General features: G+C 39.7%; 1 protein-coding gene and 1 long non-coding RNA gene across 8 annotated transcripts; both read right to left on the reverse strand.

Moving 5' to 3' along the window:
* Nucleotides 1–7336: 7336 nt before the first annotated feature.
* Nucleotides 7337–66407, reverse strand: LOC143885477 (type IV inositol polyphosphate 5-phosphatase 3-like). Of its 7 annotated transcripts, none has more exons than XM_077389687.1 (15): nucleotides 66325–66407; nucleotides 66181–66243; nucleotides 63501–63567; nucleotides 53800–53882; nucleotides 53478–53583; nucleotides 53137–53208; nucleotides 52253–52340; nucleotides 51646–51750; nucleotides 43269–44097; nucleotides 36188–36351; nucleotides 28956–29064; nucleotides 28485–28627; nucleotides 8797–9031; nucleotides 8276–8336; nucleotides 7337–7775 (listed from the first exon to the last, which is right to left on the reverse strand). In XM_077389687.1, exons 4-14 carry the CDS (start codon nucleotides 53827–53829, stop codon nucleotides 8313–8315), a joined length of 1905 nt encoding a protein of 634 aa, XP_077245802.1. In that variant the 5' UTR covers nucleotides 53830–53882; nucleotides 63501–63567; nucleotides 66181–66243; nucleotides 66325–66407; the 3' UTR covers nucleotides 7337–7775; nucleotides 8276–8312. The 7 variants fall into 7 exon arrangements, with proteins under 7 accessions (XP_077245802.1, XP_077245801.1, XP_077245800.1 ...); XM_077389686.1 differs by having other exon boundaries at nucleotides 52253–52328; nucleotides 53478–53631; XM_077389685.1 differs by having other exon boundaries at nucleotides 7337–7597; nucleotides 53478–53631.
* A 38877-nt stretch (nucleotides 66408–105284) lies between these two features.
* Nucleotides 105285–114788, reverse strand: LOC143883736 (uncharacterized). Its single transcript, XR_013252497.1, has 2 exons — nucleotides 113516–114788; nucleotides 105285–105493 (listed from the first exon to the last, which is right to left on the reverse strand). It is a non-coding gene; the product is annotated as an uncharacterized LOC143883736 (long non-coding RNA).
* Between the last annotated feature and the right edge of the window lie 29391 nt (nucleotides 114789–144179).

The following is a 144179-nucleotide window of genomic DNA, read 5'->3' on the forward strand; positions in this document are numbered from 1 at the left end:
CAGAACAAACTTAAAGAGTTAATCTTTAAATGGGTCAATGGAATGTCCAGGATCAGATCTCTTATCCACTCTGCTTCATCTCCTGTAGAAGTTAAAGCATAAAGTTCTGATTCCATAGATGACAGAGCAATACAAGTCTGTCTCTTTGACTTCCATGCAACAACGGCTCCACCCAGTGTAAAAACATAACCACTGGTAGATTTACTGTCTCCTAATTCTGAGCCCCATGATGGATCAGAATACCCTTCCAGGATAGGAGGATGACCATTATAACATAGAGCATATCCTTGAGTACCCTTAAGGTATCTCATCAGCCTCATAAGGGCATCCCAGTACTCACGGCCAAGATTACTAGTGAAATGACTCAGCATGCCAACTGTAAAGGCTATGTCTGGCCTAGTGCAACTCATAGCATACATGAGACTACCAATCAGTTTAGAATAATCTAACTGATTCACACTGTCTCCTTCATTAGAGATCAGCTTCTTGGTATAATCAAATGGTGTCTCAATCGGTTTACACTCACTGTATCCCCATGTAGAAAGTAGTTTTTCAATATAATGGGCTTGGCTAAGAGTAATCCCTTGCCTTTCAAAACTTACTTTCATACCAAGAATGGTGTCAACCACACCAAGATCTTTCATGTCGAATTCTTGAGCCAAAGTGGTTTTCACGTCACTCACTACAGAGAGATCGGAACCAAGAATCAACATATCGTCTACATACAAGCAAATAATCGCAACCTTATTCGACACAGAACGAAAGTAAAGGCATTTATCTGAGTAACTGGTCTGAAAACCAAAGCTCTTTACTACCTTGTCAAATTTTTGATGCCACAATTTAGGTGCTTGTTTAAGACCATACAAAGATTTGTGTACTTACAAACTTTGTTCTCGAAACCCTCCATGACAAACCCTTCAGGTTGGTTCATGTAGATTTCCTCTGTGAGATCTCCATTAAGGAAAGCCGTTTTTACATCCATTTGATGCACAACATACTTCTCAATAGAAGCCAAAGCAAGAAAAATTCTTATCGTTGCCAAATGACAGACCGGTGAGTAAACATCAAAGTAGTCTATCCCACTGACTTGAGTATAACCCTTAGCTACTAAACGTGCTTTATACCGAGCTATGGACCCTGTCAATGTGTATCTTCAGATTGGTGGTTAGATACATGAGCCACTTACAGTGGCTAGTGGAGCAGAGGGAGAGATTACTCACACTGGTACTGCGAACTTGGTCCTTTCTTCAGGACAAATACTAACTTTAAAAATTGTTAAAGTAGTTCTTGCTCTTCAAAAGAATTTAATTTTTATTAGTATTTTAGACTATGCTGGCATATGTACTTCATTTATGTGTGGTAGAGTAACTTTGATTGTTAACTCATACTATTTTGATTGTGCATATTTAATAGATGGTATGTTTGATTTGGGTTTAGATAATGAGACTGTTAGTTAGGATAGTTCACCGCTAATTGCTCCTAAGTTGTTACACAACCGATTGGGACATGTGCACTATCAGAAAATGGTCTAACTTACTAATACTCATAAGATACCATTATATATGTCAATTACATTTGACAAGTGTGAGAGTTAGGGGTGATAGAGAAGGAGAAGATACACATTGACAGGGTTCACGGAATTCTGTGCCTCTTAGGGCGTAATCCTTGAAACTACTGCTCCTCTCTCGCCTCAATCAATTGGCATAGCTGAGTGTAAGAACAGGAAGTTAACTTCAGTGTTAAACTCCATGTTAATGTCAGCTAGCATGCCTAGTTGCATTTGGGGAGAGGCAGTTTTGACTGCAAATCACATCCTAAATTTCTATATGCTCCTCCATGTAATAGAGTACCAAAGAATTTGGTGAGGACTTTGTGACCTACCAATTAGAGAATGATCCATCATCCTATCAGGACGTGATGAGATCTAGGGACTCTATATTGTGGGCAGAAGCCATTCATGATGAAATGAGCTCTCTGTTAGAAAATCTAACTTGGCAGCTAGTTGATTTGCCAAAAGGGGCTAAGACCACGGGCTGCAAGTAGATATTTGTATGTGATTATACAAAGTTTGTTATGGTATTAATGAAGCACCTAAATTGTGACATCAGAAATTTGGCAAAGTAGTAAAGAGCTTTAGGTTTCTGACATATAACTCAGATAAATGCCTTTACTATCGTTTTGTATCGAATAAGGTCATGATTATTTGTTTGTATGTAGATGTTGATTCTTCTTTTTAATCTCTTTTTGTGATGAGAAATGTGAAACTACCCTTGGGTAAAGATTTTGACATGAAAAGACCTGGGTGTTGTTAACATCATTCTTGGTATGAAAGTAAGTTTTTTGAAAGGCAGGGAATCACCCTTGGCCTAGCCCATTATATGAAAAACTACTTTCCTTTTTGAAGATGCAGTGAGTGCAAACCGATTGAGACACAATTTTGATTATACCAAGAAGCTGATCTCTAAGGAAGAGACAGTGTAAGCCAATTAGATTATTCTAAACTGATTGGTCGTCTCATGTTTGTGTTGCACTAGGCCAGACATAGCCTTTATAGTTGGCATGCTGAGTCATTTTACTAGCAATCCTGGCCATGAGCATAGAGATGCCCTTATGAGGCTGATGAGATACCTTTCATGTACTCCAGAGTATGCTCAAAACTATGGTGGTCATCCACTTATCGTGGAAGAATATTCTGATGAATCATGGGGATCAGAATCAGGGAACAGCAAATCTACTGCTGTTGTGTGGAAGTCGAATTGGAACTTTATGCTCTAGCTTCAGTTGCAAATGAAAGCAGAGGAGCTAAAGATTTTGATTATGGTTATGGACATTCCACTGACCCAGTTAAGGATTAGTTCCTTAAGTGTGTTCTGTGATAATCAAGCTACAATTACGATTGTGAAGAACTCACTCTTTAATGGTAGGAGGAGACATCTTATGCTGAAAATACCATGCTGAATTATCTCAAGAACACGAGATTATCACATTGATACGAAATCGAAGGATAATATGGCCGATGCTCTCATATAGGGGCTGACCAAAGATCGAATATTCAAAACTGTGGGGGAGATGTGGTTAAAGTCTATATAGACAGGACTTAACCTACATCCATATTATTTTGAATCTTCGAATCTCCCTTTTGGCCAAGATAAGCACTTGATATGTTTCGACGATGTTTACAGTTGTTGTGTGTCATTCCACATTTGATGACATGTCCTTTTTGGAAAAGGTTGTACATTCCAAACTTGATGATACAGCTTAACTCAAATATGGATAAGATGACTGTAACATTCCAAAAAGAAACATGAAATGGTTCTTTGCAAAGGAAACTATTTGGTCTTGTTCTTTAATGAAACTTGACAATTAGGAATGGTTATTTACAAAAGAAGTTGTTTAGGTCTTGTTCTTTATTGAAACTTGACAATGATGCTTATGGTGAGAGTGATACTGATACTTTTTCAGCCATTTTGAATTGTACTAAGTTCTTCTTCAGGTAGAACTAGATACTTTCGTGAATTATGGAATTGTACTAAGTTCTTCTTCAGGTAGAACTAGATACTTTAGTGTTTTACACAAATGATTGGATTCATTTTCATGAAATCCATATTTGATAATTCACAGGGATTGGTGAAAAGGAGGAGCTTGTCTTGATTTGGACTTTGATGAAGATGACTTATTTGATGAGTAAATCTTCTAAAGTCATAAAGACTATGCTTATATTTCAGTATGCATAGAGTTCACTTTTTTGTGGAACTTTATTTTGGTCGATGATAATCATACCTCATGAATGAATTCATCTAAGATCAGTGGGGTTCACTTATATGTGAAACTACCTTTTGGTTGAGTTTAGCTTGTTGTATATCCAAAACTCTTGGTTTGTCATAAAAGAATTCATGTTTTCATTTGGATTACAGATCTTTTATGATATAGACCATATGGTGATGTGGATGATTCAATATTTTGTTTTGAACATTACACTATCTATCTATTGAATTGTGCTATATGTAGAACATAGGAGGAGATTGTTGGGTATATACTATAACCCAAGGATGTTCTAATATAAGCCCAATAAGATAATGGACCGGTGTAGTGGGCCTATTTGGGCTAGAGCCCACTAACCTATTAAAACCCTAGTGTATCTAATATATATATAGGGGCTGGAGGCAACAAACTTGGTATTCCAAATTAGATACCTTGGGTGTAATGCTTCAAGATTGTTAGCGTAATTAGGTCAAGCAAGAGTTTGTTGAAGCATTACACCCAAGGTATCTAATTTGGAATACCAAGTTTGTTGCCTCTAGCCCCTATATATAGAGATACTATAGGGTTATAAGAGGTTAATGGGCTCCAGCCCAAATGGGCCCACTACACCTAATCCATTACCTATTGGGCTTATATTAGAACATACATGGGTTATATTATATACCCAACAGACTTTCCCCTATTTTCTCATTATTTTTTAGTACGGGTATAAACATCAGAGAATGTAATTCATTACGACCTGTTCATTCCTCCCTAGAATTGGGTACCAACCAGTGGAAGTTTGCGACCACAGTATCTTGTGAGTTAACCCACTAAAGATTGCAGCTACATTTTCTGCAATGGTGTCGCAAGAATTGCAAATTAGTGAGACTTGTGACCACTATTTGATCTGTTTTCCTATAGCGTGCCCTGGGCTGTTAAGAGGGCTCTCAATTCCAAAGAGATAATGGAGGTGAAAAAGAGACGGGGTTTTGAGAAGGGGTGAAAATGGAGGTTATAAGAGGGTAAAAATGGAGTTAAATAAAGCCCTAATATCCGTTAACCTTGACTTACCAAAGAGATAAAAAAAATCTGCAGAACCACCTTCGGTCGACCGAGTGCCAGGTTCGGTCGACCACTCGGTAGACCGAACCCTATTTTTTGGATGTTCTTCAAAAATCGATTTATGGGCTCTTCTGTCACTTTAATTTCCTTTTAACTCTCATGGAAAACATGTTGAACATTGTTAAGGTACGTCAAATATATAATGAACATAATTTGATTCTGTTTTGACCCTTTTAATTTGTATTTCTATGGACGGAAGTTTTTTTTCACTGATTCACTCAAATATGGATATGATTATTCATTTTATCTTTCAAATTCAGTTTCCTTGGATTAAAACCATATTTGAAGACTTGATACACTATGAGGAGCATGGCAATTAGATATGTTTCTCAAGAATTTTCAATTTTCAAGTAGACATAGAGACATGATTTCACATGTTGAATTGCTTCCATATATTTTGACATGTTAACATAGAAATTTTACACAATATGAGCTAGCAAAGGTCATGATCCATCAATTTTCACACAACCCTAAAAAAACATTTGATTTCAAATTCGTTTCATCGATAGTCTCCTTTTCCGAAGTCACCTTCATTTTTTAACACTCAAGGGAAGAGTCCTAAAACATTCTAAAACTAACCACTACATGCAATGCAAGAAGATCTCTCTTTTAGTCTCCCAATGAAATCAGCTTACAACACTTTCTAAAATCTAAATACTAGTGTCCTGCTTGCTAAAGGAAAATTAAAAGAATAAGGTAACAGTCTCTTAACTAAGCAGGTTTCCTAACAGCTTTTGAGCTTCATTTTCGGCTCCAGGTTGCTTGAAGATTCGGCTGCATTAGTCAGTACCAATTCCCATTTTAAATTAAAGGGGTATATCTATGAAGGATTTTCTTCCCCTATGGGTAGGGGTGTCAATAAATCTACTTCGGATCGTATCCACCTATGTCTTAGTCACGATCCATTCAAATCTCTTATCAGTCGGATCAGATTCGGAGTGTTCTTCGGATCCTACTTCTTGTGTCCCTGATTACGATCCATTTCAAATCGGACCGTCCATTGGAGTGTCCTAGTGGGTCCTACTTACAAAAAAATAAAAAATCTAAGCTTTCTTCATTTGAAATGAACTCCAAAACTTTCTCAATTCAGGGAAGAATTAGTCACTATATCTAATAACAACCCATGAGTTTTGATGAAGAATAGGATTTTATTGTTGAAAAGAACTCCAATGTTCGAGGGTATTTTAGTAAAAGAACTTCGGATCGTGCCTATCCATCTAATCTTTTTGCCATGTCTTTGATCACGGTCCGAAATTTTTCAAATCTTACGAAAAGGATCCAAAATATGTCAATGGATCCTTCTAATGTGCCTAGATCCTGTCTATTAAGGTTCAGATTTAGACTATCCATCAGACTATCTGGGTCTATTGACACCTAGTCACCCCTACCTATGGGTAGCTCCTGCCAAAAACCCCTCGTGAATTAGATATTTGGAAAAGGAGACAACTAAGGGTGTCAATTTTGGCTCGGGCTCGGAAGCTCGCTCGAGCTCGGCTCGAATCCTTAACGAGCCGAGCCGAGCCGAGCCGCCAGGCTCGTTAAGCTTAACGAGCCGAGCCCGATTTAGGCTCGGCTCGGCTCGTTAAAGCTCGTTAAGAATTATATATATATATATATATATATATATATATATATATATATATAATATTAATATATACACTAAAAGAGTTGTCTAGGGAGTGAAAGGGGGTGGCAAAATATGTCACTTCATTTTTGGAACCCCATTTGTTACTTGGACCACCCCCCATAGTGTAAAAAAAGTAGTCAAATTACACTAGATAGGGCTGTCCAGGGAAGATTAGGGGTGTGAACTTAATATAACCCGAGCTCGGTAAGGCTCACGAGCCTGGCCGAGCCTGGTTCGAGCCCGAGCCGAGCTTTTGAGCTTAACAAGCCGAGCCGAGCCGAGCCTGGCCAAGCTCGGCTCGGCTCATTTACACCCCTAGAGACAACCATTGACTGATAAAAAGAGGGGTGTCAATATCCAAAATCAGAGTTCAATGAAACGTTTTCCAATGAGAGATCTTGTTGTATTAATCGTGTATTAATCGCTTTCGCAAAAAGAAACTAAAAAAACAATCAAGAAATAAAAAAGGGAATCCTTTTATTTTCCTATAAAAAATGGAAGCCATTGTCATCTCTGCCTACTTGTCAAATGAAATTGACTCTGCATGCTCGGAGAAATATCATTGAATTTTTTAAGTTGAGTAAAGACCATATTTCCTTTTAGGTGTCGATACTTGCACCTTTGCTTTGATGCAGGAAACTCCATTTTCAACTCATTCCATTGCCTTGTGTATAAAATCAAGGGTGCTGATATCAAAAAAGGGTTCCATGTAACAGTTTCCATGTTTAGTGTTTTAGATTGGGATTGCTTTCTTGTGCAGCAAAAAAAATATGTTTTGGGTTCTACCCAGAAAATACACCCCTCCCAATTCAAACTTTTTTCTACCTCTGCAACATCTGAAAATTTTGTAAAAGCAAGAACACTTCATAGCAATTGTTCAATAAATCGAATGGAGCAATACAGTTTAATATACAGCTGAACATTTGTACAGTGGTCTGATAATTAAGTTCAATCCAGAATTGCATAACTTCATCAATAGTATGGGTTTCAAGGAGAATGAATGATGTCTTGGCTGGAGATTGCTGAACTTTATCCTTGCTAATAAAACATTGAATTCCAGGCAGCAGGCACTTCAGTCTTAACCAATCTATAACTCTCTACAAGCTGATAAGGGCAGCACCATGGCAGGAAGTTATTACAAATTTCTGACCGACCCAAAGGATCATTGGAAAAGAAAAAACATATGGGGAGCATAAAATTTGCCGACAGCCATTTTGACATGTCCTAATATGTTTCCTGATGTGTTGTTAATTTTGTATCAACTGTAAGAGTTTGTGTCGTCCTGTTACAAATGAGACCATGCATATATTTTAATGTACTTGGCAAGGTAGGCAACAAAAGAACAGATGATGACTGTGAAGCAGAAGGTTTCTGAGTCTAGAGATCCTCAAATAGATGAAATTGTGTACTCTATCAGTTACTTCCAAAGCAATAGGTTGAACTCTGGAATATAGGCCATGTTTGGCCACCATGTAAAAAATATTCCATGGTTGGTTGGTTAGTTTTTGTGTGTGTGTGTGTGTGTGTGTGTGTGTGTGTGTGTGTTTCTCTCGTTCTCCTTCCTTCTCAGTCCATCTCATATAGTTGGGCCCACGAATATCCCATGGAATAATTTTTCATGGTTACCAAACATGACCTAAACGTTTTGGTTGAACTTTCGAATGTAATACATAATGATAAGCTATGTCAAGATCAGACAATTATCAAGCTTAAGAAACCATTCATTGATTGGATCTTGCGAACAAAAACCAGCTCCGAGTTGAGAAAGTTGTGGGAACTGACCCAGGTTTGTTACGGTTCGCCTGATGGGTATGTCATCCTAACGCTCCCAATCACCAAGATCCTGCATAAGCAAGTGAAAATATTTAGACACGTGGTCTCATTTGTCACCTTAAGAATTTATAGGGAGAAGATCAGAAAAGAAAGATTAAATTTCATGAAGGTTGTAATATTCACATTAAGTACGAAAACTACAGCGCACACATGCATAGGGGGTGCAACTCGGGTCGATTTTTTGAGAATTCGGGTTGAACTTTTACCATAAACTCGGGCCAGGTTCGGGTTGATTCCAATTCATATTTTAGCAAAAGCTCAACGTGACCCGACCGAAGTTACAACCCTACACATGCAAGCAGGCACACGTGCATGCACGCACTCACCCCCACGTTTTGCACCCAATAGATGGTCCTAGTTGACTACAAGTGGCAAGCAACCAGGATTAGTGGATTGGCTAGAACCCCATGGGATAGTATATGAATGGCTACCATGGTAGTTGTATATTCAGAAAAAAGCAGAAAATCTACCTCTTCAACCCTTAAACGAGTCCTGCCAACGTCAATATTCATCTCTGATATAATTTCGTCATTTTCTAGCTCTGCATCCGTGAAGGTTAGAGCTCTTTGAAGCTTCCTATGAGAGAAAACTTCAACCTCAGCCATGAAAGTGGCAATCACGGGCCGATGATCTGATAGACTTTGCTCAATCCTCTTATATTTCAGTAGCCTCATCCCCTTTCCAAATGAAAGAATGCGGTCACACCTAAACAGACAACAAGTGTTACAACCACTTAAACTAAATCAGTTACAAAATACAAAACACATAAATATGATGCATGCTCATGATAATTAAAAATTATAGCTACAGCAAAAAGTAACAAGGAAATGACCAGGAAAAAGTCAAGAGGCAAGAATCATAGGAAGCCACCGTGTGACATTTGGAAATGAATGAGAAGCATTTAGGAGGTACAACTCAAAGTAAAAAAGAAGCATTAGTGAGAGAGGTTATGTTTTTTGAGTAGCTGAAGGGGGAAGGTCATGGTAGGGTCAATTTTACAAGTCAAGGAGGGAGATCACTTTAGGTTAACGATACAAGTTAGGGTTATGGTAGGGTCAATCTTACAAGTCAAGGAGGGAGATCACATTAGGTTAACGATACAAGTTTTAGGGATTTATAGTTATATAATTTAGAAATTTTAGTATTTCTAAGTTTTAGGGAAGAAGAATCCAACTAGAACCAGGATTACAGCCGGGTAGATTCATTTTACCTTCTTCATGAATTTTTTCTAAAGGATTCATTTAGCCGACCCCAACTAGTTTGGGACAAAGGCTTTGTTGAGTTCAGTTGAGTTGTAGTATTTCTAAGTTGAGGGATGATATGCACACTCCCAGCAAATGATGAACACAACCCCAAGCTTTCATTGTTTACCCATTTTAAAATAAAATTAAACTACCTCATTTTTCCTCATTCCTCCTCTCCAACCACCAAGACCACATCTTTCTTCCCTCCTCTTAATAGGGCCATCAATCAACCTAACGCATATAGAAGTGATGTAACTTCGTAAGGACATCTTGCAAGAGACCTAGTTAGAGCAACATATGCACCATCAAGGAAGTAAGGACGGTGCATGTATACATGAAAAATATAAGGCATCATGAGAACGACAATTTGGGCTTTGAGATGTTTTTCTTCTTTTATTTATCAAGTTAGGTTGAGCGAATGGCTTAAGACATTTTGATTCAACGAGTACTTATTTCAAAGTGGCTAGATTAATCATAGGCTAGGTTCGAATTTCATGGTTGACTTAGTTGATCCTTCAAATAAATATAGAAAAATAGACTAGGCAATCAGAAAGATGTATGGCAGAAGACAAGGTAATAGGTGTCACTTTTATAAAGTATATTCATAAGATAGGCAAGTTATGGTTCTATACATAACTTGGATCGATTTTGTATATGAGAAGTTTTTAATTTCTTTTTCTTTTTTTATTTATTTATTTATTCTTTGGGAGGGGGTGTTAAAATCGAAACGTTACCTTATGGTGGCGGATTTCTTCAAGGATTGAATTGATGAACAGTCTCTTCTCCCAGCTGTCTCTTTATTTTAATCTGATATAGACTGGGCTGGGTAAACTGCCCTATTGATCGCCGCTCTACCGTTAGACTCTCGCGTGTGGTTAGTATTCTCAGTAGATTGCATAGTCATCTTCTGCGATATTCTTGCTATCCCTCTAGGTGGATCATACTTCCTTGTTGCATTAGAAGGCCATACACAGCAGTAGAGGCATCAATGCGAATGGATTCTAGAAGGAAGAATGAGGCAATGGGGACTGCCAAGATGTAAAGTTCGATTAGCTTATCATTTAATGCTGATGACAATGATTCTTTTAATCAAATTGAAATTCACCACCAATTGAGAAACCTAGCAAGTATAAGATTGGTTGTCACTATTGGAACCAAAGGTCCTCATTCAAGGAACCTCAATAGGTTTCGAGCTTGGCCCTGTTGTTGGACCCAAAAATGGAACAAAGGGATCGATTACCAAAGAGGAAGGGATCTTGTTAATAATGAAAAAAAGGTATATGCCCTCTCAGTGCAAAAAGAAACTCTGGCTTTAGAGGGGAATGGGGCTTACCAAACTAATTTCTATGGTTAAGGAGGAGACAGTAAGGGCTTGCCAAATTAATCAGAAGCTGTCTTCTACCATCAGCTCTTCGATCAGGCAATCAGAAACTGAAGCAACTCGCATCTTGCGTCGAGGTGGAGATGCTTTTGGGAATCACCTTTCATCCCTCCAAATTTGGAATACAGCTCTCAATTTAGGAGCAAAGTCGATTTGAATCAGATTATATGATGTCCCGCTACATGCATGGACATCTTCACGAGTGGGTCTTGCAGTCAAGCTCCCTTCTGCCTTTGCACTCGAGGGCTTGCCAAATTAATCAGAAGCTGTCTTCTACCATCAGCTCTTCGATCAGGCAATCAGAAACTGAAGCAACTCGCATCTTGCGTCGAGGTGGAGATGCTTTTGGGAATCACCTTTCATCCCTCCAAATTTGGAATACAGCTCTCAATTTAGGAGCAAAGTCGATTTGAATCAGATTCTATGATGTCCCGCTACATGCATGGACATCTTCACGAGTGAGTCTTGCAGTCAAGCTCCCTTCTGCCTTTGCACTCGAGGGCCAATCTCTGTCCAGCCCGAGGAAACCTTTGCACACCTCCGTTACCTTTTGGGAGGGGAACTCGGTAGAAGCGATTTGCCGCTTCCGCCTCTCTAGGCTTAACAATAGCTCCCCCCATATAGAATGCAAAATTCGCCTTCTCCTCTCCTCCGACCACTTTCCTAAAGTGTGTGTTTTCTTCATCGAATAGTGCCTTACCTTACCAAGCAGTAGAGGAGCGTCGCTCGACGAACCGAGAGCTGTCCAGTCCAGTCCCTGGCCGGCCCTCGTTCGGTCAGGTGTTCTTCGCTACCGCTCTACCAAAGAGAGAATTAAATTAAGGGCGAATCAGACTTTCGTTAGACAGACAGACTTGTTGGCCAATTTGTGTTATGTTATGAAATTTCTTATTATAGAATAGAAAGGGGAAGAAAATAACGTGAACTCAAAACTCGAGCTCTCCCTGATCATTGTTTGGCATATGCATCTGTAAAAGTTCTTACCAAAAACTGGAAGAACCTACGACCATTCATTAACTTGAAGATAGATGGTAAGAGTTTTTTAGTGGAGGTTGACTGTGTATGAGGATAGCGGCATTAATGAATCCTCGGACATTCATGTCACTGTGCCCAGCTACAACATTCAAGGCGACGAAAACCAGAGGATTTCTGGTGAGAGGCAACTGGAGGAAAACCCTATCCAGGAAAAGGAAAGGAAAGAAAAATTAATTGTCTTGCACGAACAGGAAAAAAATTCCGACTGTTGCTCGAGACTAAATTCAAAATTAAACCAAGGCATAACCAGCCTGAGACGTCAGTGGCTGGTAGTTTGAGGCAGCCATCTGAAGAAAAAGGCCGGCTATTTAATTCAAATAAGCACGCAACCTTTAATGCTAGGACACGTGCTAATACTGGACTGGACTTGCAGTACCGAGGGAAAGGAAGATATGATGGCGAGACGACTGCAGTCTTGAAACGAAGGAAAGAATTAATACACTCGAAAGAATCGCATTGGAATACGAACAGGAGAAATCTGGAGATAAGATCTTTTGTTAGCAAACATGTCGGTAATAATAAGAAGCCAAAAAGGTACCATAAAGATAAAGGAAATCCCACACACAACCGCCGGTCTTATCGGAAACATTATGATAAGCACATAGCCCGAGACTCTTCTAAGGGAGGTTTTCATCTATATAAGAGGCCTCAGGCTAGATTTCCTATTACAAGCAGATGAGAGAAAAGGAGAGACATTCTAACCAGAATCCGGCTGATAATGGATGAATTTGAGAAGAAGGGAGATTCGTCCCCCTCAAATGAGGCGGGAGAGCGGACTCTAAAGGGAAAAGGAAAGTAGAGCACATGGGGGTAGAGCATAAAGGGATCTTTAAAAAGAGCGGATACGAAAAGAGTAAGGCAAGTACGGGATCGGCAACAAGAAGTGAAATTGCCATGGAGTATCTGAAACATCAATGGAACAAATTTGAAGAGGAGGTAAAGGAAAATGAAGAAGAGTTTTTCCAGTTGACAGGAAAAAGGTCAATTGAACAGGCATATATTCTAGTATACAAGCTTCCGTTCTTTCAAAAACATCTAGAGGATGAACGTAAGGCCCTTCAGGAGGCAGGTGGGGGTGAAGAGGAGTATCAAGAAGAGGAAGGATCCGCTAATATACGAGATTCGTTGGATAGGGATCTTAGCGGGAAGATTAAGGAATGTCTCACCAGGGCAGTGCAGCCCCTCTGAAGAGGAAGAGGATGAAGTAGGCCGAGAGGAAGAGGTCACTGCTCAGGAGGATACGGATCAATTCCAATTGGAATCGGAAGGAAAAAGGACTATTCTGGAAGAAGAGGAGCAAGCGAGCTCTGAAGAGATTGAAAAGAGAGAAGCGGAAGAGAAAAAGGGTAAAACCCCTGGCCGTGGGACTTGAGAGCTTAAAGCTCTTAGGAAATGAAGGAGGGTGTTCGTTAAGTTTTGTTATGTTTAGGCTAGGCGATGGAGATTGTCTCTTGCTGGTAGGTTATGCGTGATGGGGCTGAAGCCCAGAAAAAAATTTCTTTGTGAAAGTTTCAGAGAAGTGCAGGTGGCCTAGCTAAGTGCGCTTGAGGGATTCGCTCCTTCGCTGCGCAGGGGAGTCTTCTCTCCCCTAGATGCCCATCCTACCTCTCAATTAACCAAGGTGAGTGAGAAAGCGCTTTAGGTTCTTGACTTCAAGACATAAAAATCCTTGGTGTTTGTTGTGGAGGCCGCATGGTGTTGTCTGAAAAGGTACTTTCTCAAAGTTTGATGCAGGGTTGATGTTATAAGTTTTTGTGACGTTGTTCTGATGATTGAAGCATCCTGGGATGTCAATGGAGGAAGCATACATGCAAGTTTTATTTTTCTTTTATGTTTTTTGGATTTAGGAGTATGCTCCTGGATCATGACACTATGTAATCACTAGAGGGACTACTGGTCCCCAGGTAAATTCCATGGTATAAATACATCAAGTCACTTTTTCAAAAAAAAAAGAAAAAAAAAGAAGCAAAACAAGTAGGTAATAATCATGGAATTAACCATTCAAAAAAAAAATAGTTTACTTAATTCAATATGAGCTGTCATACCTCCCAAAGATAGAACTACCTCCCAAATACAAAAATATGTATTAGGGTATATTGGTTGATATGCAATACACACAAATTGATATGCGATTTTTTAGCTTTTTCAACAATGTCAAGGAGGAATCTGCCCCAGATTCCAAGGCACTTCTCTAAATTATTTTATATTTTATAGATGGGGATTATCCTATACGCAATATGTAGTCATTACGGTTTCCCTCTCTTTACTGTTAATCAACTTAATTTTACTATTATATCCACTCTAATGGGACAATCATGCAACAGAACAACTGTGCCTATAAGATGAATGACAAGAAAAAAAGAACAAATAGAGGGAAATACAAACTACCATATACCCATGGTTTTAAATTTCGGCCGAAATATCGAAATTTCGGATTTCGGCAAAATTGCAACCGAAATTTCGGTGAAAATTTCATTTTCGTCCGAGGCCGAAATCGAAATTTCAATCCTTCCATATACCCTCAACTCAACTCAACTCAACAAAGCCTTTGTCCCAAACTAGTTGGAGTTGGCTAATCCTTGCATATACCCTAATATCACAATATACACCACCAAAGGACAAGAGAAAACAGCAACGAAATAGTAGAAGTAAAAAAAGTTAAAATAACACGATCTACACATAATACAATAACATACTAGAAACATGTAAAAAAAAATAGTATAAATTAAAATAATAAATGAGCAATATAACCGTACAACATGGATATATTTAAAAAACTCAAGAAACAGAGTACAATAATAATGAAAGATTTTATGGAGAGTCTTATTGTTGGTTAATTATCAGTGGTGTTATTGTAAGGATAAGCCCTGAAGAACTGCCCAAATGCTTTATAAAATTGTTAAAATCCTATCAGAAACTGCATCAAGTCCTTATAAACACCTAACAACCCTTAGAAAAACTCATTACAACTCTAAGATTCCACTAATTTTCCATAAATCATCTAATCATCCTTCTAAAATACGAAAATGCCCTTCTTTAAGTGAAATATAAAAAACTTAAAATCGTGGAATTAAGGAGTATTTTTCAAGGAAATTTGGACAATAACACTCCCTCACTATGACCATCTCACGAGCCTGATTTCATGAATGAAGATGATGCAGGACGATCGAAGGTTGGACTAATACTTCGCTCTGATACCAAATATGTAGGATGGATCTATAGAAGGGAAGTTTGGGTGAAAAGCATGAGAAAAAATTACGATTTTGGATCCTAAAATCTGTGATTAGATTGTAAAAATATTTCTATTGGGTTTAAGGTAGGTTTAGAAGGGTGCAGACAAATACCGAGAAGGTACCAAGAAGCTGCAGACGTATGGCGGGAAGGTGTAGGCAAGAATTTTTTGGTGAGACTAAAAGGCTAAGGGATTAAAGAATAATATGCAGAAATCAAGAACTGAAAAAGAAAAGAAAAAAGCAATGGAAGAAAGAAAAAAAACCTACAGTCTCTTTAGGTTTCCTAGGAATCTCACCTGAGAACAAGAAAGAGATAGATAGCAAGGCTAGAATCTCACCAACCAAAACCCAAGGCATCGAACCAAGGGGTTCTAGGCATCGCACTTTAAGGAAGATCAAGGCAACGCATCTTGGCAAGAAGTAGACATTACATTCACACAAGAGAGAATAAACTTCGAATCTTTTCTACTTCATCATTATCATTATAGCTAAAAGAAGAAAAGTGCCATGATGCTACATATGTTTCTTACTCCAGCACGATATCAAATTTCCTCCAACAAACGTACGATACCCTGTGGTCGACCTTCTATCTACTGGAGATCCTGCCCAATCCGCATAAGTGAATCCTTCCCCAACTTCACATGATCATGTTTCCTAAGGAAGAAGCTTTTCCCAAGAGGGCTCTTCAAGTACTTAATTATTTGAAGAACTGCTCCCCAATGGGAAGTACGTGGAGAACTCATAAATTGACTAACCACTCTCACTGCATAGGAGATATAAGGACGAGTCACAGTCAAGTAGATCAGCTTGCCAACAAGTCCCCTATATCTGCCTGGGTTTTCCAAGAACTCTCCTTGATCAGGATAGAGTTTCATATTAGGGTCCATAAGAACCTCAGCATGCTTCGTTCCCAAAGACCCTACCTCTCCTAATATATCCAGCGCATATTTCCTCTGAGACAGGGAAAGACCACCCCAAGGTACACTACCTCCACTTCCCAAAAGTACCTGAGACGTCCAAGGTCTTTGGTGCAAAAATCTTTGAGCTTCTTTATGCCTGTCCTGCCATTCTTAGCAATGATGATGTTGTCCATAACTCCATATACACTATCAAGAATATATATCTAGCATCAAAATGGGAACAGAACACTAAGTAATCAACAACACAGCGCTTCATACCAAAGCGCATAACGGCCTCACTATATCTCCCAAACCATGCATGGGGTGACGCTTCAGCCCATAAAAGGCCTTACGGAGACGACATACTGACCCCATCTCCCCCTGAGCAACATACTCAGGAGGTTGCTCCATGTAAACATCCTCAGTGAGGTCGCCATGTAAAAATGCACTCCTCACGTCCACCTGATACAACGGCCAGCCCCAATTTACTTCCAAACACGGACAGAGGGAATCTTCGCAGCTGGAGAGAATGTCTCAATATAATCCACCCCAAATATTTGAGTGTAGCCCTTCGCAACCAAACGTGATTTCAAACGTTGGCAAACACTTAATGGAGAAAACCCATCGACAACCAATGGTCTGAACAACAGACGTAGCGGAATCACTGCCAAGTGCCATTACAATGGAGAGCAACACGCAAACCTAGATGAGCTAATGCTTCTACAACCGAGTTAGGAACAATAATAGAGGATAAAGAAGACAGAAAGCTCATGTGAGAAGTAGAAACGCAATCATAAGAGACAAAATGAGAGATAGGATATGCAGAAATGTGTGAACGAGTTCGAGAAGCAATTGGGGAATCAAAAGAAATTGTAGACAGCTGATAACCTGAGGGAGACCTGTCAGAGTGGGAAAGTAATTGGTCGGGTGGAGGTGGACCTGAGACAGAAGCATTGTGATGAGGTTGCACAATTCAGCGAGGGCCACGACTATAAACCTACAACTTAGAAGATCTGACATCTAAGGAGGAAGAAGGAATGGGAAGAGGCAGTCCAGCGTCACGAACAAAATTAGTTTCAGAGGCGAAAAAGTATGATGTAGTCTCAAAGAAGATAACATCAACAGAAAGAAAATAAAGAAAATATCTGTGCAAAGTGGGACTGTATCACTTCTACTCCCTCTGTGTGCATAATAACCAAGAAAGACACATTTCTCTGAGCGAGCATCTAACCAGTCTAATCTAAGAGATAACTTGTGAACGAAGCATACACAACGAATACTTGTGGGAGCAAAGGAAAGGGGGAAAGGGATTACCGGAGGAATGAAGCACTGAATATGGAGTTTAACTATACAAGATAGAGGGGAACAGGCAATCAGCACAGCATTACTCCAATAGGGTTTAGGTACCTTCATCTGAAATACAAGAGAGCAGGCCATATCAAGAAGTTTCCTGCCAGCCACTCCATTTTGCTGCGAGGCATAGGTACAAGAAGATTGAAGAAGAATACCATGCGAGTCCATGAAAGATTGAATATCATGATCCGTCGAAAAGTATTCCCTTGGCATTATCAGTACGTAAACATCCAATGGAACAGTGATATTGATTGCAAATCTCAGAGTAAAAGGTACGAAATGCAGGGAAAACTTCTGAATGATCTTTGATTAAAAACAACTATGTCGTTTGTGAATAATCATCAACAGAAATAGTAAAGTACTTAAAACCAAATAAAGATGAGGTTCGACAAGGACGCCATACATCAAAATGAACTAACTCAAAGGGACGAGAAACACGACTAACTACTCTGGAGGGAAAGGGCATTCTATGGTGTTTTCCCAACCCACAGGACTCGCACTGAAAAGAGCTAACTAGACTCGATACTAAAACTGACTTCTGAAGCTTCGTAAATCTACACTTTCCCTCGTCTAATTGAGGTAATAACGTGTGTCCACCTCATGACCCGAACCAATCTTCTTCCCATTCTTGAGATTCTAGAAAATAGAATAATAATGGAAGACAGAAACATAACAGTTCAGATGTTTACTCAATTGACTAACAGAAAGTAAATTAAAAGGAAATTTAGGAACACAAAGAACAAAGGATAATGAAAGGCCTCAGTGAAGGCAGCTAAACATACTCCTGAGACAGGAGTAGTAGTCCCATCAGCCAAGGTAACACTATGACTCGGTAAAGAAGATAACTGAAAAGATGAAAGTAAATCAGATTTACCGGTCATATTGTTGGATGCTCCTGAATCAACAAGTCATGACCTAAAAGTAGAAAGAAAAGAGGAATTGCTACCTTGTCGGGCTAAGGTGGCAGTTGGCTGCTTGCTTTTATCCTTAGATCTCAAAAAATCATTATACTCAGCCAGAGAAACTACAGAGGAATCATCTTGCTCAGCCTATCCAGATTGAGGTACGGAGATCTTAAACACAGCAACTGAAGCATGACTAGCATATCTAGGGGGCATAAATCTGGATGCACATTATAGCAATAATCATTAGAGTGGCGCTCCATACAGCAGTGAGTACAAAAATGGGCCCCACGACCACCAATACCATGGCCTCCCCTTAAGTCACGACCACTTACATATCCATGGCAACCTCTACCACGGGCAGACGGACCACCACGACCACGACGATCATTACCCAACTGTGCATCTAGGGTTGATCGCTCAACAGACGGGTCACTCGAACCCTCAATCCGCATAGATCTCTGTACGCGAGAAAACACTTCATCAAGAGATAGAAGGGACCCTAGACCCTCTATCTGCTGACGTATATGGAGAAACTCTAGCCCCAAGGCCTCGAGAAACTGAACCATGCAAATCCTCCTGATGCTTTAGCCAAAACAGTGGCATCAATGGTGAAAGGCAGCTACATTCAAGTTGCTCACATAGAGTAACATACTAGGAGTAAAACTCTGAAACTGACTTATCTCCACGCTTCAGACTCAGGAGCTCTGAGTACACATCACAAATCATAGTCAAATTGTTCACTCCTGAATATAAGGTTGTTGCCCCTTTCTAAATGTCTTTGGAGGATCGGAGATACATAGGGCCAGCAACCTTGGGTTCCATATTGTTCCACAGAAGGGTCTTAATCACAGCATCTTCTTGCCGCCACTTCCCATACGACTTATTCTCATTGTTGGGGGGTCCCTTTCAATCTACTCAACCTTTCCTGCAGCAAGCAGAAAGGTTTCAATAACCATTCACCATGGAGGATAATTCGATCCATCCAACTTGATGGATGCCATTTGTATTTTCTCTATATCCATAGTGGAAGAACCAGTGGAGGAAGCCATCAACACACTATCTCGAATAATCACAAGTCACCAATCACACCACGGGCAACCAACACAAGAAAGAAATCACCAGTGACTTCATAGAACTAAGCCAACAAAGAAAAAGAGTGCTGACAATGGATCCCGAGCCTTCGAATCATAGACTCCCACAAAACATCTTTCGAAAGTGATCAACTCACCAAATCAGCCCTATATCCAGATTCAAGGCAAAACGAAGAACGTACATACAAATTGGAGACTTACGGAATCAAAAGGGTGGCGGTAGAGGCTTATGACATCAAGACGACGACGACCAACAACAATAGACACACTAGTTAGAGCCCTCCAACAACCCTAGAAAATTAGGGTTACTGATTGCGTGAACAGTATTGTTCACGTCATACTATTCATGCAGCACTGTTCACGCGGTGTTCCGATACTGTTCACGTGAAAAGTAACGTTTTTTGAAGTTTGGAAGAAAAGAAAGAGAAAGTGAGAGAAGAAAAGAAGGATGATAATGTAAGAAACCTAGGGCTCTGATACCATGTTGATGATGAAGGAAAAAAGTTGAAAGAGAGACATGAGAAAGAGAGATGAAGAAAAGTGAGAGTCAATAATAATGACCCCTCATAAAATATGATATATGTATATAATTAGGGTTAAAGACTAAATTACCCTTCAACAGAAGCATTTCGATTTCGATTGGAAATTTTGATGAAAATCCCGTAAAACCAAGGAAACATACGAAAAAGTATGCAACTGAAAGAATTTAAAGATGGAACTTCAAGAAATGCTATAATAGGCACAAACACACACTTAGAAACCGTCACATAAGCAAGAGAATCATCCATAATGGTTTAAAAACATCGAACACCTAGCAACATACACTTTCGCCCATGTCTTACAATTCCGTGCATAATAATTTCACAAGTAATTTAGACAAATATTTATACATAATACATGCACCCCATTTTGTATGCAATTCATATAAATATAATTATGTAATACATGCTAATATAGTATACCAGTACTACGCTTACGATTTTGGTTTATTCATGTCGATGGGGATGGAAATGGAAACATTTTGATCGTTTCGTTTCCATTTCGATGGAAATTTAAGTCCATGCATTGGAAGGTAACCACATTCCAAAGGTTTTCAAATTTGTTTTGATAATCTATAAATAGAGTATCAAATTCGTTAGACACCCGGTGTGCATTAGAAACCTGCCTTTACAAAAACATAGGCTTTGCGGCCTAGGCAATGGCAAATGGTATATGCCAAACACACCTCTCTCTCCCTTGATCCTGTGTCGATCTATTTGAAGGTTCCTTTGATCTTATTATGTGTGGGGACTTCCACATCGATCAAGCCTCATAGCAACCTTAGCCAATAATTCTAGAATTGCATCAAACTTCTTTTCGACCATCTCCAAAATTTTGTAACATGATTTCTCCAAGGGTTGAGTTCACGATTAGATGGGGGAACAGTAATGATCAAGAACTTTTGTACCGATGCTTTATCCTGAGAAAACATTTCTCAAGATTAGTGTAGTTCAAATTCATTCTTGTGTGTTGTAATCAAGATGAAGACGTGTCTTCTAGTCGGTCAAACAAACACACTTAAAACATTGATAAAGCTGCACAAACAAATGAATTAAGTGAGTATAGATACCTACAGACAGTATAATATGTAGAGAGTTTTTCAATTTACTGTACTTTTTAATGTTTTTTTTTTTGAAAGATGACATATATATTCATACTAAACATTACAACTAGAAGGGACCAGGAGTCCCCCGCAATACATAGTGTGAAAATGAAAAGGAGCAACTCCAATGCCAAAAGAAAATTGAAAGTATAAAAAAATAAAACCTCCATTTCCAAACGCCTACTCAAACCTCCATTGAGGAACTTCAACCATCATCTAACAAACCTAATACTCCACCAAAACCTTCATTTACCAAGTCAACCAATCCTGATTCAAACCAAGGACTCATACATAGAGACGCGACGAGGATTGTCAGAGGGATAAGTCCCTCAAGAGGCGAAGGACCAGGGTCCCTCAGCACACTCAGATATTTCCCCTACCGTCCAAAAGCATCAATTAAAGCCAAGAACGAGACCTAAACAAACCAAAACGGAAATGCTAACATCCTCCTTCCATGACCTTTCCCAAACAATCTATGACTCCATTAAACCAAGAAGCACTAATCCCTCTCATAAGACCAACGAATCATCCCCAAAAAAACTTGCACCATAAACTATTTACGAACTGAAAGTCCCCTCATCATTTCTTCAGAGCTTTAAGTTCCCTACTTCCCCTGGCAGGTGTCTTCCCTTGATGTCAAAGAGCATTTCCTTCGTCTTCTCCACATTATCCTCGAATCCAATACCCAGAGCCCTTCCCATTATTGACATCTCACCAAATTCCTCTGAGAAAGCCTGATTTTCCTCCTCTGTCAATTCCACATCCTCCACCATCGATGCCTGCTCAGCCCTTTCCAAACAACCTTTAATCTTTCCACTTAGGTCTACATCCATTGAGTCTCTAGAAAAGCTTGTCTGTCTGGAGTGCCCCTCACTACCCTCATCCTTCCAGTCTTCTTTAGATTCCGACTCCTCATCCAGAGCCTTCTTCTCGTCCTCGAAAGATTTTTTAAAGTAGGGAAGTTCATGAAGGGGAACACAAATTTCCTTCAGTGATTTCTTGCCTGTTAAAGCTTCCAGCTCCTTTTCCTTCCCTTTGGCTTCTTCTTAGAGTCTCTTCCACTGGAGTTCCAAATAAGCCTGAGCTACCTCCCTTTTTTAGGCTGATTCATGTCGCTTACTCTTTTTACCCTGTTCATATTTCTTGAAAGACCTCTTTACCTCCACCCCCAATCCCTCCTCCCAAGCAGACATCCTTTCACCCTTATAATCCACCCCCTTTCCTTCATCAAATTAGGAGGAGCACGCAGCCATGTTGGAGTTTTCTAGCAGATCGAGAAGGATGGAGACAAGTTTCCTTTTTTTCCTTTCTTTTTTGTGTATGCAAGTATGCCTTCTCTCCCTCTTTTTATATAGAAATGGACCGACCTCTTTGTCCGGCACTAAAGGCAGTTTCAAGTAATTATTATACTCAAGCCCATCCTCTCGATGCATGTTGGAAGCAATGTTTGTACGAAACCCTTTCGTATCCTTATTAATGTGCTTGCCACGTCTTCCAGATTTTGGGCGCCAGGTAAAAGATCTCTGACTCCCTTTTCAAAAATCCTTATGATGATTGATTTTTCTGATACCAGGTGAATTGACAGCCTTAACTCGCATCGGGAACCAGTGCTGGCTGGTGTCGATTTTTCTACCCTGTTTCAACTCCCCTCTTCTCCAAGTATCCATACTTGAATTGCCACGTGTAAGCACATTTAATGTTCTATGCTTAGCCATCACAGGTAGCCGACTTACTTCAGGCTGCCTTGGCCTTAGCATACCAGCCAATGAGGTTTCACCCCTATTGGACCCGATTTCAAATTTCAAATTTGGATCCAACAGGCCTTTTTCCTCCACCTAAGAGAGAGGTTTTTTTGTCTTTTCTAACCTCATCAACGGCGGCCATCTCCTCTGGTACGGGATATGTATTACACCTCCAAACGTAGTGGGTTCAATCCCTATCTGAGTCTTATCATTTTCATACTCATAACCTCCATTAACAATTTCTCCAATGGGCATACCTCTAACACGAATTAAATAGCTTTTACTCTCCACTTTCATTTTAATACCACATGTTTCCAATGTAAGGTAAGAACTTTAGCAGATGCAAATTCCATGCAATAATCACGGTTCCCTGACAATTGAACTTGGAGGACCTGCCCAAAAATCTTAGCTAAAGCTTCAACTAGGACCTGCCCAAAAATCTTACGTAAAGCTTCAACTGTGGATAGAGACCACGCGTGGAGAGGAATGTTGTAGAATCTTAGGCATATTGTCTTTGCTCCAGTTTGAAGGGCCGGGTTCCAAGTCTGAAGGGAGGCTATACAGCTTCACATAGCGTCGCCACCTTGACGAAGTACCCAACTTGCTTGCTTCTCTGATTCAAATCTGAATAGAATCTCCATTGAGTTGATTACGAAGGGTTTGGGAAGTTGAGATATACCCCATGCTTTTTTAGCCCATTGGCAAACCTCCTCAAGTTGCCATGAGGATCCTTTCATACTTCCCACCAAGCATTTTTTTAAGGGCCTTCTTACGCTCCTCTACCTTTCTACCAGGTATGATAAATTCCGGATATCGGCCGTTAAAACCCAAATCTGGCCCATCCTCCTCCACATCCTACCCCGCATGACATGAGTAACCTCTTCTCCTCCTTCCTCTCTAAACAGTAATGTAACGACCAGGCTTCCATTGCTTGAGGTCGCTACCAAAAACCACAGATTTTTTTTTTTACACCAATCCAATATAAGCGGAAGCGATACGAATTTAATCCAAATAAAGCATTACTTTAATTGTTTACCTCAATCAATAAGACAACCCTGTTCCTTAACCATGAAATGAAAATAATCCAACCACGAATTAAAAGTCAACTATAATAAAATCTTAAAACCAACTGAAATAAAAAGAACTAAAGTCCACTAAACACGACTCTCGGTAATGACACCATGTCACTCAAAACTTCCGACACTGAGATCTTCCCCATTCCCGCATTGTTTCATCAAATATTTTCGTTGACGAAAGCTCCTTCCTCTTCACCTACATTTCCTGTAGCATAGGTGGGTTAGAGTGAAGTAAAGGGAACTCTCAGAATAATGAAAATGACAATACTTCCTACAATAATGGTACAATAAAGAAAACATGAAACTTAAGCAATCTTCGTAGTATTCAACACAATGATTAATGATGAAGTTCAAAATGCAAATGCACGGCTCATAATTAGAATCTTCTCTCATTTTTCCCCAATGATCATCCGGCAATCCCCATCGGTTTTCTTCTCATATACAGCGGTGGCTTTCTAGCCTGGCCAGTGATCATTGACCATCAAGGACCCTTCGTTCCCTAACGGAACGTGATCCACATTAGGATTTCGATCAGTTCACCACAAGGGTTCCTCCCAAATGCATCGCCTACCAGCTGTCGTACGCTCTCAGGCTAATCGGCTTTTGGCTTTTCGCCCAAGGTTGGATCCAAGGGTTTTCCTTAGTCCTCCCTCCCATTATTCTCAAATACTATGTATGTATGCATATTACTTTTTAACAAGACTTTTCTTTTACTACTACTCTGAATATTCTATCCTTGCATTTATTTCAAGAATTTACTATCCAACTTTCATACATCATTCTACTTGAACTTGTATAGCATATTAATAATAAATATTTCAAACTACACATGATCAATTAAACATTCCATCATTATAAGAACTAGAGTAACAAAATCGCATTATTTGCATAATCATTATTAAGTGAGTAAACCGATACTTGCCTTGATTTTTCCGAGTTCGAGAAGTAGGGATCTCTAAGAAAGAAGCCAAAATATTCAACCTGACAATAACATACACGAAGAGTCATATAGCCTTTCCTAAAGTTCAATGTTCACTCTTCTTTTAGTTTGTTTGCCTTTGTCCATTTCCTTGATGCGTTTTAATGTCTTTCTTTACCAAATCTTTCTATAAACTCCTATCTACCATTTTTATTATCAAACCTTAACTTTTAATTTAAAAGTTGATTTATTGTTTTATTTTTGCAAAGTTTTTACTGCTGATCTTCCGTTACTTTTCTTAAATTTCAGCAAAGACAAAACTCCTATGTTCGGTTATCAAAATTCTCCTTCTTTTCCTAAATTGTCAAGGATTAGAAAACTGTCTCATATTATTCTAAATTATGTTTTGCTGTCCCAAATTAAGTATACCTACAAATTTCAGCAAAAACAATTGATTTTGGTGCGGTTATCAAAATCGGGTTTGTATCTCTTATATGTTTACAAAAACTTTAATAACTGATTTCGGATTTCTCCATATGGTCCCATATAAAACAATATATTCTTGTGCCATTATCAAAAACACGAAAGTCACTGAATCTGATTTTAAAATCTGAATTCCAACACTTATTTAATGTATTATTCATTCCTAAAAAGGCTTTTATTCTATTTCTTATTGTTTTCAAATAAAACGAAGATACTTGGTGCCGTTATAAAAAATATGATAATCATTAAATCAGTTCTTAAATTGATTTCCAGCAAGTATATTTATTTTCAAGTTGATTTCCATTAGATTTTTATCCTAATTCATTTAAATTTTAGATAGGATGAACCTAACGGGTGCGGTTATCAATTCCGTTTTTCGGTTCATATGGGCAAGTAATTGAGTCCAGATTTGAGATTTCTTATTCATATTATCTAAATTATGATTTTAGATCAATTCATAACCTATTCGAAGAGAAATTCAACCTTTTCGAACGAAAATATGTTTATTCGAAGGAAAATTAAAGATCGATTTATTTCAATACTTACTTGGAGATGAAAATCCCGATGAATCACCATTCCCTACTTCTTTTCCTCTTCTCTTCCTTTCCCTCTTTTTCTTTTTCTCCCTTCCCTCTTACTTTTCTTTTTCCCTCCTGGAGCACTCTCTCTCTCTCTTTCTTTTTTTCTGTCTTTCTTTCTCTCTTTTTTCGTTGGACGCACCTCTCTCTCTCTCTCTCTCTCTCTCTCTCTCTCTCTCTCTCTCTCGAACGTGTGAAAATTTTGGGGGAGAGAGAGAGGGACGTCCCATAATATATATATATATATATATATATATATATATATATATATATATATAGTGGTGTGTTGTGTTTCCAATTATTTTGAGGCATCTTTCCCCAAATCACTTTCTTATTTAATTTATATGCTATTTTCTTAATTTATTCCTAATCGTATATCAAACGAGAAAAGAAAGTTTACAAAGTTCAACTTGTAAGGAGGAAAGTGGCCATATTACAATTAATAGAAGTTTTTTTGGGAGGAAAACGTGTGCACGTCCCATAAATTTGTGGAGATTTGAAATCTCCATGTTTTTAGCATCTTGGATATCTTTTCCTATTTTCTTTACTTTTATTTTATCTCTTTCCTAGATCTAAAGATCCTATTGGTTACTAAAAGTAATTATGATGTGGCAAGGATTCCTAAATAAGAGAAATACTAATCTTAATCAAAAAGCGGTTCAAAGTGTGCCCCACTTTTCTAAAAAAAAATCCCAATAATATTAATCCCGTAATTAACCCATACCCATACCATAAATGGGCCATAACTTCCTCAAATCACTTTCGAATCGCGAAATCTTAGGCCCGTTGGATAGATAATCGAAAAATTCATCCAATGGGACCAAAATCAAGTCAAACGAACAAAATTTGATGCCCCAAAATTTAGCTAATTAAAGTGACGAAAATAAATAATTTTCTAATTAATATTTTCCTCCTTTTTCTAATTAAGTTACAAATTCACAATTTCCATGTGAAGTCTTTTACTTGGGTTTCAAGGAAATTTTTTTATTATACATAGTTTAAAGATAATAAGAAAAGAAAATTTAAGAGTCATCGATTTTCTAAATCTCTTGATCATAGAAAGATCAAGGGAGATCGACGCTCGAATGACATGATTTGTCATATATATAAGTCAGATTGACGATCCAAGGGATCCTAGGCTTGATCCGACGGTTTGAAAGGTTCCGATTTCAGTTCTAATTCATGCGACCATCAATCAAGAGGGATTTACTAACAAAATTAATAAATAGTTGAACATCTAAATGGACCTTGGAAGGGTCGGTCTTTACAAGTAAGCATTTTCTGCATCGGCTCCGTCTACCAAAGTTATAGTATCCACATTCTGCACACTTCCAATCCCTAACATGGGATTGATTTGGGATCGCGTTTGTTCTTAATCATTCAGCCCATCTTCCTGATTCTCTTCTGCGACCAGAAAAATTTCTCCTATCCGGATCTGGACTCTCCCCCTCGCTACCTGATCCAATGGCATACGCACGGCGGTTCCTCAGTGAAGATCGAGGAATTTATACTCTTCCTATTGCCTAGAAGTATAAGACTTTTCCTACAACAATCTCTCTGAATCTCCAGCGATTGAAGAGCTTCAAATACAGAATAGCCAGTAGCTACGATGTCAAGATACACAGCTTTCAGGCTTTCTATTCTATACTCACAACTACAAATTCCTTTACCGATAGCACTTCCCAATATGAACGAACACCCCCGGGGAACTCTCCTGCCGGCCTAACCTCCATTCGAAAGAACTCTCCTGCCGGTACCCAAGAAGAAGTGGGGAAAGGTTGCGGGCTGAGGGAGGTTTCGGGGCTAGGAACAATCTGACGGAAAAAGGCCCCGGAAGATTTCCAGATCCCGATGATCTTGCCTTCATCAGATGCGGTCACGTATCTTGCCTTCATTGTGACCGCATCTGCAAAGCAGGTAATCTTACTCAAGCTGAAGAAACATTTGACGAGATGAAGTTGCTTGGTCTGCCATTGGACAAAAGATCTTACGGATCAATGATAATGGCCTACATCACATTAAAAAGCACTGTACTTTTTAATGTGATAAATAACAAAAGATCTTACGGATCAATGATAATGGCCTACATCACATTAAAAAGTATGTCGAAAAAATATGCATACAATACACTACCTTTTCAAGAAAATCATGATGAAGATACTCAACGAAAGATTAAAAAATCGTAAACATAATTAAAAAGTACTATTAAAAAAAAAGCATAATTAAAAACTACTATATTTCATTACAATCCTTTACAGAAATGAGTTCTATTGTAAAAAGAATTCCTTATGTGGAAATTAGTTTTAGTTATTTCTGTGAACATGTTCTCTATTTTAGTGAGATTTTACAGGATATTTCCTAAGTAAACCAACAACTTCTTAAATAAGGTGAGAATTCAGTCGCTAATAACTTTCCAGGAACAAAGCCTATGACCTTGCATACAGACACTCAGCAACCTGTTTAAATACAACTATATAGACGCATCAGAACAATGAAAAAGCAACAATAAAAGAAACACAAGAAATCAGCGGATAGATCAACCACATAAATAATAGGCAGGGGTTGATGAACGCATACCAGGCAGGAGTGCGCCTCCCAGCCTTCGGATCCTCTCCGAAGTACTTCTTAGAGTTAAACTCATATTTATACGTTGGGGAAAAATTTAAAGTACCCTCTGACCATCCGTCGAACACATGACCTTTCTTTAACTCTCGTATCAGCTGCCAAAAGACGGCAGTTTTAAGTAAACAAAAAGACCTTGGTTTAGTCAAGAGGCACCAGAAAAGAAGCAAAATAGTACAAGAAATCATTAGAGTATCGGCATAGTTTTTTCAATGCTGCTTGTGTTCATTTCTGTGTATCAAGTTTCCAGGTGTTAATCTTAATTATTTTCAGTTAAGATGTCAATCTATGGTCAATTAGACATTTATAACACTTTAAAGAACCATCGTTTGGAAATTGTACCAGTTTCAACACCAAGAAACAAGGGAGCTTCTTTGAGAGAATCAAAGGAACCATTTCAGACAAGAAAAATATAAGATAACTTACCTGGTCCCTCTCCGCCAATTTCGACCATTCTTTGTTTGAGATGAATTCTCGTGTCTTCTCATATGATAAGTTGATGCGGTAATTCAAATCACCAAACCAGATAATTCTTCTGAAAAGAGAACAAAAACAAAATGAATTTAGATTTCCTGGTGGAAGTGTGAAAGAAAATGTAGGTGATGAAAAAATGTATGGTTTGCTAAATGTTTTCTTCTAAATGTAACAAGTTCAACCAACATACTCATGTAGGACAAGTACAGCTATGTGCAACAATAGGGAAGACAAGGTGCTGCAAACAAGTTCACTATTTCTACAAAGAAACCCCTAGCATTAGTAAAAATGTTTTTTTTTTAATCATCTCGAGATTGATTTTTCCAGAGGTATCATGCAGCTACAAGGTTTCATGTTTATAGAATATGATTGGCACCATAGCTACCAGGTTGGGGACGAACTTGGGAAGTGAAGGGTGAAAGAGAAGGGGGGGAACCAAAGGGAAATGAGAAATAGGAAAGTGATAGGAAATCAAATGAAAAACACATTGAGAAATGTCATACGAAATGTATTAGAAATGTTTAGGAAACGATGGGCATGCATCATGGGAAACACATGAAATGCAACGGAGATATTAGAGAAATGCACCTGAAGCATGTGGGAAACGCTTCTAATGCATGTGGAAAATGCCTCCAAAATGTGAGAAAAAAACACTTGCTATGTTGGGGTTTGGAACTTTATCATCTTCAACCACTAAGAAGCGGGTTCAAGGCTTGGTTGGATTGGGAAATTAAAAAGAAATCTTTGGCCGATTTTCTTATGAGTAAGACCCCTCATCACCGGGGAAACATTTTAAGAGAGGTGTGCTAGGAGGATGGAGGGGCGGCACAACACTATTGGCCAGATTCTGAGCAATATAGTGGATGATTTAAGACAACTAAGCCTTTTATTAAAGCCATTTTGAGAGCCATCTATGGTGGACCAAATCACGCTAGATAAGTTGATGATCAAAGCTCGTGAGCCGAATATCCTAAAGGATTCTTGGGTTTGGTGAAAAAGGCAGGACAAAGGTTTTATGAAGCTAAATGTTGATGGGGCCGCCAAAGGTAATCCGAGAGAGGCTGGAGGTGGAAGGGTTCTTAGGAATGAGACTTCTTCGGTTGTTTTCGGATTTTACTCTTACTAAGTAATTCCATGAACATGCTTGCCAAGGCTAGAGCTTTATTGGATGGTCAACGCATTTGCTTGGCTCATCATTGAGTCTGACAGCAAGGTATTGGTGGAATTCACCTCTAAGAAAGGCCCGTGTCCGTTGCCACTTCTGGAAGGAAATACTTGCTCTTCTTGAGTCCTTGCGGCCGTCTATCCAACATTAGTTCAGAGAAGGTAATTCGGTAGCTGACGCCCTTGCCAATGCGGCATGTGACTCTAAAGAATCATCCTTCTTTGATTCGTGGCGTGAAATGCCCCGTAAAGCTCGAGGGGCGGCTCGGTGTGATGCTTTGGGTCTTCCTAACATTCGGTCCTCTAAGACATAGGGCTGTCTCATGTTGGTCACCCTTCGCTGCTGTAATATTCTTAGGGTCTATCCCCTTATATGTATCCAGAGGCTCGGTCTAAGTCTTCTCATTCTTTCTGATGCAATATATATATATATATATATATAGCTGGTCCGCCCCAGGGCCTAGAACAACTCCGGGTTTAAAAAAAAGCACTTGGTACGTTTTTATATTAATTTCTGTTAATTTTTTATTCCATTACCTAATATTTTCCCTTTTTTAATTTGTATTTCCATAATTTTTAATGTATTTTGTGGGTGTTAGTAGAGTTTGAATTTGTTAATTTCAAATTTCTATAAGCTTTTACACATAAATGCATGCATTTATAATTTTCTTCTTTATTTTTATTTAAATTAGAGGCATACATTGAGTTGGGGCTCTCATATTCAATGCCCCATAAATTTATAATCTCTTATATCCTTTTGCTAGATCAAGAACCGACATTGTTCCTATGCTGGTAATTTATAATCTCTTATTTCTCATACTTAATAGAAAAATCTAGTGATATAAGATATAAGCGAGTACCGTCTTAGAAAATGTTGTTGAAAGTACATATACTTTACAATACTATATAAGTACAACATTGGAGAATGGCAAGAAAAAAGAAAATACAAAAGAAAAAGGATTTCAAAATGCACAAATCATAATCGCATTTTGTACCACTGACATTTTTAAAGGATTGGAAGTTATGTATATAAAGTATATTTCTAACCAAAAAAGAACTGTGACACTTGCTCTCTATTATAGACACTTAGACACTCATTATGACAGGATTGAAGGACGTGTATATATTGGGCAGTGACCAATCATGGGGGTGAGTTGAAAGTACATATACTTTACAATACTATATAAGTACAACATAGGAGAATGACAAGAAAAAAGAAAATACAAAAGAAAATGGATTTCAAAATTCACAGATCCTAATCGCATTTTGTACCACTGACATTCTTAAAGGATTGGAAGTTATGTATATAAAGTATATTTCTAACCAAAAAAGAACTGTGACACTTGCTCTCTATGATACACTTAGACACTCATTACGACAGGATTGAAGGACGTGTATATATTGGGCGGTGACCACTCATCTCTCTCAAATGAAAAAAGTGTATGACCTCTCATTTCTCTCTCTTCCCACTCTCTCTCTCTCTCTCTCTCTCTCTCCCCCCCCCCCCCCCCCCCTCAGCATTAAATGCTAAAAAAGAAATGAAATGTGTTAGAAATGAGGCTAGGGTTAAAGAGAGGAGGAAGAAAATGGGAATCTCAACTAGGGAGCTCATCATGTAAATGATGCATACATAGGCCCATCTAGGGCAACATGAGTACCAAGACTACAATACCCCCTATCCGACAAATAATGAATAAACAACCCTTACATGTTATTCAACACTCCCCCTCAAGCTGGAGTGCATATACTATGGAAATCCAGCTTGCTACAAAGAAACTACAACAACCAACTAAAAATAACAAAAAAGTATAATAAGCTCATACACACATCCAGCTTGGTATAACACTCCTCAAGCTGGTGTGGTGAATACATAATGAAAAGCATAATAAAAAGTAGTAACAGCCATAGTGACCAACATCGAGATCAACGGTCATAAAAAATAGCTCCCCCTGAAGTAGCACAACAGCAAGAGCAATCAAACAGGGCCTCCCCTTGAATGAGAGCACGGTGAACAAATCTGCATATCTACGAGCAATGGAGACGCCATGGCAAGAACCAGCAACGGTCCAATGATCAAAATAGGCACACCAAAGGCGCACACAGCGAACAACGGCGAAGTAGCACTGGATGGCAGAGACATCAGCTACGTAGCAAAACGCCAAGAGAAGATAACAACCGATGGGAAAACCATCGGAGACAAGGTCGACAGGGAAACCGTCACCTGGAGAGAAGAAGAAAATGAGACGATAAACAAGCAAGATGGGAAAACCATCGTCTGGTGACAAGGTTGACGGCAAGAACATCATCGAATGAAGATAAGAAGAAAAGAAAAGATAACCAACCAAGGATGGGGAAACCATCATCTAGTGACAAGGTCGACGGGGACACCGTCACCTGTGAACCGACCAACGATGGGGAATCCATCACCCGGAGAACCGACCAACGATGGGGAGGCCATCACCCGGTGAAGATAAGGCATAAAGCTGGAAAAATAAGATGAATGCGTAAAAGTTACGCAAGAACACGAAGAGAATAAACGACTGAAGAAGGAAACTGACACTCAAAGAGTGGTGAAATACATCATGAAGAAGACAAAGAACAGAATCACCAACAACACCACTCTCCCTAGGGCGAGACATGAGCCCGGAAATGACAACATGAAAAGTCGAAAAGGAGAGAAGAAGACAAGAAGACAACACTAACACTCCTCCTTAAGAGAAGACAACAAAAGAATAACTACATGAAAACAATGAAAACAATATCAAGACAACAAAGAAAACAATATCAAGACAAGATGACAACACTCCCCCTCAAGTTGAGGCCGAAGGCCTTCAACTTGAAATGAAAAGAAGACTAGCAAGGCACAACACCTCTCTTCGACATTTTATCAAACACTTGGTGTGCACCTTTCACATCAACATAAAAGTCATAGAAGACAATGGGAAGAAGGAGATGACTACAAGACAACTACAAGACAACAACAAGGCAAGCATAAGGCAACAAGAAGAGAACAACAAGGAGATGACTACAAGACAACAACAAGACAACCATAAGGCAACAACAAGCCACCAACAAGAGCACAACAAGGCAAGGATACAACACACTCAATCCATGGAACTACATGAGGGTTTGAACAAAAATATGAATTCAACAAAACGTAAGGGGTGGTGGTAAGGGGCAGCGAGACTGCGAGAAAAATCAGGTGATAGACTTATTTTCTAATACTTAATATGCTCTAATATCTTATGTAAAAAGTTGCCACCGGGAATATAAAATATAAGAGAGTCAACTGTAGATGATTTATATATGTTCTTTACATATTTTCTATTTTTAATATATGTTCTTTAAATATTATTTATGGAAAGCAGTTTTAGTGAAGGAATGTGAAATCCATGGTGAGGAGTGAGACACCCAACCTCTTTCATGCAATTTTTTATTATATACTGCCCGACTTATTTAAAATTTTACTTTCTTTTCAGTATCAATCAATAAAGAATACACCAAACCATTCTTCAGAGAAAACCTATGAAGAAGAAAGGTAGATATACCCTTTCAAAGTTTTGGCAGGAGAATGAGGTATAATCTTTATATAGTTTGAGTGAGTTGAACTAAACATCAAAGAGTGTATGGATGAAAAAAATTTCAGTGCTAAATCACCATCATTTTTTAATGTTTTCAGCCAAAGCAGTAGTCGAAGTGTGAGAATAAAAGAATTTTGATAAAAAAGATACGTAGTCAACTCTTCTCAATGTATATAGATTATACATTGAGAAGAGTACATTGTGCCGGAGAGTTCGCAGTGAGACTGCCATCGTATATTTTCACCAACTCTTCTCAATGCATATAGTTTATCAAAATATGCAAAAGTTCTCTAGTGTTCTTACTAGTTTGGACGTTCATAGACATTCTTCAGTCTTGCAATGTTTTGGATGCTGCCGCCCTGAACTCAGTTCAGGGTCAAGTACCAAGAGCTCTTCAAACTTTTATTGGTTTCATATACTCTATAGTTAGCTCCATACCCTAACTAGGGTTTGGTAATATGACTAAAACTGCCTCGTAAATATCAAAATAGAGATCATTAAGGATATCATGATTTCTTTTAATGGTGAAAGGATTTCATTAAAGAAAATGAGACATAGAGGGTCCCCAAGATACAACAAAAACGAGGTTAACAGAAGAAAAAAAATGAAGAAACATACAACGGACGAAATCAAAATTTATGGAGGGAGAAAATCCAAAAGCTCTAAACTCTCCCTAGAAACCCTATCTCTCGCCAATCTGTCCGCCTCACATGGAGGAAAGAGACCGATGCCGAACCCAATCAATCCCGAATCTTGTCAAAAAAGGCTGCAAATCTCCAAGGAGCGATCTCACTTGAATCGCCCCATCTATCCTCCTGGGGAGAAGTTTGGTTTCAAACTCCGGTTCGAACAGGAGGAGTACGCCATGCTAATGTGCCTTGGATGATCCACATCTCCGGGTCAGGCGCTAATGAGCATAAACTATCCATGTGGCTGAGAGCCCTCGCAGCCCAGGCACAACAACGCAATTATCATGGGCGCGCTCTACCACTGAGCTAATAGCCCTGCGGGTCTCCCAAGAGAGTCCCCTTCAGTCTATTCCCTGTTCAAATCCACATTGTGTAGCATTTTAATTCCTTGGAGAATAGCCCGGACCTCTGCCTCGTTTGCATCTGCAACCCCAATCGAGCCTCTGAATGACCATAAGACTACTCCTTCATTTTGAAGAAAACCTCCAATTCCAGAAGGCCAGGGGTTACCCAAACTGAAGCCATCGAAATTTAGTTTTAAAATACCATGGGCCGGAGGTGTCCCAGCTTGAATAATTTTAGGCTCGATACTAGAGGTGCCACAGATCTCCCTCCAACCATGCCATAAGTCATATGCCGATACAAACCTGAAGATCTCTAAAGTTTTTACCCGTGAAATAGTTAAGGGGATTGCCTTATTAAAAAGGAGCTTTGCTCCTTTTGAAAATTCCTTGAAGCCAGAGTATTTGCCTTTACTTTTCCATGGCGCCATTGCCAACCCATCCAACACCTCTAAGAACTTTGCCGGAAAAACCCAATCTATCACAAATCTGGATAGTGATCTGCCCCATATATCTCTACCCATCTTGCAATGGACTAGGAGATGGTCCACCAACTCTCCCGCCTCGATACACAATGCACAATGATCGATAATCAACATATTCCTATTCCTGAGGAAGTCAATAGTCTAGATCCTCTCAAGACATGCGGCCAATCCAAAGATACATACCCTCGACGGAGCTTGGATGCCCCACACCTTGGCTACTTTGGAGGGATCGGAGCAAGGTAGAAGCCTCAGCTGAAAGTATATCAGGATTTTAACTTAAATATACATATTTTTTTGAATGGCAATCTATAACTTAAATATAAACAAAGTATTACAGGAAAATAAGTCACTCATTGGATGATATCATCAAGGTTTGAAATTTCGATTTCAGTTTCAGCCTCAGCCAAAACCGAAATTTCGGTAATTTCAGTGTAAATCTTAAAATTCCGGCCGAAATCCGAAATTTTAAAAATTTTGGTATAAATTTCAGTTTCGGTCCAGGCCAAAATCCGGATTTCAGCCGAAAATTAAAACCATGGATATCATAAACACAGTTTAACTATGATCAAATTGAAACAATAGTAGTTCAGTTTTCACCATAAGCCATCATAACAGCCCATACATTTTTCATGATAATTTGTGGCTGCTTTATCAAGAACTTCAATAGAACATTACTTTTGTATTTCAAAAATGAAGGTCAGCTACCAAGGAAAATACTGGAAACATCAATAACAAAGCAAAATGTACAGCATCCATTACAATTCCACAGAAAGAAGGATATAATTTAATCCAAACATAAATTACCGGGGCTTCTTCATTTGTATGGGTACCCACAAAATAAATGAAGTATTATGTTTACTTACTCATGGTCATGGATATTCTTAGCATTGAAATGTGAATAAATGAAGTATTATGTTTACTTACTCATGGTCATGGATATTCTTAGCATTGAAATGTGTTCTCCTATGTATTTCTTGCACATCAGCATTCCTCTTAAGTCCATCCGCATCCTTCTCACCGGATGTTAGGTGAGTACAGACAAAGCAAAAATGTGTTTGGTATATGGACATGCTGACAGATATTGATCCCTGGAATACATGTAAAAGTCATCAACATATTTTCCTAAATTATAAACTGTCCAAATTTTCATCCATAAACCAAATATGATGAAGGCAGAAAAGTTGGAAAACGTAGAGATCAGATTGGATAATTGATGAATAAGGAGTCTCCATTGTAGTATGCTGATTGTAATTGACATGTACAAACTAATGCTTTAGAAGAGAAAAGTATTTAATGTATATGGTGGTTACATCAATTTTATGTTTTGAAAGCTTCATAGGTGGTTGGCCACGCTTTAAGCAAGGATTTCCAGCAGAAGTAAATTATTTTAAATATGGTTGTTGACACCGACCAAATTCTCAGAAACGTGTGTCATACCACTCATAATTTCAATAACGTGAGCATACCTTTGGAGTGAAGGAAAATGTAAAACTTAATAAACAGTGAAAAAATCACTGGTTGAAAAATGCAAAAGAAACAACAGATTGAGCTTGCTTTGAAAGGTTTACGTTAGGTACGGGCACACGATTAAATTTTTTTGTCTATGAAGAGTCAACCCAGGGAATGATGATGCGCTGTACCTTATGCATAAATTTAAGACAATGTACCCATCCATTTACAGAGCTTCCATCAATTTTAGTTGTCAGATGTGGAGGCGTGATGGAGAATGTCTCATCTCATTAGAAGTAAGCAAATAGGATCTTGAGAGAGGTGTCCACGTTCATTCTCTTATTGAAAGTTTCTAAGTGGCTTTATATTGCCAGTTTGTAACGTTATGACATTCTTTTGCATACGAGGCACCGAGTAAAAACCCTCCCACATTATTGTCGACATATTCAATAAGATTAGGACTTTTGTCACTACAAAAAACTTGTATTTTGCCACCCAATCAAAAGAGGACAACATAATGAGAAGTGGTGAGAAGCACAAAAGAGCACAAGAATTTATATAACCCATTTACTAGCTACCCAGGAAAATAGAATATAATACTTCTATAAGAATCAGTAGTTGCCTGGACCTATGTGCACAGTAAGTACCTGAGATCTTGAAGAGCATCCAAATGATTTACAGAGTTTAGTTTGCATTAGAATTGAACAGATATCATCAAATGTGACATATATGCGTGGAATTGGTAAAATAATTGTTTACTGACCACTTAATTTGATGTAGAACTAAGAAGAAGTAAATAGAAGGGCGATGATATTTTCACCCCCCCCCCCTCCAGTACGCATTCGCCCCCCTTTTAACGTGATTTGACATTGTTGCCCTGTTCACGTTATAAGGGGGGTGAATGCGTACTGCAGAGGGGGTGAAAATATCATCTCCCTAAATATAATCATAAAAAAATGAAGAAAAATAAGATTTGAATAAAATATGCCCTAGAAACAGTTCGGTTTCTAGTTACAAACTGTAAGAATTCCATCAAGTTCTGCTACTTGCAATTGCAGGAGTCAGGCCCAGAGTAAAAAATACTAAAAGACCTAAGCATGAAACAAAAAAAATACTAAAACCCTATTCTATTATAGAGTAAAATCCAGGCCCAGAACACTATAAATTCAGAAAAACTCTCATCTGACTAAATTGAAATTAAGAAACTCTCATCTTCCTAAATTGGATCTACCAAAAGACTCACCTAGAAGCATCTAAAAACTCATTAAAAATAATCATAGTTCTCAAAAAAAATAAAGTTCCCTTTAGGTGCCTTTACAAAATGACCACACAGGACCCCTCTTCAGATCTCCTATGAAGTCACCACTAAGACTGTATTTGGATCTTGATTCCTTCCTTTTGGCAGCATATCTTCAGGTAAGTGAAGCTGGGTGCTTGTGGGGCCTCTGGGCATACTCTAATTGCATTAGTCCCACCAATAGTTTGCCATGGTGGGAAACAGATTCGGGAAGCGAAACGGGAAACGCAAAAAAATTAGAGGGGAAATGAGAAACGGCAAAAAATCGTACAAGAAACATCTTAGGAAGCACATCAGAAACGTTTCAGAAATGATAGAGAAACATTAATGAAAACGCATGTGAAACACAAGGAAAACATGAAATATATGGTTTTGTAGATTTAAATTTTATTAAGTTCAAATTTCTATTTGGATATTTCTTACTTTTAGTTTTTATTGCGGTATACACTGTTGTTTTCCTTTCTAATATCTATTCCACAATTCTTTGTGTGTATCTTTTTAAATTATTTGTGTAAGTTTCACACATATTTCCCACACATTTTCTATAGGTTTTCCATGCGTTTCTCACGTGTTTCATATAAGTTTCTTATATGTTTCTCATGCATTTCAGAAACGAGTTTCCACCTTCAAGGGGAAACGATTTTCCCACCTTTCCGAAACGCATTTAGGGGAAACTGAAACGTGTTTTAGGGGAAACGAGTTTCCCAACTGCCCAAGGAGTTTCCGGCTACTATGGTCCCACTATCTTCACTTGAAGAACTTGCCCTCAAATTTAAGTTTTCATAGTTCATACACTTCTGAGGCATTATTGTTGCTCTCAACTCATTGGCGTTTATCCACACTGCTACTTCCAGTGGCTTGCTCAGAGATGGTTTTGAACATGTCACCTCTCGTCTTAGTTGATGATCTATTGGTCTAGGATGTGTTAGTTTCATGCTTTCTATTGCCTTCAACACCAGCATCTTCTTCAAGCATGGGTGGATCATAAGTGTAACCAACGTTTGAAATTTCGGTTTCAGTATCGGTGTCAGCTGGTGGAAACCGAAATTTCGGCTGAAATTCGGTAAAAAAAACATATTTTGTTAATGTGCCGAAATTTCAGTAATTTTGGGAAAAAAATTAAAAATTACATTTTGCCCTTCCGAAATTTCCAAAATCTGGACCGGCATCGAAATTTGTACTTTCGGTGTCAGTCCGGACCGACATCCGAATTTTCTGCTGAAATTTAAATCCAAGATTGAAACAATAACAAAACCATTTCATATTAAGAGATATTCAAGTCGTCTGGAAGCTCGATCTCATGTACATCGTCCTAGTGTCTTCACAACTTTGAAGGCTCAAGAATTTCTTTGCACTGAGATTGTTGTAAATAACAATGGAAAGAATTCTTCACGTAAGAAAATCGTTACCCTATTGCCTTCATAAAAATGCTTCTCTTTTCGGTATTTGTTGGTTTTGGCCCTGTGCCTTGAACAAGTTGCTTCAAGCTTCATTTTGATGCTGCCACGAAACTCTTTAACATGCTACACCAAGTCTTCAGGACCATCACTAGAATCTCTATGTTTTGCAATAACATCAAATCACGGAGATAGGATAGACGCTGCCTAGAGAAAAAATCAAAAGGAGCTCATCCCATTCCCCTCTTCTTTCAATACTTTTAGGTGAACTCTGCTTGAGGTAGACAAATCCCATTGCTTTCATAGGAGATCACCAAGACTTCAATTCACCACCACTACTTCCCCATTGGTCCATGGGTGATTGGCACTACTGTACTGTAGAGATGTCCCCAACCATTTCTAGAAACTACTCGAATATGGCTAAAAAATTGCCGCAAGATCCCCATGCAACCCATGGATATCTCCAACATGCAAATTCACAAAATATACAGCATTTAATCTCTTTATGCATGGTAGAAAATAATCCATTTTATGAGAGTCAATCAACAGCAAGTATAGATTCCATACCTCATTGGGTGCAATAAGAACCCAACAGAAAGTTCATGTTGATATCTTCCCAAGGGCCAAGGCAAGTAATTTGATGCAACCCAATCAAAATGAATCATCAATACCACAATTGAGACGTGAAGAACTCGGAAGCAAAACAAGTACAAAAGATACATAGATCAACCACATATATAAACATATAAAACAATACCACAGTCAATATTACCAATCATCCATAGTAATGAAAGCATCCCTTCACTATGTTGACCCAACCTAAAGTAAAATTTCAAATTATATTAGAACTAGAAACTAAAACTATGAACATAACTCAATAATCTCACTCTTTCCTACAGAGCAATATTGTAAAAGAGCAACATTGTGAATTCCCCAAAACGTAAAAAGAAAAAGAAAGAAACTATTGACTTCTCTGAAACCCCTAACACCCAACTTTTAAAAAAAAACCTAAATCTCGGAAAATGCATACGGTAAAATTTCATTCAAAAAGCTAAACTCTCTAGGGATTGTTTACATACTGCCTACAACACCATAACCTTTCTTTCTTTCTTTTTCTTTCTTCTTTTTCTTTCTTTTTTTTCCATTTTTGAATTTTTTGTTTGGAAGTGGGTGTGATGGGGCTCATGAGCTGCATCATATTTTGTGATTTCTAGTGCCGGCTATTGGTGAAGATTCTTGAAGTTGATGTCTGCACGATCAGATCCACAATTCCACACAGATCCAAGTGTCTGACAATAAAAAAAGATATTAACAGCATAAAATCATCAAGGAAGATCAAGGACTCGAACCCCTAGGGTTTTCTACACCATAGAAACACAAATGAGCAAGCCGTTCCTTCCAAAAGAAATTCGTTATTTTCTTCTCTAAAAAAGTGTCAACTTTCTTCAAAATGACATAAGTACTCCCCCACCTAAAAGTAGTAGCTAGGGGGCCAATAAACATAACAAAATGCTCTTAAAACTAATGACTTCATTGAATAAATAAACAAAACTAAATGAAAGATCTAAAACTCTGGTGTAGGTCACTTATTGGTGCATACCCAAGGGTTCACAATTAATTATGGAGAACTTGGGAGCTTAATGTGTTAATTTTCCAATTACAGTAACTCAAAGAAGCCACAAATCAGATCAAGCATTCGAACTTAATCAAACCACTAGAAAATCAATCATGTATTGTCAACAACAAATAAAATCAAGGATAAGCAATATATAAATATGGCTGCAATAACATAAGTCTGAATACAAGTTGAGAATAAAGTTCAAAAAAGTAAACCCTAGGGACCAAAGTGAATCATGCAAATGTGATAAATAAACTCAAGCGTGAAGTAGGCTCAAAGGTATGTGTGTGATGGGTGTCGCTGAACCAAAATCAAGGCTACTGGGCTGAAAGAATAAATATGGTTAGATCTTACTCGGGATGTAGATGTGTCAACCTCGGACCTCGGGTAAAGAGGCCCACGATAAGTAGTGGAGAAGCCGGGAAGGTTAGAAACAGTCCAAGATGATTGCAACCCGCAATGGATGGAACTAGAGAGGAGGAAATGCCCTTGTGCGAAGCCTGAACAACGAAATCAATGAGGAAATATGTATAAGGTAGCAAGGTGTTTCAACGTAGGGATGAATGTTTAGAAATCAAGAAGAAGAGTGAAATAAAGGCGAAGAGACGGCTGTAACCAGAAGGGTTATCAACCAGAGAAGCATATCGAGGTGGATTGTTACTACGCGCGCGCATGCGCGTGTGTGAGTGTGGACCTCACTTGTTATGTGTTCAGTCTACACATCGGTTAGCAAACAACTTCGACAAAAGCTACAACACAAACTCAACATGATTCGTAGTTCTCAAACTTATGCTTTTTGACCCAATGCATCATTTTTATTTTTATTTTGAGAGGAGAGGGAGGGAGGCTGAGGGGGAGGGGGAGGGGGGAGGGGGGAGGGGGTGGAGGTAGGGCTGCAAACGAGCCGAGCCGAAATTTGGGGTGTTCGTGTTCGACTTGCTTAGTTTGAGTGTCAGCTCGTGTTCGTGACGAGCTTTATACTATGGGCTCGTGTTCGGCCCACCAAAATTCAACAAAGCTCGAGACCGGCTCGGCTCGTTTAGTAAACAAACGAGCCCGAGCCGAGCTTTTAGTGAGCCGAGCCAGGCTCGAGCTTGGTTGGGCTCAGGGTCAGCTCGTTTAGAAAACACATCAAATAAATACCATTAAGTAATATATATATATATATATATATATATATATATATATATAGTAATATAACGAACATAATCCGAGTTCTATAGCTCGGCTCGGCTTTATGAACCGAGCCTAAAATGTTCACGAGCTTGTCCAAGCCGAACTATACAAAGCTCGAGTTCGGCCCATTTATTTGACGAGCCTAATTTTTGGGCTCGGGTTCGGCTCATTTAGTAAATGAACGAGCCCGAGCCGAGCTTTTAATGAGCCGAACCCAAACATGTTCGTGATCCGGCTCGGTTCATTTGCAGCCCTAGGTGGAGGGATGAAATATCATTATTTATCGCTTGTATACACCATAGAATGGTCTGTTTAAGTCGCAGAGGTAGACATATTGTGTAAGACTTATATAAACATGAGTAAAGTGTATTTTAGTCACTTAGATTAATTTACCTTTAATCTCCTTCTGCCTTATATAGAATACAAGGGCAATTGATTTGATTTAGCGATATAAAGGAGAGGAGACAATTCGTGCGCCCCAACTTAAACTCCTTCCTTCAAACAATTTATGAGCTTGGCTTACAGTTTCTTGTGCTTTCATCTCTACTCGCTCTTCTTTATCTTTCATATTCAACAATCACAAATAGTTTCAAACTACCATAAAAGCCATCTCAGGCATCCAAAAATTCAATAGTATCCTCTGCAGAAGTCATGATATGCAGCAATAAGAACCCATTATGACCTCTCTTTATTCTCCTATTTGTATGTCTTGAGGGAAGTGAGACTCGGTGTTTGTGGGGTCTGCAGGCCCGCTTGAATTGCATCACTTTAAGTCACGGGTAAAAAATTACTGATTTAAATTGGAAATAATTATCTTATTCAAATAATAATAGTATAAATGATTCAAAAGTCATCATGACATAATTCTTGACGTCTGAAATGAATAGGAGCTGCCCATAGGTTACATAGAATAATAAAGCATTTTGTTTTGAAGTACTAGTGTAAAATAAAAAGAAAAAGACTAGAACTAGTCGTTACATTCTACATATGAAGTGGCACAATTTTCCAACATAACATGAAATTCCATAAATGAATAGTCCAAAGTCTAAGATGGGAAAAGGAATTGACCTTGTTTCCAATGAAGCCCATGACACCAACACCAACAGTAGATACCTTCAAGTTTTGGATGTGCTTCCGCAGGGTTCTACGAACCCATATTGTAAGGAAAATCCCAACCATTTGCTTACTTACTATCCTCACAAAAGCTGATCTTCTCTTTCTATTTAAAACTGATTCCAGGTTAAGTTCTGGTATAAAAGTTTCCCCTGACAATCCCTTATAATCCCTATGCAAAGACAATTTGAAAGAACTGGATGCTCTAAAAGAATTTGGTCTGCTTAAGACACGTCGAGGAAGCAAGTCCAAGGGCTGTTCTGGCCAACTCAAACCAACCCTTTCTGAGACACTTAACATTTTGGTAAGTTTGGCCTTGGGTAGGGAAACTGATGTTTCCGAACTTGTATTGTCATCTTCCAACTTAAGGCAATTTAACCTGTCCAGTCTCTTCGGAGAATACTGCCTCTCAAAACCAATTTTTGATAAGCCTAAATTAGCATTTTCAGAGCAGTGGACTTCCTCATAAAATCTGGACTCTTTTCTGCTTGTAGTGCATCCATAGTTGTTGGTATTGATGCTCAAAGACTCTTCGTCTGGTGCGTAGACTTCCTCATCACTTTCACTATCAGTTTCATGCAATATCTCATCCCCAATATCTGGGACATCATCCGATGGCTTGAACCTCGATGGAGAAGGAGGATCACTGTAACATTTAAACTTTGCCTTGATTGGCTGAATTCGATTTAGTGCCTCGCGAATAAGATATTCCCATTTTGGAACTGGACGGTTGTCCTCAGCACCAAAGATGTTCCCAGCATTTAACGGAACAACCTCCTGCAGTCTGCAAAGATAAAGCATCCATCAAGGTTTTGAATGGATTTCAACAAACATCTAAAGCTACAAAGCAGACAGCAAAGTTCTAAAGTTTTAATTGGGATGCTAGTGATACAGAAGTGGAGAAACAAATAAAGAACAGCAAGTAAACCACAAACAGAACATTATATGATATCATTCAGAAACAAAACAGATCATTAGTATCATTAAATTACATGTGTCATAAAGAATTATGCATTTGAATGTAGAAACCACACATCTCCCCTTACAATCCACCTAATCTGGCATATGATTCCACACAACCCCCACAAATATTATATATATATATATATATATATATATATATATATAGAGAGAGAGAGAGAGAGAGAGAGAGACAGACAGACAGACAGAGAGATGAGCATAAAAATCTTTTATAGCAACTTCTGGGCACATAATTTTGAGGATACACGCTCAACATTTAACCAAGTTTGTCTAAACATTTATGATATCTGATCTGTTAAGGATGTTAGTGGGTTGTCCCTCATAGGTCGGAGACTTCACATAACTATGTATCCTCCTCTGTATAAAAGAACTAAGGTTTGGTACAATCCTATTCATTATTCAGTTGATAAGAAATTTCACAACTAAATGCCCATGTGATCCAAACCAATACGAAAAATTAGGTGGGAGCTCCCAACATAAATTTGATAAAATACAAGGGAGAGTAGTTTTAAGATCCCGGTAAATACAGGTGTCTGGTTAGGAAACGTATCTACCACATGAGCATACGTCATTATAATTCCTTGTACGTGTGGCAACCAATTCATCCTAACTTCAACTGTACATAATTGGAAGGTTGTTCGGCATACTCTATGGTACCCTAAGGGAGCACTAGGAAAAGGGCTTGTATTTAAAAAAAAATGGGAAGTTTTTCAAATGCAGATTGGGCAGACTTCCTTCAGACAGATGCTCAACTACACGTTATAGTACCTTTGTTGGGTGGAATCTAGTTATTTGGCGCAGTAAGAAATAAAATGTAGTTGACCCAGTCCAATGGATACGCAGAATATCGTGCAATGGCTCACACTGCCTGTGAACTAATATGCTTGAAGACTTTAATGGAAGAATTGGGATTCCGAGTTCCACAGTCTATAAAAATATATTGTGACAACCAATGTACTACATATATTGCCATCAATCTTGTGTTTCGTTAAAGAAGTAAATGCATAAGTAGATTATCACCTTATTCGTGAAATAAGTCGCTAGTAAGCTACGAAAGCTCTTGCATGAGGCTGGTTCAAAAGTATCTATTTCGATGGACATATATGACATCTATGCACGAGTTTGGGGGATTGTGTTGAAAGACTTAAGTGAGATAGGACCCAATAGCCCACTCATGAATTCTTGTTTATATCACTTATGCTAGTGTTCTTTTTATGTTGATTTGGTAGGGAATATAACATCACTTCTTTCTTTCTGCTTCTCTTCTCCTCTTTAGTATTTCTTCTTACCCCTCTTCTTTCCTTCTACTATGTTTACCTTTTAATGAATATACATAGATAAAGATATTTCAACATTAATCCAAAATCTACCGATCAAGGTTGGAGAGCAACAAAATGGTAGCAACAAGATGGGATTATAATGCGGCCAGCATGGTGAGGAATTCTAATCATAGGCAACAAGTTACCCAGGGAGGTGCAAGCACCCAATCCTCAAGCATTTGAGGAAATACCTCGATTTCAACATCTAGAGACGTTCAAGAGGGGACTAGTTTCGCAAATAAGCAAGGAGGCACAGTTAAGTGCTTCAAATGCTTTGGAAATGGGCACATATCATCGGCGTGTCCAAATAAAAAAAATTGTAAAGCTAGCAGAAGAGGAAGACATTGGAGACCGAATATATGACAGTGAGCCACATGGGGCTAGAGATGATGAGACAATGAAGAGTGATCATGGTGATGCATTGGTCATTGAATGGAATATGATTGCTACTAAGGCCATAGAAGAGAAAGATTGGCTGTGTAAAAAATGTTTTTCACACTGATGCACTACAAATGGAGAAGTAAGCAATCAAATCATTGATGGGGCTACTTGTGAGAAAATCATATTCGACACATGGTCAACAAGCTCCAATTTAAGACAGGAAAACACCTTGAGCCATAAGAGATTGCATGGTTCAAGAAAGGAAACAGGGTAACAATTTCAAAGCATTGTCTAGTTTTGTTTTCAAATGGTAAATATTGTAATGATGAGGTGTAGTTTGATGTAGTGCCTATGGACACCCACATGACCCTTAAATATCCTTAGACAGACTTCTTTTTCATTTTCGTTTAGTTAGTCTTTTCTTTTATTTAAAGGTTATTCTTTTTGGACATGAAGGGTATTGGCTCATGTTAGAGTAAGAGGCTTAAGTTAGTGGTAATTGTGTCTTTTCACATGACAGTGTGTAAATTTTGTTAAGGGGCGGTTCAAACCCCATGAATTTAAAGGTTTTCTTTTTAATGATGAGGAATTTTACGAATGAAAGGAAAAGGGAAAACCCTGTGACCGAGATGGACGACACAGCAAAGAGAAACAGACAAACTGCAAAGCAGACTGCATCATCCAATAAGAAAATCAAGAAGGGAGAAAAATCTCCCATCAAGTACTGTCAACTCCTGATCAAGCAAGGCAATCCGCCTCGCTATTGGCCGATCTCCTTACATGTTAGAGATGGACCAGGTACCTCTCTACTCAATTTTGAATCTCTTCAATCATGTCAACAAACATCCACGGATGAGGGAAGCTCTCACCCATCCACCTGATAACATGGAGAGAGTCTCCTTCCATGATTAGTCCCATATCACTGATCTCGGTAAATTTTGATGCCCAGTAGCACCGCCCTCACCTCCGCCTCATTCGAGTCCTTGACTTATAGGGCCTAAAAAGCCCCACCTTACCAAAACTCGAATCGTCAAATTTAGCTTCACCAAACCTGGTTAAGGTGGGGTCCACCTAGGGGAAGACATCTCAACCCTTTCCTTAAATAAACAAATCTTTCTCCAGCACCGTAGCACCATTTGAGGTTAGTACTAGAGGTAAACTTGAAGCAAGGAAAGATTTTAACCCAAGAGATATTAAGCAATATGACCTTCATGTAGATTAAAATGGTTCTTTGGCAGAGTTTTTGGAAATATGGGAATTCCTCTCTCTCAAGGATGTGGCTCCAAACATTTCTAGGAATCCGGCAATGAAGAGACATATGGTCCACTGATCCACCTGCTTCCACGCAGAGAGCACAGTGATTGACAATAAAGGTCTTGTCATTGCGCAGGTGATCAGCCGTCAAAATTTTATCTTGAGAAGCAGTCAAGCCGAACACACAAACTCTAGGAGGTTCGGGGATGCTCCAAACTCTGAACAGGTGAGGGGAAAGCGATCTAGGAATAATATGGTGATAGAAGGACTTAACGTTAAATACCCCAGATGCGTTCTAGATCCAAACCCTTTTATCGCTACTCTTCTTCATTATGAATTTGAAGGTTGCCATTCAAGAAAAATAACGAATATGAAGGTTTTTTGCACCCCCACCCCCACCCCTCCCCCCCAACCAAAGGACACACATGACACATAAATATCCTAGTAGAGAATTCTTTTTCATTTTGGTTTAGTTAGTGTTTTCTTTCATTTAAAGGTTATTCTTTTTTAACATTGTTATTTGGAAAGGGAAGAGGAAGAAGAGTAAGGGAGAAGATGGAGTCTCCACTAGGGAGCTCACATGTAATATTATATATATATATATATATATATATATATATATATATATATATATATGAGTAAAGTGTTTCTGAGCTCGAGCTCAAAAACTCATGTGGGCCCACATTTTTGGGGTGATCCAAAGCATTCATTTGAAAGGCCCTTGCATGGATAGGGTGCCTACAAAAAATCAGGTCCATAGGATCATCCTAACCCATCCAAAAGTGGAGGGAAAATGGAAAGATACTGTTTCTCCACAGATCTGCCCATTTTTTCCCTCCACAAATGGAAGGGGAAACAGTATCTGTCCATTTTTCCCTCCACTTTTGGATGGGTTAGGATGATCCTATGGACCTGATTTTTTGTAGGCACCCAATCCATGCAAGGGCCTTTCAAATGAATGCTTTGGATCACCCCAAAAATGTGGGCCCACATGAGTTTTTGAGCTCTCTCTCTCTCTCTCTCTCTCTCTCTCTCTCTCTCTCTCTCTCTCTCTCTCTCTCTCTCTCTCTCTATATATATATATATATATATATATATATATATATATATATATATATCTATGTGAGCCCAAATTAGGGTTACATATACAAAGACAATAATACCCATCAACATACCCTTCAACACTCCCCCTCAAGCTGGAGTGTACATACCATACAACTCCAGCTTGTTACAAAAAACTATAATACCCTACAAAAAAGTATAATACCCATATAATACCATACACACTCCAGCTTGTTACAACACTCCCCCTCAAGCTGGTGTGGCAAATACATAGTGAAAAGCATAACCAAAAAAGGCCATCCCGGCCACAGACGAGTACAACGGCCACCAAAACAACAATCTCCCCCTGAATCAGGACTACCTCCAAAGCGATCACCACAGAAGCTACGAGCTCGTCCAGACAGAGAAGTAACACACGTCGGAGTTGAACACGAGGAGAGAGCCATAATGGAAGCGCCTCAGCAGGGAAACAGCAACGAACCACCAACAAATAAGCTCACCAAAGAGGAGCACAACAACCACCCAACAGAGCGCACAATAACCAACCAACAGGGCGCAACAACCAACCAACGACAGCCAAACAGCACGTCTCCAATGAAAACAACAACCAACCAACCAACCAACAGAGCAATATAAAATCAGCCCGTCACCACAAACACCAACAACAAACAACCATAGTGCCACACATCATCACACGGCTCCGATAAAACACAAAGAGGTAGCCATGACCAAGGTTTAAAATTTCGATCGAGATTTCGGGTTTCGGTTGATAACGAAACCGAAATCGTATATACCCAAAACAATAGTTTATTTCAGCGGAATTTCAGTCGAAATTTCGTTTATCCCATAAATTTGTCCGAAATTTAAGGGATTTCACCCAAAAATCTAGATTTTTTATAATTATTTAATAATATCCCGAAATTTCAGCCAAAATTACCGAATGGAGAAAAAATGGTCGTTGAATAGATTTTGTGGGATTTCAGCCAAAATTTCGGTTTTGGTGAGGACCGAAATGCATTCCAAAACCGAAATTTGAAACCTTGCCCATAACAACGAGTATAGCAAGCCACAAAAAAACAACCAGGTCAAAAGCAACACAAACGACCACAACCACAACGAGTGAGTAAATCAAAACAAAGCAACTGCACGCAGCTCCGAACGAACACCAAATTGCCAACAACAAATCACCACCAACACGAACAAATCGCCAACAACAAATCAAAGCCAACAAACCACCAACATCTACGACGAAGAAATCAGCAACAAAATAGGCGCAACAACATCAGTTGTTGCCGGAGCCGCCAACAACACATAATAGGGAGAGAGAAAAGCGCAAACCATAAAGAAAGGGGTTTGGGGATTTAGGGATTTAGAAAAAGGATCCAAACTAGAAAAGGATTTGGATTTTGGATTCTGGGTTAGGGTGGATGGATTTACAAAAGGGATATGGAATTTGGAGGATTCTGACGAGGAATTGGAATGGATTTTTGTTAGAAATGGAAGAGTGGGTTAGGATTTAGGATTTGAGAATGGGAATGGATGGAAATGGGATTTGGGAATGGGAATGGATGGATTTGGGAATGGAAGAGTGGCCACTATTGTGGGATGATGGATTAGGGATGGGTTTACGGGAGAGGTTTGGGTTTAGGACAAAGGAGAAGGAAGATGGATGTGAATGGATTTTTGTTAGAAGTGGAAGGTGGGGATTTGGGGTTTTGGCGTGGGAGGAGTAGGGTTTTGGAGGGGCGGACAACGAAGGGAAAGGGTTTTACGGAAATGGAGTGGTGGAAGGAGAGATTACGGCATGGGAGGGTGGGTGGTACGATGTGGGGGAGGGGGTACAGTTAAGGCAAGAGTGGAGAGGGGGTGAGGTAGTGTGTTACGACAAGGGTGGGAAGGAGAAATAGGGTCGAACGCGTGAGTGGGGTAAGGGGGAAAGGGTTGCGGGATACGGGGTAAGGGGAAAGGGTTGTGGGATGAGTGGGGGTAGAATTGGAGAAAAAGAGATTTGCGAGGAAGTAAGAGAGAGAGATGTGCGAAAAAGAGAGATGCGAGAGAGTGAGAGAGAGAGAGAGAGAGAGAGACTTGGGAGGGTTAGGGCTTGCACGAAGTGGGGTCAAACGGACAGATGGAGAAAGATCTAGGAGAGATCTGAGAGATGAGTGAGATGGGGAGAGAAATGCGCGAGAGATGGCAAGAGGGAGAAATGCTGAGAGAGAGAGAGAGAGATTAGGGTTCCTCTTCCTTTCTTTCCTCCTTTTATTCTCTCTCTCTCTCTCTCTCTCTCTCTCTCTCTCTCTCTCTCTCTCTCTCTCTCTCTCTCTCTATATATATATATATATATATATATATATATATATATATATATATATATATTGGGTTAGGATAGGGATCTGATACCATGTTATTTGGGTAAGGAAGAGGAAGAAGAGTGAGGGAGAAGATGGAGTCACCACTAGGGAGCTCACATGTAATATGATACACACACACACACACATATAGGAGCCCAAATTAGGGTTGCATGCACAAAGACAATAATACCTTTTGTTAAAGTATAAAAGATAACTAACGCCCTTCTCCAACAGCTTAAGCTTTCGGAGAAGTTGGTAAGTTTACTTGCTATCAGGGAGGTCTGACCTCAAAACCTTTGGCTTTGATACCAGCTTAAACTTACAACATACCCTTCAACAGACATAAGGGGTACTAACTCATGATAAGGTAGGGGGGCTTAAATTAGTGGTAATAGTGTCTTTTCAGCAGACATTAAGTAAAGTTTTCTAAGGCGTGGTTCAAACCCCATGAATCTGAAGGTGTTTGGATTTCTATTATTTCAATAAAAAAGAGAACTAGCTCTTCTTGGTCGCATCTTCCAATTTGTAAATTCCGAGTGACGCTTAGGGCTGAATCACGAGTATTTTCCTTCAAAAAAAAAAATGACATTCATATTCTTCATGCTCTCTTTTCTTGATTAAGGTTTATTAATTGATGCTCGTATGAATTATTTCTTGCTTAATCTCGTAGTTTCTTCCATGGATCTTCACTTTGGGCTGTTTTGGGATTGTTCCATGCTTTCTTAGTCATGTGATTAGATTTTTAAATATGTAGCTATTCGGGTTTGTTCCAACAATCATCTGACTGATTTTTGTATGTAAAATCCTTCCGGGACTGCATCACTATGTCCCCGAAAATTTTAGTGACTATAACAATGCTTCAGACTAAAATTTAAAACAAGAAAGACAATCTTAAAGGTCATAACAGAAAATAAGAAATTACAAGGAGAAAATTTGTGGTGATATCAGAAGTTCAAATTCTAGTTTGTTTAGGGTGGCATTTACCCAAGCACATATATATCAGCAGGCTCTTCAATGTCTAGCCAATCATTAATATCTAGATCATCGGGTGGCAGTCTTCCTCCCACATTCCACGTACCAACACGAATCCTGCAGTACACCAACAGTTGGAGATCCGTGAAGAAAGAACATGACTACCAAGGATTTAAATGTCGGTTTCGGTTTCAGTGTCGGCCACAGCCGAAACCGAAATTTGTCGGTTTTAGGCCGAAATCATGTAAATTTTGGAAAAAACAATTTCGGTATTTTACAATATTTTGGCTGAAATTTCGGTAATTTCGGCAATTTAAGTGAAAATCTTGAAAATTTTGTAAATTCCGGTGAAATTTCGAATTTATGTACTTTCTGTGTCAGTCCCAACCGAAATCCGAAATTTCGGTATTTTAGAACTCAGTAAACTTCATCTCTTTTGAACAAGGATGGATGGAAGTATTTACAGCTATTGAGATATGGTTATGGATATATTGCAAATAAAAAGGGAAGATCATTGGTTTTCTTGATGATCTAAGGGTTTCACATTCACTACAAGTGCTGCATAAAAGTAGAAAGTTTCAAATTATGTATGGCTGCAACAGAATTTAGAACAGCTTGCCTGATCTCTTTGGAGTCTATATATTGCGCCCTAAGGGTCTCTGAGTTCCTCCTCCTTGACTTGAATGGAAAATCCTCTGTTGCAGTCCCTGGACATTAATGCTATGAAGTTACTGAAAATATATAATACAAAAGCATGAGTATTTCTTGAGAAGCAAAAACTTCAACAATATGGAAGAGAAAAAACTACCTACTGAAACTTTAAAGATAATGCATCTTTGAATTGTATTCTCGTCAGGAAAAACTAATTATCAGAGAGACTTGCACAAAGCAAAGAGAAGGTAATTGTGGAAATTGAATAATTTTCTACACTGAATAGACATCCAATCTATCAAAAATTCCACATAGGAATGACCAAAGGAAAAATTTTGGAATACAGCTGATGATAAATAATTGACCAGATGCAAGGGATATCAGCTCACATCTACAATATAAAAAAGTGACAAAATTTTGTTTTCTTGTGGATATCTGACGCCATGTTCAAGATATTTGGGCAGTCTCATTCGATGCGCTAACCCAAAGCAACTTAAATGATGGAAACTAACTTTTTCACTATTATCAACACTTAATCAGGTAGTAAGTAAAAATCTTCAATACTCCAAACATACAAAAGGCACTACATTTTATATTAATTACCTGAGATAGTTTTTAACTCTATAAACACAGAACCAAACCACCTCACGTTCATAAGAGGAGAGAATTATTTTAACAAGGATTTTATTCTCATACCACAAATTGCAAGCCCAAGATTATCATGATCATTTTCTAAATAAAAGGGCAGTATAAGGCTTGTTTTCAACAAATAAAGAATTAAAAATAGAAAGAAAAGAAAAGAAAAAATCCCTGCAAAATCATAATCAAATGATTAATAACAATATGTATTACCATTGGGACCAAATAGAAGTTCATTGGTTTTCTTGTCTTCATTGCACAATTCTCGTTCCCAGCAGTCCGTTTCTGCAAATAAATACCATTAAAATTAAGAATCTACATCTAAAAATTGACAACACTTAAAACATGCTAGTGAAACAAAATGACACACTGGGGTTCTTATAATCCATTTCATGGGTGTGAAGACACTTATCACTAGCATGGAATTCATGGTGGCAATTCAAAAGTAATCCATCAAACTAAAAAGAACTTGAATTCCCTCAACATCAATCAACATAAGAAAGAAAAAAAGGAAAACCCTGATTATTTTTTTTCTTATTTTGTTTTGATCTCACCTTCATCCTCGAATTCACTCTCACTGTCACGTTCGTCTGCACTGAAATCTGATTCCCTGTTTTCTCTGTTCAACCATTTCTTTAAAACAGTTCTCGACCAGTAGTGCTGTAATAAGCATGTGCAACCGAAACACAAGATTTCAGCCCAATTCCACTGCAAAATCCCAAGTTGGAAAACAACAAAAAGAGAGAGAAAAAACCGCCCAATAACCACATTAAAAACTTCCAATTCACAACAAACAAGAATAATGTCAAAGGAAAGATGATTTTTTTTGTGGGTTTGCAGAATTGGAGTACCTCTCTTTGATTTCTTCGGTGCTGCCTCTCTTTGATTTCTTCGGTGCTGCTTCATTTTGTAGAGAAAATGAGTCAGATAACACACAAACCTCTCTCTCCCTCACTGATCTGAAAGACCCAAGAAGTAAACTTCAAACACTTGCTATTTATTACAAGCATAGCCAAGGGAGTTTTGAGTTTTGACTAAGAAGTGGGATTGGTCTATTTGGCACTTTTAAGCCCAAACCCAATTGGATGATGAAATAAAAAAAAAGAGCATAACTGAAAATGAGACCCACAACTAAAAAGAAAGAAGAAATCTTTTGCATTTGACCAGAATATCCAAAACCCACCTGTATTGGTGAAATCCCTCCTTGTAAACGGCCATATTAGGGTTTCAGTCTCCAATATTTCTCACAGGGCTTGGTCTGGGGTGGAAATTTTGAAACGGGGTGCGCCCTTTATGGTGGTGAAAAGCAAGAACAGATTGGCCTAGAACAACTTTTTGCCTTTCTCACCCTCTTTCCATTTTCGTTTTTAGAACTTTGTAAAGTACATTGATATTACCACCCCTTTCCCCATTTCTACCTGTTCTAACTTCTAAGAAAAAGACTTTCCCAAAGAAGGGATAATGATCTAGGCTGTTTGGATGCACGGAATATTTTTACGGGTAATTTGTTTTCATGGAAAATGAGTTTAGTAGAGCCAGACCATGTTTGGCAATCATGAAAAATTATTCCATGGAATATTTAAGGGCCCAGTTGTGTGAGAGTGATAGAGAAAGAGGGCAAGGGAGAGACATGAGTTGGATGGAATGGATAGAGCAAAAAACATTCCCTAAAACTGGTGGATAGAAATTACCTACTTCAAATTGAAAATATCCATATTTTCTTCGAAAATTGCAAACCTGCTAAAGTCTAGGATTTGTTTTCCCATAGAATGTTACTCCCTAGATACAAACACCTTGGTAGTTTACTTTGAGGAAAAGGCAAAATGGGGATGAAATTCTTGAGAAAAATGGGTAAAATGTGATTTATTTATTTTTTTTAAAAAGCTATATGTATAGGGATTTGCTAGGTTTCAATATTCAGGTGTTATACCTTTTTTTGCCTCTAGCTCCTTCCTGCGGTCATCACCTCCGGATTGGATGCAAACAAGTGCACCTTTTATATAGAAAAATTCGCCTTAATTGATCATAGGTCGGTCAGTTCAAAGCTCTAGGAGGGATTAAAACCTCCACATCTTACCACGGTTTTACTCTTTGAGTTGGGAGCCAAATAGATAATTTAAATAAGAATGGGACGGGGATCAACTACAAGGAAGAGCTTGATTGCTACTAACAAACTAACAAAGGTACGCCCCATTAGCTCATCTTTTGTTATTATTAGTAAGATAGGGTGGTTGAGAAGTAATAGCTACGACTATCAAAGGAACTGATCTCACAAGCAACCTTACTAATAAAGGCTCGGAGACCTCTAACGGCCACTCTCTTTCTCTTCCTTCAGTAGATTCTTCCTCATATCCGGACTCAGAAAAGCAACTCTTTGATCAAACCTAACAAATAATGGCATAAACAATGGATTCTCACTCGGGGCTCAACTTTCCATAATCTAGTGTTAAGGACCCCCCATATATATATATATATATATATATATATATATATATATATATATATATATATATATATACACACACACACACACACACACACACACACACACACACACACACACACACACACTAGTAAAAAAAAACTCGTGCAATGCACGGGCCGACAAAGAAATGTACGGACCATATCGTAGGTTGATCCAAACTGTCCATGTGATGGAATAGAACATAAATAGGTTGTGCCCGTAAAATCATTTCCATAGGCTGATCCTAGCCCTCCAATCTATAGAGGTTTTCATAATATGTTATTCCTCTTAAGGTGCCCAGAATTCGTAAATATTTTTAAAGGTGTCCTGAATTCGTAATATCATGTAATTACTACAAACTTTCCATAATTTTGCATATAGAAAGGCTACCAATGTTGACTTTCGTGACACATTCATATTACAAAAGTAGGGGGAAACCATAAAATGACTTGTTTACCCTCACATAGTTAGTTTGGACATACATATGGCAAGGGCATTAAACAGTAAAAAACCATCAACATGATGTGTTAAATCGACAGGTTTTTCAAAAAATTAATAAGGAAAAGTAGTTTTTTTTGTAATTGTCATATTTTTATACCTCTTTTTGTAGTTTTTGCCGTAATTGTCATATACAGGTAACCGTTTCGATACTTTTTTCCATAATTTTTCGACTTCCAAGCACTTGGTCTGTAATTTTCCTCCAAAACTTTAGTACCTAATGATTATTATTGCTAGCTTCATTCGATACTTATTATTGCTAGCTACCTTTCAAGAAATAGTATTTTCGTGCAGTTTTCACCACGTCTAATAAGACAAATCTATGAACACATACAGCAAAGGGTGGGTAAGACGTAGCCTTTGGAGAAGGTGGCTAGCAAATACCTATAAACCCCGTGCGATGCACGGGCCGACAAAGAACTGTACGGACCACATCATAGGTTGATCCAAACCGTCCATGTGATAGAACACAACATCAATAGGTTGTGCTCGTAAAATCATTTCATAGGCTGATCCTAGCCCTCCAATCTATAGAGGTTTCCATAATTAAAAAAGTATAGAGGAGAGAATTATTTGAATTTCTCCCAAAATTCTAAGAGAATTACACATCACTTCTAAAAGTTTGAGAAGAAGAAAAGCAAAAAATCTTCTTCTTCTTCATCAATTTTAGGGGTCTTCTTTGTATTTTTTTACATTTCTTTCTTTCTTTGTTCCTTTTTTTAAATTTTTTATTGTTAGGAGTTTTATGTTATTGTTTCTTTTTTTTGCTTTTATTCTACTTTATTAATTTTAAGATTTTTTTTTTCATTTTTCCCTATCTTTCCTGTTCTTTCTTCTTTCTTTCTTTCTCCCACTTCCTGCCCAAAATTTTACTTTAATTTTAATTTTTAAAATTTTTCTTATTCCATTTCTTCTTTTTCTTGTTGCCCTCTCATCCTCCCCTTCCTCCTCCTTTCCTAATTGATAGTGTTCTTTTCTCTCCCCCCCCCCCCCCCCCCTTCCTTATTCTTCCCAAAAAAATCTTAAAAATTTGATAAAAGAAAAAAGAATAAGAAGAAAGGGTATTTTCAGTCTTTTAATCCTTAAAGCTTGGTATGTTTGTAGTTACTTTAAAAGGAGAAATTATACGAGCAGGCATGCTCTTGTTCATTGTGTGACAACAACATCTTAAAAATTGTGCTTTTGTCCGATCAAATACCAAGGGCGGGATGATGAATACGGGCATGTCCTCTCGTTCAACATATAATTTCTCATTTAAAAGATCGGAAATTTGGTGGACCCTTACCTTAGCTTTGTGAGCTTTAGATTCGTGGGCTGTTTTTCCTAAAAAATAAAAATTGTTAAAAACTTCATGTTCTATCAATAAGAATCCCTCTAAATTTTTATTAAGTAACAAAACCATCAATCATTTACCTTAAATGATACTTTAGATTTTTGTCAATCTATTCTAGCCGTAACTAAGATAACAAGCCATTTTGATAGCCATATGAAGAACACCAATAAAAGAAACAATTACATATAACATCAATTTTTCTAAAATATAGTCGGTTGTCTCCCCATCCCCCGTGATCCCTTCCTTCTCCATACATATGGCTTCTTATCTTAAAAAAAATCTCATTTAGAAAGTCGATCATCATGAAAACAGAAACAGTTTGGTTTCGTTGAAAATCTTGTAAAATTACGGAAGCGTAAGGAAACACATGCAAATGATGAAATTTTTTAATCTTTTAAAAAAGCATGTGCAAATGATGAAATTTTAAGATGAAACTTTAGAAAATGCTAGAATAAGCACAAACACATACTTAGAAACCATCCCATAAGTAACAAAATCATCCATAATGGCTTAATCACATTGAACACCTAGTGACATGCGTTATCGCGCATGTCTAGAACAATAAAGCTAATAAAGAATTCCAATGTAAACAAAGTATAAGAAAATACAATGACCAATCTCCCTTATACGGACCCCAACTCTATGTCAATACCACATCGAGTTATAATGTATTATTGGTCCCATGATGATCTGACATCTCATGCATAAGATACAATTAATTTGTCTTGCAGTTTAATGATATTGCCTCCCAAATATCATTCTCGATCTGCATTAATGAAATGGAATAAAATGCAAATAATAACATCTTTCTAATTTAGCCATTCAGACAATTTCGGTTGAATTTCAAAATTTTCGATCGTATTTTCGGGATTTCAGTCAAATTTCAGGCATTTTGGTCGACTTTCACGAATTTCGGAGAATTAACGATGCAAAAGGAAATCATGTAGATTTTGTTTCGGTGGGGATGGAAACAGAAATATTTTGGTCATTTCGGGGAAATTTAAAACCATGGTGATATACACTAATGTAGTATCGTGGGAGAAATGATAAAAGATTTACCCCATTATTTTAGCAAGAGAGAGAGAGAGGGGGTATCCCGCAACTAAGAGGAAACTATAAGGCCGGGCAAGTAACATATTTATTTGTGGAAATAAAGATAAAAGTGGAATTGATAGACAACTTGGTCATTTCCAGTGTTTTTTTTATTTCGTAAGGATTTGAGATCACTTCCTTGTCTTCTTGGGCATGTGTCACAACATAGGGTTTCGTCATTTTGCCAAAGGAAATGCCGTCTAGAAAATAAAGAAGGGTGTGAAAATGAAAATAAAGAAGGGTGTGAAAATGACCGATGATTTATTTTGGGAAATGATATATCCACCTCTTTTGATGACCAGGAACACCCCCTGTCAGTGTATCAATGACTAAAGAGGGGTTGTTGTACTCATGTCAGAAGAATTCAATGCCCCTGATTGCCGCAAACACTGACAGGGGGTGTTCCTGGATATCAAAAGGGACGGATATATCACTTCCCTTTATTTTTTTTCGTTTGCATTTGCGAATAGTTGTGAAGATTCAAGCCCTCTTCTTTGTTTTCTTGCGCTCGTGTCACGATAGAGTGCATCCTGTTTTTTGTTTTTTCAAAACAGCCGGATGTCTGTTTTGCTGGAATAAATCTTTTATTTTTATTTTTAATTTTTGAAAAAGAGAGGAGATACTCGAACGTTTCTATAGTAGATTTTTCACACCAAATGCAAAGCATGGGTGGGACCCATCATTTTACCCCCGGCATAGCATAGGTGGGGCTCATCATTTTAACCCATGAGTGGGCCCACCATGTCCGCTCAAATCTATGCATAGGGTGAGTCCACCATTTTACACCAATAGAGTGGGTCCCACCAACTCTACTCAAGCCCATGCATTAGATGGGGCCCAAAATTTAACCTCATGTTTTGATGGAGTGGGTCCCAAAATGGGTCAAAGTGCGTGAAGCTAGAGCAAGAAATTAAATCAAGGTTTTTACTTGAGGTAATTTTTGTCTTTTCATATATAAGGATATTTTGGTCATTTTATGAATAAAAAAAATTACCATGGGTAATTTTGTCAGAAATTAATGGCAAGACTAGATTTGCAAATTCACTCAAATGTGATGACTCTATGGGTTGTCAAACTAGAAGACTGCTTTTGCAAATAAGGCAAAGTAGGGGACTTCGTTTGCAAAAACCCCCTAAACTCCTAAACAAAATTTCAGACAGTATTATATATTTGGAGGAAGGGAAAATATTTCTTCGAAAATGGGATTTTCATTGTTTGGCTAATTCATTTTCCATGAAAAATATTCTTCTAAAATTGCAAATTTTCACACATATATATATATATATATATATATATATAGTAAAGCTGAATGTGGGAAGCTGAGGCTGCGCCACCTGTCACCCCCACTGCATTCCAAAATTTAATAATGCAGTAAGGGGATGTGGCACACTGTTTCACACGTATTCCTCTATCACACGTAACCTTAATAACGAAATTTAAAAATGTGTTAACGGGATGTGGCACCCGGAATTTAAAACGCCTAAAATCAAGGAATGGAAAAATCACCAAAAATCAAGGATTGATTAAAATAATATCTCCACAGATTAAATCTCCTAAAATAGTAAAATACGCTTCTTATTTTGGATTTGAAAAAAAAAGGCTAAAATCAAGGAATGGAAATATCGCCTAAAATTAAGTGTCTATACACAGAACTGGCATGTATATTTTTCTCTCTTAAAAGAGACGATACATAGAAGTTGTGTGTATAGATTAGATACACGCTATATTTATGGAGAGTAATGCCTATTGGACTTCTATGACTAGATACATACGAAATTAAAAGAAAAATTTACAATTCCGTAGATAAAGAGAGGGTTATAGATAGTTTTTTAGAATACTAATTTTTCTTCGCCCCATAAATCACACGGGACTGCAAATAGTTTTCTTGGAAAGTTGCATTCCTACTTGACCCCAGAATCCTTATTTCATGGAATTGTATTTTCATATAATTAATTTCCTTAGGTCCAAAGTCCAAACACTCCTTAGGGGGATTTTGGTTAGAAACTTCGTTCAATGGGGGACTTATTAATTTTCCCTTAAGAAGACGAAAACTAATATTGAGTTATTCCCAAATTGATTAAAAATTCGCACGTCAATCTTGAACCATCCACTTTATGATGTTTTATATTGGACATAAAAAAATGTAGTTATTATGGAATTCTAAAATTAATCACACATATTTTTGATGCATATGCGACCAGCTTGGCTGCCCACGACATGCACATGCCTGTCTTAAAAGCACTTTTAAAAGTTAAACAAGATGGACCTCTCGGTAGTTGGTAATTTAATTGTTCTTTATCCCCACGATAAGATCCAATGGCCCTCATTTGTGCCATTAAGATGGTCATCAAGACTGTTGGTTGTGTGGGCCACCACAAGCCCATATTGGAATCCTTTGATATTATTTTAAACTAATGGCTCTATTAAACAAAGATTTCTCTTACCCTTGGTTTTTTTATCCAACTCCATTCGGAATTATGCTTTATAATGTGACTCCATGTGATTGTCTCTTGCCCAAAATTGTGCTTAGTAATGTGAATTGATGCTTTGTACTAGGGGTGTAAAATGATCGAATTCGAATCGGATATGACTATATCCGAATTCGATTACAGTATAGACTATCCGAATTCGGATTCAGATTCGAATTTGACAGATATTTAATATATATTACCGAATTCGTATCCGCCGAATATTGTTCGACTTCGGATAATATCCGTATCCGTTTATCCGGTAAATTCGAACATTTTATTCCAGCACTTTATCTTTCTTCTCCTTCTTACTCCTCGAATGAATTTTCCAAACCCTAAAACCAGACCTCTACATTCTCTTCACAAAATTAACTCTCAAATCCTAAACTATATGAGATCCTCTTCTTCCTTTTAAAACAAAGGCAGAGAGAGAGAGGCGGTGGGGATGGACTATGGTGTTGGTAATGGTCTTTGGGTTTTTTCTTTCTTTTCTGTGTATATGATGGAATGGGTTTGGGCTATTTTGAACATGGGAAGTTGGAGTGCTGATTGTGGAAGATGAAGGGAAATGGGGATTGGGTTGAAGATGGAGGTGACTGGCAGTGATGGAGGTGGCTATGAGAAGGTGGAGAGTGGCAGCGGTGGATTTTGGTGGGGTTGGAGGCACCAAGGAATGCCGAAGATGGTGTCTCAGCCTCCTCTTTTCTCCACTCTCTTGCTTCTCCTTGTAAACCTTAGAAGTCCCCTCTTTTAATTGCATTTTGGGTCTGAGCCGTCCATTTACCATCAATGACCTAGATGGCCTTTTTAGTTTAAAATTCTCTAGAAACTATGACATCTTCTTTCAATCATCATCATCCATTTGTCTCTTTCATCCTACAACCCACATTTGTTGCTTCATAAAGACGCTATGTCAAACTCTAAGAATGCCCTTAAAATGAGAGATTACTTCATTTCTTACCTAAAACACTTTCTGTTTTTTTCTAAAAAGAAAATTCACTTTTCTTTTAGAAACAAAAGATAGTGTGTCATTACTAAAAATAAATATTATTGATATTAATAATAATAAATAAAAATGATTTACTTCTCGGATTCGGATGTTAAAGTACCCGCTTTCGCAGATGAGCAATATCCGCTTTTCTCGGCAAATCATCCACTGATCTAGCTACCGGTTAAAAACCACCGACATGTCAAGATCCAAATTCGAATTGGTTCATGGTCCTGGTCAGAGACCACTGCTCTCTGTAGCTAACCGAAAAACCAACCATTCTCCGCATACAACTAATTCTCCGGTGGAAACCACGATCGTCGAACACCCCGATCGGATTCGGATGTTAAACGGATCGGATATACCATTTACCGGATTCTTATCCACTAAGAGACGGATATCTCATAAACGGATTCGGATAATATCCGCTTGAAAAGGATCCGGATAATATTCGCTTTAAACGGATTCGGATGCAGAAATATCCATTTACACCTCTACTTTGTACTCCACATGAGTTTGGATAGCCGTACCCATATTTATATTTATTTATAGTATATACGAGTAAAACTTGGGTGGTCTCTACATTCATTCAAAACGTTATAAATATAAAGTTTCTTTTGAATATGATATACTTATAAATATAGATTTCTTTATAACTACTAAATATATTATGCGTGTAAATTTTTGTGCAGCCGTTAAATACCATATAGATGTAAATTATAGCAATTAACCTTGCATTTTTAAACTAGGGATCTTGTATGAATAATGTTTGCGCATAGTACGTGCCATTTTCTTGTATATATAATGGTAGATTTTTTGAATAACAATTAAAGGATACCAATATTGTTTAACACAATATTATAAACTTCCTTTTGATAGGTTGTAAATATTCTTTTAGGGATGGCAACAACTAATGAGAGAACAAGAAAAGAAAGTAGTACCATGGAAACAGCCTCTCTGCAAAGTAGGGCTGCGTACATCTAGTCCTCCCCAGACCCCGCGATGAAGGGAGCCCCTCGTGCACTGGGCCGCCCTTTTTTACTTATAATAGAAAAAGGAAAACACTTTGGAAAAGGTCGTCTCTGAAAATGACCACCTATTTGGCGATTTTCACATTGTTTTTTACATTGTTGGGGTATGTAGTTCTCTACTTTGTTTTCTCGTGCACAAGTCACGATCAAGGATTCTATTTTTTTATTTTATTTGGTAGGTAAGCGGGATCAAACCAGAAACCTCAAGGTTGAGATACACAGCCTCAATTATTGTGCTAACAGGCCAATCCCCATTAAAAATAAACAAGGATTCTATTTTATTTTTTATTTTTTTACAAAGGGGGAGTTGCTAGCAACTTCATTGAGAAATGATAAAGGCACTCCCATGTTTTTATTAGTGGCAGGGCTCTCTTTTTTACACCCTTCTAAAAAGTTGTTAAAAGGTCATTACAATTCCCCCATAGTGTTTAATAAAGTGACAACCACTTAGAGTGTTTGATAAAGTGAGGAATGCCAATATCAACGGCATATTGGGTGCCCACGTTGTATCCACGATACCAAGGCGAATTCATTATACCTTTTATATTTTCAAGGAATATTGATGACGTGGATTCAATGGGGGCGCCCTTGTGGCTATTTTGCCTTCAATTTAGCTTTCCTCATAACATAATATTAATCTCCTTACCATATTAATTTTCATTTTTTTTTTTAAATGAGAAGAAGTAGACTACAGGGAAAGTACCAGAGACTTGTGAAAGGCTAAATCTCCTTCACTTTGCCTTCTTGTTACTGTTCGAAGGCGGTTGAACCTGAAAAGCATAACCATTAGACCACAAAAATACTCGTGTTCTGAGCATAGGCTCTTTCCAACAATGAAGCATAAAGAAAGAGAACCGTAATATACTTTGACATCCCTTTAAATACTACACGACAAACAAGTGGAGCGCATGTTTATCAAAACACTGGAGCGCATAAATCATTTCCCAAGATAAATGTTAAAACATGTTTTGATTTGTTTTTGGGATCTTTTCTTTTTAAACAGACGTCTCTTTTTATAGCTTTTAACGTGTAACTGCTCGCCACCACCCCACTCAAAGAGGAATTTTTTTTAAAAACTCCCATTTAAGGCTCCATCTTTCGCATGTTCCTTTGTTTCAAGTTGCCCCTTGTTCCATCTTCTGCAAATTTACAGCTGGCGCATAAATCCCTTAGCTTTGTCAAGCCACATCATCATGATCGAATTTGATTTCTGTTTCAAAATCTATCTTGATATTAAAGGCTTAGTAGTATTATTCTCTTTTTATTATTATTAAAATATATTAGCATTCTAGCTTTAATAGGAAGATGTTACAAAATTCTCAGAATGATTGAAAAATTCTTGAAAAAAAATCCCAAAATCTTTATCCTTTCTTTTAAACTTCAAAAATCTTGAATAATTAAAAGGGAAATGTTACCGGCACTACTGTATTTTGATGAGAGCACTCATCATTTTATTAAAAGTACAGTATGGCCCGCACCATAGGATGATCCAAACCGTCAATTAGATGGGCCACAGTCTAAATAGGTTGTGCCCCAAAAATTCTTTCCATAGGTTGATCCTAACCCTCCGATCTATAGAGAGTTAGGATCAACCCTCTAACATTCAGATTGGAGGGTCAGGATCAACCTATGGAAATGATTTTTGGGCACAACCTATTTAGGCTGTGGACCATCTAATGGACGGTTTGGCTCATCCTATGGTGCGGGCCATACCGTACTTTTAATAAAGTGAGGAGTGCCCTCATCAAAATACAGTAGTGCTGATAACATTCACATATTTAACTAATAGTTCATCGATTTCTCATGTTTTATGTCTAAATCTTATGACAAATTCAATGTCTTTTGTTCAGTCTTATTTGGAATAAGTATATCCACAAACACATGTAGTAGATATATGTAAAAAAATATGTTTTCGAAATATTTCCAAAACTCTTCCCCATTTTTTTTGGGAAAATATCAATTTATCCCCGAACACTAACTTTGAATTATAAAATTGACCCCTAAGATAAGTGTGAAATAAAAACTGCATGAATTTTATAATACACGATAGAAAAATCCTAAATTTTACAAGCTTAAACCTGTATTTTATAAGCTCAAACTTGAATTTTATAAGCTAAAAGCTAGATAGTACATTTTCAGGATTGTAAAGTCCAGGTTTTAGCTTATAAAATCCAAGTTTCAGCTTTTAAATTTAAGGATCGAACAAACCTTTATTATGAAATCCTTGCATAATTTTAATATTTTGTTACATCTTAGTGTATTGTTTTAAGATAGAAGCATTGCAAGATCTTCTCGTCCTGTCCCCTCCATGTTAAGAAAATAACTGAATTTAGGGGTGTCAACGAACTGACACGTGTAAATACACCTTATCATATGTTAAATACCCTTAAAATTAGGTGTGACACCTTGTGAGTTTGTCCCTTGTAGAGAGGAACTGACACCGAGGAAAATAACTGAATTCACGGATGTCAACAAACACGTCATAGGGATACAACTCACGGAGTGATCCATTGTTTCTACGGGAAATGATATCTCCACCACTTTTGTATGTGCATTCTTGAAAATGAAATCATATTTAGTAGGGGGGACAATGATAAATTCGCACCCCCTGTAGGATAATCCGCACCCTTAGAAGTTGAATTTTCTTTAAAAAGCGTTGGAGTCTGCCACATACCGTCCTGTAAATGGGTGCGAATTATCCTACAGGGGTGCGAATTTTTCATCGCACTTAATAGGGTTATGGATGGACCCAGATGGTCTGATGGGCCCTATGATCCGAACATAATGGACAGGATATGGACATAATCCCGTGTAGCTTCGTAGATATGAATGAAAGGTGCAGTATATGAAAATAACATGGGATTTGCTGGGGACCATCGCAGAAGGCATTTCAAGGAACAACTATTGCTTGGATCCTGGCCCGGACATATGTGGATCCGTTGAGACACAAAACTACAAGCAAAAGAGGATGGAAAAACTGGAAAGAGAGTGGAAATATCATTTCCGGATAGTAAATCAAGAAAACCTTCACTTAGGTAAAACTTAAGTAGGAGTATTAAAAGATTTCAGTGGGCATAGATGATGCTGGCCATCTGATCAATGCAATTGGACGGTCAGCAAAATTCGGAGTAGTTCGATTAACAAAAAATTCGATAAATTGGATGCATAAAAAAGTTCCAACTTATAATCAATTTTCTTTAATTTGTGGATTATCTTTTAATTAACATGATTTACCTTCCCTAACAACTCTTTTTTCCACTAAAAAAATTTCATCTTCTAAAGCAGAGCAATTCATACTCTTCTCCATTAACAAAACGCGATCTAACAGAGAAACGGCAGAAAATTCCAGAAAAGAAGAAAGAAAAGAAGAACAAATCTCGTACCTTTTGCTCTCTCTGCATAAATCTCTCGCTTTCTCTGTTTTCAGTTACTTGTCTGATAAAGATCTGAAAAGCCCATTTAAAAGAGATGATCAGATCAGTAATTCCTAAACTTCACAGAATAGAGATAGTGGAACAAGAGAAAACCTCGATAGCTTTTGTTCTCTCTGGGTAGGAGGCAATCAGAATTCCTATAGCTTTCCCGTTTTCAGTTACCTAACATGTTGATTTATAGAGGGGAAATGTTATCAGCACTACTGTATTTTGATGAGGGCACTCCTCACTTTATTAAAAGTATGGTATAGCCCGCACCGTAAGATGATCCAAACCTATGGAAATAATTTTTTAGGTCACAACCTATTTAGGCTGTGGCCCATCTAATGGACGGTTTGGATCATCTTATGCTGCGGGCTATTCCTTACTATTAATGAAGTGAGGAGTGCCCGTGCTGATAATATTTCCCTTTATATAGAGGAAGGAATGCTAAACTCGGAGGCTCTGGTGACTTGCAACCAATGGGGGCGTCCTTGCATTAGATTTCTGCAAGGATGCCCTTGAGTTTAGCATTCATCTAATTTATTATATTGTCAGAAGATGTCTCTTGGAGACTTGAGTCTTTAAAAAAAAAGAAAAAAGAAAGAGGACGGACGTATTTTATAGGAGTATAAAAGTTATTTGAAAAAAATATTCTTAATGTAACCAGGTTCAATGGTGACTAGTTTGATTTTTGCGAATCTATGGATTAGGGAAGTTTTTTTTTGGCTAATGATATTAGCACAACCATTGTTTTAATAATTGCACCGACCAAGCTTGTCTTTTCTTTTTTAATAGGCTTGTGAGAGCTTTCGGGGAACTGGAATAACCTTCTGACAGCTCTTTAAATACTAAAAGACAAGATGTGTTAGTGCAAATTACAAAACATGGTTGTGCTGACATCATTTTGCCTTGTTTTAGAATTTTTTTCCATGGAAAATGAATTTCCCAGTGTTTGGTTCCTTGAATGGTGCATATTGTGGCATGCAACTGAGATGACCATTTACTATGTAGAACATTATGAGGAGACCCATATGGTCTTGGTCCCATCCAGAACATACATTCATCGTGTTAGATAAATGATTAGTAAAAGTAAATCTCTTGTGAGCATTTGCCAACGAAAAATGCCAACATCCACTCAGTGGGCCCACATGTGCTACGTGCACGGCCCATTTGTTAGCAGGAGAAAAATAAAAACAAAGAAAGACATATACGTGATGTGTTGTGCCCCATTATCACTATTTGAGTGTTAGCATAATTGATTACTTTGACAAAATGAGAGGACCAAGTTGAGAGACATAAAGATAACCATAACGTTGGAATAATTTTTCCAAGAGTTTTTTCCTCATGGAAAATGAATTTTTTAAGCATTTGGTAAACTTATTTTCTTCGGAAAAATTCTTTCAAAGTAAGAAATTTCCTGATGTTCAAGAAAAACCTATTAGAGCTTGGATTTTTTCCATCTAGTATTATTTTTCGGGGATTTGTTTTTTCTAAAAAAATTTCTCTAGATCCAAACACCCATAGGCTCTGTTCACTTGCGTTTCCTTGCAAATTCTTGGAAAACAGTCTCTTTTTTTCTTGACAAGACCTCGACAACACTTGTTTTTTAGTGAAAATAGAATTACACATGTGGAATTTCTGCAATAAGTACAAAAATGACATGGAAAAGCCCATTTCCCCCCCCTTTAGGGATTTCATTTCCGGTTGAATACACGGATTTCGTTTCCCTAGGAAACTAGTGCAAAAAGAAGTGTCAGCAGTTTTCCTGGAGACCTTTTCCTGCGCAAGTGAACAGTCCAGAAACAGTCCAGGGAAACCTTTTCTTGCACAGATTCCCTGGAATTCTTTTCCTAATGCCACGTCAGATTCCTGGAAAATATTTTCTTTTCTTTTCCCGGAAAAACAAGTGACCAGAGCCATAGGGATATTTTTCTTCTTCCCTGTAGGTAGGAAAACTGCGCATTTGGAGCTACTTGTAAGTCTAAAACACAAAAGAAAAGGCACTAAACATGTTTTTCTTCCTTTTTTTTGTTTTTTCTCCTGTAACTAGGAAAACTACACATGTGGAGCAACTCTCGGTAATCTAAAACGCACATGAACGGCGTTTAAATGCGGGTAAAATATAATGCAAAAGGATAGAAAGACACGCTTGTTTTGAGATTTTCGCAAGTAACGGCGTTTAATGTTGCGACGGGAAAAGTAGCGATATCTTTACATTTTATATAAAAAAACAGAGGTAACGTTTGCACGAAATCTTTTATTAATATTGTGTTAGACACGTGACCCCATTATGGTCAATTTGAAACAGAGTTATACTACTAGTAGGTCCCATGACTCATTAGATTGTTTCTTGCAATAAAAAAACATACTCATAGGGGTCATGAGTCATGAATGCCACGCTTGCGTTGGTGAACAAGTGGTCTTCCCACCTCTTTGGCTGATGGTGTCTACGAACTGAGACACGTAAATACACTTTTTAAAAACGTACCCTTAAAATTAGGTGTGACACCTTGTGAGTTTGTCCCCTATAGAAAATAAGACAAACTTGGATACCTCATATTTTGTACTTGGATTTGGAATTGAGTTTCGAATACAAAATGAATAAATCTACCGGCTCATGTTGAGGGAGACAGATAGGGAAGGGGGTACTTCCTAGTGGAGGGGAGAGGTTGAGGATCATAGAGGGTGAAGGAAACTGTTAGATCTGTGGATTTGCAATTACTTATGTCCACTGCATATTTGGAAATCTGTTTTTTTCATTGTCAGTCGCTGATTTGAAAATCCGAGGATTTGATCCGGATCCAAATCACAACGCAAAATAGGCTGCAAATGTGAGAAATCCAAATCTTCTCAACATCCAAACGGGCCACTGAATTCGGATGTCAACAAACAAGTCATAGGGATACAACTCACGGAGTGATCTATTGTTCCCCACTTTTGTTTGTGCATTCTTGAAAATGAAGTCATATAGTCGCGGGGGGTGGGTGAAAGATAATTCGCACCCCCTGAAGGTGAATTGACGTTAAAAAGCGTTGAAGTCTGCCACATACCGTCCTGTAAAGGGGTGTAAAGGGGTGCGACTTATCCTACAGGGGTTGCGGATTTACCATCGCCCTTAGTAGGGTTATCGATGGACCCAGATGGTTCCATGGGCCCTATGATCCAAACATAACGGACAGGATATGGACATAGTGGTTGGATATCCAGTGGAGCTTCATAGATATTAATGAAAGGTGCAATGTATGAAAATAACATGGGTTTTGCTAGGGACCATCACAGAAGGCATTTCGAGGAATGGCTATTGCATGATACTGCAGCCACATATGTTCAGATTTTGTTTTATTAAATAGATTCATCTGAGGTGGCTGCACTCTCATGCAACAACGGTTCCGCGAAATGCCTTTTGCGATGGTCCCTAGCAAACCCATTTATATTTTGTTCATTATAACTATTCATGACGGCCATTGCAATACTAGCAAAACGGGAATCCATTTAAAAAAAGAAACGCGATCAAATATTGGAGCCACGTACACAAAAAAAGGCATTAAGAGGGCTTAAATCCCCTTGAAACACAATTAATACAGTCAAATGACCAAATCAACAGTCATTTCCCCTGTTGTCTATTCTGTTTGGTTGCCGGATTTTTTTTTGGCTCTTGGGACTTTTGTGGAATTTCTGCAGGATATCACGTTTGGTTGCTGGGCCCAAAATAATCCCAGGAACCAAAATAACCCCGCACGAAACTCCAGAAAGGAAAAAAAAAAAAAAAAAACTCCCAGGAGCCAAAATAATTCTAGGAACCAAAAATAAGCTTGCAGAAGAATTTTTTTCTTCTCAATAGTTCAAGCCACCAAACAAAGCATTTTTTTTTCCCACCATGGTCCGGTAAACCAAACATGGGATTTTTATTTTACCGGGATACTTCCAGGGAGTTTTTTTTCCCACCAATCTCCCAGGGAGCTTTTTGTTCCACAAAAATCCCAAGAACCAGAAAAATTCCGGCAACCAAATGGAGCAGGGATTCCGTTTTCAAAGTGTTTTCCTTCTTTTCTTTTTTTTTTTCAATTAGAAACCGCTAAAAACATTTCATTTTCGTATGGATTTTTTTTCAACTATGACTCTTCTATCCTGTCTCTCTAGTTTCATCCTTTTTCACTCTTTAATTGTGTGCAATGTAAGTGGGACATTGATACTATACAAGACAATCAGATTAAAAAAAAGTACCTAAGAAGCTTAAATAGACGATCTAAATCAAAATGCACCGTGTCATAGACTCCGAAATTAATGAGAATTCAAAAATCACACTGAAAAGAATCCAATAATCTGAACAGATCCTGACCTGGACATATGTGGATCCATTGACCCACCCATACTATTTAGGAAAACGACAAGCAAAGCGGGTGGAAAAACTTGAAAACAGGGTGGAGATATCATTTCCTTATTACTTAATCAAGAAAACCCCTGAGTCAGGTAATCCTTTCTCAGACACCCATTGACAGATTACTTCACCATGGTGAATGGGACCAAATTATCCAGCACACCATGCCATCATTTCAGCAAATTCTGTCTTCTGCCTTACTCAGCGCAGAGGGAGAAAACCAAGAAATATGGAAGCCAACCAATGATGGTGAATTCACAATCAACAGCTCTTGGGACATCAACCGCACCCACCACCCAAAAATTCCTTGGTCCACCTCTGTTTGGTTCAGAGGACACATCCCAAAACACAGCTTTGTGCCTTTGTCCTCTGGCAAGCCTTGTTGAATCGCCTTAGCACTAGAGATCATCTCTTATTCCTTGGTGCAGCCAGAGAATCGCGATGTCAACTATGCTTTGCCGACAAAGAATTTGTTGATCACTTATTTTTCAACTGCTCCTACTCAGCTTGGGTGTGGAGATACATTCTACGGAGATTCTCTTTTCATTCGAAAACCCCTCAAAACACTTCTTCTTGAGGAAGATTGGATTCGAAACACCCTCAAAGGTAAGCAGCGTACGGCATCTGCAATCAGGATTGCTCTTGGGGCCTCTATTTACCATCTTTGGGCTAAAAGAAACCGAAGAATTTTTTATCAGAAGAGCTCCCACAAGCAGAAAATTTTGTCTGACATCCTTGTCACCATAAAGCAGCGGCTAATTTACCTGGGTTTAGAAGATACTCCCAGCGTCAGAGCAACCAAATTTGCAAAGATTTTTGGCCTTCATATTTCCCAAAATTCCACCAGCATCAAAACCTGTATCTGGCTCCCCCCCTCGGGCGATATGATCAAGCTAAATTCGGACGCTTCCCTTGCAGGAGACAAAGCTGCAATAGGTGGGATCATCAGAGATGGGAATAAAAGTATCATCGGTGCCTTCTCTATAGATTCAGCCCCTTCCAATATAAATGCATTTGAAATCGAAGCAATCATCAAAGGTTCATCTCTGGCTATGCAGAAAGGTGCTAACATGTTGTGGATCGAATCAGACTCCCTTCGGTAGTTAACATTATCAAAGGTATATGCAAATGCCCGTGGCGCCAAAAACTCAAAATTCAAAATCTCCTGCTCAAGCTTAACTCCCTGAACTCCTGGGAGATTTCGCACATTTGGAGGGAAGCGAACGGGGCGGCAGACTATCTCTCCAAGCCAGATTGTCCCATAAAAGGGGAAAGCCTCCTAACAGTTGATCGGCCTTTGGAGTTGATTAACATCATCAACACTGACTCTTTGGGAGTCCCCTACCAGCGCCAGTAGCCTTCCCCATACTTGCTCTCTCTTCAATCTCCCCTCGATCTGGTTCCATTCTTGATGTTCCTGGTTATATGGATTTCCCTGTTGAGAGATGCTCTGTCAAATTTTCTTGGAGGCCCTCTCCGGGATCTCCCCATTGCACGCTCCTCGTTCCTGCTTTCGATCTTCCTCTTGCTGCAAGAGCTGCTCATTGAGCCCATTTCTCATAATGTTGTTTATTCTCTTTTGGACTGGTTGTGTGCTTTAGTTGATGTATCTTTCTTCTCTTGGCGCCGCTTTAGGCCCCCCTTGTAATGGTTTTTCTTTGTTTTAATAAATCTGGTCGGGGTCTGCCTAACCCTAGCTTACCCATCAAAAAAAAAAAAAACTTAAGCAGGACTAATTATCACTTGAAAAGCAATTAATTCTGGCCATCTGATCGATTCAATTGGACAGTAAAAAAAATTCGAAGTATAAGATCAACAAAAAATTCCCTTAATTGGATTTTTTCTTTAATTTCTGAATTATCATTTAATTAAAATTTTCTTCTAGTGTATTTTTTTTCTTTTATTTATGATAGGGAATCGATTTCATCGTCTAAAGTAGAGCTATTTGTAGGTAATCTAACCATGTAGAACTCGCCCCTAAAAGCTAGCTTTTATAGGGAGGGTGCCCATTCCCTTATAACCCATCCACATCCATTTCACATGTCCGATGTGGGACTATTACTTTTGCGTGGAACCCCAACACTATTCTTACTCTTTTCCATTAACAAAACACGATCTAGAAAAGCTGATACAGCTATTTTAAAGATGATCAGATCCGTAAAGGGAAATGTTATCACCACTACTGTATTTTGATGAGGGCACTCCTCACTTTATTAAAAGTACAGTATGGCCAGCACCATAAGATGATCCAAACCGTCCATTAGATGGGCCACAGCCTAAATAGGTTGTGCCTCAAAAATTATTTCCATAGGTTGATCCTAACCCTCCGATCTATAGAGGGTTAGGATCAACCTCTAACATTCAGATTGGAGGGTTAGGATCAACCTATGGAAATGATTTTTGAGGCACAACCTATTTAGACTGTGGTCCATCTAATGGACGGTTTGGATCATCATATGGTGCGGACCATATCGTACTTTTAATAAAGTGAGGAGTGCCCTCATCAAAAGACAGTAGTCTGATAACATTTCCCTCAGTAAATCCTAAACTTTACTCAAAAAGAAATAGAGATTTGATGAAAGAAGGAAAAGAGAAAGAGAAGAAGAAGAGTAAATCTCGTACCTGATGGGACATAAATATGGCGCTACTCCCAAATCTCGCCACGTGTCGTCCATGCACCAATGGAGCCTAACCATCATGAAGAAAGGTGCTGATAAATGGCAAGACCATACGATTACGACACGTGTCACCTTCTCGCCGTCCAAGCCTCATCATCACAAATTATGGAAGGGATTATCCAGCGAAACCACGCGCGCCGTCAAAACAGGAGAACGACCCAATCCTGCAAAGGAAGGTTTTCTCTCCATAATGATGAAAAGGTCCGCACGCCACCCCTTAAAAGGGGGAAAAGGGAAGAAGAAGACAGATGTTGGAATCTCCCTCAAGACAACCGGAAAAGAAAGAAAGAGGCAAGGCAATAACAGAGGAGGTTGGGAGCTTAATCCCACTCTCCCTGTTAGTCCCCTCCGACCCATCCACCATACCCCAAGAAAAGAACCCGTGCCTTGGCCTTGGTAAACCTGACCAAACCCTCACCTCTTCTCGCTGTTCTTTATATTGATTGGTCAAGAATCTAACTTGGGTGTCGAAGTGGTCGTCCGGGACCCACCCCGGACCCCCCTGACCCCTTTGTTTGTGGTTGCAGACCCCGCGGAGGCTCTCTACCCACCGCGCGACTGTAGATCCGGATTCCGACGCCATCATACTGGCGCCATCCGTGGGACTTGTCGAGTATTGAACGCCTTACAACGATGAGAAACCACTTCCAACAGCAAGAAACAGGGGTAATGACCAGGAGCCAGGCCCAACACACACAAACACACGCCTCAAGTTCCCGGGAGCCAAACTCGCCGCTCTCGGGCCGACACCAGCCCGCCTCCAGCACACCGCAAATGGTTCTCACCATGGAAATGTTTAATGAACTTCGCCAAGAGCTACTCCAACGTTTGCCTCCGCCGGAACCTCCGGCCCCGGGGAGGCCCCCGACAGCACATGACCAGACGGAAGCCTATGACGAAGGTGACGAGGAACAGCCGGGAGAGTGTCATCCCCGGCGAAGGCGAGTACCGGCCCGCCGGACGCCCTCCCCTTCGGCAAATAGCCCTTTGCCTCCCACAGCTAGGGGGCACCAACGAAACGACGGAAAGCAAGCTATGCTAAGCCGCGCTCCCCCTGTCCAGACTGCTCGCTTCTAGGAACCACCCCCAGCTCGAACAGAGGAGGTAACGACCTCAGCATAACCCCCCGGACTGGACCCGCTAGCCGACCTGCAAAGGCAAATCCGAGAAGTAAAACCAGAAATGAAAAAGCCTTACGCCCACGACATCCTCGACGAGTGGGAGAGGGAAACAACATCCCCGTTCACCTCGGAGGTCTTAAAAAACCCAGTGGAAGCAGGAGTAGACCTCTCTCGTTTCGGTTTGTACGATGGGAGCACAGACCCTCTTGAGTTCCTCCAAACTTTCAAAAGGGTAATGACGCTCCGGGGCGCGTCGAACGGATTTATGTGCAGAGCCTTTGCCTCCCTGTTAAGAAAGACCGCTAACGACTGGTACATGAGACTGGAGCCCGACTCCATCGCATCCTTCCATGAATTCGGAAGGAAGTTCAGTGCAAGATTCACCAACAACCGCCTCCGCCACGATCCGGCGGATGCCCTCTTAGCCCTCCGACAAGGAAGAAACGAGACCTTAAGAGACTTCATGTTGAAATTCAACGCCGAGCTAGACCAACTTTCCAACATCGACGTCCCAATAGCGGTCGCAACACTGAAGCATGCCACCACCGACCCGAATCTCAAACTGCACCTTACCCTCAAGCCACCACGGGACCTGCAGGAACTTGAATCCAAGGCTGACAAATTCGTACTAGTGGAAGAAGCCTGTGCACGAGAGCAGAGCCGACCCGGCCCCGAGGAAAGAAAAAGCGACGATGGCCAAAGGGTCATGAGGCCACGGGCCGAGGAAAGACAAGCAAGCCGGAACCCCGTCCCCGTCTTCGAAAGGCTGGGAAGCGCCCCCCTGAAGGTTCCCCTCTCCCATGTCCTGCTCGCTATCAGAGATCAGGGTCTCCTGCCACCCCAAGAGAATGACCACGGACCCGAAGAAGCGGTCCACAAGAAAGTTCTAAGATTTCCACGGGGACCACAACCACGAAACCGACCATTGTTTCCACCTCAGGCTCCAGTTAGAAAAACTGGCCGAGGAGGGGCATCTAAATCAATACCTCAGGAGCCCTGTCGAAAACCCACACGAAGCCCATCACCCCGCCGAGGAACCCAGAAGCAGGCGCCAGTCACGTAGTAGGCGCCGGTCCAGTAGCCGACGCCGATCCAGTAGCCGACGACGATCTCTCAGCAGGTATCGCTCCTGGAGCAGGCATGACACACACCGCCACCAGCGCCCCAAGAAAGAAGAGCCCCCTGAATGGCCGCAGGCCCACGAACAGCCACCTACCATTATCGAAAAAATCAACATCATCGCGGGTGGACACGCGGCGGGAGAACCAACAACAGCTGGTCGACGAGCGTACACGGAGCGGGTGTTCTCCCTGGAAATGCCTTCCAAAAAGGCCCGGACGGATCCTCCCCATGAGGATCAGGTCATCACTTTCTCCTCTGAAGACCTCAATGGACTACAAGTTCCACACGACGATGCACTGGTCGTTAGGCTAATCGTCGCCAACTTCGACATAGGAAAAATTTTGGTTGACACGGGGAGCTCCGTCAATGTGCTGCACCTTGGAACTTTTGAAGAGATGAAACTGGGCGAGGGGAGACTAGGACCCGCGGAGTACTCCATCTACGGGTTCTCCGGAGCGTCGGTACGGGTCAATGGCAAAATCGACTTATCCGTAACCTTTGGAATGTACCCCCTCCAAAAGACCATCTTGACTACCTTCATGGTCGTAGACATACCTTTCACCTACAACGCCATCATAGGGTGCCCCGCTCTGAGAGACTTGGGAGCGACAGTCTCCACCCCCCACCTCAAGATGAAGTTCCCCACTCAAACCGAGATAGGAGAAGTTCGGGGGGAGCAGATGATAGCACGCCAATGCTACGCGGCAAGCTTGAGAGGAAGCAACGCCCCGGCCGAAACTTCACGATCGGGAGTGAAGACCCCCGGGAGTGGGCCCGCACGATCAGAGGGGAGCCCGCTGAGGAGCTAGACTCCATCCCTATAGCCAAAGATCAACCATAGAAGTAAGTTCGGATTAGTTCCTTGCTGAAAGGCACCTTACAAGACCAAATGATCAGTTTCCTCAGAGCCAACAAAGACGTGTTCGCGTGTTCTGCTCAGGACATGCCTGGGATACCCCCGAAAATGGCCGTTCACAGGTTAAACGTGAATCCGACCCTCAAACCCGTCCGACAAAAAAAGAGGAACTTCGCAGTAGAGCGCCAAACTTACATAAAAGCTGAAGTGGAGAAACTGCTACAAGCCGGATTTATCAGAGAGATCCGGTACCCCGAGTGGCTGTCCAATGTGGTCATGGTCAAGAAGACCAGTGGGGGCTGACGGGCCTGTATAGACTTTACAGACCTAAACCGAGCCTGCCCAAAAGACCCTTACCCCCTCCCGCGTATAGACCAGCTCATCGACGCCACATCCGGGCACGATCTCCTCACCTTCCTAGATGCCTTCTCCGGTTACAATCAGGTAAAAATGCACGAACCAGACATCCAGAAAACTGCGTTCATCACCGATCAGGGCGTCTAATGCTATACCGTCATGCCCTTCGGGTTGAAAAACGCGGGGGCCACATACCAGCGGCTAGTAAACAAGCTATTCCGGGAACAGATCAGAAGAAACATGGGGGTGTATGTTGATGACATGCTGGTAAAAAGACTGGAAGCCTCCAAACACATCTCCGACCTTCAAGAAACCTTTGACACCTTGCGGCGAGCCCGGATGAAGCTGAATCCCGCAAAATGTGCCTTTGGGGTGACTTCCGGGAAGTTCTTAGGGTTCATGGTTAGCCAGAGAGGCATCGAGGCCAACCCCGAAAAAATCCAGGCCATCCTGGACATGGAGCCCCCGGCAACAGCGGTAGAGGTGCAGCGGCTCGCGGGACGAATCACCGCCCTCAGCCATTTCATGCCCAAGTCGGCGGAGAAATGTCAGCCCTTCTTTAAACAGCTAAAAAACATACGAGAATTCGAATGGACCCCGACCTGTCAAGAAGCTTTCGAAGCCTTGAAACAGTACCTCCAAACACCGCCCGTACTAGCCAAACCTGAGCCTGGGGAAGAATTATTTTTGTATCTAGCCATTAGCCCTACGGCGGTAAGTGCGGTATTGGCCAAACAGAGCGACAAGAGGGAACACCCGGTGTACTATGTAAGCAAGACCCTCCACGGTGCGGAAGTCCGGTACTTGAACATAGAGAAATTCGCCCTCGCAGTTGTCAGCACCGCCCGGAAACTCCGCTCCTACTTCCAGGTCCATCCCATAATACTTTTGACTGACCAACCCCTCAAGAGGATTCTCCAAAAACTGGAGACCTCGAGCAGGATGGTAAGCTGGGCCGTCGAGTTAGGAGAGTTTGACATACAGGTCCGACCGAGGCCAGCCATTAAATCCCAGGCTCTTGCCGACTTTATAGTGGAATCCACAGCCCCTGCCGCGCAACCGGCAATAATGGAGAAGACCAGGGGCCCACCGGACAAACGGCTTACGAAGACATGGGGCCCGACTCGACGGAACAGAGCTGCGAGATTCACTGGACCCTGCACGTGGATGGCTCAGCAGGTAAAACGGGGCGCGGGGCAGGAGTGGTCCTCCACGGCCCCTACGGATTCATAGCAGAATACGCCCTTTCGGTTAGATTTCACAGCTTCCACCAACGAGGCTGAATACGAGGCCTTATTGGCAGGGCTAAGCCTAGCCGCGGAGCTCAGCGCAGGATAGTTAAAGGTCTATAGCGATTCCCAGCTGGTCGTCAAGCAAGTAAACGGGGCATACGAGGCCAGGGGGCTCAGAATGAAGAGATACCTCCAGAAGGTAAAAGATAAGCTGAAGAGAATGGGGGAAGTTGAGATTCTCCAGGTACGGCGAGACATGAACAATCGAGCGGATGCTCTGTCAAAAATGGCCTCTGAAGAAACCCATGACTTCGGTACCGTGCTCACAGAGATACTGCTCCACCCCAGCATCGATGAGGTACAAGTCTTGGAAATTCCACCAGGACCAAACTGGATGGACCCTATCATGCGGTATCTAAAAGACGGAATACTGCCTGAAGATAAGCTGGAAGCCCGACGCCTAACCGCAAAGGCTGCCCACTACGTGCTCCACGGACCCAGGCTGTACAAACGGTCGTACACATGGCCATACCTCCGATGCCTGGTACCCTCCGAATCGGAATACGCACTACGAGAGGTACATGAGGGAATCTGCGGAGACCACGGAGGCGGTAGGATCCTAGCCCAGAAGATCGTAAGGCACGGCTACTTTTGGCCTACAATCCTCAGAGACGCCCGGGAATTTGTCAAAAAATGCAGCCCGTGCCAGAGGTTCGCTACCACCCCCCATCAACCGGCCACCGCGTACACCGCGGTAACAGGGCCCCTACCTTTCGCCATGTGGGGCATGGACCTGCTCGGGCCGTTCCCAAAGGCCCCTGGGGGGGGGCACACGATGTTGTACGTCGCCATCGATTACTTCACCAAGTGGGTCGAAGTTAAAGCCGTGGCAAGGCCAAATTCAAAAGCAACAGAGAAGTTATTTTTTTCATGACGTGGTCTGCCGTTTCGGCATTCCGAGAATACTTGTAACAGACAACGGACCCCAGTTCGCAAGTGCTGAATTCGGCAGGTTCTGTGATAATCTGAGCATTGAACACCATTTCGCCTCCGTAGCACACCCGCAGGCCAACGGACAAGTGGAGGTAACTAACAGGATCTTACTCCAAAGTCTCAAGAAGCGGTTGGGAGAAGCCGGAAAGTGTTGGGTAGAAGCACTCCCCAGCGTCCTCTGGGCCTACCGGACAACGCCCCCGACCGCAACCGGGGAGTCCCCTTTTAGTTTGACTTTCGGGGCCGAAAGGGTCATTCCGTTGGAAATCGGCCTCTCCAGCTTCCGCACGGAGAACTACGACGAACAAGGAAATTCTGAGCTCCTCCGGAACGCTCTCGATCTCGTGCTCGAAAAAGAGAGCAAGCCGTCCTTCGAATCGCCTCCTACCAACAAAGGGTGTCACGATACTACAACGCCCGAGTAAAAAAATGCACGGTAAAGCCCGGAGACCTAGTACTACGGCGGGCGGAGGTATCCAACCCCCGAAACATCGGGAAACTCGCACCAAAATGGGAAGGAGCCTACAGGGTTGTTCGAGCGCTCCGCCCCGGGGCCTACCAGCTTGAGCACCTCGACGGGGCCCCAGTCCCTTGAAGTTGGAGCATGGATAACCTCTGAGAGTTTTACCACTAAAAAGGAAGGGTAAGGTCCGTGTTTTCTTTTTAGTTATGACGGATGTTCAGTTTGTTTTCTTTTTGTTATTTGCTGAGCAAAGCCATGTTCTCCCGCTTCAAATTAATGGAATAGCGTTCCTACCTGAGCCATGCACATCTCCACTTTCTGGCCTATGATGAATAAAGGGCCGGAAGAAGACATGGAGTGGGACAGAGGTGGCATCTAGGCTGATCCCTCCGAAAATACCCTAAAACGCTCCCCATGAAAAAAAGACCTCCCCTTTTTAAAGGGCAGGCGGGACCCATTAACTTCGAACTGATCACTCGAGGGGAAGATGGCCCTTCCACGAACAAGACGCCCTAAGGCGACGCCCTACAGAGGCGCACTAGAAGTATTCTCTCCAACCAAATTAGAATTTAATAACCCCCCCGTGAAGAAACATACCAAAAAGCTCAAATGGCCCACGATGCATTGTATATATATAAAAAAATAATAATTTCAAATAGCTATTACAGACCCAGCACATCAATAGAACCATAAAAAGAAGAAAAAAATCCCAAAGCGTCCGAACCTCACCGACCCCCCGCAGAGGTCTCAATAACAGTAGAAGCATCCGGGGCAACCGCCGGATCCTCGACCGGTCTCGTGGTATCCACTGGTTCCGGCAAAAGATCCTCCGGAACGGCTTCCTCGGCCTCGTGCACCAACTTCTCAAAAGGGAAGGAAGGATCAACCTCGCGAACGTGCCGCCGGCATTCGACGAAAGCATCTATCTCAATATCCACGCTGAACGAGGCTGCGGCCTTGGAAAAACTCCTCAGAATCTCGCCATTCCTCCCGCGCTTTCACCAGCTCCTTAGCGTACGTTTGTCGGGTCACCACCAAGTTATTTTCCGCACGGTTCCTCCCATCCTTGGACAGCTGGAGTTCCCCCTGGAGTTGAGAAACGGTGTTATCAAGCGCCGCCTTTTCGGCTTCGGCCTTCTAAGCACCGATCTCGGACTCGTCGTCAACCATGTACTGCAGCATCTTCTTGGCATAACTTTGAACCTATGTAAGCCCAAGGGTTCCCCATGGGTTCATTCAATCATCTTGTTTTGATGATTAACAAACGCAAATTGATTAGTTGTTTACGGACTGATCATTTGCCTTGAGTGTTGTGCTTTAGACAGGTCCTACACAAGTTAAATCATACTAGCACGCACCTTGTTGGCCTATGCTTGAAGATGAACCAAACACAATGGCAAAGGAGCTTGGAACATACTTGGACCAATCACAGCTTGGAATTACCAAGGAGAAGCTCATCATCAACCATCTCAAAGCATTGAACAAACAAAGGAAGTTCATGAAGGCTAAAGGTGGAGGATCAAGAACCTAATGCAAAGGACCAAGGAGCTTGTACCACAACTTGAAGATGTCAAGCATGGAAGCTCAATCATAGAAGATCCCAGCTCAAAAGAAGAGTTCAAGAGAGTGATAGAAAGGGTAGAATGTATTCCTATCTCTCTTGCATATTCTCTTGTCAAGGCACATTGTTTAAACCCCTAAAAATATATTTTTCAAAGAGACTAACACACCCTTTAAGGACTTAAATGGATAAGTGAATGGCCATGGTGGTGTACCAACATGTTGGGACCCATATGGCATTCAACACAAGAATGAACAAAACAGAGTTCCGAAGCAACAACCTGGACCAACAACTAAATCCTATCAAAACTTAATTAAAATATTTTCAAATATTTTTGAAAATATTTTTAACAGATAGCTCTCATTTTTCTCATATCCGTAGAGTATAGGAACGTCAAAATCCGACGAGAAATGAGGGAGATATGAATTTTAAACGTTTGACACTGTTTGCTGGAAACCAGTCTCGGAACTCCGAGAACATTCTCGGAGCTCCGAGAACATTCTCAGAGCTCCGAGAAATGATCCAGGTTCTAAAAATAAAAGCTCTATTTGAATTCTAGGAGCTCCGAGAATTTGCTCGGAACTCCAAGAAATTTCTCGGAACTCCGAGAAATGTTTTTCTTCAAAAAAATATAGCCGTTGGGGTGCAATGGCTAGTTGATTTTTTGACCCAGTTTTGACTGTTTTACCCCCCAAACGGTCACATGGAGTTGGGACTTTATATATACCCATTCAAGGGTCCAAAACACTAGAGGAACATTGTCCAACTTCAAAAAATCCCTAGAAAATTATTTGTGAACTATTTTTGGGTAATTTCTCTCACCAACCTCTTGTGCTTTGATTTGAGAAAATCATTTGAGATTGTGTTAGGCTTAAACTTGTTTATTCTTGAGAGCATCCTTGGAGCTACAACTTGTAATCAAGCCTAGTAAGAGGCTAATACTTCTTCTTATTTATTCGATCGGTGGCAAGGGCATCCGTTGTTTTTAATTTCCTTGGGTGAAGCGCTTAGAACTCGGCGGAGAAGGAGAGTCATTGTAAAGGTGGAAGGGCATCCTCATTTAATTCCGTTGGAGTGTAAAAGCCTTGGAGCCAGACATCGTGGAGGTCTCAATAGTGGAAATCCTCAAGTGCGACCTTGAGTAGAGTGGAGTAGGCCGTTGGCCGAACCACTATAAATCCTTGTGTCGCTTGCGTTGGTATTTCTCGATTTCTCACTTCCTCTCTCACTCTCTTATTTGTGCTTGTCTTATTATTTAGAATTGAGTGAGTTAGCATTGCCATCCAACGTGAATATCTTTACATTGCTAATTAGCCCACTAAATCTCCTAATTAAGTTGGTTATTTAAACAAGGGTTTTTTAAGCTTATATACATTTGTGAAAATTGGTTAAGCTTAACTAATTCAACTTAATTAACCAAGAGATAAAACTAGGGTGAAATTTAGAAAAAAGTTTCTAAGAGGTAAAAGTTTTATAAACATCCTATTCACCCCCCCTTTAGATTGCCAAACCAAGTCTCGACTTGGATTTCAATTGGTATCAAAGCTTGGGCTCTTGATTAAGACCCTAACCGGTTAAGAGTTAAAAGATCAAACTTTTTGGCAACTTAAAAGATGGGATCTAGACTACCTATTTTGGATGGTTCGAATTATGGATCATGATTGATCCATATGAAGACATACTTAAAAGGTCTAGATAAATATATGATAAAGATAATTGAAAATGGTTTTGATTTAAATGTTAAATCTAAAAGATCAAATGATTATGATAAAAAATTATCTTTACTAAATACAAAAGCCCTAATTGCAATATGTTGTGCATTACCACCTAACATCTATGAAAAAGTATCCTCTTGTAAAAATGCTAAAAATGTTTTGGACTCTATTGAAAATTTTCAAAATCAAAACATGTGCTTAATGGGATTATCTAATGAAGACCCCTTGGATAATGCCAAATTAACATATGAAGAACTTGTTGAAAATGTCCAAGAATTACATAAGAAACTTGAGGATCAACTAGCTAAGATTCAAACTTGAAAAATAATTTAGCTAGTATTCACAAGGAGTTTAGGTCACTAGAAATAGATCATGCACATCTTAGTGAAGAAAATGAAATTTTTAAAAAAGATTTTATTGAACTAAGTGATACTATTGCTTCACTAAGGGAGGAAAATCTACTCCTTAAAGAAGAAGAAGAGAAAATTAAAATGCTTTCATCTCTTGAATTAATAAATTTTAAAATGGAAATCAATGACTTAAACATCAAGAATGAAACATTAATGTTGAAAAATCATTATTTACAAGAAAGTGCAAAACATAGTTTTCATTATAGTCATTCTTGTAAATAATATTGTTCATCCCGTCCATCTACCTACTCATATATGTCTTGTGATTTTTGTGGTAGATTTGGACATTACAAATCTAAATGTATGTTTAGATTTGTAAAAAATAGTAAGTTTGTTTGGGTTAAAAATGACTTATCACCTAGGACAAACTTGCTTGGAACCAAGATGATTTGGGTTCCAAAACCCCTAACATGATCTATATTGTGTTTATTTTAGATTAGGGGATGAGCTTAAATTGAATATCATTTTGAGTTTCCTAGTTTAAGTGCCCACATATACTTAAAAATCATCATGCACTTAAAATATGTCATTCATCCACATGACAACCACAATAGAGCATTCAATGTGAAAACCATAAATTGATCTTTATAGAGTATACAATAACATCTCTTGCCCATGTGTTCAAATTAAAAGCTTCAAGTACATCTTTAAAATTTGAACCCGTTTTGGTAGTTACTAGGAGTTAGGCTAATTGATCACATCATTCTAGAAAAACCAAAAGAAAAGAAACCCATAGGTTTTAAGGCTTGAACTTAAATGAAATTATTTTTGGCAATCAAATAGTATTTGAGCAAAAATTGAGAAAATGCCACCAAAGTACTATTCTTTGAACTTTATTTTGGACAAACATGGCTCTTGCTAGACAATTGAGTATTTAATTGTTTTAATATATCATTTCTAGCAAAACTAAGGTATTAGATGCTATGTCTAAGAATTCACTTCAAATCCCTTCTTAGACATCTTTTTGTGCCTTAGGTGAACAAACATGTTTATTACTTTGCACCTAGTTGTCCTATCAAAACCCATTCTATTACATGCTTAATGATATTCATCAAATGTAATAAGAATCATAGATGGGTTAAAAATTAGTGTATTTCCAAAGAGCTTTAATTGGATAATCTCATGACTAAGATGAACCTTAATATGTATAGATATGTTATATGTATTTTGTTCAAGCAGTCATGAAAGTCCATAAATGGAATACATGTGTCCAAGGTAGTTTGCATCATTTGATACATATATATTATAAAATCCTTGGATCTTTTCCTAAGTTCATAAAATGATATATATTATATAGGAAAGTTAAATCATGAATCTAGATTCAATGTATGACTTGAAATGAAAATATCATAGAAATCTAGAATCATATTTGGGCATTTACTCACTTGAGTAAAATTAAAATTCACTACGGTGGTTGTACGTATTAGATTGTGATGGGAACATGTGCCTCCTACACATTTTTTGGTTTTCAATAGGCTTATGCACTTTGTGCCTAATGACTTGTCATTTCACATGTGATTGTGGATGTAGATGTAATGTTTGGACCATGCACATTATGTGTCATGTCCTTTGTGTCTAAACATGGTAGATTATCCATGAAAACCTTGATGATCATATCTTTCTCATAAGGTATACTCTCACCTTCATGAATCATGGATGTCTCTCTAAGACATGGTATTTTATTGACCATTCTCACTATGTCTTAGTCCTAATTCCAAAGAAAAAGTCAAGTGTGAGAGCAACTATGGGATCACCACCATTGTGGCCCGTCATTTGAATGGTTGAGATCATCTATGGTTCACAAATTGGTTGGCTCGGAATAGCTTTGGAAAATGATTCGAGGGGTACAAGCAATTTATCTCAAGGCCCACTAAATGTGCGGTTTAGATCATCTTATGGTAGTGGATTGGAAGGGCAATTAATTCACATTTGTTGACCGCCGATTGAATGGTCAAGATCAGCCCACAAAAATGATGCAAGAGTTGCATCTATTGGTAAGATCGAAATTCACACTGGGATCCATTAAATCAACGGTTCGGATCATCTCATTGGAATGATTTAGGGGTGCAATTAATTTATATGATGGACCGTCAATTGGATGGCTTGGATCGTTCCTTGGAGATCAAGAGAGGAGAAGGAAATTATTAATTGTTTATGTGCATTACAAAGGAGGGGTAGATTAGCTATTTGCGAAAATATATGGCATGCTTGCAATTAATTGAAAAAGTGGGGATAACTTGGTCGTTTCTCTCTCTCTCTTCCATTTTTGGGCTTTTTTTAATTGGATTCCTTTTTTCGTCTCCCATTATTTCTCTCTCCTCTCCACCGATTTAGTCCTTTCTCATATTCTAAAAAGTGGGCTATCAAATGAAGGGTTAGGATCATCTCATGGAAAAGATTGAAGGAGGTACTTTACATTCCAGCCCAACAATTGAACGAAATGATCATCTATGGTGAGGGTTGTACAGTAGCATTAAAACTCAAGTGGGCTCGACCAATGGAAATGAGATTTTGGGGATGCAACCTATGTGGGTCCATCAAGCTAAACGATTTGGATCATTCCTGGAGGTGATTTTCTAGGCAAAACTTATCTCAACAATTGAACAATTCGGATCGTCCTATATAGTTGAATTTGGAACCGATTTGGATTGTGCATAACCATTGGATGGTTTGGATAATTCTAGCATAAATAGCAAGGAATAATAAAATTACGTTATGGCCTATAAGGTGAACGGTTCTAGTCAGCCCACGAAAATGATTTTTGGGGCCACAATTAATTTATGTCGTGACCATCAATTGGACGGTTGAGATCATCCAAAGGATCAAGATGGGGGTCGATTTATCACTGCAAAAAATGGGAGAGAGTTCAACCAACTCTCTCTCTCTTTCCTCTTTTTTCAAACGATTCTTTTTCTCTCTTTGCTATTTCGGTGGGCAATTTGTTTTTGGCAACTTGCTTTTTCTAACTCCCTAAATTCTCTCATCTTTCCCACAGATTTACTCTCTCTCTATCTCTCTCTCTCATAGTTGGTCGAACATTAAATACAGGGGCAACATTGAACTGTTTTGGAATCCTCCAATCGAACGGTTTGGATTGTCCCACAATTCCCAACCGACCCTACTTCTTCTCTCTCCCCTAATTCGATAGAGCTATTTCCTATTTTGTAACCCATTTCTCATATCTAGTAGGGACATCCCTATTATTTTGGCAACACAAGAAGGAAAAGAGAAATTTCAAGAAAAAAAAATTATTAAAGCCACCAAAAATGGGAGAGGAATTGGAATTTTCGCCATCGTGATAAAGGATAAATTCATAAACAAGTGACACTGAAGAGGGGGTGCAAATAAGCTAAAGCATATCTCACAACTCCATAAAAGAAGGGGCAAATAAGTCAAAGGCTCGCTAATAACGCTACCAAAATGGGGGTGAATAAGTCAAGGTACGACTCCTAAAAGGGAAGAAAATAAATAAAGGAAATAAGACAAAGCCTGTCTCCATTGGGGGAATCGTTTAACTCTAATGAGACAAGGCATGTCTCCTATGGGGCTCCAAGTATCACTATCATTGCCCTAGTAATGATAAATAGGGACGAGGAAACTAACAGACCAAGTTGGTCTCCAACTAGTAGGGGGTACAACTTAGAAAGGGTTCTATACATGAGGCAAGTCATGCCTCCTAAGGGTTAACTCTACACTAAATCCAAGGTACTTCCTAAGAGATAGGCTCTAAACAACAATACTTGTTTCCAAAAGAGAACTGCCTCATGAGACAAGGTATGTCTCCTAATGGGGGCTCTAGATGACTCTTTCATTGCCCTTGCAATGATAAAAGTTCTAGAATCTAAAAGTGTCTAAAAGACTGAGTTAGTCTACTAAATGAGAGGGAGAAATGCTACTAGAACTTGGTAAGTCCCCTAAAAAATGATGGGCTTTGGCTAATGCCTTCATTGCCACTGGCTAAATTATCGTATAAAATCAACAAAGCAAATTAATACTTATATCTATTAATGGAAGGGTTATTATGATAAGAGAACATAACAGACTTCAATACTTTTATGAGATATCTGAGTAGAACTAACATTAATCCAACCAGTTCATTAAAGAGACCAAAATAAAATTTTGATCAGCTTATTCTACATGAGACCCCTATAATCTTTCCTGGACCAAAGTTATATAATCATCATGATACAAGACATGTTATAATGTACCAACTTTAACCCTGATCGTAATCAAAACTGATACCACCAACTCATCAGGGAAGATATATAAAAAAAATCTTGCAATACTGACAATCAAGTCAGTCACAGAGCATACATGAAAAGAGAACTTATATAAGCATTACCATCTTTAGCTCAAATATGCATGAACAGAAGTTATGCTACAACTATGAAGTGCATAATCATATGGAACAGCAGCTATGCTACAACTGTGAAGTGAATAAGCATACAGAACAACAGCTATGCTACAACTGTGAAGTGAATAAGCATATAGAACATCAGATATGAACATCAGATATGCTACAACTGTAAAGTGCATAAGCATATAGAACATCAGCTATGCTACAACTATGAAGTGTATAATCATATAGAACAACAACTATGCAGTGTAAAATAGCAGCTAAGTGGTATATGATAGCAACTATATGCTTTCAAGTAAACATAAATCATAGTTACAAAATGAAACAACCTGTAACGACAGTAACTACAACCATACAACTTTATCCAAACCCTTAATTCATAGCACTTAAGTTCAAATGATCTCTACACAGACATGTATACACACATACACACTTGCATATATTATCACACACTCGCACAAGCATACATTCATTCACTCATGGACACAACCATATTCACATATACACACACACACACACACACACACACACACACACACCCGTATACATGCATGCACTCACTTACACTCATATTCATATAGTCCCACACACCTATATATGTGTACCTTCACATTCACAAGCATTTACTCACACATCCCTACCCATTGTCACCTATACTTCTCATTCACATATGCAGCTGTAAACACACACACCTTTATATACAGGTACACACTCTCATACAAGCTTATATGTACATACACAGACACATATACACATACATACATACATACATCCACATACACACAACATATACACTTCAGTTAAGAAATTGTAAAGGGCTATTATGGGCATTTTATGGCTCAATAGATGAAGGGCTGCTATAAACGTTATTATGACTCAAGGGTCTGCTATAATATTGCACTAGAAACCAGCCCATCCAAAGAAACAACTGCATGAATACCACTAGTAAGTTAAAGAAGAAAATCTTTATAGTGAACATATCACTATCCCTGTTATGAAAGACAAGATGAGTTTTGACAATCTCACAATCATCCAACTATTACTATAGGGCTGACAAAGTTGTTTTAAAATTAATAACTAGGGAGAAATATAAGCCAAATCATTCAAAACCAAAGTATAATCAAGCTGATACTCCCCCTTTGACATTTAAAATCAGTATTAGCTGAGTGCGATAGTGATATGTCCCCAAGAATAACTAGTCCTGAATGAATTTTCTCATCAAGAATAATTGGTCTCATATGGATAATTAAAATAATTCTTCCAACAATGTAATTCCAGTTAACTAGTGTATCCATTAATAAGCCATGACAATAGGTGCACCCAGAATTGGATAACACTTACAAAAGACTAGCTTCTCACCATGAAAAGAAATTCCCATTCATATACACAGCCACAACATCAAGATATTAACAACACTTTTAAAGTAAACACCTCCATACACTTGCTCACACATCTATACACATCCGTACACACACACACACATTCTCATATACATTCACACAGTTTCCACACACATAGCTTTCAGTGGAGTTTTAATCCATGAACTATATACAACAAAAATGCTGATTTTTTTACTCTGTTTTGTATTAAAAAATGAGGGACAAGCATAGGAACAATTAAGTATTCCCTCAGATTGCTATAAATATTTCCATAATTCAATAACTAGGGAAGAGCTGAGGCAGTGTACAAACCTGCAAATAAATTGAACCAATGTATAAACCTGTAAACTAGCGGCTGAGTGCTTTAAACCAAATATAAAAAAAACAACTGAGTGTATAAACTCGTGGGACAACAGTGGGACAGCAACTGAGTGATTTAAACCAAGTAAAAAAAAATCACAACTGTGAGTGTATAACCTGTGGGAATGAGGACTTAACTAAATTGAAATTGAACATATGCATAATGCCATAAACACATATGTTCACACACACATACAGAGATATATACAGACATTCACAAACATCCACACACACACACACACACACACACACACACACACTCTCTCTCTCTCTCTCTCTCTCTCTCTCACAAACACACACAAAAACACACACCCTCACATACATAGACACAAAGATGGACACACCCTCACATACACACACACAACAACTCACACACCTTCACATACACACACACAAAGGACACACATACAAGGAAACACATATATACACATACACATACACAATACACACTTATATACACCCATATATGCGTACACATATATAGATACCTGTACCCGAACAATACACACATGCACACAAGATACAGTTCTTTACATCCATTATGCTATACACAAATACCTTTTCATACAAGCTGCAAGCTTACATTCTTCTTATCTATAAGACAAACAAATGAAGAAAGACAAATATTATGAGCTATATGCTCATTCAGGCACCAAGACATACATTATCATTTCAGCAAGCATTACTAATGTTTAAACATCAAAATGAGGGCTGCTATGATTATATACCCTGCGTAAGCAACAAAATGAGGATTGCTATGGTTGGGGCTGTTTAAAGAACCATACACACAAAGCCAGCACATAACATGTGATGTATATCAAAACACACAAGGAAGCTTCTTTTTCAATGAATGCAATCTCTTGAAGATATTTGAGGAAAAGTTTCCCATCACCATTATATCTGAGATTCGTCCAAGCCCAAGGTGTCTCTCCATGGCACGAAATTCTGATAGAAATAAGCTGGATTTTCCTGAGATTTTGCTTTTGGATTCATTTTGAATTAGCTTTTTCTTTGAACTGGCCTTCTGTTTATGAAGTCCCTCCCTCAAGGTTAGTTTGCATCTGGAATATCTGAGGCAAAAATGATACCTTATCTCTTTTACCAAGACGGGTGCAACCTCTGAACACAAGGATGAAAATTGACTTTACTTAAAGGTGAGAATTAGCAAAGCGACTATTTGAAAAACTAAGAGATTTTGAGAAGAGAATAGACTGAATGGAATAGAAGAGAATAGACTTAAATGGACTAAATGGAATAAAAATAGTTATGCTTCTGACTTTTTAATATTTTTTTGGGTGAGTCTTGCCTTTCAGAGAATAATATATCGATTGATAATCATTTGACCATTTCCTTTAAAATAGTAGTACTTCATGGATGTTATTAGCACTCTTTGGATTGCCTGGATCTCATGCCCGTAGTTCCAAGAACAACGAGTAGTCTTGCCTGACTTTATTAAAATTCCGAGTTATTTGCAATTGATGGACCATTCTGGGAAATGTCAAATGTAGCCGTCGTGGATAGTCCTTACCATGACCAAGTTGCCATTTTCAGGTTTTCAACTTAGCGGACTGTCGGCCCTAACTTTTGCCTGAACCGTCCTTTTGGGTTTCTGTTTCAGCAGGCTTGCACCTTGATTTTTGCCTAAGCTGCTTTTTTGGATTTTTGACTTAGCAGTTGAATGACCTTAATTTTTGCCTAGACAGCCATTGCGGGTTTTAACCCTAGCAGGTCTTATATACATATTCTATAGTTATCACCCCTTGTTTGATTATATTTACACATATGAGATGTTAAACCTTAATCTTAAAAGTTACTCAATTGGTGCCCTTAGCCTTCTTAGATTCTAAGAGGGAGATGGTACATTCACCTTAATTAAAATATCTAACAAATTGGCTTTCTAGGCTTGTAACCTATCTTGAATGATCAAATATGATATCATCTATTCCAAGAATAAGTTTTGGTGGCCAAGTATTCCATTGTCATATCTTTGGCCTATGATGTCATGCCATGCCTTAAATCTTAGGTTTATCTAAGGCCATTGACAAATACTAAGGGGGAGAGCTAATTGTTGCTATCTTTATGTTTATATGGATCATTGTAAGATGCTAACACTATCCATTCAAACATTTTCTCACTAATTATGCTAAAAATTGCATATCATTAGATTTTTTTTTTTAAAAAGGGGGCTTATCATGCTAAACTATACACTTGCTTGTTTTTCATTCATGATAAGTAAAATATAAGTTTAACTTGCTAATCTATTATTATATTACGGGTCATAGGGTAGATTTATATTGGATATATATATATATATACTAAGATACACCCTAAAAATTTGTGCTAAAATTGAAATGTCTCTTTATTTTGCCAACATAGGCTTGATTTGTTTTGTGATTATTCATTTCCTATGTTGATTGTCTCTTATCATGCCATATATACTTTGGATTATACTTTGATTTTAATTGCTAACTCATGATAAGAAGTTAGGGGGAGCATCATATTTTCATTGAATATCTTTGATGCTTTATGTAATTGTGCTTAAATGCTTAATCCTTCCTTTTTGCTAATGCCAAAAGGGGGAGAATTTGTATAATTGATTAGATCCATTACCATATGCATTCTTGTATTATAACTTGTTAAATATAACTCATGCATATGTTGAGGGGGAGTAGTAATGATTAATTTGTCTATCTTATTCTCATAAGAGGTTCCTCCCACCTATCTAATCAATTTAGTTTGTCATCATAAAAAAGGGGAAGATTGTAAGCCCAAGGGTTCCCCATGAGTTCATTCAATCATCTTGTTTTGATGATTAACAAATGCAAATTGATTAGTTGTTTACGGACTGATCATTTGCCTTGAGTGTTGTGCTTTAGACAGGTCCTACACAAGTCAAATCATACTAGCACGCACCTTGTTGGCCTATGCTTGAAGATGAACCAAACACAATGGCAAAGGAGCTTGGAACATACTTGGACCAATCACACCTTGGAAGTACCAAGGAGAAGCTCATCATCAACCATCTCAAAGCATTGAACAAACAAAGGAAGTTCATGAAGGCCAAAGGTGGATGATCAAGAACCTAATGCAAAGGACCAAGGAGCTTGTACCACAACTTGAAGATGTCAAGCATGGAAGCTCAATCATAGAAGATCCCAGCTCAAAAGAAGAGTTCAAGAGAGTGATAGAAATGGTAGAATGTATTCCTATCTCTCTTGCATATTCTCTTGTCAAGGCACATTGTTTAAACCCCTAAAAATATGTTTTTCAAAGAGACTAACACACCCTTTAAGGACTTAAATGGATAAGTGAATGGCCATGGTGGTGTACCAACATGTTGGGACCCATATGGCATTCAACACAAGAATGAACAAAACAGAGTTCCGAAGCAACAACCCGGACCAGCAACTAAATCTTATCAAAACTTATTTAAAACATTTTCAAATATTTTTGGAAATATTTTTAACAGATAGCTCTCATTTTTCTCATATCCGTAGAGTATAGGAACGTCAAAATCCGACGAGAAATGAAGGAGATATGAATTTTACAAGTTCGACACTGTTTGCTGGAAACCAGTCTCGCAACTCCGAGAATTATTCTCGTAGCTCCGAGCTCGGAACTCCGAGAACATTCTCGGAGCTCCGAGAAATGCTCCAGGTTCTAAAAATAAAAGCTCTGTTTGAATTCTCGGAGCTCCGAGAAATGTTTTTCTTCAAAAAAATATAGCCGTTGGGGTGCAACGACTAGTTGATTTTTTGACCCAGTTTTGACTGTTTTACCCCCCAAACGGTCACATGGAGTTGGGACTTTATATATACCCATTCAAGGGTCCAAAACACTAGAGGAACATTGTCCAACTTCAAAAAACCCCTAGAAAATCATTTGTGAACTATTTTTGGGTAATTTCTCTCACCAACCTCTTGTGCCTTGATTTGAGAAAATCATTTGAGATTGGGTTAGGCTTAAACTTGTTTATTCTTGAGAGCATCCTTGGAGCTACAACTTGTAATCAAGCCTAGTAAGAGGCTAATACTTCTTCTTCTTTATTCGATCGGTGGCAAGGGCATCCGTTGTTTTTAATTTCCTTGGGTGAAGCGCTTAGAACTCGGCGGAGAAGGAGAGTCATTGTAAAGGTGGAAAGGCATCCTCATTTAATTCCCTTGGAGTTTAAAAGCCTTGGAGCCGGGCGTCGTGGAGGTCTCAATAGTGGAAATCCTCAAGTGCGACCTTGAGTAGAGTGGAGTAGGCCGTTGGCCGAACCACTATAAATCCTTGTGTCGCTTGCGTTGGTATTTCTCGATTTCTCACTCCCTCTCTCACTCTCTTATTTGTGCTTGTCTTATTATTTAGAATTGAGTGAGTTAGCATTGCCATCCAATGTGAATATCTTTACATTGCTAATTAGCCCACTAAATCTCCTAATTAAGTTGGTTATTTAAACAAGGGTTTTTTAAGCTTATATACATTTGTGAAAATTGGTTAAGCTTAACTAATTCAACTTAATTAACCAAGGGATAAAACTATTGTGAAATTTAGAAAAAGTTTCTAAGAGGCAAAAGTTTTATAAACATCCTATTCACCCCCCCTCTAGGTTGCCAAACCAAGTCTCGACTTGGATTTCAACCTACAAAAGCCCCTGCCACAAGTGAACCATTAGAGAATTGCCGCGTGCAGTCTCAAAGGCAACAAAAAAGGGAAAATGCAAGCGGAAAAGCCAGCCACTCGGTACTTACGCAGGACATAGAATGAAGGTACCGGGCCCCCAGGTCCCAGCGTGGGAAGTTTTCTAACTCAACCTCATCGCCAGGAAGGGCGGTCATCAACCCAAGCTCCACCCCGACCCGAGGATTCCCAAGGATGCCATCCTCAACGCCGATCTTCCAGTCAGGCTTAAACAATTCTCCTTGCGCCTGGTAGCACTGCGGGGAAAACTCCATTTGATCCAGAAGCAGCTTGGTCATTACTGACCCTTCCAGCCGGCTCGACATGTCCTCCGCAAAGGCGGCAGGAGAACGGGCCCCACGACCGGCTTTCCCCTGTTTATCGCAAGAAGGGGCAACCCTCTTGGCGGGAGACAGCAAGAAGGGGCAACCCTCTTGGCGGGAGACGGCAAGAAGGGGCAACCCGCCGTCGCCGCAACCCCATTTCCCCTACCAGCATAACCAGAAGTAGACATACTTGCTGCCAAAAACAGATGAGCAACAACAACTCAGAGCGAAGAAAACGACAGCTAAAACAAAAAAAAAGAAAAAAAAGAGGCGAGGGGGGGGGGACAAACCCAGGGAAAAAAGGCTCACCACGATGACTGGCAGAAATCTCCCCCACCTCCTCGCCCGTGCAGCAGGCTCTCCTCTCCATAGCACCCAGCAGACCGAACCTCCTCAAACCCCTCTCCCATCTAAACTCAGAAACATCAATAGCCTCACCGGAGGCGAGCTTCTCCAAGTCAAACTTACTACAGTCGGACTCGTCGGGGAGGGATTTCCTTCGCCACTCAACGGAGCGCCTCCAAGAACGGGGGAAGCCCCAACCAGCATCCGACGGAGGAATAATAAACACGTACTCCTCTTTCCACTTCTTAATGGAAGAGGGCAAGTTCCCCGCGATCTTCACCTGAGGACGCTGGGTCAGGTACAACCAGCTATCCTCCCCCTTCACCAATGGGCTAAGGGCAACGCAACTCCGGAGCAGAGGGAGGGTAGGCTGAATCTTGTGAAGGCCGCCTTGGCCACAAAAGCCAAGAGAGTACGCCAACTATTGGGCACCAGTTGGGAGGGGGCCACCCGGTAAAACTCGAGGGCCTCTAATATGATACTAAAAAGCAAAACCTAATCCCTGCCCGAAAAGCCTCCACGTAGAAAGCTACCTCTTCCTCCGTAACGCTCTCACACACCCCATCCCTAAAAGAAGGAACCCTAATCCCGTAATCCTCGGGAATGTGAAACTCCCTCCTAATCCTCTCCGCCGCCCCTTCTTCCAAAGAACTCTTACAGGACGCCACCCGACTAGGGCGGATAACGGCACCGGACCGAATGTCCCTAATCTCTGCCTCGCGAGCAGAAGAAACTCGAGTGGGAGATTCAAAGGGAGCGGCCCCCAACGACGATCCAGAAGCCCCGGAGCCATCTTCCAACTCCCTGGGCAGCTGTTCATCTCGAGAGCCGCCGCCCCCGCCTTTTACCAACCGCCTCCTTTTCCTTGGAGGAGCCCTCTCCACTACTTCTACTGACTCGGAAGACGGACTCTGAGAACCGGTTGCTACAGGCATCGTAAAATAATCAAATGTCAGACGAAATAAAAAGCACAGAACTCACCGAGGCAGATAAATGAAGAAGGGCAAAAACCAGAGAGAAGTTGGTGAAGTGCAACACCCAGAGAAATCGCCGCAGAAGAAAGCCCACTTCACCCGAGAAAGACGAAGAAATAAGGCAAGAATGAAATCTCTAAAAAGGCCTTAAAAAGAGCTAGGGTTTCGACACGCGTCGATTAATCTCCCTCCCTGTCTAATCGGATGGGACGCGCACACGTGGCGCCGATTGAGAAATTCGAGGAAACCGCCAAAAATTGAAGCGCCATCGCCCCCCCCCCCCCCCCCCCGACTGAAAAGACACTGCTACCTCTACCACTAAATAACTTCCCCCAGCAAGCCATCCCTATAACATCCCCACCTCATGAAAGGAAGGGCTCGGATTCCGAACCACCCGCGCGTGCCCAATTTCATATCCTTGCCACCTAATCAAAGGAAGGGCTCAGACTTCAAATCGCCCGCGCTGGCCCAGTTTCAACTCCTCTCCACCTAATGAAACGGAAGGGTCCTGAGGTGGGAAACCAAGCAAAGAGATCCGACCTCAAAGCCACTAGAGGAAAAATACGCGCCTGGACCCAGAGCCGCGGCACGAGAGCTCGACATACGAACCCAACAGGCGGAGGAAACTAAACGCGCTAGGTAAAGGCTCGAAACCCCACGCAGGTTCGGGCAAAGCCGCCACAATTCCTCGGAATACGGAAAATATATACCAAACATAGTGGAAAGGGCCCGGTCTCGTCACCACCACTCCCCCTCAAATAAAACTAACCACCACACAGATGGAAAAAGAGCATAAGAAACACGGCACAAACTCATAAAGAAACCATCCATTCACATCCTTTTGGCCCACAGGCCTACAAAAAAAGGGCGGGGGGATAAGAAACCAAACATAGGGCACGCAGGCCCCAAAACCCCCGACAAGAAGGGGGGAGAAAGGAAAAAGAAACAGAAAAACAAAGGAAGCCAGAACCTAATCGCTCGAACGAACAGAAGAAGACTCCTCTCCCGAAGGGTCCCCCTCCTCTTCCCAGGAGCTCTCCAGCAGGGGTCCACCTCGTATTCAAGCAGCTGCTCATTGAGGGCGTGAACCTTTCTCTGCAACGCCTCGTTCTCCCGCTTCAAATCCTCAATCTCCTTACCCATCTTCGAGAACCGGCCCCGCAATTCCATCTCCTACTGATAGGCCCTGGAGAAAAAAGACCACTCCTTGGGGACACATGAGCGAGACGACTTGTCCTTCCTAGGCAAGGAGGAAAGGCGAAGGGCGGGAAAGCCCGAGTCCCTCCTAGCCCTTTTCCGGCGGGCCGTAAGGTCCTCCTCCGAGTCAGAGGACAGGTCGGGGTCACTTGAGGATTCCTGGGAAAGAGGGGCTTTGCCCCTAACCCGCGAAGGGGAACCAGACATGTTACCGGAAAAAGGGAAAATGTGCGAAGAAACACCTATCTCAAAAAGAAAGTAATGACGAAATGCCGGGATGATCTTCCTTTTATAAGCTCGAGGGAGAAACCCTTGTGTCTCAAAACAAGGCGACCCACCCGACACGTGTCTCCTCCTTATCGGGTGACCGACCGGAAGCCACATAATGACGCTACCATTTTCCGGGAGATAATCGCCGGATAAAACGGCACGTCCCCTCGTACTCCGGGCCCCCCATAAATGCCCTCACCATGGCATTGTTTGACCAGACATTACTCCCTTGGCCCATTCAATGGACCAAAGGAGTAAGAGGGTATTATGATGAGACATAAATACGACGCTACTCCCAAATCTCGCCACGTGTCGTCCATGCACCAATGGAGCCTAACCATCATGAAGAAATGTGGTGATAAACGGCAAGACCATACGATTATGACACGTGTCACCTTCTCGCCTTCCAAGCCTCATCATTACAAATTATGGAAGGGATTATCCAGTGAAACCACGCGCGCCGTCAAAACAGGAGAACGACCCTATCCTGCAAAGGAAGGTTTTCTCTCCATAATGATGAAAAGGTCCACACGCCACCCCTTAAAAGGGGGAGAAGGGAAGAAGAAGACAGATGTTGGAATCTCCCTCAAGACAACCGGAAAAGAAAGAAAGAGGCAAGGCAACAACAGAGGAGGTTGGGAGCTTAATCGCACTCTCTCTGTTAGTCCCCTCCGACCCATCCACCCATACCCCAAGAAAAGAACCCGTGCCTTGGCCTTGGTAAACCTGACCAAACCCTCGCCTCTTCTCGCTGTTCTTTATATTGATTGGTCAAGAATCTGACTTGGGTGTCGAAGTGGTCGTCCGGGACCCACCCCGGACCCCCCTGACCCCTTTGTTTGTGGTTGCAGACCCCGCGGAGGCTCTCTACCCCCCGCGCGATCGCAGACCCGGATTCCAACGCCATCAGTACCTTTTGTTCTGTCTGAGTAAAAGATAATCAGAATTCTGCTTTGTTTCTCTGTTTTCAGATCAGTAGATCCTAAACTTCACAGAAAATAAACAGAGATCAGATTAAAGAGAAATGAAAGACAAATCTCGAAAAATACAGAAAGAAAAGACAAAGTAGAAGAAGGAAAATCTCCTACCTTTTCATCAGATTTCTGTAAGGGTGTCCTTGAGTTTAGCATTCCTTTGATTTATATTGTAAGATGTCTTTTGGAGTCTTGCATTATAAAAAAGGACCGAATTATTTTCTAATTGACGAAAATATTCTTAATGTGTCGAGGTTCAATGATGACTAGTTTGATTTTGGCAGATCACTTGGCTATGGATTATAAAATTTTCCCTTTGTTTTTTTTTGGGAAATGATATCAGCACAACCATGTTTTAATAATTGCACAGACCAAGCTTGTCTTTTCTTTTTTGTTTAATTAACTTGTGAGATCTTTTGGGGAATTGTAATGACCTTTTGACAGCTCTTTAAATACTAAAAGACAAGGTATTAGCAAATAAAAGACATAGCAAATACTAAAAGTCATAGCAAAGACATAAAAGACAAGGTATTAAATATTAAAAGACATAGCAAATAACAAAACGTGGTTGTGCTGATATAATTTCCGTTCTTTTTTTTTTTTTTTTGGAATTTTTTCCTATGAGAAATTAATTTCCAAGTGTTGGTAAACTCATTTTTCATGGATTTTTTTTTTCAAAATGGAAAAATTTTCGTATTTTTAAGGAAAACTGCAAACCTACTATACCCTAGAATTAGTTTTTTCATAAAATATCTTTTCCATGGAAAATATTATTTTCCATAAATTTCATTCAAGACCAAAACACCCCTAGAAGCTAAATAGAACGTTTACAAAATACAAAATAGAAAAATATATATATATATATATCTACTACTATAAGCTGGGAGGAAAAGAAGTGAATTTTTTGATTTTTTTTGAAAATTATATGAGAATTACACATCACCCCCAAACAGATAAATACCTCTTATGCCCTAAAATTCCAGCACATCTAAGTGAAAATACCTCCTATGCCCTTAAATTCCCACGCCTTTTCTCTCTCTCTCTCTCTCTCTCTCTCTCTCTCTCTCCTCATGTCTTCTTCTTCTTTCTCATGTCCCCTAAAATTCCAACACCATCCTCTTCTCTATCGATTTTATCACACCCTCTCTGTCAAAACCCACCTACAAACCCAAAACCAGAATCCTGCAGGTTAGAGTATTTTTAAGCTGGGAGGAAAAGAAGTGAATTTTTTGATTTTTCTATGCCCTTAAATTCCCACGCCATCTCTCTCTCTCTCTCTCTCTCTCTCTCTCTCTCTCCTCATGTCTTCTTCTTCTTTCTCATGTCCCCTAAAATCTCGGCCCGAGATTTCAGAAATTTTCTCATGAGTCTCTCTCTCTCTCTCTCTGTGTGTGTGTGTGTGTTTATCATGGTTTTTGGGTATTCTTAGATTTTTGGGCATTCTTAGATTTTTTCCCCTTTTTCCAGGATTCAACGTGTAGGTAACATCAACGATTAAGCAGAAGATGAAGATAATGCCACCGTAGTCATCAAGGGCGATCTGCTTCTATTATGGATCAAGGATTCCAACTCTTGATGCAAAAATAAGCATCTTTTTATGGGGAAAAGGAAAGAAAGCCTTTCTACAGATTCCATGGTATCACTGATTTTATTTTCCTTTTAAATAAGATGGTTTTTGGCGTCAAATTCTGTGCGTTAAAATAATTAAATTTATCATTTTTTCTTACTGTATAATGGCAAGAACATGAGGACTATTTGCCTCAATATTATTGTATTTTTTTGTTTTTTTGGAATAGAAAGGATGGTCTCCAAGAACTAATTTTACTCCATACCCTGATTTTTTCTAAGATCAGTTCCTTACAAATTTATTAATTCTTACTTTCAAACTATGAATTTTCTTTTTCCCTTTTACTTCAAAGTTAGTTGATTTGTTAATTTCTAGAACCACATCGAATGCATATCCGTGTCTCCCTACGAATTGTTGTTCTTCATGTTGATTTCCTTTTTAATGTTTTGTTGAAATTTATGTTCTTTAGTGTTTGATCTTTGCCATTGTGACTAATAAAGACTTTTTCACCCCGTGCAGTAACCTGCCATTTGGCACCTTCTAAACAAGCATTCAATAATTCGGGCTAAACCATTGGTAGCTCATGCTTAGGATAACCAAGACTTTAAAGGTTTAAGTGATCCAAGGCTCGAAAGGACACCTTTGCGATATTTATGTTGCTAGGACATGCTTTGGAACAAGATGCCTTCTTGATATTTATGTTGAGATATTCGATAGCTCATTGGTAAAATTTATCAGTCTGTGGTTAATGTTTTCTTTGTTCAATTTTTTGTTTGGATGCTGGTAGTAATCTTGCAGATGAAACTTGGAAGAAAAGAACATGGAGAACGGATTTTTCTTTTATATGCATTTTAATTTCGAGCTAAACATGATCCATTCTTCCTTTTTCTCTGCTGCTGACTTTGGGATTTTCCAAAACCTTTTTTTATTCCCCAATCCAATGACTAGAAATGTTCAATTAAATTTCATTTAGTATTTTTTTAAGCACTCAATTTCCTTTAGTATCTGAAATTTTATTTTTATTTTTGGGTAAAAAATGATTCTTGCTACTCTATGCTTACTTCTAATTAGTAGTACAGTTTTGTGGATCATCAAGGCTGAATATCATAGGGGAACACCATTCTGATCTGGTTTATAAAGGATTTTTTTTCCATTTCTTTTTCAGACATCTACATAGAAGTTGATATAAAGGCCTATATTGGGCTTCAGGTACGTATGAGGTTTTGATGTTTTGTTTTGTTCTTTATGGAGGCCTATATGCTATTGTGTTTTTTAGGAATCATATTTTTGTCGTCTTTTTGCAATAAGAAGTCGTTGCATTTGTAGATGACCATATTGGTATTCAATTTCGTATAATTGTAATTTTTCATTCATGCATTTTCTATTTGATACTTCTAAAAGATAGTTGCTCCTGCCAATCTCTTTGTTGGCATTCGCCTCCAAGTGGAATCATGTCTGCAGGAGATAGAACTAAAATAATCTCAGGGAAGCAGCTGGATTCATTTCACATGGTCATTGTATGATAGTGGATTGTTTGATCAAAGTGGGCGATTTCATTCACATAATTTATAGCGAGAGGAAAATTCCTTTCCGTTCTTAATAGAGGAAATTAAATTTATTAATTTAATGTCTCTAAGTGTTTCCTTATTGCCAGATATTCAAAATGAGTTTTGTGTTTCAAGATTTTCCTAAGTTGTGCTCTTTAAAGTCTCAAGAAGAGAAACATCGTACTTGAGAAGACAAGTCTTCGCTGGAAGCTTTAGCATAGATCTGTGTATTGGTAGGCAATACTAGAAAACAATTTGCAGTTTCAGCTACTTATATACCATGTCTTTTAATATGGTTATGGTTGTTTGTCCATTTGGCAATCTATCCCCAGTTTTTGATGACTCAAAGTCGAGCCGTAGCAACTTTATTTTACAATGGTGACTCTGGAATTTCACTACAACCATTCCAGTTACTAATTTTTATTCTCCCTCATTTTGTGACCAATCTCTTAACCTAAACTGTTATGTAAACAGAGGACTTTATTGAATAAGAAAATTTCTATATACCTATGTTGCTCCTCTATTAAGTTCTTCATAGAATAAGAAAATTTCTATATACCCATGTTGCTCCTCTATTAAGTTCTTCATATTACATGACTCTTCTTCGGGTCCTTTTCCATCTTTTCTAATGTTTTATGACCTATTGGATCCTTTCTTTCAACATAAATCTGCTCCAGTCCTACTTTTAATTATGCTTGATATAGAAGCATTCGAATGTGGTAATTATAGTTCATCTAAATACTTAATGTTTCTTTGATATGCTCCACTCCTACTTTTAATTATGCTTGATATAGAAGCATTCGAATGTGGTAATTATAGTTCATCTAAATACTTAATGTTTCTTTGATAAACTATCAGTAGAATTTTCAATTTCTCTTTATCACCGCACAATCGATAATGGGGATTTTCTGTTTTTCTTCTTCTCATACAATTATATCCTCATTTGTTTTAAATCATCACTTTTACCATCATGTCTAGCCTCTTTTTTACAAATTGAATTCATTTTTTAAAACGTTTTTAGCCCATCTTATGAGTAATTTACTTTTCCATTTATATCTTCCATGAATGATTATTCTTTATTTTCTTTTCTTTTTTAAAAATACTCTTTTTTTTTAAAAAAAGGGTTCAATGATTTTTTAGTTTTGTTGTACCTGCAGGGCTCAAAGTCCAAGTGACTAATTGCAGTCTCCGGAGACCAATCAAATCCTTGAAATTTGAGGGGGACAAGAAGTGAATTGGATCTTTATTTTGTGTTAGCTTCAAGCTTTGGTTTTTTTTTTTCCATTTTCTTTATCTCCATGTTTTCTGATGAATCATTTAGTGTTCTTTGTTTTGACGTGCATCGCACGGCGGGTCTTTACTAGTATATATATATATATATATATATATATATATATATGAGAAAATGGTTCCTACACATATGTGTAGATAAGTTATCTACACACTAGTTTAAAATACAGTGGGGGCCACATTTTTGGGTGATCCAAACCATTCATTTTTAAGGCCCTCACATAGATAGGGTGTCCACAAAAAATTAGACCCATAGGATCATCCTAACCATTCGAACTGTGGAGGCAAAAAATGGACTAATTTGTGAAGGTTTAAAGACATCCATTTTACCTCCACAAATCGTAGGGTTGGGATGATCCTATGGATCTGATTTTTTGTAGACACCTTTTCTATGTGAGGGCCTTTAAAATGGATGGCTTGGATCACCCAAACAATGTGGGCCCCCACTGTATTTTAAGCTAGTGTGTAGAGAACTCTCTACACATATGTGTAGGAACCGTTTTCTCTCTCTCTATAATAATAATAATAATAATAATAATAATAATAATAATAATAATAATAATAATAATAATAATCACTTTTAGTATCAACAATAAGAGGCAATCTTTGATTCCTTGAATGGTGCATACTGTGGCCAAGGTTTTAAATTTCGTTTTCGGAGCTTGCCAAAACCAAAATTTGGTAAAAAGTCTTGAAATGTCGGTTTTTTGGCTGAAATTTCAGTCGAAATTCTGTAAAACAATAAAAAATTTTATTTTATATAAAATTTAGCTGAATTTCGACCGAAATTTTGTACATTTCGGAAGTTTCAGTTTCGGTATCGGTTGAGACCGAAACCTGAAATTTTAACACTTTTTGATGTTTAATCACATTAAAACGGGTGCGAATTTATCATCACCCTAGTGTAAGCCCTTATAATCCTGTATTTTTCAAAAAGTGCTGTACGGATCACATCATAGGATGATCAAAACCGTCCACATGATGGAACACAACATAAATAGGTGGCTCACCAAAAATCATTTCCATAGGATGATACTAGCCGTCCGATCTATAAAGGTAGTTTCCTCGATAGATCGGAGGGTTGGGATCATCCTGTAGAAATGATTTTTTTAGGTACAACCTATTTATGCTGTGGCCCATCACATGGATGGTCTGAATCATCCTATAGGTGGTCAGTACAGCACTTTTTGAAAAATATGGGACTATAAGGGCCTACACCATATTAATATTCATCATTTTATATAAAGAAAGGGTATTGTTAGCATGAAATCTTTTATTAATATCTTGTTAGACACGTGACTAGGGGTGGCAATCCAACCGAAACGGAACCGATACCGAACCGAAAATTCAGTTTCGGTTTGGTAAAACCAAACCGATTCAAATTTCGGTTTGGTTTCGGTTCGGTAGAACCAAACTGTTCAAATTTCAAATAGAACCGAAACCAAACCGTTGCCCCCGATTTCCAATGATTATGAGTAAGGGGTGGCGAAATTGGCCGAACCAGACCAAAACCGAACCGAAAATTCAAATTTCGGTTTGGTAGAACCAAACTGATTCAAATTTCGGTTTGGGGGTCAAACTGAACCGAAACCGAACCGTTGCCACCCTTACACATGACCCAATAAGGAGTGTTATTATGGACCATTTGAAACAGAGATATATTAGTACCAGGTTCCTATTAGGGTGTTAAGTAAAAATAATAAATGGGCCCCGTTTTAAAGTCTGAAGTCACCTTTTGTTGGTGAATGAGCGGTCTTCCCTCCTCTTTGGCAGATGGTATGCTTGCGTGGGCGAACCACAAGTATTCAATGAGTACGGCTAATTTGGAAGTCCAAACACCTAACCAATCGTGTACTCGCTTACAACCTAGGCTCGTTGGTTGCTGATTTGGTCACTTTAGGGATGGACATGGTTCAGTTCGGTTTGGTTTTGGGCTAAACCCAGAACCGAACCATATATAATCGGTTCCCTGAAATTGGAACCAGAATCGAACCATATATGTGTGGAACCGAACCGAACCAGAATCATATATAATCGGTTCGGTTCTGGGTTTACCCAACCTTCACCAATGGCCCTGTTTTTATATGAATTATAAGCAGTAACACTAACAGTAACAGGCACAAATTTGGGCAATGTAAAACTTATATGAAGTATGAAGAAGTACAAACAGGTGGGATAATCATGCACAAATTTTGGCAATGCATGAAGCCATGAAATACAAATTTGGAAAATAATCAGGCCCTAATATCCAAAGCAAATGGGCCCTAATATCCAAAGCAAATGGGCCCTAATATCCAAAGCAAAATCACATTAAACCAATTCGGTTCTCGGTTCGGTTTTCGGTTCCGAGACCCCAAACCTAGAACCGAACCGAATTTGCACCGGTTCCTGGATTTCTAAACCGGAACCGAACCATATAGAAATGGAACCGAACTGAACCAAATGTGCCGGTTTGGTTTGGTTCCTCGGTTCGAACCGGAACCATGTCCACCCCTAGGTCACTTGTCCAAATCAGGCAACTATGAAAGTCGGGGTTTCCTTCTATGAGCTCCCTTAGGAGTAGGATTGCAAGACAACCATTTTAACAAAGGTAAACCAAACTTGGGTGGCTACAATAGATGTAAAATGTGAGATAAATGGTTAATTGCAACGAAATGTAAACGGTATCTGAAAGATCCCGTATCGGAAAGGGAGGAAAAGTTAATGGGCTATATATGTGGATTTCTCCTCTCCCTATGTAGACGCATTTTCTACGGAAAAACAAAACTAGGGAGGGTAGGTGATACCACTTTTTGTCACGCCCAAAGCCAGGGTACCTGTAACAGTGCCACACGCCCTCCAACAAAATCGACGACTTGGGCATGCAAGGCAAAAACAATTAACCATATTCCATTTTCAAAGCAACTAGTGGAAGACAAATTTAATATTCCAAAGAGATCCATAAATATCCATATTAATTAACCCATGAGTCAAGATGCTCGCGATCCACAATGATAAAATAAATCCCTACTACCTGCATAAGCAAATGTCTACTAAAATAAATAAATCCTCAAGCAACTACTGAACTATGAAATCTAAACTCTCTAATACGATTTATAGCTTTCCTCATGCCCGCATTCCCATGATCCAAAGCTATCATTCGACATCTGTAAAAATAAAAGATGGCGTGGAATGAGTTTTTACACTCAATACGTAATTCAAGGATTCTATGCAAGATTGGATCAAGTATCTCGCAAACAAGTCACAACCACCAAATTAAAAGAATGCAACTTGTTACGTAAGAAACATTTGATGTACCGAGGTATAATTGTATAGAGATACAAAGACATAACTAATCAACAACTAACAAATTTTTTCAAGGCACAATATATACAAGAACAATTTGTACTCTTCTAGATATAGCTAGGTATCAAAGGAAACTCTCCGAACATGCACTTCCGCTCGGAGGGCTCAAATATCAATGGGAACTCTCCCAACATGCACTTCCACTTGGAAGGCCAAAAGATGTCAATGGGAACTCTCCCAACATGCACTTCCACTCGGAATGCTCAAATATCAATGAAAACTCTCCCAACATGCACTTCCACTCGGAAGGCTAATGATACCACAACCTAGCTATACTAGTAATACAATCAATGTCAAATGATTCACTTGAATCGAACAGTAATCACCCAATAGTTAGCAATCATCATATCGTAACAATACCTAACTAAGATTTATGAGCAATAATGAGAACAACAACCATCAAACATATTTCAATTTGCAGATTTCAATACAACCAAATATATGCAACCAACACTGAGTACTTGATCCAATCTTCATGAGTTTCTCAAACCAAACATGGCTTTTGAATAAATGAGATTTATATCAGATCTAAAACAAAGTTTTTCAAATTTTCAAGATAGCTCGCAAATCAAAATTTGTATGTAGTAAAACATCCTACATAGAAGCACAAGATTACATACCACAACCTGAACAAATGATCTCTTTTTAAACCTTTAAGATCAACCCTCCAAATCACCTATAATCCAAGTAATATTTTAATTTAGAAAGTTGGTTCATCTTTAGAATATAATTTAGATGTATTCCCGCTACAATGGTACTGCCTGATTTTCAAACACATTTTTGGACATACTAGACACTCGGCAAAAAAATATTCATATAATATTCAAGTGAAATCCAAAAATTATGAAACCAAATCCATTTGAAAGAAGACTAAAAAATCTATGATTTCAAAGGACACATCAAAACCTAGATAAGATCAGAAGACCTTCGTTTTTAGGTTATAACAGAGATCAAACCCAGATTTCAGGCAGATTAATATAAACTAACATTAGGTCTTTCAAAAAGCCATTATGCCAAGCGTCATTAGGTCTAACGACGAAGGTTTGGTGGCATTCGCTCCTTATGCCAAGCGTCATTTTCACTTATAGATCAGCCATGAAGGTTTTAATTGACAAGGCGCGCCCTGTTTGGAAATCACTCTGAGAGAGAAAAGATATTGTGTTTGTAACTTCGTGAAGTGTTAGACCTTGCACAGAAAGTCGTGTTTACCCATTAACTTAGCATGATAAATGGCATTGGATGATTTTTGCTAGGTGTACTCCTGAGTAAAATTTATTCCCACGCATATATTATTAAATCCTACCCATTAGCTCAGCATGATAAATGGGATTGGAGGATTTTTGCTAGGTGTACTCCTGAGTAAAATTTATTCCCACACATATATTATTAAATCCTAGTTTAATGTACTCTTTTACACTTCCCCTAGATTTGCACATAAAATGTGATGTTGAGTTGGTAACATAGAATCATCAGTTTTACGTTTGTGTGAGTCCCGCTTGGTACTTAAATTGGTATGTTTTATTCCTTTTGATATACTAATTGTACAGGCAAGTAAGAGATAGTTTGGAAACAAGGAAAGGAGAAGCTTTGAAGAGAAATCCACATATATAGCCCAGTAACTTTTCCTCCCTTTCTGATGTGGGATCTTTCAATCCACCCCCCTTAGGGCCCAGCGTCCTCGCTGGCACACCGTACTGGATGTGAAGTCCCGCTCTGATACCGTTATGTCACGCCTCGACCCCACTGTGTAGATTTCTGGGTCATCTACCCTCCCTGGTTTTATTTTCCAATAGCACTAACTGTGCCCGACTCACTCGGTGGGGCCAGCCCCTTGGAGATGCTGAAAACGCGTCTACATAGGGAGAGGAGAAATCCACATATATAGCCTAGTAACTTTTCCTCCCTTTCCGATGTGGGATCTTTCAATCCACCCCCCTTAGGGCTCAGCGTCCTCGCTGGCACACCGTACTGGATGGGAGGTTCCGCTCTGATACCATTATGTCATGCCCTGACCCTACTGTGTAGATATTGTCTGGTTCTGGGTCATCTACCCTCCCCAGTTTCATTTTTCCGCAGAAAATGCGTCTATATAGGGAGAGGAGAAATCCACATATATAGCCCAGTAACGTTTCCTCCCTTTCCGATGTGGGATCTTTCAATCCACCCCCTTAGGGCCCAACGTCCTCGCTGGCACACCGTACTGGATGGGAGGTCCCGCTCTGATACCATTATGTCACGCCCCGACCCCACTGTGTAGATATTGTTCGGTTCTGGGTCATCTACCGTCCCCGATTTTATTTTCCAACAACACTAACCGTGCCCGACCCACTCGGCGGGGCCAGCCCCTTCAAGATGCTGAAAACACGTCTACATAAGGAGAGGAGAAATCCACATATATAGCCCAGTAACTTTTCCTCCCTTTCCGATGTGGGATCTTTCAGTATCTAAAAAGTAAAGTGTAATAAAAATGTAAAAGCTACTGTAAATGTACATTTTGAGGAAACAAAAATGGTATTGGAAATATAAAGGGTAGTGATAAATTGACCCCATAGTATCTTAAATCGACCCCCATCTCTCTCTCTCTCTCCAATCGATTTAAGATATATGGGGATCGATTTATCACTGCCCAATATAAATTGGGAGGAAATATATACGATATTGAAAACATAAATAGTGAGGAAATGTAAATGATGATGGAAAAGTATACTTTATTGGCAGTGTTAGCTATTATGGCTAACAATCTATAGGAATTTTTTGAAAATATTCTCTACCACTAACATAATAATCATAGATTAAAATGAAAAGAACTGTAAATAAAAAAGGTTTAGAAATAGCCTGTATGGATCGAGGTACAATGGAAATTGCGCCTTCCTGAGAGTCAATATGCTCGCTTCTACACTGGGTTCTCCAGCATTTGACTCCCAAGTTACAACGATCCTTCAGGTAGCAATATATTATTTGCTTTTGGAGTGACTTGGGGTCGAATATATCACTTCCCTACTTTTAATATAGCAACATATTACTTTTCTTTGGAGTGATTTGAGGTCGAGACAAAGTGGGATGTCCGTCCATCTAAAGTGTGGATGTTAATGGCCAAGTCCCATAAATCTTAAATCTTGTTTCACTTACTGATTACAAGTCTCTAAGTTGAAATAAAAAACAATATGCCGATAAAAAAAATGACCACAGATCAGACCAGCAGATCTTTAAACCAGGACCAGAATGAAGATGGGATTGCCAACATCAAAACAAGGGGAGTACAGATATTAGCGACTATCATAGCATATGGGCTCAATAGAGTGTCAACAGATCCACATTAGCTCAGGTCCACCATGTCTTGGTTACGATCCTTTCAGGTCCATTATCGGTTGGATTCTTCTCGGAATGTTTTTTGCATACTACTTTCTGGGTCATTATCCATTTCAAATTGGATCTCGGAGTGTCTTAGGTCCTATTTACATTAAACAAAGTTAGGGCTTAGGGTAAAGGCATGGAAGAAGGAAGAAATTCAATTCAAGAGAGAGAAGAAACATTGTTGAGACCATAGTTTCAAATCTCCTCCTCCTCATCGTGGACTTCTCCGAGTTGACTGCCATGTTCCATGTTTTGTCCTATAAGTTCACTCAGAACTCTCATGGCTCTCTTGAGTTACAACCGCATCAACAGAGTACTTGACCACTATGGACCCTGATCCGAGGTAGGCGGCGAAGGAACAGGTCCCTAGCACCCTCTGGATCATCCACGTGAACAGGAGAGCTCTACCAAGGAACTCTCAAAACGGATGCCACCCTCATAGCATAGCACGAGTGGCGATATAAAAAGAAAGAGATATGTCTCGATCCGGAGCCAAAGCTCGAAACCAAGACATACCTGAAATAAACTCAGAGTCGCCATCCATGGATATGCCATGGAACCCTAAAATCAAATCCTCTGTGCAATGGATAACCAGAAATATATATGGGTTCGTGCCTGGTTACGAATGGGGAAGGTCTGAGAGCACCCCGAATTCGTCCGAGTGCAAGCACTTGGTCTCTTATGCCATTTTTAGTAACTCCAAAGAAGTTTGAATAAAAATCATGTGAAATGGGAACAATCCTCAGGAATCGTCTACCTAAGCATGCATTTCCTGAGGATAGAGAAATAAGCAGACATAAAAAGAAATGAAAGATGTATTACCTAAGCAAAGCTAGGTTATAAGTGACAAGCCTAATGGGTGTCTAAGTTTCCGGTGGACACGTACATGCAGGCTACAGCTAAAGGTAAAAGGTCAGTACAAGAAAGTAAGAAAACACATCAAAACATGAAACGCAAATCCATACTATATATGACTGAAACAAACAAATCCTAAAACTCTAATGTAGGACTGGACTCGGACCAGAATGGCCATCCATCCTAGCTGCGCTACGTATCCCGGCCTCGGGAAGAATCGGAGTCCACGTAGTTCGATGCCCTATTCTAAACTACGATGCCTAACCATCTAGAACCGCTATCCTAGACTCGATCCGCTAGACTCGACCGATTTTTACAAGCTTTTTGTACTATTATTTAAATTCCAGTGAGTGGTGGATTTTAGGACACCCTATATGCCCTAACTAATGCAAGTTGATTAGCCTTAAGCTAATGCAGGTGGTTCCTACAACCTATGTGTAACTAGGCCGTGCATCCTAGGGAAAACCAAGGGCTGACTATATGCCTAGTCTAGCCATCGGTTCGACTAAATGTCTAACTGATCGACTCGAGGCCTCCTAACTCTAGAGACACTCACACGACAGGACACACCATATCAATACAAATCAAGACAAACTCCTAACTCTAGAACACAACCTAAATAGCTAGGACACAATCCTAACTCTAGAGGAAGATCTTTTTGAAAAGGGCTTGAATATTTTTGTAATTTTTGAGAGATTTAAAATGTTTATTTTTTAAAAGTTTGGCTGGACTTGGGATGTGGATCCCAAGCTGCACTACGTACCCTGTTGAAAGGGATCAAGCCAACGTAGTTCGAAAATGAACTCTCTACCTATCAAACACTTACAGCAAATCAACTATTTTTTTGTGTTTTAAGTTTCTAATGTTTTTGAGATTTTTAATGATTTCAATGTTTATGGATTTTAAAATTTCTGATGTTTTCACCCTTTTGGTCAAAGACCGGAGGGAATATACAAAACAACATCCTAGGGACGAACCCTAGGGCTAATAGGAGAAAGTAGGCTCTAATAATACCATTATAAGAGCAAATGAGTCCAAGATTCTCTAATAGCAGTAACTGACGAATAAATGAGTCAAAGATTCTCTAATAAAAGCAACTGAAGGATAAAAGAGTTAAAGACTCTCCAAAAAGAGCAACTGAGGGATACAAGAGTCAAAGACTCTTCAAAAGAGAGCAAATGAGGGATACAAGAGTCAAAGACTCTTCAAAAAGAGCAACTGAGAGGTACAAGAGTCAAAGACTCTTCAAAAGAGATGGAAACACGAGTCAAAGACTCCACTAACAACAACACAAGTCAAAGACTCCACTGACAACAACACAAGAAAAGGCAAATGAGTCAAAGACTCTCCTATAACACCACCTAAAAGGCGAATGAGTCAAAGACTCTCTAATAATACCATCTAAAGGATGAATGAGTCAAAGACTCTCTAATCAAGGACTGACTCCTATGCGAATTGACTATCGAATAAGGAGAGGCTCACAAGTAATAAGGAAAAAGAGACCCTGCATATTTGGCAAAGGTAAAACACCCAGCCGGGCCGGACAGCTGCCTAGCCCTAGGGTGCAACAAATGTGCAACCCAATACCCATAAGGGTAGGGGTATGCTGCCAAGCCGAGTAGGGTGTTCTCCCAAAACCAAACGACGCACAAAGAGGAGGCTTAGCAAGAGAATGAGACTGGGCAAGTCTCCTATATACAAAGGAGGGGTATGCTACTCGGACTGAGCAAGTCCTCTAAGGATGGGCTTGGGCTAGCGCCTTCATCGCCCTTGCAATGAAGGGGCTACTAATGTCTATAGGCGTCTAAAAGACTAAGAAAGTCCACTAAATGGGAGAGGGGATTACTATTAAGACCAGGTAAGTCCCCTATAAGATGGGCTTGGGCTAGCGCCTTCATCGCCCTTGCAAGGGGGAAGCAAGGCTAAGACAACTAATTGACCAAATTGGTCTCTAATTAACAGAGGTACAAATTGAGGTGCAACCTCAGAGAGGATTCTACAAATGGGGCCAAGCAGGCCTTCTAAATGCTAAATACTTACAAAGCCAAGACAGATGACTCCCTAATAACAACAATAAAGATCAAATGAGTCAAAGACTCCCCCGATAACATCACCACACAAACGAATGATTCAAAGGCTCTCTAAATGAGGCAAGGCATACCTCCTATGGGTATACCATTTATCAAAATCAAAGCAATTTTCTTGAGGTTAAGCTGAAAATGATAAACAATAATAATAGCAATCATAGCATGATAAACAACATTAATTAGCCCATACCAGCCGTTGGGTAGCCTAACGAAGTAAAACAATATCAAACACTTCAAAGCCAACCACAAACCCCAATACGGGGACTCCAATGAAATCAGATGATGCCAAAGTAATCATCTGATTTCCTACACGTATAATATTTCTACAAACCGCCTTGAAATCAGACGATATTCGTGTCAAGGACATCGAATAGTGCAAATCATCTGATTTCCTTCTTCAATTAAACAATTTATAAAATTAATTAGCCCAGACCAGCCGCTGGGTAGCCTAATGAAATAAAAGAAAGTATGATAAGCTTTCAAGATAGTCTCACCTGAACAGTCCATTCATCTTCAGAACCTAACTCAAAACTTAACATAAGAAGAATATTAGATTTTCAATATATTCAATGATATTCCCCATTTGTAAAAAAATTTAGTGCATAACAAGGGGCATGAAACAGGAACTAATGCTGTGTCAAACAAACACTTGTGTTGTGCCACAATACACTTCTTTAATGTTCTACCTGATTCATTTATTTAACACAATAGCATCCTAAACTAGTGAAAGATCGAACCAGTGAACAATCAAATAGATCAGTGAAAATGAATCAGTGAAGTGTATATCAACCAGTGAAACTGAACCAGTAGAAATGAACTAGTGAAAATGAACTAGATTCTGTGCTAAACAGTGAGGGTGAAATGTGGACAAATCTGTCCAAAAGAGTGGAGCTGAAAATAGACAGATTTTAGTGCATAAAAGGGGCCAACATATATGCAGGTTTTAATGCCAACAGGGGCTGATACAGGAACATACAATTCAACCATGGTCATTTCATTTCAGCACAATGCTCATATGATTAATCAACTATGGCTATTCTCAGACCTTTATAATTACATCTACTCACTTTGTCCTTAAATTGCTTAGAATTTTCACAAAGTTATTGAAAATACAAGGCAAGCTTATGACTTTGACCCATGCTATGACATTCTGATGAAAAGATACTTGAAGAATATTTACATCAAAACTATATATCATTCACATAAGCCATAAGACTTAAGAAAATCCGATGGATAATATTATCAGTATCAACAACCATGCCACCTAACTGGAATATCCAAGCTTCTGCCTTAACTTAGCTCAAATACTTGCATTGACACCCACAAAGGCAAATGAAAACTGATATGGACACCCTTGTCTCGACAAAGGTATAAAGCCAATTTATCCCTTACAACAGACCATCACAAAATCTTAAGAGCATGTCAAGGGAGAGAAAAATCCAATCACGATTGGGCAAAATTCCCATGTCCTTTCCTTACACTAAAAACAATAGCTTAGAAAAAATAAAAATAAAAATAAAATAGAACCTGATCGGAGATTATGCCGGAATGAACACCCTTCGATGCCTCGCAGCCAGAATTACGTGAATAGGAGGCGGATCCAAGACAGCAGAAAGCTGATCCGATTTGGGGAGGTACGAAGCGATGACCGAATTCGCAAAGAAATGATCGGCATCTCGTTCTGAGATGAACTCCCTCTTCTTCTTCTTCTTACTTCTCCTTGTAAACCTTTTCTTCTCTGACCTTCCTTCAAATCTTGCTCTCCTCAGACCTTAAGAAATGATAGAGGGTTTGTTGAAGAGGGGGAAGGGGATGATCGGATCTTGGAGGTGATAATGGAGTCGATGTTGGGCCGGATCTCCAGTAGAAATATTAAGAGATCATTGACCGGCCGGAACTTGTATTCTCGCCGGAATTTTGCACGGAGAAGATCGGAAATGAAGAAAACAAGGGTTAGGGTTTGGGCAATCAATCTCCCTCTCTCTGGATTTTTCAAAGAAAATGAATTCTTCTCCTCTTATGAAAATAAGCTTTGATCTGTGAAACATAATTTGACCGGAGCTCCGACAATCTAGCTGAAGAAGGAGAAACTCGATCGGAAAATACAGAACGGGTTAGGGTTTTAAAATCTAAGAAAAGAAGAAGATGAAGGAGAAATAGCGATGGTGTGAGTCGGAGATCCAGCAGATTTGCCAGAGAAGAAGGCAAATCTTTTTCCCTTTCCCTCTCTTTCTCCCTCTGTTATAGAAATGAAAACCCCCCTAGATCTCTCTCTATTTCAGATCTAAAACAAAATCAGATCTGGAAAAATACCTGAAAGGAAATCAAGATTTCCATGGAGTGGAGCGGCTCTTTATGCCAGATTCCGGCATAAATTGCCGGAGAAAGTGAAAGCCGGCGAGCTCTCTCTCTCTCTCTCTCTCTCTCTCTCTCTCTCTCTCTTAGTCTCCCTATCTCTCTTTTTTTCTCTCTCACAACTTCCGATCGGAAGTAGGATCTCAGGCAAACGGTCGGAGAAGAGATCGGAAATGCAAACGGTCGGGAAATGGACGGAAAATGGTTGGAGATTGTACAAGTCTCGGTTAGGGTTTTCAGATGGAGAGGAAAGTGGTTGATCCAGATAGAGATGTAGGGATGATGAGGATGGAAATCAAAAGGAGTTAAGGGTAGAGGAGATTGAGAAGTAGACTATATGCTAACCGGAAATCGGAGCTCCGGCTATCTGGCCGGAGGAGGAGATCCAAAACCCTCTGTAATCTCCTCTCTTCACGAAAATCAATTCCTCTCTCACTTTTCTCCCCAATTCCTCGACGAAGAAGCAACTTTCTTTCTTGCTGTGATTTTTATACCCAAAAATGGGTTGCAGATATCGGCACCCCTACAATTGATAAACGCACAAAACTGTGATGGGCGCGCCAACTAAGCTGTGATTTGGACGGGCTAATTTAACCCCCTTTTTATATGAAAATAATATATTTGCCTCCTTTTTCCCGTGGACAAACCCCTTTTCAGATGCATTCACTCCCCTTTTGGGATTCGTACTACGCACACTACCCTGGCTCGTTCACTGAGCAAACGCGCTCGGATCTCAACGACATTTTACGAACACCTAAGGGGGACCTTAAGCTACCCTAGGGTTCAATTTGGGACCCCAGCTCACTGATTTGACAAGGCTTCGCACAAACATAGCGAACTCAGGTTCGGTCAAAATGGGGTGTCTACAACCACATTGTGGTGAGTTGACTTGGATTTGCTTTTGTCATGTTTCGACCTGCATCCTGCGTTTTGAAACACTTGTTGAAACTAAAAAAATAGAAAATAAAATAAAATATTGTTTGTCGCATTGAGTGTCTATTCGAATCTAATTGCTCGATCGGATTTTGTCGCTACATCTAGGTCACAATCCAAAATAATCTGGAACCTTAGGACACGTCTGGGTCCTTTAATAGACAAAACGCTCAAGCAAATATTTGACTTCTCATTTCCATGTTTGCTTTGCCATATCATGTGTAGAGGTAATGGGCATTGCTACTTCTTTACTTAGAAGCTTGCACAGATATAAACAGATGGGTCACAGCCACCCATGTGGTTAGTGGTCCCCTGAATGCGTGGATCATATAAAATTATCGAAAGTGGACTACTCGTCCCTTGAAATGAGATCGAAAGCGATAGAAACAGACAACCAACCCTTGAATCCTTTTTCCTAATGTTTTTTTTCCACATAAGATACCATGTGAATCACTTCATTTGTTGGCATTAGATAACATATTTTTATTCTCCTCTACATGATAATGTAGAATGGAAATTGATTTTTCCTGCCCCTTGTTTTGGTGTTTGGAAAAATTGCCAATGAGGGACATCAAAATACGAGAATTGCCAACGGAGGACACACTTTTGAAAAATTGTTAAAGACGGTTGATAACCCCCTTTTGAGAGATTGATAACCCCATTTAGAGGGTTAATAACCCCCTTTTAGAGACTTGATAACCCCATTTCATCCCTCTCTAACAATTTTTCAAAAGTGTGCCCCCCCCCCGTTGGCAATTCTCATCCCCCATTGGCAATTTTTCCTTTGGTATTCACACCCATCTCTTCATTTTAACTAGTACCCTTATCAGTTAGTCCCTATTTAGTGTGTAGTTTGGATCCTACTTTTAGTGTATGCTTACGATTTATCTTGAATCAGACCAACCATCAGAGTGTCTTAGGTCCTACTTAACACAATTAGAATTTTAGAAAAAATTTAGAATGTTCTATCTACCATTCTGCTACGCAGTTTATTCATTGGAATTAACCATTTGTGAGTGCTATGCAGTATATTCATTCGAATTAACCATTTATCTGTGACCAATCTAAACTTTTAAATAAGTAAAATAATACTTGTAAAGAAAGAAGTTAATCTAAACTGAGAGAATCGACTTGAGACTTCGTTCGTCGAAAGGATAGATAATGATTTTGATTAGAGATTTTAAATGAATAAATACGTTTCTTAAATACTTTTTTATTTACAATATTAAATTAAGGTCTCATGTTAATGTTAGGGATGTAATGGATCCATTTCGGATATCATCTACCAATGTCGGGGTCACAATTCATTATGATCTCTTATTGGTGGGATCCTATTATGAATGTTCCTCAGATCCAACTTTCAGTGTACTGGGTCACTCTTCGGGCCACGAACCCATTTTGAATTGGATTGTCCATTAGAGAGTCCTAGGTCCTACTTACATTGTACACAATTATATTCTTAGAAAAGTAACAATGTTTGGTCTAAAATTAGTGCGTGTATACGCAACTTATTTAGTCATATTAGTCCTTTATTTGTGACTAATCTAAATCTATAAAGAAGGAAAATAATACCAATAAACAAAGGAATTAATGGAACAGCTAAGCACTTAGCGTCTAAGTTTAGGTTACTGTCTAATCGGTTAGGGAACGGTTGGAAGAAGAGGCTAGAGGAAATTAAGAAGGAAACTTGAGAGAGAGAGAGAGAGAGAGAGAGAGAGAGAGACTCGATACTTAGTTCGTTCGAAGTAGGGGTGGACATGGTTCGGTTCGGTTCGGTTTTGGGCTAAACACAGAACTGAACCATATATAATCGGTTTCCTGAAATTGGAACCAGAACCGAACCATATATGTGTGGAACCGAACCGAACCAGAACCATATATAATCGGTTCGGTTCTAGGTTTACCCAACCTTCACCAATGGCCCTGTTGATATGTATATATGAATTACAAGCACTAACAGTAACAGTAACAGGCACAAATTTGGGCAATGCAAAAACTTATATGAAGTATGAAGAACTACAAACAGGTGGGATAATCATGCACAAATTTTGGCAATGTATGAAGCCATGAACTACAAATTTGGGAAATAATCAGGCGCTAATATCCAAAGCAAAGAGGCCCTAATATCCAAAGCAAAAATCACATTAAACCAATTCGGTTTTCGATTCCGGGATCCCAAACCCAGAACCGAACCGAATTTGCACTGGTTCTTGGATTTTTGAACCGGAACCGAACCATATATAAATGGAACCGAACCGAACCAAACCAAATGTGCCGGTTCGGTTCGAACCAAAACCATGTCCACCCCTAGTTCGAAGGAGGGAAACTGATCTTGGCGAGAGATTTTAGATGGAAAAATACGTTTCATGAATACTCTTTTTTTAAACAATATAAAAGGTATTTTCGTACATTAGCAATGTACAATGTATCTAGGATTCTCTAACAAATTTATATCTGGCCTTGATCCAATACGAGCTCGGACCTTAAGATATAAATCCGTATCTTGGCCCACCGATCCAGCTTCTATGCCCAAGTCTCTCCCTTTTAAGTTTGGACCCTTTAGCTCCATATCAAAACCGCTAGTTAAAGTTTATAATCCCCAACAAGTAATCACTTTTCACCGATCAACGAGACCTGTTTAATGTAAGGAGAGGAGTACTAATAGTAAAACAAGGGGGAGTATCAACCTTCTTTTACAATTATCACACTTCATGGCTATACTAATACCCAACCACCTTCTTTCGTCTTCGTGTAATATTGTGATCAATAATAGTGTTGCTGCTAAAATTTGGATTGAGGCTGAATCGGCCCCGAAGCGAAGATCGGCAACCTACGAGTACGAAGTCAGAAAACCACATGGAGTTTGGATTCTGCGAAGGCCCTCCAATGCTTAAGTCAATAGCAGCAAAAATTATGAAGGCAAGGCTCTCTGATGGCCTAGCAAAAAATGAAGAAATTTTCAGAATCCATACCTTTGACTCTTAACTCCCTTTTTTTATGTACTGGAATATGGGTAAAGTTGCTTCTTTGGGGCTCTTTCCTAATTAGGTTGCTTTCCTGGAAAGTAGGGTTTCCATGTTTTATCTCTGGCACATGCTTTCTAGAGCCACAACTTTAGGGTTTAGGATTTTTAGGGCTCCTGTATGAGTTGTGAAATTATCCTGTTGCCCTCGGCCTGCTTAGATCCACGTCTTCCAGGTGTCTATCTCTAATGAGGTGTCGGTTCTACCCTCAATATATGCCCCCACTTCCTTAGGCTGGTCCGGGCTAAGGAAGTAGTTACACACATCATTGGAATGGGTTGGCCTGAATGTGGGTTTTGGGAGGCAATCTTCTAAGTAGGCTTTGGCTCGAGGGTCCTTGAGGAGGTGGGAAGCCCTGATGATGTTGTCCGTAGGCATGAGGGCAGGCTTTGTCTCCCATGCTGGTGTCTTCAGCCACATGAGGCGAGGTATTGGAGGACAGGGGCCGATCTCCGAGGCCCAAAGGAAGTTGGTCGAGCTCTCGTTCCCTTGATAGCGAGATCCGAATCCTAAGGGGTCGAAGTGAAAGAAGAACCGCATAATCTCATTAGTTTGCGCAGGTCGACTGAGTTGGAGCCAGCCGATCGAGCTGGAGCTTGGAGGTCGCAGATGTAACTGGAAATGGTCGACCGATCTGGAGGTTGCCAGTCGAATCGCTTATGTATCCCGACAGGGATAGCTTGGCACAGGGACAAGCCTGAGCTTCCATCCTCCCTCTTGAGGATGAAACTTGAATCCCGAGGGAAGGCTAAGAAGGGAGTGCCTACCTAGCAACCTCGGCTCGGCTCTGCACACTGGAGGTGGTCAGCAAAACTGGAGATGGTCAGTTGCATATAAGGGTTCATTGACGTGTCCTGGTCGTCCTATCAGCAAGGACTTTTTGTCGTTTAGCGTGCATTGACATATATAGCTTGACTGACTGAGGTCAATAGGCCGATGTGCCCTTGCAGTTAGCCCAGTTGGGAACATTGTTGTTTTGTGCACATCGGCATATGTAGCTCGACTAACAAAGTGAATATGTTGGCGTGCCCCAACCAATCACCCTGTCGGTAATTTTTTTCCTTTTGTGCACATCGGCAGGTTAATATGCCGTCGTATCCCAGCTGTTCTCTAAGCCGGGAAATTTTGCAGTCCTATGCACATCAACATATGTAGCTTGGCTAACCGAGGTGAATATACCGATGTGCCCCAGCCGTTACCCAGTTGGGAATTTTGTCGTTTTGTGCACCTCAGCACATGTAGCTCTGCTAACCGATGTGAATATGCCGACGTGACTCGACCGTTCACCCAGTCAAGAATTTTTGTCTGCATCTCCCGTCGACAGCTCTCCAGAGTGAACTCTGGGGGGAGCTCAAAGCATTGCCATCTGGGTGTGTCCTCATTGTCTAATAGTGTGCTGACACATGTCGTGACCGTAGGCCGGGAGGCAAAACGTCGCGATCCATAGCATTGATTCAAGCGTTGGCCGTCTATTAAAGGGATTAAGGCCCTCATTTCCCTTTTATTCTTGCCCTCATTTCCCTTCATCTCTTGCAGAGAGTTTGGCTTGTGCAGATCGACTTCCCCCAACTTCTAGTTCGGCTTCACAAGTTGCGACTTAAACCTTTAGCTTCTATTACTTGCAACTGGTCTCGATCTGTCCCTCGGTCCAACAAATAAGTAAACTCTAGTTGCTTATATCTTTGCATTCATTTGAAAGGCCCTACATAGTAAAGGTGTGTCCACAAAAAATCAAGTGGTTAGGATCATCATAATCCTTCATTTGTGGAGGGGAAAATGGGCAAATTTGTGGAGAAACAGTATATGTCCATTTTGCCCTCTACTTTTGGATGGGTTAGGTTGAGCCTATGGATCTGATTTTTGATAAACACCCTATCTATGTAAGAGCCTTTCAAAAGAATGCTTTGGATCACCCCAAAAATGTGGTCCACATGAGTTTTTGACGCTCGAGCTCAGAAATAGTTTTCCCTATATATGTGTGTACTTATATATATATATATATATATATATATATATATATATATATATATATATATATATATATAGAGGAATACGATTATGCGGTTGACCGCACCTAAGCTTAGGTGCGGTCGAGGGCCAAAACACATCGGTCCCACATTTTTTGTGCTGATCAAAACCATTCATTTACAAGGCCCCATCATAGATAGAGTGTGTACAAAAAATCAGGTTCATTGGATCATCCTAACCCCTCCAAAAGTGAAGGGCAAAAATGGGTATATTTGTGGCAAACAGTGTCTGTCCATTTTGCCCTCCACTTTTGGATGGGTTAGGATGATCCTATGGAGCTGATTTTTTGTACATACCCCATCTATGTAAGGGCCTTTCAAATGAATGCTTTGGATCATCCTAACAAAGTGGGCCCACATGAGTTTGGGGCCCTCGACCGCACCTAAGCTTGATGCGGTCGACCGCACACTCCTTTTCCTCATATATATATAGAGATGAGAGAAGTTGAACTACAGGCATGGTTTTAAATTTCGATTTTGGGGGTAGTTTCGGTCCTCAACGTAACCGAAATTTTAACTGAAATCCTGAAATTTTGGCCGAAATTCGGTAGAAGCATTCGAAATGTCTGTATTTTGGGCCAAAATTTCGGCTTCGGTAATTTCGGTTGAAATTTTGTAAATAAAAAAAAATAATATTTTATCAAAAATTTTGCCTAAATTTCGACCGAAATTTTAGAACATTTCGATTTCGGTCCTGACTGAAATCCGAAATTTAAACCTTGTCTACAGGAACGAGTAGATAACTTATCCACTCCGTCGGCTTAAAATACAGTGCGCCCACATTGTTTGATACTGTAGATGCAAAAAATGGACAGATTTTTGAAGGTTTATACCCGTCCATTTTAACCTCTACAAATCGAAGGGTTGGGATGATCCTATGGAGCTGATTTTTTGGGTACACCCTATATATGTGAGGGCCCATCAAATAAATGGTTTGCATTACCCAAACAATGTGGGCCCCCACTGTATTTTAAGCCGACAAAGTAGATATGTTCTCTACTCTAATATGTAGATACACACCTCTCTCTCTCTCTCTCTCTCTCTCTTTATATATATATATATATATATATATATATATATATATATATATATATATATATGTATGTATTAGTAAAAAACCCCGTGCGATGCACGGGCCGACAAAGAACTGTACGAACCACGTCATCGGTTGATCCAAACTGTCCATGTGATAGAACACAACATAAATAGGTTGTGCCCCAAAAATCATTTCCATAGGCTGATCCTAGCCGTCCAATCTATAGAGGTTTCCATAATTCCTCTTAAATCGGACGGTTAAGATCACCCTATAGATTTTTTATTAAAAAACCATAAAGGAGGGGGGTAAGATTGAAATTAAGTGGCTTTAATGGGTGCATTTGTTAAAAAGCATAAAGGAGGGGGTATGATTGAAAATATGTGAGTTGAATGGGTGTATTTGTTAAAAAAAGTCAAAAAAAGTGATGTGTAATTCTCATAGAATTTTCTTAAAATTCAAAAAATTCTCTTCTTTTCTCTTATATATATATATATATATATATACTAGTAAAAAACCCCGTGCGATGCACGGGCCGACAAAAAACTGTACGGACCACGTCGTAGGCTGATCCAAACTGTCCATGTGATAGAACACAACATAAATAGGTTGTACCCCAAAAATCATTTCCATAGGTTGATCCTAGCCCTCCAATCTATAGAGGTTTCCATAATTCCTCTTAAATCGGATGGTTAAGATCACCCTATAGATTTTTTATTAAAAAACTATAAATGAGGGGGGTAAGATTGAAATTATGTGGCTTTAATGGGTGCCTTTGTTAAAAAGGATAAAGGAGGGGGTAGGATTGAAAATATGTGAGTTGAATGGGTGCATTCGTTAAAAAAGGTAAAAAAAAGTGATGTGTAATTCTCATAGAATTTTCAAAAAATTCAAAAAAATCTCTTCTTTTCTCTTCTGCTATATAGTATACTAGTAAAAAATCCCGTGCGATTGCCGACAAAGAACTGTACGGACCAAGTCATAGGTTGATCTAAACCGTCCATGTGATGGAACACAACATAAATAGGTTGTGCCCCAAAAATCATTTCCATAGACTGAGCCTAGCCCTCCAATCTATAGATGTTTCCATAATTCCTCTTAAATCAGATGGTTAAGATCACCCTATAAATTTTTTATTAAAAAACCATAAAGGAGGAGGTAAGATTAAAATTATATGGCTTTAATGGGTGCCTTTGTTAAAAGCATAAAAGAGGGGGTAGGATTGAAATTATGTGTGTTGAATGGGTGCATTTGTTAAAAAAAGTAAAAAAAAAGTGACGTGTAATTCTCATAGAATTTTCAAAAAAATCAAAAAATTCTCTTCTTTTCCATCCAGCTTATATATATATATATATATATATATATATATATATATATATATATATATATATATATGAGAATAGAGTTCCTAAGGTGTCACCTCATATAGCTTATATGAGGTGGCGCTCACAAAACATAAGGGGCCCGCATTTTTGGAATGATCGAAACCACTCATTTGAAAGGCCCTTAGATGGATATCATGCCTACAAAAAATCAGGTCCATAGGATCATCCTAACCCTTCCATTTATGGAGGTTAAAAATGGGCTGATTTATGGAGGTTTATACCCATCCATTTCAACCTCCACAAATGGAAGGGTTAGGATGATCCTATGAAGTTGATTTTTTGGGTACACCCTATCTATGTGAGAGCCTATCAAATGAATGTTTTGGATCATCCAAACAAAGTGGGCCCCTTATGTTTTTAAGCGCCACCTCATATAAGCTATATGAGGTGACACCTTAGGAACTCTATTCTCATATGTATATATATATACTTCGATTGTGTATTTTAATCATAATTGGACTTAAAATAATTTGCACACGAGTCTGGAAGTGCCGAGTGGAGTTTGAACCATGAAAGAATACATTCAGGGTTTTAGACGGACTATAACTCCGCAAATTGTGCAAGTTGTCCTAAAACTGTGCAAAGTAGCCTAGAACTGTGCAAATTGTACAAATTGGTCTGAAACTGTGCAGAGTAGCCTAAAATCATGCAAAGTAGCCAAACGAGAACAGATCATGGCACGGATGACCGTGGGACTCACGGTTGACCGTTCGAGAAACTGGCCAAATTGGTTAGTTCCAACGACTAGTTGCACAGAAGAACCATGATCATCCGATCTGACTGTTGGAGGCCTATAACGGCTAGTTTTGGGTGCAAACCTCTATAAAAAGGGTTCTAAGATTCTGAAACAAAAAAGAACACTAATGAGCTTATTTATTTTTTTTGAAAAGGACTAATGAGCTTATTTATTACCTACATAATTTGTGTTAAAACCTTGTTTCATCATTTGTGAGATCAGAGGGATTAGCTTAGGATATCTTTATAAACCAGAGCTACAATTGCATATTACCTTGTCAAAAGGTTTTTTTTTTTGGGTTCTCTTTATTGTAATTAGTGGAGGCACCATATCAACAATCAGTAACAAGCCTTGTGAATAAAGCTTGGGTTGGTGAGGTGGCACCGGATCAACTTTAGATGAAGTTGGGGGATAAAGCTTCGGGAGTTGGTGGGAAGGCACTAGATCAACCTTCTTGTAAATGGGTTGATGATGACCCGGAAGAAAGTAGGATGGTGAAGTTTAAAGGAGGGGATATCCTTGAGAGAGTGGACTAGGTCCGGTTTGGCCGAACCACTATAAAACCAATATCTATCTCTTCTCTCTTTATTCTTGTGCATGATTGATTCCTTTAATTCTTAATTTGTCTTGTTCTTGAATTTAATGGTTAAATTCTTCTACAAGAAAAAAAGTTTTTGAAGGCGGATTTACCCCCCTCTTGGGTTGCCACTTGCCACCTGGGTCAACCGACTTGATTCTTAGTCCATTTGTATTTCGCTTTCTGAAATCTGTCCAAGACATGCCCATCTTAGAGTTTCCCTCTAGTTAGATGGTGATTGAAACCCATTTCACAGGGAAATTCGGATTTGGAAAGAAGATCCAGATCTTGCGACCGGAACCATTGGTGGTTTTGCGACCAGAGTGTCGCACACACTGAGAGTTGCTATCGCAGGTCTTCTCTACGTTGGCCCTTGCAATTCATGGTCTATGCTCCTCCATGAATGATATTATTTCCTTACAGTACCTCATCACAGAGTTTCCCCTTTTTTAATTCATGGAATGAACTCTTTTGGAGAGGGATCTAGAGTGTGCAGTGGCATGGCAAGGGTCTACGACCACGACTTTCATTGGAGGTGCGACCCATGCATTGCATCCACTGAAAGTTGATGTCACAAATATCCCTGCCCGGATCTTGATTCTTGGAAGAAAAAGACCTTAAGTCTATTGATGTTGGCCTCTAGGGAGTGAATCCTCTATCAGAAGCAAAGGTTGCATGTTCCCAAGAGGCACTCCTAGGAATTAAGGAACCTCAGGACGTGTCACTGGTGGTCCCAGCGCCTCTCTGAGGCCTTGCAATGCATTGGTCGCAACTCCCGCAACCCGAGAGTTGCGGTCGCAACTCCCGCAACCCGAGAGTTGCGGTCACAACTCTCAGTGTAGGCACTGCATTTTCCCAAGAGCTCTCCTTTTCCTTCTAATCTAACTTCTAATAAATGGGAAAATTAAGGTGTAGAGACTGGATCTTTCGGGCAGCGTACCAAATCAATGGGGATGCAGGCCGGAATAAAGAGTCATTCTTGGGTCCTAGGCCCTACTCAAGGTGGCGACACTAGTCAATTCCCTACTCTTTTATTCAGAGCTCCCCTTTTATTCACCGTCTTGTTTTAGTGAGATTCCCTACTCTTCACACGTTTCCTTATGCTCAGGTTCAGTGTCTTAATATGAATGTTGGATCACCTCCTGAACAATGTTTGGCCTAGCTAAGGGTTGAGTGAACTGACATGTGTCATGTTAATGGGAATTCATGCAAGTGTTCACGGTGCGGCCATGAATCGGATGGTGCATGGGTAAACTAACCATGTTTGGCCAAGGGTTGCTCGTGGTGTTATTTTGATACAGAATGTATGCCCCTGATAATTAGTTAATTCAATTGGTGGCTATTTCATGAAGTTTACAAGGAGGCACCATCTTTAATAGCAGTTGTACATTAGTGGTGGGAGACCCATACAATTGAGATTATTATTGCCATATTTACGAACACAGATACAAGGATTTTCTTGCAATTTTCCTTGAGAGTTAGAACTCTATCAAATAACTTCAGAGACTTGATTAGTACAGAACCTTTTAAATACTAGTATAAAAGAGCAAATGTTCTTTCATTTTATTCATTGTTGGAAAGGAGGAAGTTGTTAAAATTGGACTCTTTGTCAAATTGAGTATAAGGCTTGTATCTAGGCCTGAATTATATGCTTAAATTGAGAAAATCCAACCCTTTCAGCGTATCTAAACCGAGAGCATGTAACCCATTGTTGCGCTCAAGACATCCTTTGATTTGGGTGATTGAAAGCTCCCACTTGGAGTGAGATCAGCACTTGAATTCCAATTTCGAAGTCCTTGGAATTGAAGCTATTTAGCCCGGCCATTCATACATTATTTCATTTGGATTTTGTCTTCACACATCCGACAGCTTTTCTACTCGTTTACCCTGCAAATAATCCGCATCAAAATCTTGTGGTTGATTTTGATGGGGGCAATGCAAGTCATATTTCTGAGTAAAATTGGATCTGAACAGTTCAGTTATCCTGTACCTAGCCAAGCTTCTACTGAGATTCACATGTAGTGCAGACTATTGTTTGTGTTGTTTTCTTTGGACATTGGAGAGCATATGAATTTAGCTAGGTTGTTGATTTAGGAGCTAAGGCCTTTTTTATTTGATCATTACTCTCCAAATAATTAAAGTTGACATAGTGTTTTTGTTTAAATACCCTCAAAACTCATGAGAAAAGGGCCAACTTCTAGTGGGGCAATTCCCCACATTTGATGCTCAAGGGCTGACAGTGTCTTTACAAAGCAACTACATGTAGATCAGTGAGTTGCTTGCAACTCATAACTACCTTGAACTAATTTTGAAAAGTACGGGATTTGTTTCTACTGAAACACATGCCATTATGAAGTTGCTGTACGTGGATTTGATATTGAAGACCAGACAGATTTGCTCTTTCCATGCTTTGAGTGAGAGCAGTAAGTTCAACACTTTCCATGTTTTGAATTAAGTTTGGTGGAATTCTCTTTACACCCATTCTGGGTTTTATCAGTCACTGATGACCGGATCAACGAGTGACCATCAACGTGGACTGGGTCAACTCAATCACTTATTGAACGTATAGGGAAACTTGCATACAGGGAAACATGCATGGTTCAAAAGTAAGAAGGCGGTTATTGAAGATATCCACTAAAGCACATTCACCACACAAAAGACTATCGATCAAATGGGACCGAATTAGCATGGTACTATCTGTTTAAATGACTTAAAGACTTGGCATGTCTGTTGCCAGTCATGGGAAGGTGGAAGATGGCAACCTAGACCATGGAGGACGTGACAATACGGTAACCCATCATGGTTAGTTACCAAAAAGCTTCCCTCCAAGCAGAACACGATGTAATGAGGAACTGTTACTTGAATAAAGCTATATAAGGAGGCATCCGTCTTCAAAGGGAGGTCCCAGAACCAAATCCAGAAATCATGTATTACCATTTTATCTTTATCTTCCAGAATCTATACCTTTTACTTTTCTGTAGCTGTAGCTGTAACTCGGATTAAGGAAGCAATGGATTCATCTTCCCCGGTGAGTCTCTCTCTCTCTCTCTCTCTCTCTCTCTCTCTCTCTCTCTCTCTCTCTCTCTCTCTCTCTCTCTCTCTCTCTCTCTCTCTCTCTCTCTCTCTCTCTCTCTCTGTCTCTGTGTGTGTGTGTGCGCGTGCGCGTGCGTGTGTGTGTGTGTGCAGTTCACTTATATCCCGCGCACTGGCGCTGGGTCTGTGTTTGTTTTGTCACTTGGTCTGAGTCGGATGGCCTGTCGACCCTGAGGGTCTTCCACGCCCCGTGCGTGTGGGGGTGTAGACAACCCCCATTTTGCTACACTTTAACCAACAATATTCCACATGTTATTCATGGAAGTTCACAAATCATTTACCCAATTGCACACTCCCATAGTAAAAAATACCTGAAATTGATGACAATGTTTACCCAATAAGCTAGTTTGACTTGAAAAATTGGTAAAAGGCCCTGTTTGGTGTCTTAAGTGTACTAAATCATGTGAGAGACTCTCTACCATTAATTTATTTACTTCAGGTCATCAAAACTCTGATCCAACCATATAGATAGTTAATTGGGGTAAATTTAGGTAAGGTTGCTTCACAGCCTGAGCTACGTATCCTTTCCGAGATCTGTTTTCGAAAAATCACCAAATCAAGGGCTGGGATATATTTAGGTGTTTTTTATAGAAGAAAATCCTGTGAAAAATCACAGAATAACACCGAGTTAATGAGAGCTGTTAAATTTATCAAAACTAATAATTCATATCAGAGTTATAAATGCATTAATTGGTCACAAATATATAATTTAGTAGCCGGTATCATCAATCAAAAATTAATTGAGTCGGCCGGTTCAACTGGATCGCCAATTCGCATAATTTTGGCAAAATGGGCCGCCGTTAAAAATCAACAACTCTAATTAATTTAAATAATTAAATCTGGTATTTTTTTAGGGCCATTAGGCTTGGAATATCAAATAAAAATCAGGGAATGAATTTGGGAAATTAGAAATCAAAACTATCTAGAAGCCTTTATGGATCTGATGAACAGGGTGTTTACACTCTATCTATATTGGTTTCTCGGTGTGTTCATCAATGGCATTCTGATATATTCAAGGGGTAGGAAAGACCATGAACAACATTTGAAGATTGTTTTATAGAACCTTAGGAAGCAGGAGCTTTATGTAAAGTTGAACAAGTGCGAGTTCTGGCATGAAGAATTCTCCTTCCTGGGGCATGTGATTTCTAAGAATGGTGTATCTGACGATCCATAGAAGATTCTGGCAGTTGTAGATTGGAGATTGGGTGAGAGAAAGATATTGGGTCCATAAATGATTCAGCAAGCAAAGAGAAAATTCGTCTGATTCAAGAGTGCCTTAGAACAAGTCAGAGCTGACAGAAAAACTATGCAAATACCAGGAGGCGAGACTTATGCTCTGTTTGGTTCTCTTATTTTGAGAGAAATAGCAGCGTATGTAATTCTAGTAATTCGCCGTAACTCGCCCGAGTGTGTTTGGTTGGAAATTTAAGCAAAATGGGGTGTTTGACCGCCGTGGATTTCGGTCGCTTGTCGGTGACGTGGCAGCCTCAAAACTCGCCCTAGAAATTTCACCAATTCGAAGAAATAAGGGGAGAAATTCTCGGCAAACAATTTGGGAAATGTTATCAGCACTACTGTATTTTGATGAGGGCACTCTCACTTTATTAAAAGTACGGTGTGGCCCACGTCGTAGGATGATCCAAACCGTCCATTAGATGGACCACAGCCTAAATAGATTATACGCCAAAAGTTATTTATATAGGTTGATCCTAACCCTCCGATCTATAGAGGGTTAGGATCAACCCTCTAGCATTCAGATCAGAGGGTTAGGATCAACCTATGGAAATGAATTTTGGGGCACAACCTATTTAGGCTGTAGCCCATCTAATAGACAGTTTGGATCATCCGCGGGCCATACCGTACTTTTCATAAACGAGAGTGCCCCCATCAAAATACAAATACGGTAGTGTTGATAGCATTTTCTTTTAATTTTTCTGTAATTGTCATAAGTTTATAGCTTTCATAGTAGTTTTGTTTGTTAATTGTCATATTTTGTTTGTAATTTTCCTTCTTTATTACCATTTTTCGGTCATTTTTCATTTAAAACTTATCACACCTATAGCAAGTCTAATAAAGTAATGATTACTTATTTTTTTTCTATATTTTTGCTAGCCACCTTTTTCACCCATTTACTTCTTCGAATCTTTGCATAAGGACGGGCCACAGGCCGAGCAAGTGGAATCGGCGAAGGTCGCTAGCAAATTCCTGTAAAAAGAAAAAAGGGATATGTTATCAGCACTACTGTATTTTGATGTATTTTGATGAGGGCACTCTTACTTTATTAAAAGTACGGTATGGACCGCACCATAGGATGATCCAAACCGTCCATTAGATGGGCCACAACCCATGTAGGTTGTGCCCCAAAAATCATTTCCGTAAGTTGATCCTAACCCTCCGATCTGAATGTTAGAGGGTTGATCCTAACCCTCTATGGATTGGACGGTTAGGATCAACCTATGGAAATAATTTTTGGAGCACAACCTATTTAGGTTGTGGCCCATCTAATGGACGGTTTGGATCATCCAATGGTGCGGGCCATACTATACTTTTAATAAAGTGAGAGTGCCCTCATCAAAATACAATAGTTCCAATAACATTTTCCAAAAAAAATCTCCCAAACCAACCAAACACCTTACGGGAGATTTGCTCTCAATCTCCTCTTTGACTGATTCCCTCTTGATTTACTTTCAATCTCCCTTTGACTTCTGCTTCTCCAAATCCTCCCTACATCTACCGGCATCCAAACAGAGCATTAGGGTTTCAGCCAGGTGACCATGTATTTTAGATCTCTCCTACTAAGGAGGTAATGAGGTTTGAGATCTGAGGGAAATGGAGTCCCAAGTATGTGGGGCCATTTGAGATCCTGTAGATGATCGGGACAATAGCCTATTAGCTAGCATTACCAGAAGCATTGGCAGGTGTGCACAATGTATCCCACATCTCCATGCTACGGAAGTATATCCTAGACTCAAGTCATGCAGATGAGCCAGCCCCATTATGGCTTAGGGAAGATTTGACTTATGATGATTGACCAGAGCGGACTGTTGACGGGACCAAGTGTTGAGCTGTCATACAATTCCCTATGTTAAACTTCATTGGATTAACCATTTAGTAAGAGAAGCTACCTGGGAATTAGAGGAAGAAATATCCCCACCTCTTCTCAAGTATGTTAGCTAACTTACAAAATTTTGAGGATGGAATTTTTGTAAAGGGGAGAATGAAATACCCCAAAATAGTCATAAGGTCCCAAAAACGAAAATTCATTTTAGGAGGGGTATATTTGTCATGTTTTAGGGAAAAAGTTAGGGAAATTAAAGCTACAAATACTAATAATAACCTTATTTCTCTAGAATGGAACCCTAACCTTGAGGGCAAGGAGGCAGAGGAGAATTCCAAGAGAGGAAGAAACCGTCAAGGTATTGAATCTGATCTTCGATCTTCAATGTCCCTAGGTTGGGTGTTGATTTTTTCCTTATTTCCTAAAAGAATAAGGTATGAGAGATCAATATAGGGCTGTGGGTGATTCACCAAATTCTATCCAGAAGTTCCCTACTAGATTCATGTGGTTGGGAGTTTGAGAGTGAGAAAATCACAACTCTAGATCACATGGTGACCAGATATTGGCTTTCCATCGATTTGGGAAATGCTTGGTAACGAGGATCATTGTGTTCTCCTCGATCGTCATTTAAGAAAACCATAATCGAACAGAAAAACAAAGTTAGAACTAAAACTAGGGGTTTAAGGAGGATTTTATAAGGGAATAATGGAGTTTTTTGAGTAGAACTGCGCAAAATAGAGTGAATCAATGATTTGGAGAAGACCTAAATTGCGTGGTTCGGCCAAAACAGTACCCGATGTTCGGTAGGCTGAGGGACCTTTGGACGACCAAAGAGGGCTGTTCGGCCGGCCGAAGGTCCCTTCAGCCAACCGAACTAGCTAGTTTGGCCAGTTCCTGGGAAAGTTTTTTTGGGGTATTATACAGGCATAATTTCGCCCCGAAATGACTTGTTTCTACCGTAATATGATAACCTAGGGTTAACTATGGTTGTAGGGTAAAGTTTTACAGCACTTAGACCTTGTCCGTGAGAGAAAGACTTCAGACGATATCGAGGCGAGTAGACTTATTTCTATTACTAGTTGTTTTCATCTAATAGATGATTTTATGCTAGGATGTTCATGTGTTACGATTACCTTTGATGAAACAATGTGCTGGATTACTATAAGGATTTGTGATATCGATGAACAGTTGCTCATGACACATAGCCTCGTCTACAAGTATTACTTAATACGTTCCAGTTCTGGAACTATTAGATCACCTGTTTATGCCAGTGTAACTTAGATTAGTCAAAGAGATTAATTGGGAGAAGGTTATGTCCAAGTTAACATAAAACAATTAAGGCCTACCCAATCTTGGATTAGGATGGATCATCAGTGTGTTCATCGAAATTTCCCTTGTATACGTGGTGTCTTGGCAAGAGCCACAATTTTTTAGCCTCTCGCAGGTATTGCATGGACGAGTTATCTAGCGGGTTAGTGAGCAGTTATTTTCTGGGGGTTTGTCGGGGATGAGATCTCTAATGGGTTAGTGAGAATGGGGTTTCTCACAGGTTTAGTAAGGACATTATCGCCCACAGATTTGGCAGGGATCGGATCACCCACAGGTTTAGTAGGAGGTTTAGTAGGGACTTGGCCTTCCACAGGTTTAGTGGAGGCGTTCCTTGACCATGTAAACTAGTGGGCCAGTTTCATGATGCCAATATATTTTTATATGCCAGTTTATGCACTGGTTATATTGTACTAGTTATATTATGACACTATGTATAGAATTTGCATGATATGCGAGTTAGTTCAGTTTTGCCATAATTATAAATGATTATCATCTATATATATATATATATATATATATATATATATATATATATATATATATATATATATATATTATGCACGTAACTTTCCAAAATGTCATTCCTCTTTCGGGAAACCCATTTGGAAATTGTTTTTCACCTATAATGATGGCTGTCTCTTTTAGCATTTTAGCATTTAATGCTCCATTGAGAATTACAAAGGCACCTGGACAGAGTCTAAAAAACACACTTTTTGCCTTGGAAAAATTACGGACAAAGAGTACCTGTATATGACAATTACGGAAAAAACTACAAAGATCATACTTTTCCTGAATATTTTTTGAGGATACTACGGATGCGAGGCACCTGTACAAATATTTACGAATTCGGGGGACCTTAAGAGGAACAACATATTATATATAGCACGGGTGGCCCACAGGTATTTATTGGATAGGGCCCACCCATGCACAGCATGGGCCTACCATTTTACATGTCCTTCTTTAGTGGATAGGGCCCACATTTTGGACATCATTTTTTATTGTTTGGGTATCACCACTTTAAACCCATGCATAGCACGGGCCCACCATTTTACAGCTCATGTACCCATGTGATGGGGGCCCATTAGTTTACACCCATGCGTAGCATGAGTCCGCGTACTAGTGTTAGATATTCATGTTAACTGCCCTTTTATAGAACTTGTCTACGGCATTGGGCGTTAGATCACTCTTTATAATTTACATTACATATGTTGAACAATAGGTGATTCTAGTCTCGCGGTACAGGGAGTGAGGAGATCTATGATTAGGATTTTATATAAAATTTATTTATTACAGACACTAGTAGATTTTTCATTAGTTGACTTATTCATTGCAGTCCAGATTGGACATTGAAGTTAGCTTCCGCAGTTTACTGTACGTATGTCAGTTACCCAATTATATTTATGAGATTATTTAATTTCGTTATGCTATGTGTTGCACCTGTTTTGTGAGATGCCTTGCATGTTTATGTAACTTGTGTTCGGTGGGGCGTGTCAGGAACCATGGAAAAAATAGGGCGGCCCGCGAGGCTCCTGCCACTGCGGGCTTTAGGGAGGGCTAGATGTACGCAGCCTTATCTTGTTTTGCAGAGAGGCTGTTTCCGTAATTCAAACATGTGGTGGTCATGAACTACGGAAATAAAATCAAAATGTTTTCTCCCGTTTTTCCTCTTGGGGAATGATATTCCCCCCTCTACAGATAAAATCCCGCCCTTTAATGTTATCCGTTAAGTTTTAAATGCAAAGAAAAACATTAAAGAGGGTGAATTTATCCTCAAGCAGTGAACCATTCTCACGAAACCGTTGAAGGGGGTGATTTTATCTATTTGGGGGGTGGGGGTGGAATGGAATATCATTTCCCTTCCTCTTCTTTTCTTTCCCCTTTAAGAAAATGTAATATTGGAAGTCGAATAGGAGTGAAGATGGCTTTGAATGTTTTAGCAAACAACCAACGTCATTTATGCACCTAAGCTTGTGTGTTTTCCTGGAAAGTTCACCTGTAAATGGCATGGGGACTCGGGCAGTTGGAAACTGCACTGATTGCATGAATTCCGTATCTTCACATATTTGCACTCAAAATTCCTTTCTTAGTTGCTTCCCAAACAAGATTTGAGTTGGCATCAATAATTTCTTTCATGATAGGGTTGACTGAAACCCCCCAATTTCTCGACTCAAATAAATGTAACCTGGACTAATCTTTCAATCTAGAATATTTGAAAAAATTGACAGTAGTATATATCTCAATCAATCTATTTAGATTGACTTGAATAAAAAATATCGTAACTTCTTTGGCTAAAATTAATGCTACCCAATCCAGCTTATTTGGACGAGAGCTAATAAATGTCATCTAATCCATTTGATTCTACAATTTGACTAAATGGTCCTCACTGTCTGATATTTTTACATTTGACTAAGGCCATGTTTGGCTGCCATGAATTTCTTTTCCAAAAAATAGTAGCTTCCCACTGGTGAGGGATGGTAGGAGGAGTAGTAGACCTGGCAAACGGGTGGGTCGGGCCGGGTCAACCCGCGGGTGATGCGGGTGCGGGTCCACGGGTCGGGTGAGAAAATGACCCGCATTTTGGAGGGTCAAAATTTACCTGACCCGCGGGTGGGCCGGGTAAACCCCCGGGTCACCCGCAAATATGCCGCAAATATGGGATTGTAATAATTATTTTGATTTGACAGCCTCTATTTTTCCAGTAATTGTCATAACCTTCGATATGTGATTTGCCGCAAATATGGGATTGTAATAATTATTTTGATTTGACAGCCTCTATTTTTCCCGTAATTGTCATAACTTTTGATATGTGATTTGGTATTTTTTTCGTAATTTTAAAATTTTATAACCCTTTCTAGGTAATTTTTCATTCAAAACTTTATAATTTAGCTAATTTACTTTTTGTGGTGTAATGATTACTTTTTTACATTATCTAGGAACATTTTAGCAACATTTGGATGCGCGCATCTTTGCATACACAAAGGCCACTTGCCGAGAAATTGCCAAAGGAGAAGCTTGATAGCAAATTCTAATAAAATAAAAACCACATTTAAATGTTATCAACACTACTGGGCACTCTCACTTTATGTATGGCCCACACCATAGGATGATCCAAACCGTCCATTAGTTGGGCCATAGCCTAAATAGGTTATGCTCCAAAAATCATTTCCATAGGATGATCATATCCCTCCAATCTGAATGTTAGAGGGTTGATCCTAACCCTCTATAGATCGGAGGGTTAGAATCAACCGATGGAAATAATTTTGGGGCATAACCTATTTAGGGTATTGCCCATCTAATGGACGGTTTGGAACTTTGGATAATCCTACGGTGCAGGACATACCGTACTTTTTATAAAGTGAGGAGTTACTCATAAAAAACAAACAGCAGTGATGATAACATTCTCAAAAAGATTAAAAAATACTGTAAAAATGCGGGTGCCCGCGGGTGCCCGCGGGTTGACCCGACCCGACCCGTGTTTTTGCGGGTTGGGTCACCCGCGGGTTGGTTTTTGACGGGTCACGGAAACTTAGACCCGTGCCCGCAAATTTGCGGGTGGGCCGGGTCGACCCGCGGGCACGGGTCACTTTTGCCAGGTCTAAGAAGGAGAGACTTGTTGTGGGGTCCACCCCATGTAGGCCCCACCCCACTCACACCACTCTCTTTTAATTAAGAGATGAGTCGGTGGGTGGGTTTTCTAAGAGTGAAAAAAAAAAAAAAAGGAAATGCGAGGAGAGAGAGAGAGGAGAGAAGGAGGAAAAAAAGGGGTTTTCTCTTGTGCATCTAGGGTTTGATTTGGTGTATATCCTAAAGGGGGTTTTTGGAAGCCCTAATCTCCATTGAAGCTTGAAGTCTTTGCTTGGGCAAGAAGGAGCCAAAACCTAGGATTTTGGGGTGGTTCTTGGAGAAGATCAAGAAGAAGAAGATCTCTCACGCTCGGTTCTTTGAGGTGGAAAAGTGTTCTCCTGAAAGGGTTTCGTGAGGTAACCCATATTTCCTCCAAGATTTTATTATTTATCTTCTATTCTTGGTGAATGCCTTAAGTTTTTCGGAAAACTTGAGAAGAAAGACTTTGTATTTCTCTTTTCTTTAGTGGATTATTTTCGGAGCTTGTCCCATGATTTTTCCCTTCACATCGAAGGGTTTTCCACGTTAAAATCGTGTGTTCTTGATTTGTGTGGTGGATTGCTATTCCTGCGCTTTCTGTTTTCTTGTTTGTGGCTATTTTCTTGATTGACAGATAGAAGGGGAAAATTTATCTGATTGACAGATAGAAGGGGAAAATTTATCTGATTGACAGATAGAAGGGGAAAATTTATCCGCCGCGGTTTATCCGTGTTTCCCCAACAAACTGGTATCAGAGCATTGGTTGGTATTTTTATTTATTTGTGAATCAAAGATGGAGGCAAGTACCTCATCAAGGATGATTAGCCTAAACGGACGAAATTGGTTAATCTGGAAAGCCAAGATGGAAGATCTGTTATATTCAAGAGACCTTTATTTACCGATTGAGGGTATAGAGAAGAAGCCAGAATCCCTAAAAATTGATGAATGGAAGAAGTTAGATCCAAAGGCTGTTGCTTGTATCCGACAATGGCTAGATGATGGTGTGTTCCATTATGTGGCGACGGAAACCAGCGCAAGTTCCTTGTGGAAAAAGTTGCATGATTTGTATGAGAGAAAGACGTCTGGTAATAAGGCGTTCTTGATCAGAAAGCTTGTAAACTTGAAGTTTAGAGAGAATGGGTCACTTGCAAAGCACCTGAATGAGATACAGAGCATTGTGAATCAGCTTGCGGCTATGAAGATGGTGCTAGATGATGAGCTCTAGGCACGGTTATTGCTAAGCTCATTGCCTGACAGTTGGGAGAGTCTTGTTGTATCTCTTAGCAACTGGCGCCGGATGTTATTGTCACCATGAGCCAAGTTACAAGCAGTTTGTTGAATGAAGAACAAAATCTTCAGATTCCTCCCACTCCCAGGCATTAGTCACTGAAGAACGAGGGAGATCAAAGGACATGAAAAATTACAGCCGAAGTAAATCAAGAGGAAGATCCAAGTCAAGAAGTGGAATAATTTGTTTTCATTGCAGGAAGCTTGGACATATAAAGAAGGATTACAGAAAATACGAAAGTGAGCAAAAGGAAGGAAAAAATGGCCAAGGAGGTAGAGAAACTCAAGAAACCACCGCAGTTGCATCGAGTGAAATTGTGATCTTCTCGATATGTGGTGAAGGTTGTGTTAGCACATCGTCTGATGGCTCGAATTGGGTAGTTGACTCAAGAGCCTCCTTCCATGACACTTCACACAGAGATTTCTTTACCACGTATAAGTCGGGCGATTTTGGTTCGGTAAAGATGGAAAATGACAGCGAATCAAAAATTGTTGGCATTGGTGATGTAGGCATTACTACCAATGTTGGTTGCAAGTTGACACTTAAAGATATGAGGTATGTTCCTGATCTCAGATTGAATATCATCTCAATGGGAAAGCTTGATGATGAAGGGTATGTATCACAGTTTGGCAATGGATTGTGGAAGTTGAGAAAAGGCTCTCTTGTTGTGGCAAGAGGCAAAAAGTGTTGCTCCCTCTACAAGACAGATGGACAATTATCTAAGGGCGAGATAAATGCCCTTGAAGAATCTCAACCAGATTTATGGCATCGGCGACTTCGGCACTTGAGTGAGAAAGGTTTGAAAATTTTGGTGAAGAACAATTCCCTTCCAAAACTCAAAGGTGTGTCCTTAACCCCTTGTGATCATTGTTTAGTTAAAAAACAACACAGGGTTTCTTTCTCGCATTCTAAAGCTAACCAGAAAACTAACATCCTTGATTTAGTTTATTCTGATGTATGTGGCCCTATGCCAGGAGACTCTAGACGGTGCATTGTATTTTGTTTCTTTTATTGATGATGCATCTAGGAAAGTTTGGACCTATGCTATGAAGAGCAAAGATGAAGTGTTTCGAAACTTTCAGAGGTTTCCTGTTATGGTTGAGAGACAAACGTCGAAGGCATTAAAATGTCTCCGCTCGGATAATGGCAGAGAGTACACCTCAAGAAAGTTCAAGGATTATTTTGCGAAGCATGGCATTTGACATGAGAAGACCGTCCCTTATACGCCACAACACAATGGCGTTGCAGAAAGAATGAACCGCACAATAGTTGAAAGAATTTGAAGCATGCTTTCATCGGCTAGGCTACCTAAAGAATTTTGGGGTGAAGCTATGTGTACAACGTGTTACTTGATAAATCGATCTCCTTCATCGCCATTAGAAGGAGAGGTGCCAATAAGAGTATGGACATGCAAAGATGTGTCCTACTCACACTTACGAGTGTTTGGATGCAAGGCCTTGATGCATGTACCTAAGGAGAATCAAAGCAAGCTCGATGATGAGGCAACCCAATGTGTATTTTTGGGTTATGGTGATGATGAATTTGGGTACATGTTGTGGGATCCCAAGGCCAAGAAGTTGCATAGAAGCTGCAATATGATTTCTCGCAAAGATCAAACGATTTCTGATTTTGGTAAGGAAGAAACACCAAAAGAGGCCATAGTTGAGCTGCCAGAAGCTCAAGTCCCCTTATCTACATTTGATGATAATGAGGAACAAGTTGAAAATGACGAAGATTAGGCTTGGGGTAGTGAGGCCCCTCAAATAGATGAAGATGATGTGCATGAGGATGTGCATGATGATACCGAACAGGGGGATCATCCCTCTCATGAAGAACCATCTATGTTGAGAAGATTAGAAAGAGAAAGGAAGGCCTCCACTAGATATCCATCATCAGAGTATGTGACACTCATAGAAGGTGAACCAGAAAGCTTCAAAGAAGCTATGACACATGAGCATAAGGAACAGTGGCAGAAGGCTATGCAAGAAGAACTCAACTCCTTGCATAAGAATAAGGCCTATGAGTTGGTTGAACTGCCAAAGGGTCGAAAAGCTTTGAAGACCAAGTGGGTATTCAAAGTGAAGAATGAAGATGACAAGAAGAATATGAAGTACAAGGCAAGGCTAGTTGTGAAAGGATTTGGGCAGAAAAAGGGTATTGGCTTTGATGAAATTTTTTCTCCCGTGGTGAAGATGTCATCTATTCGCACTATCCTAGGTCTAGCTGCTAGCCTATACTTAAAGGTTGAACAACTAGATGTCCAGACAACTTTCTTTCATGGAGACTTAAATGAAGAAATCTACATGGAACAACCAGAAGGGTTTCATGTAAAGGGCAAAGAGCACATGATTTGTAGGTTGAAGAAGAGTTTGTATGGGTTAAAGCAAGCTCCAAGACAGTGGTACAAGAAGTTCGATTCATTTCTGGTGGATCAAGGGTACAAAAGAACAACTGCAGATCACTGTGTATATGTCAGAAAGTTTCCTGATGGTAACTTTATTATTCTCTTGTCATATGTTGATGATATGCTTATTGTTGGTCAAGATGCTAACCTGATTGTCACGTGAAAGAAATAGTTGAACCAAGTCTTTGACATGAAAGACTTAGGGCATGTAAAGCAGATTTTGGGTATGGCAGTTAAGCGTGATAGAATGAAGAAGAAGCTATGATTATCACAAGAGAAGTATATCGAGAAAGTACTTGGAAGGTTCAACATGAAAAATGCCAAGCCCGTCAGTACTCCACTAGCTGGTTACTTCAAGCTGAGTAAGAAGTTGTCTCCAACCAGTAGTGAAGAGAAGAAAGAGATGGAGAAGATTCCCTATGCGTCAGCCGTAGGGAGCATAATGTATGCTATGGTTTGTACAAGGCCCGACATAGCATATGCGACCGGTGTAGTAAGCAGATATATGGCAAATCCAGGTAAGCAGCATTGGGAAGCTGTAAAATAGATTTTAAGGAATCTAAGAGGCACTTCGAAACAGTGCTTGTGTTTTGAAAATACATCACCCAGGGTTGAAGGCTATACAAATGCAGATATGGCAGGAGATATAGACAGGAGGAAGTCTACATTTGGCTACCTATTTACTTTTACAGGGGGAGCCATTTCATGGCAATCGAAGCTGCAGAAGTGTGTTGCACTATCGACTACAGAGGCAGAGTATATTGCTGCTACAGAAGCTTGTAAGGAGATGCTTTAACTGAAGCGTTTTCTTATAGAGCTGGGTTTGGACCAGAAGGAATACAAAGTCAGATGCGACACTCAGAGTGCCATTGATCTGAGCAAGAATGCCACTTACCACTCTAGGACGAAGCACAATGATGTGTGGTACCATTGGATTAGAGATGTTTTGGAAAATGGGTTGATGGGGATTATCAAGATTCACACCGATCATAATCCGTCAGACATGATGATGAAGACAGTGCCAAAGGAGAAGCATGAGCTATACAGAGCTTTGGTAGGCATGGGTGCCACGTGAGCATCTAGTTCAGAGATCCTCCTTCATGGGGCAGGAGGGGGAGATTGTTGTGGGGTCCACCCATGTAGGCCCCACCCCACTCACGCCACTCTATTTTCATTAAGAGATGATTCAGTGGGTGGGTTTTCTAAGAGTGAAAACAAAAATGGAAACGTGAGGAGAGAGAGAGGAGAGAAGGAGAAAAAAAGGGGTTTTCTCTTGTGCATCTATGGTTTGCTTTGATGTAAATTCTAAAGGGTTTTTTTGGAAGCCCTAATCTCCATTGAAGCTTGAAGTCCTTGCTTGGGGAAGAAGGAGCCAAAACCTAGGGTTTTGGGGTGGTTCTTGGAGAAGAAGAAGATCTCTCACGCTTGGTTCTTTGAGGTGGGAAAGTGTTATCTTGAAAGGGTTTCGTGAGGTAACCCGTATTTCCTCCAAGATTTTATTATTTATCTTCTATTCTTGGTGTATGCCTCAAGCTTTTCGGAAAACTTGAGAAAAAGACTTTGTATTTCTCTTTTCCATAGTGGATTTCTTTCAGAGCTTGTCCCGTGGTTTTTTCCTTCACATCGAAGGTTTTTCCACATTAAAATCGTGTATTCTTGATTTGTGTGGTGGATTGCTATTTCTGCGCTTTGTGTTTTCTTATTAGTGGCTATTTTCTTGATTGATAGATAGAGGAGGGATATTTATCCTCCACGGTTTATCCTGTTTCCCCAACAAGACTAAGAGAGACAGAGTGAGGATAGTGTAAGAAAAGGCTGAAAAACAAGGGAAAACAATCCTCTCAAAATAAGATTTTTTCCTATTTTTTAGCCACTTCTCACTCTGTCCACATTCATGCCCTCAAATCTCCCCTTCTCCCACCTTGCCTACCCAGCACACCACTTGATTAATTAATATTCCATGGCAAAAAAATTCATGTTGTCGAACATGGCCTAAATGTCATACATCATATTTCCAGTCACCTCGGAACAACATTGATAATCCCTTAGCAAATTTACTAAATGTCATCTTCTTTGACTTTTCCAATTTAGAATCAATCTAAATTTTGTATAATGCTCTGTTTGGATGCCGGGTTTTTTTTTTTTCCTGGGATTTATGTGGGTAAAGGTAGGAGACAAAAGAGGGGACAAGCATTAATTAGAGAAAGATATTATGATGAGTGGAGAGAGAGGGTAGAGAGAGAAAGAGAGAACACCCTTTTCAAGACAAGATTTTGCTGATGTCAGCAAGAAAAAGCTGATGTGACCACTAAACCTTTACCCACATAAATCCTGGGAACAAAAAAAACCCAGCAACCAAACAGAGCATAAAAGAATCATTCCCAAAGCAAGAGTTAAAATATCCAGCGATTTCTTAACTGAATAACATCTAAAGAATTTGATAAAATTTTCCCCAAATGTTTGACTGAATATTGAGTAGTATAATTCTTTCCCATTTTCAATTTGGCTAAGGCCCTGTTCTTTTAAGACTATGACAACAGATTGTGAGAGCTAAGTGTGAAGAAACGTCCTTGAGCCTTTACTTGGTCATCTAGTAAAGGATTGGACATAGGCTTTATTTGTACGTCTTTCTTGAAGCTTGTTGTAGCCTTTTTGAAGGCATTTTTGGTTTTCTTCTTTTGATATTCAAAGATTCTATTGGGTGAGTGTTCAGAGAAGCAAAGTCCTCTCTCCGTGGTGAGGATTGCCACTGATGATTCTGAGATCTGGTCCCTTGATCCAAGGGTCGGTAGAGCTCTAATCTGTGATCAGCGTTCACAGAAAAAGCGTTAGGGGTCCCGTGGCTTTGGCTCTGGGAAGCCACTCCGATGCTCAAGTCAAAAATCGATATCACGAGAATGAGCCAAATGACATGGGTAACGAGCAAGAGAGAATAAGAAAAGTCCTCCTTGTCATTCTGCACCGTAGCTCAGTGTGGGTGCCACGTGTTGTAATTTCATTGATGGAGAGGATAATGATTATCCAACATATGAGTATTTAATGCACGAGAGGGGTTGATTGGCCCTTTAAGAGGCGGGGCACGTTCCCTAGTATCGCACATGTGAAGGGGAGGTTTCATGTGTCAAATAAAGGGGGGATGAAAATTGGTAAGGACACTTTAGTCTATCCCGGCCATGTGTTGCATAGTGGCATGTTTATTCCCAACATATAGCACCCCCACTTCTCTGAGCTTTTTTTTAAAGGTCAGGGAAGTAGTTTCCTTGAGTCCGGAAGGCACTTTACCCCTCAAGGCTGACCTTCGGAACACATCCTCCTTGGATCCGATGTTTAAGTGAACGCTCAAGCTCCCTAAGGAGGATTCGAGTTTCAAAAAAGGTTGGAGAGATCTCAATCTTTGCATGATCAGTCGGTCCCCTAAGTACAGCCTCACGGAGTTCTTCCAATGTGTTGGAAGGTCGGATCCGCTCTTGAATTAGTCGGGTCTCTTTTGAAAGTCGGATCACAGTCCCTGTCACTTGCTTATTTTTGAGAAGCCTCTTTTTGGTGGGAATTTGAATCGTCACTTGTTAGTTGGTTTACCAAAGTGTCTTTTCAAGAAAAACCTGGTGGAGTTACATCAGATGGGACGACGCCTCTTCATTAATAAGGGGGAGAGAAGTGAGTGGAGAAGGTGATTTAGGTCCCTCTGCTTCGAGGGTGTCTGCCGCGGAGTATGGTGTGTCTGGATGTCGGGACCGACCTTTGATTGGTCGGGAGTACGCCAACGAAGGATAATTAGGGGAGTAAAATGAGGACATAAATACCCTTCCCCTTAGCATGGCTATGAAGGGTAGGGTGTCGGCTCCCGACCCTTGGAAGGAGGAGATGTACAGGCCCGAGGGCGCTATGACCTATGTAGGTCGGTTGAGGGAAAAGAACCTCAAGAGGATAATGAAGGAGTAGAAAATTCTTGCGGAGTTTGGGCACCGTCTTCTGAAGAAGGATGAACAAGTTTGTGAGAGCTCCAAGAAGGGAGAGTTTGCCTTCTACGAGGAGGCCCTGAGTGCGCGGGTTCGGATTCCCTTGCTGGGCATTATTGATCTGGCCCAGTCATTTTATAGGGTGGTGTAAACACCCAATTTTGTCAAGGTGGAACTAATGATAGGTTGTCGCGAGGAAGAGTCTCATGACGAGTCCCAGAGCCCCATATTTTCTTTCTCTCAATCTCTCTCTAGGTTATTGAAGTAGGAAAGATTTCTCAAAAAATGAATTTATCAAAGAGTTACAACAAAAGCCCGTCTTTACACGGCACCCGATTTTTTGGCACAGCCAAAAAGCCCGTTTTCACACGACATTTCAACCAAGAAGTTAACTTTGAGTAAAAAATATACGTTTTTACCAAAAAACACTTCGCGTTCCAAAAGCTAGCGATATTAGACTCGTTGGAATCTCATCGGAATGAGAAAACTAATGGATCTGACCGCGTGAGATTCGGAGTACAAATGAAGGAGTTACGGCCCGCCACAACTCTAGAAAAATCACCCATAAAAGACAAAATTTCACATATTTTGAAATCTTGTAGGCCTGACACTGACACCCATGTGTCAGGTCCAATTTTCAGAGTGAGAAAATTTTCGCACTCTGCGAAATTTTTGCTCGACCCTTATTTATAGGTGGTGGGGGGGGGGGGGGGGGGGGGGGTAGCAGTAAAATAAGAATTAAGAAGTTCCTGAATTCAAAAAGAATTTTCCTCAAAGAGTTTTTTATTTTAGAATTAGGTTTCCAGTTATAGAAATCCTAGTTTTTTACTTTTCAAACCCCTCTTGAAAGAAGGTTCTACGCAAAAAACCCTAGTTTCCTTGCTTTAGAAGAAAGAAAGTAGAGAAATTCTTAGGTAGCTCACACTGTGCGCTGGTACTCTGCCAAATTTTTGAAGACTCGGAGTGACATCCCTCAACTAGCGCCGTTGTTTTGTCAAAATTTCGGAGAACTCGAAGCCCCTTCGTCCAAATAGCGCCGTTGTTCTACCGAAATTTCGGAGAACCCGAAGCCCCTTTGTCCGAATAGCGCCGTTGTTCTGCCAAAATTTTGGAGAACCCGAAGCCCCTTCGTCCGAATAGTGCCGTTGTTCTGCCGAATATTTGGAGAACCTGAAGCCCCTTCGTCCGAATAGAGCCGATGTTCTGCTGAATTTTCGGAGAACACGAAGCTACATCGTTCAACTAGTGCCGTTACGCTGCCGATTTCTCAGAAGACGTCTTCTCACTTTTGGTAAAATTATATTTATTTTCTTGCTTTCTGCACTTCTATTACAAAACTCGGTGCAGGGTAGTTATGGGATTTAGGGATCCTCTTGCCCTAGATCCTG

Source organism: Tasmannia lanceolata, unplaced genomic scaffold (assembly GCF_043159265.1).
Source record: "Tasmannia lanceolata isolate RefF3 unplaced genomic scaffold, GAP_Taslan_0.1 ptg000008l, whole genome shotgun sequence".
Taxonomy (NCBI): Eukaryota; Viridiplantae; Streptophyta; class Magnoliopsida; order Canellales; family Winteraceae; genus Tasmannia; species Tasmannia lanceolata.

Bases quoted from the DNA above. Each gene is read 5' to 3' on its own strand.
- LOC143885477 (XM_077389685.1), bottom strand. From the start codon at position 53,829: ATGAAGCAGCACCGAAGAAATCAAAGAGAG. The intron at 53,209-53,477 runs GTGAGATCAAAA...ATTTATTTGCAG, and splicing joins GAGTGAATTCGAGGATGAAG to AAACGGACTGCTGGGAACGA. The intron at 9,032-28,484 runs GTATGCGTTCAT...TTGTCTGTTTAG, and splicing joins GGGAGGCGCACTCCTGCCTG to GTGTGACCGCATTCTTTCAT.